At 42.1% G+C, this 136,760-nt stretch overlaps 4 protein-coding genes and 1 long non-coding RNA gene across 6 annotated transcripts; 3 read left to right on the top strand and 2 right to left on the bottom strand.

Moving 5' to 3' along the window:
* Positions 1 to 9,396: 9,396 nt before the first annotated feature.
* On the top strand, positions 9,397 to 14,488 carry sox19b (SRY-box transcription factor 19b). The gene is made up of 2 exons (XM_041984881.1): positions 9,397 to 10,320; positions 13,301 to 14,488. The coding sequence occupies exons 1-2, from the start codon at positions 9,665 to 9,667 to the stop codon at positions 13,560 to 13,562; spliced, it is 918 nt and encodes a 305-aa protein (XP_041840815.1). The 5' UTR covers positions 9,397 to 9,664; the 3' UTR covers positions 13,563 to 14,488.
* Positions 14,489 to 20,328: 5,840 nt separating this feature from the next.
* Positions 20,329 to 41,968, bottom strand: pelp1 (proline, glutamate and leucine rich protein 1). 2 transcript variants are annotated; one of them, XM_041984824.1, is made up of 19 exons: positions 41,793 to 41,968; positions 41,537 to 41,601; positions 40,216 to 40,321; positions 37,112 to 37,261; positions 35,411 to 35,482; positions 35,266 to 35,325; positions 35,016 to 35,172; positions 34,754 to 34,886; positions 34,532 to 34,619; positions 31,530 to 31,618; positions 31,202 to 31,315; positions 29,579 to 29,729; positions 29,326 to 29,479; positions 29,194 to 29,249; positions 28,895 to 29,025; positions 25,515 to 25,617; positions 23,738 to 25,309; positions 21,140 to 21,454; positions 20,329 to 20,706 (listed from the first exon to the last, which is right to left on the bottom strand). In XM_041984824.1, exons 1-19 carry the CDS (start codon positions 41,931 to 41,933, stop codon positions 20,614 to 20,616), a joined length of 3,750 nt encoding a protein of 1,249 aa, XP_041840758.1. In that variant the 5' UTR covers positions 41,934 to 41,968; the 3' UTR covers positions 20,329 to 20,613. The 2 variants fall into 2 exon arrangements, with proteins under 2 accessions (XP_041840758.1, XP_041840759.1); XM_041984825.1 differs by having other exon boundaries at positions 20,329 to 20,703.
* Positions 41,969 to 43,904: 1,936 nt separating this feature from the next.
* Positions 43,905 to 47,055, top strand: med11 (mediator complex subunit 11). Its single transcript, XM_041984905.1, has 3 exons — positions 43,905 to 44,203; positions 46,314 to 46,444; positions 46,725 to 47,055. The coding sequence occupies exons 1-3, from the start codon at positions 44,134 to 44,136 to the stop codon at positions 46,875 to 46,877; spliced, it is 354 nt and encodes a 117-aa protein (XP_041840839.1). The 5' UTR covers positions 43,905 to 44,133; the 3' UTR covers positions 46,878 to 47,055.
* On the bottom strand, positions 45,003 to 45,668 carry LOC121639588. The gene is made up of 3 exons (XR_006010213.1): positions 45,576 to 45,668; positions 45,208 to 45,279; positions 45,003 to 45,093 (listed from the first exon to the last, which is right to left on the bottom strand). It is a non-coding gene; the product is annotated as an uncharacterized LOC121639588 (long non-coding RNA).
* A 12,986-nt stretch (positions 47,056 to 60,041) lies between the features above and the next one.
* Positions 60,042 to 133,071, top strand: zanl (zonadhesin, like). The gene is made up of 104 exons (XM_041984498.1): positions 60,042 to 60,103; positions 60,871 to 60,896; positions 62,017 to 62,166; positions 62,257 to 62,522; positions 62,599 to 62,683; positions 62,766 to 62,918; positions 63,845 to 64,012; positions 64,105 to 64,202; positions 64,301 to 64,379; positions 64,492 to 64,617; positions 64,698 to 64,891; positions 65,038 to 65,179; positions 66,939 to 67,183; positions 67,310 to 67,458; positions 67,638 to 67,766; positions 67,921 to 68,059; positions 68,284 to 68,425; positions 69,098 to 69,294; positions 69,419 to 69,557; positions 69,879 to 69,995; positions 70,387 to 70,511; positions 70,631 to 70,776; positions 70,971 to 71,114; positions 72,739 to 72,846; positions 73,070 to 73,239; positions 74,944 to 75,146; positions 75,249 to 75,393; positions 75,488 to 75,541; positions 75,622 to 75,815; positions 75,962 to 76,103; positions 79,332 to 79,576; positions 79,703 to 79,851; positions 80,027 to 80,155; positions 80,310 to 80,448; positions 80,673 to 80,814; positions 82,298 to 82,494; positions 82,598 to 82,736; positions 83,059 to 83,175; positions 83,565 to 83,689; positions 83,809 to 83,954; positions 84,149 to 84,292; positions 88,065 to 88,172; positions 88,396 to 88,565; positions 90,294 to 90,500; positions 90,603 to 90,743; positions 90,972 to 91,165; positions 91,311 to 91,452; positions 93,918 to 94,162; positions 94,289 to 94,437; positions 94,613 to 94,741; positions 94,896 to 95,034; positions 95,259 to 95,400; positions 96,877 to 97,073; positions 97,179 to 97,317; positions 97,639 to 97,755; positions 98,143 to 98,267; positions 98,387 to 98,532; positions 98,727 to 98,870; positions 102,645 to 102,752; positions 102,976 to 103,145; positions 104,891 to 105,097; positions 105,200 to 105,340; positions 105,569 to 105,762; positions 105,908 to 106,049; positions 108,520 to 108,764; positions 108,895 to 109,043; positions 109,229 to 109,357; positions 109,512 to 109,650; positions 109,875 to 110,016; positions 111,502 to 111,698; positions 111,804 to 111,942; positions 112,264 to 112,380; positions 112,772 to 112,896; positions 113,016 to 113,161; positions 113,439 to 113,582; positions 115,248 to 115,355; positions 116,012 to 116,181; positions 116,300 to 116,502; positions 116,605 to 116,749; positions 118,948 to 119,195; positions 119,315 to 119,492; positions 119,670 to 119,778; positions 120,037 to 120,131; positions 120,355 to 120,531; positions 121,490 to 121,698; positions 121,878 to 122,022; positions 122,096 to 122,193; positions 122,292 to 122,438; positions 123,176 to 123,340; positions 123,424 to 123,551; positions 124,765 to 125,036; positions 125,114 to 125,322; positions 125,754 to 125,898; positions 125,984 to 126,231; positions 126,304 to 126,433; positions 126,513 to 126,714; positions 128,699 to 128,860; positions 128,937 to 129,067; positions 129,142 to 129,344; positions 129,417 to 129,552; positions 130,869 to 131,006; positions 131,092 to 131,185; positions 131,561 to 131,601; positions 132,947 to 133,071. Exons 1-104 carry the CDS (start codon positions 60,042 to 60,044, stop codon positions 133,000 to 133,002), a joined length of 15,669 nt encoding a protein of 5,222 aa, XP_041840432.1. The 3' UTR covers positions 133,003 to 133,071.
* The last annotated feature ends 3,689 nt before the right edge of the window (positions 133,072 to 136,760 follow it).

Genomic DNA, 136,760 nt, shown 5'->3' with positions numbered 1-136,760 from the left:
CTGGCTGTGTAGGCCGAGTAAGGCGGCAGGCAGGGCGAGCAGGCAGGCTGACAATTGAAGAAAGGTTTGGTCGAGTCTGGATGTCCTGATCCGGAGTTCTTTTCAGAGGATCTCCAACAGCTTCTTGAATTAACCAAAAAAACTGAGAAAATACAAAAAGCCAGGTGATAGCTGCATGGAACCACAAGATGAATTATAAAAGAAGCCCTGATTACCACACAGTCAAGAGAGATAATCCGGCGAAGACTGGAGCTCCTGCTGGTCCTTAAAAAGCAGCCTGATGAGCAGCAGGTGGCTCACAATGTTGTGATGATATGAATATAGTAATCCACAGAATTGATATATGTAAAGTAATCCCAGTCTGAACACAGCCTTGTTACCTACACCCTGGTAACAGGTTGTCCACCAAACATCATCCAGCTGACATGGACGTCATGCAAACAGAGCAATTCTGAATTTAACTGTTTGTTGCTGCTTCACACAACAGTCAGGACCTGGGTAAAAGGATTTTTGCAGTAAACCTCTGGACCTGTGAAGGCTTTACTGCCAGATTATTTTCCTTCTGTTCTGTGTTGAGCTCTGGAGCTGAAAACATTTGGACCTGAAGCCTTTGATGCTGCAGGACTAAAGACACTGATGCTGTGAAGCATTTATAAAAATAATCTATGCATTTTAATTGTTTTAATAATTATTATTGGACCCTTTTCCTGTGTATGAAGCAGAGTGTTGGTGTGTACGCTCTCCAACTGGTTTATAAAATGAAGTGTTGAGTAGGATGAGCCAGTTTTACCACTGTTCCTGTAAGATTCCTCCTGGTGGCAGCAGAGAACCATCCAGATATTTCCTTTCAAGGAACATAGAATTTCCTGATGCTGTAAAGAAGAAGCAGGTCTTCATGAATATAACTATGTAGATATTGATGTTAAAGTATTGAATTAAAAGTTATTTTAGTTTATTTATTGTGGTTTTATCTTAACCTTTTCTCTGGATTCATTCACAACTAGTTTGGAGTCAAACTCATCATAGATTTCTTCTTTATACCAAACTTCACAAATCTGTTTAGTGTCAGCTATAAATTGATTTAGTCTCAGCAGAGTTATTCTATGATAGCCCTTTATCCACAACTGCTCTGAGATAAAAACAAAGAAACTCATGTATCAGCTAAAAGATTAATTTATACAAAAATCTAAAAGCAGTCTCTTAGCAGCGTAATCTGATTTAAAGCAAAGGGGGGAATGGCAACAAAAAAACAAAAGAAAAAACACAACTCCCTGGGCAGACTGTTCCTCCTTCTAGCTCAGGTCCTCGACCAGAGATCAGGGGCCATATTTATCAAACTTCTTAGAATTACGCCTAAGAATACTGTTAAGAGTTAACTTGCGAGAGTCAAAAAAAACCTTGCTAAAAGCTGAACTTAGAAGTTTCTTTTCAAGTATCTCCCTCACACTTTTAGCAAAGCGTCAGTCTCAGAGCAGGGGTCAGGACGGTACTAGGTGCCTTAAACAGAATTTTAGATGACATAATTTCCAAGTCCATTAAATAGACCAATCACTGAACAGAATTCATCTGAGAATATCCAAATATCCTGTAGAGACATCTCAGCGAATCATTAAATAGACAATGGGAGTGCTCAATCCTTCTCTCCACTACACTTATTGTATTTTGTGTGCCGTGACAAGAATAGATCCTCATATTAACCATGCCCTATAAACTTCAGACATTTTCTATTTAAAATTAAGCATTTTATAATTAGGTGCTTACCTGTTCTAGTTCATTTGGGAAGTGGCATTTGAAAAGGGGTGAGAAGTCTATGGAGTAAAGGATATTCCTTATCCCCAGTAAGGTGACACCCAGGTGGTACAACATGCCTCTCTAACAGTTGCCTCAGACCATTTTCATTCAGGATCCTTGCATCATGCATGGACCCAGGCCACTTTGGTACAACATCCAAGATGCAGTAGTCTGCATTAAAAACTGTGGTACGATTTCCGGTTAACATAAACCTTAATATTTGTGCCACTGATTGCACCAACTACTCCAGGGAAGCTAACTATTTCCATTTCTAACTAACCAACTGGTAACTAACTATTTGCATTTTTCCTGTAGCAAGACATCGAAGCATTGTGCTGACTTTTAATTCCTGTGTGAAAGCTCTGCTGTGTGTGGCTATTGGTGGGATAATTTCCCTTATTAAATTTGTAACATAGATTATACCTGCTCCATCCAAACGACACCATTTGATCAGCTGCTTGTTGTCAAATAAAGCCAAAAATATCCTTCCTCACCCAGACCGTCTATGCACGTCTCTCTCGTCTCAGTGCCATCCTCTAGAGAAGGGCTATTCAACTTGGTCCCACAAGGGCTGCAATCCAGCAGGTTTTCAATGTGTGTCTGCTCTCACACACCAGACTCAAATCAAATGAATCCAGCAACTAATGAAGTTCTGTGCAACGACTCATTAATTTGAGTCAGGTTAGTTAGAGCAGAGAAACTTTGAAAACCTGCTGGTTATGGGACCAAGTTGAATAGCCCTGCTCTACAGACAACTTCTAACCACTTAGGACACCTCTGGAGGTCTCTTAAATATTTAGAGTAGGAGCGATTCTAGACTGGAGAAAGTTGATAAATGGCTTTTGTTCTTAGGTTTGAGTGTAGGACTAAACTTTGGACTAGAATAGCACTCAAAGACACTGGATAAATCCAGCCCCTGGGAGCTTCAGGGATCTGTGCTGTAACCCAACTGTTCCAAGAACTGTTCCCAGGAATGTTCCTACTGTATACTAGTTCCTAGGAATGATCCTAAGATTGGGCCTCATCCACCAAGCATTCTTATGAACAAATGTTGTCTTCAGTCCTACTTACAGTTTTTACGAAGATCGTGGCATTCATGCTAATCTTCTTATCTTGGATTTGCTCTTAGGCACAAACAAATCTTCCGACCACCCAGGAGTCCTCTTACATGCCAACAATAAAGTCAGCTTTTGTTTTCAGCTGTTTTGGTCATGAAAAGGACATAATGAAATTACAGTTATGATTAGGTCAGATTTTTACGATAACTCGGGGGAATTTATAGAGCATTTAGTTAGCTGCAAACAAATAAAGAAATATTGCAGATCATGTCCCAACATAAAATGTTTTCATTAGAGAAGAAAAGGAAAAGAATTTTCTATCATTCATTCAAGAACAAGTAGCTGTCAAGACAGAATTTAATTCTATTGTTGGTCTTCCTAACACCATCGGTGCAACAAACTACACACTTTCGCATCAAAGCACCTCGCCTGATCCATCCCCTCATCCCCTGCTGTATGTGGTCTGCAGTAATTAAATTTACCACAACTGTGTCTTTTTATTGTAATGATTAGTTTTATGAGGAAATCAAGGTCTTGGTCACTTTGTTGATACTGACCGACTCACCTGGAGGTTTCTTTTCATTAGATGCACCACTCACTCCATTGGCGCACCGCATCTTAAAATGATGACACAGCAGGTGGTAATTTGCTTTACAAACTGTAGAAAGTAAAGCAGGCTATGTAATGGAAATCCATCCTACAGTGTACCTTTTCCTCTCTTTAACCATGACACAATAAGGATGTGCGTCTTATCGTGTTTATGGGACCACACTGCTGGCTCCTGTCTACGTTCAGGAGTTATTAATTACCCATCTGTAAATAAAACTGCTTTTATATGATCTTAATCTCACCATGTGGTCATTATCACTTTAAAAATGAGGACAATCAGGTTTCAGTGCACATTTTCAGTATCATTTTTTGTATTCAATCATTCTTTTGGCATTTGTTTGTTATTTTTGTCTGTCTATTTGCTATGGTCTGTAAGTCTTGACCTTTCAGGGGCATTTTTTGGGCGTTAACCTTTACAAAGTAAAGGTCCTTTTAACTTATAAGAGGTTGGCATTCAATCTGAGAAATAACCAATGACTCCATAAATTCCCAAAAGATCTGACCTAATCATCATTTCATTATTTTGTATTAATGAACAAAACAGCAGAAAACAACACAAAAGATGACTTTATTATTAGCACTAAGAGTACTCCTGGGTGTTCGTAGGATTTGTTCCTAGCTAAGAACAAAATCCAAAATAAGAAGATTTTCATTAATGCCATGATCTTTGTAAAAAGTGAACATATTGGTTTGTAAGAATGCTTGGTGATTAAGACCTATTATTCCTAGGACTTTTTCTAGGACTTTCTCAGACAGAGACCTCTGATGGTGTTCATGGCATTTGTTGGAACCACACTTCCAGTTTTCACGCCTTGCATCCTTTCATCTTCCTCTTTTCGTTTTTGATATTTTTCCTTCTTGATGTTTGTCATTTGAGTTTCTGCATCTATCACTGCTGATTTCGTCTATAGTTTGCCAATGACTACAGTGTCTGGTTGGTTAACCATCACCAGTTGATGACTAGGACTTTGTTTTTCCCATTAAGCTGACTCTTCAGGACCTGTCTTACTCTCTGTAAGGACTGGGATGTGGCTGACTTCCTAGCTGTCCTCCTCATGGTTGTCACTAGCCTGTGGAATTCCAAAGTATCACTGTCCTGAACATTTGCAATGTTTCCTTCTGGTAGTTCAGTTCATTCAGTTGTGATATAATCCCCTTATCTTGCCTCTCTTTGATTCAGCCACATTCAACTATTCTGAATGATATGCTGATGTGCTTGTTGTATATCCTATTAAGGCAGATGAGTGAGTCGATGGTTTGGTGTCATCCTTACAGAGCAGGTGGCTCGCAGTTACTCTACTATGGAATCAGTATCCGTGGCCACTCTTAGTGATGATATCACTGAGGTTCAGGTGTACAATATGCTACTGGTCAAAGATTTAGAAAACAACAATCTTTCCTTAAAAAAAGAAGAAACTCAAACAGTTCAAGTCCAATATAGCTTGAAATGGTACAAAGTGGTAAACTGCCAGAGATAAAAAAAAAAGGTAGAAGGTTAAAATGTTACTGCAGATATCAAACAGTGCTGTTACCGTATTTAATTAATCATCTTCATCATTGCAGGTTAAAGGGCAACTATTGACGTCTATTAATTTAATTAGAACTGGTTGATAATGAATTGGATTCAATTAGACTGCAACTGTTAAAGTATAAATAAAGCTGAATTGAATTGGATGGATGGATGGATGGATGGATGGATGGATGGATGGATGGATGGATGGATGGATGGATGGATGGATGGATGGATGGATGGATGGATGGATGGAGATGTGACATATTGTTTCATAGGGTTAGGTTCATGGAAAGGGATTAGCAGTGACAGTAAACACCTACAGACTCAGCTCTGGTCAGTTAGTGAACGTCTACCTTCACTTCTGAGATCAATACAGCTGATTCATCTGACAAATCATTTAGTTTTATGTAATAATCTTATAATTGAACTGAAAAGTGTTTCTGTGTTTTAGAAGTGACTGAAGGAAGGATTAGGTGGGTAAATGACTTAACCCACAAAAGCCCAACATGACAGATTTGTTACATTCATTTTCTGAGATATTTTGCTTCAATTTATGGTATAAACTTTGTTCAAAATCCTGTTGAACACAATCTGATACTTGTCTTCTGTCCCCTAATAGATACCCAGAAGCAGAAAACCACATTATAATATTTTTAAAATATCACATGGTAATAAATGGTAGACCCCCTTCCCCACCCCCCAAAAAAAACATTGATTTTTTTTGTTACATTTTGTCAAAGGGCCAAATAAAAACCTCATATTAAAAGAAAATGGACTTTTCTTACCATTTTTTCATGGGTTGGGCCTTAGAGGTTTAAGGTAGAATTCCTGCCAAGTTAAACACAATTAAATTAAATTAATTAAAATGAACATTTCCTAACCACATCATTATTAGTCAGCTCAATGACTGGTTTATTTTTAATGTGATTTTGGGTCATAAACTGTTCTCTTATGAAAAATATATAAATAAATAAAAATGAATGTATTGATGTGGGGGTGTATGGTGTATGGAGTGTCCCAGGCAGGTTATTCCCTTACAGGATCTCAGTACAACATCCTCAACATGGTTCATCTCTCTAGTTTTTCTGAGTCTAGGTGGCCCTTCTTCAGTTTCTAAACCCATCCCCCAGCTGTCCAACACACATTCCTGTTAGCCAGCCCTTGTTGGAGTTGGATGGTAGAGTCGGGTGGATGGATTATGAGAGTGTGAGGCTCGTAAAAGGCCTGCCATGGTCTTTTTCTGTGTGACGGATTGCTGAGAGACTGAACAGGCCTGCTTTGCATGAGAAGAGAAGGCAGCAGGGGGAAGAATAGAGGTCTATTCAATGAGGCCTGTCAACTAAAACCACCCTCCTGCACCAAACCCTTTTACCCACCCCTCATCCATTCCTTCATCATTTCATCTCTCCTCCTCCTCCCTTGTTCTCCCTCTACAGTCTCCAGCCCATTCTCCTTCATTTTGTGGTTTGGTTGGTTTGTTTTCATTGGCTCTTTCTCACCCTTCTGCCTACTTACACCCCCACTTTGCTGCCATCCTCACTTCTTATTTAATCCTACTTCATTTCTGTCAGATCAGAGTTCCCGTTCTTTCCATCAAAATGTTTTCATCTTCATATGTTCCACACCATTTCAGTCCTGTCCTTGTTTTGTGGATATGGTGGATAAGTTTCATTACCAAAGTTTCTAAACTGAATACAGACATGCTGATTAAATCTACATTAAGTTAAACCCAAGTTAAACATTTATACTTTAGTTTGGGTAACTAGAGAGCAGGAAAGAATTCACATAAGACATGGTTTGTAAAGTGATTAAGGTGTTTGCACTTTAAGTCAACAGAGCATCAACCACATCCAGGCACACAAAATAACTTAACATGTTTAATTTACACCTGCAACAAAACACTGTGGTGGTTTGTTCAGAAAGTTGAGTAACATGTAAAAAAAAACCAATTACTATGATCCAGAAATCTCATCAATTCATATTTTATTCCCATTAGAACAACATATCAGATGATGAAACGGAGAAATTTTACCATTTCATGGAAAATATGCGCTCATTTTAATCTGAACCAATCTGTAAAATGTTGGAACAGGGACAACAAGGGGCTGGAAAAGTAATCAGTACAAATAAAAAACAACTGGAGGAGCATTTGACAATTAATCAGGTTAATTGGCAACAGGACCCACTCATGGTACTGACCCGGTCTGAAAAGAGCATTTCAGAGAGGCAGAGTCTCAGATGTAAAGATGAACAGAGGTTCACCGATCTGAGACAAACTGGGTGTAAATATTGTTGAAGAATTTCAGAAAAATGTTCTTCAGTGTAAAATTGTTAAGACTTTAAACAGTTTACCATCTACAGTGTAAAATATCATCAACAGATTCAAAGAATTAGCTTTTTTTACCTTGTTCACCTGTTTGGTCAGGATGGGCGATTGAATCAAAGTCAAGATTTGATGCATTTCGTATTGCATCAAATATTGTATTTATTATGAACTGGCTTGTATGAATAAGATTTTATCACAGTGAATTGGCTTGACTCTTGAATTGATTTATTTGAAGAGCCCCGAGTTGATCTTGTGAATTGGCGCTATACAAATAAGGCTGAATTGAATTGAATTGAATTGAATTAAATTGAATTGAATTGAACTGAATTAAACTGAACTTAACTGAATTGAACTGAACTGAATTGAATTTAACTGAATTGAATTTAATTGAATTGAACTGAACTGAACTGAATTGAACTGAACTGAATATAACTGAATTGAATTGAACTAAATTGAACTGAATTGAATTGAACTGAGCTGAACTGAATTGAATTGAACTGAACTGAATTTAACTGAATTGAACTCAATTGAACTGAACTCAATTGAACTGACCTGAATTGAACTGAATTGAACTGAACTGAATTGAATTGAACTGAACTGAATTGAACTGAATTTAACTGAATTGAACTGAACTGAATTGAATTGAATTGAACTGAATTTCAAACTGGATGTTGATATTGCAACAGGCAGCACCACATTAAAAGCAGACCTGATTCTCTACTGGAAACCACTGCATGGACTGAGAAAGACTTCCAGAAATCACCGTCTGTGAACACAGTTCACCCTGAAATCCACTAATGCAGGTTAAAGCAGCAAAGGGGTTCAGGTTTAGTTAGTTTGGAGTCTTGGTCTAGTTATTGTTTTTTGTTTTTAGTCATTTTGTTATCCCCTGTGTGTGTTATTTGGTTTGGCCAAACCACTATAAGTTACCCTCATTGTGTCATTGTGTTAGATCAGTTTTCCCCTCAGTTAAGTTTGACTTAGTTTAAATGACATTTTTGAGTATCGTTAAATCTAGTTGAATTCTTTTGGATTTTTGGGTCAATAAAAACCCAGGTTTTGAAATTACTTTCTGTGTCCTCACTGCTTTACTGCTTGGTCCATGACACTACTCAAAGTGCTTTACATTGCTTGTCTCATTCACACACAGTTGTGTGTCCACACACAGTTGGAAAACCACTGCTCTTTCTCCTGAGCTACAGCTGCCCTCACTATTCAGATACATAGGTAAATGTTGCTGGTGGTTTAAAAAGAAAAGTGATATACAAATACAGTACATTTAGCATCATATTAATTATATGATAATTATATATCAAACAATGCAGGAAAGTGTGAACTGCTGCCATCTAAAAATGTATTAGTGACCTCTAACATGTGACACCTAAATTGTTGTTCATCTGTAAAGGGAACATTGCATTTGGTCCAGAAGTTTGCATTTAAATCAGAATCAGATGTATTTTATTAAACCCAGACTGGGAAATTTCAGAAATTTGTCCCACAATGTTGCTTTTGGTACAGAACGTTGAAGCTGATCCAGATTGTTGAATTTGGTCAAGAATGCAGTTCCTGTTTACCTGATCCAGGATCATGTCCTGTTGCTTCCTTCCTGTTTTAGAACTGGTGGTAAGGTTTTGTTGGTGGTTTATGAGGCCTGTTCTGGACCTTCTCCCTTTTGTCTTTCAGTAGTTTGACGACCATGGTCCAGGCCACTCCATCTCATCAGATGTGTTCAGTTATCCTGAGGGATCAGGTTCTTACTGTTGGGGCCCCAGACAGAAGCAATGCCATGCTGGGCAAGAGTCAGCACTTCCAGTTCTTAAGTTTTTCATAATTTGGCTTTTTAAAGTGTTTGAAGTTCATGTTTACTATTAATTTTATTTACTTTGAACGTTTTATTTTGCTTGTTTGTGCTGCATTAATGAATTTTTAGGCTGTTTGCAGTAAATAAATAAACAAATAAATAAATAAATCTACTTTAACTCTCTGAACTTTCGGACCAACACGCCTGTGGGACCGACCCGATCAAGAATGTCCCCCTCCCAACTTCTCCGTCATCAACAAGTGTCTCGCGCAGCGTTGGAAACCATTCAGATTCAAATTTAGACTGAGTCGTCCTGCACCCGGACAGGGGGAGTGTGTGTGAGTGCGGGATCAAATGAGTGTGTGATGTGGATCTGGCAGGTGCTGCTCGCGCTCTACAGTCTTTCACCACCAGACTTTGAGAGGACCTGGACGGATGTGGATCATCAGTGTCCGGCTGTGACGGCGTAATTAATTAATTGGACTCAGCCGGTAGAACCTGCCGGGAAACCGAGCCAGAAGTCTCCTGGTGGACGGTGTCTGTCTTCAACTCTTCTTCTGTCCAACATGTACAGCCTGATGGAGCACGAGCTGAAGCCAGCTGGTCAGCAGCATTCCCACCAAACTTCACCGGGAATGTCGCCAATCACCGGGAACCTGAGCGGGAGTTTGGGAGGCAACGGACCCTCTCACCCGAAACCAGCATGTGTACCCGGAACCGACCCCATGGACAAAGTGAAGAGGCCCATGAATGCGTTCATGGTCTGGTCCCGGGGCCAGAGGCGGAAGATGGCCCAGGAAAACCCCAAAATGCACAACTCAGAGATCAGCAAGCGGCTGGGAGCGGAGTGGAAGCTTCTGACCGACGCCGAGAAGAGACCCTTCATCGACGAGGCCAAGAGGCTCCGGGCGGTCCACATGAAGGAGTATCCGGACTACAAGTACAAGCCCCGCCGCAAGACCAAGCCGCTGCTGAAGAAGGACGCTCCGGTGGGAAAGTTCCCGCTGTCTGCCGGGAACCTGCTGGCGGCGGCGGCGCAGGGTCAGGGCGGCAGTCCCCGGATGGAGGGCTACGGATGGGGTCCCACCGGCGGATACACCGGCATGCAGAGCGAGGCGCTGGGATACGGTCAGCAACTGCACCGGTACGACTTGTCCGCTCTCCAGTACCCTCCTGGGATGACGGCGGCGCAGACATACATGACCGGAGCCAACTCATACAGGTGAGCCGACTCATCAGGTGTGCCGCACGAGAGCTCACCCCACTCATTCTGTCACACACAAATCCAGGTGTGTGAACAGGAATCCAGTTTATATCAGGGATACCAGTTTTCCCTTTCGATAATACACAATTACTTTGATATATCTATCTATCTATATATATATATATATATATATATATATATAATCGACAGTTACACCGATACTTTTGCTCCTTGAAGGAAAATCACGTGATAGTTCAGCGTGGTTTAACCAGTAAAACTCCAAACCATGTTTTATTTTGTTTTTAAATATAAAAGTGCATGTAGTTAGCTGAAATCTTTTAGGCCCAGTCAACATCCGAACATATTTTCAGGACAGCCTTAGTTGCCAGATTATGAGGCTAAAATAATGTAAAATGACTGTATGAATAGATATAGCAGCATTAAGGCCGACCAGAAGAAGAAAGCAGAATTTATTACTAACAAAACTTTGTAGTAATAGCACACAGACCAACAGTGACCAAGCCTTTTCTCATCTGCACATCATTCTTTCTAGTATTAGCTTGAGGAGAAAAAAATATTAGCATTGAAACAAACACAACAGAAACTATTTACATATTCACACTTTTTACTTTTTTTGTGCTTTACTTTTTTGGGGTTATTTGTGTTACTATTTACCTTCTATCCTCAAAAAGCCAACATAGCTGGTATTCTGCGCCATCCTGCATCAAAAACATCTTCTTGGCTTTATTCTAGCCATAGAGAACCATTATTTGTGTTCTGTTCAGACATAAAACTTTCTGCTCACTTGTTGATCTTTGGCTGCTCCTGATTGGACATTATCGTCAATTTAAGTCATCTGATTGGTGGAAACTTTGACAGGAAGTGGCTTCATAATAATTTCCGGGTCTAAAGGTCTCTTAAATGTCTCTTAGCAACATAGTAGTGATAGTGATTTTTTTTTTATGATGAGATATAATATATATGATAAATAATGTTATCATAGATCACTCATTTTGAATTTACCATATAGTCTCTGAATAAACACTAGATTTTGTGGCTGGATTGTAAACCTCTTGGATGAGATATAAATGCCTGGAAGACTTCAGTAGATCACCTAAAGGTAAGCGATCCATCACAATTTACCCCACCGAGTTACACACTATCGTTCCAGAGAAATGGGTGACAACTAAACCTTTAAAACTCCGGACAGAAGGGAATCCTGGATTTATCAGTCAACGTTAATCCTGCTGGACATCGTAGTTTGAGATATTTATTGGTCGGCCACCCCGTTAAACATTTCCTGGATATGCCTATGGGCAACAAGTCATCAAAATGCATTCATCAAGAATCAGATCAGTTTTGGTTCTAACGTCATAGAAACAGGATTCATATCATTTCTACTTTTCCACGTTTGGTTCTGATGGCTCTTGCTCCAGATTGGAGGAATCTGGTACTGGCTCAGGACTGAACGGATTCACTTGTTTAGGAAAAGTTCCTCCTGAGTCTGAGTGATCAGAAATGTTCCACTGGAATATTTATCAGAGCAGCCATCTGTGCAGTTTACAGGAGGTGGGAAGTCTTCTGGTTGGGACAAAGCTTTGGACGAATGGGGGGGTCAGGAGGGGATTGGGTTTGTGGGTGGCCTCACACAGAGCAGCTCCGCCTGCCATCCAGTCGACCTGATCAACATTCCGGGGAATGCCGCATGCATAACAAGTAGGCAGGAGTTGTTCCAAAGGCTGAAGGAACTCAAAACATCAGATCCAAGCAGATTTCCCACCGTTTGTCGTTGATGATTCAACTAATAAAGTTAAAAGGATGGACAAAAAACTAAATCAGACTGGTGGAACTGGTTTAATTCCAGTTAAGAGAAGAAAGTTTGAGGAATAACAGATTTATTGACACAAACTTTTCTTGTCACCAGGAGAATGCTAGATCCTCCGAGTTCTAACTCTTATATATCACTATTTTCTTATAAATGGCAGTATGTAAATTGTGATGGATGGCTACCCTTTAGGTGATCTATGGAAGTTTTCCAGGCATTTATATCATGTCCATGAGGTTTACAATCCAGCCACAAAATGTAGTGTTTATTCAGAGATGTAAATCCACAATAAGTGATCCACGATATTGCCATTATTTATCACATTTTATCTTAAAAATCATCACTGTCACTACTTTGTTGCTAGGAGACCTCTATTTTTACTCTGAAATTATGATGGGACCACTTCCTGTGAAACTTTCCACCAATCGGAGAGCTTAAATTGATGGCAATGTCCAATCAGGAGCAGCCAAAGATCAACAAATAAGCAGAAAGTTCTATGTGTGTCTGAAAGGAAGAAAAATAATGCACCTTTATTGCTGGAATAAAGACAAGACATTTTTGATGCGCCAAAAGCCAAGTGTTGGAGTTGTTTTTGTGAGGATAGAAGGTAAATAGTAGCATAAATAACTGTAAATAGCAAAAACCAGCTGGAACAAATAGTGTAAATCTGTAAATAGTTTCTTGTGTGTGTTTGTTTCAATGGTAATATTTTTTTCTCCTGCAAGCTAAAACTTGAAAGAAAGATGTGCAGATGAGAAAAGACTTGGTCACGGTTGATCTGTGTTAGTACTACAAAGTTCTGTTGGTAATTCTGTTTTGTTTTGATTGACCGTTTACGCTGTTGATACATTTATTTTACATAATTTTAGTCTGATAATCTGGCAGCTGAGGCTGTCCTGAGAATGTCGGATTAACTGGGATTGAAAGGGTTCAGCTCCTACAAAAAAAAGAAAAATGAAACAACAACAAAAACAGACTCTTTGGAGTTTTAAGGTGAATTCAGATAATGATGTTATAAAATTCAGAAGACATGTTTACTTTTGTTTCCATGTTAAAAAAAACTTGATCTACCAGTCAGAATCTGAGTGGCCCAGTATGGACCAGTCAGAACTTTCTCTGCTCTGGTTTTAAGTTTGATGTTCTTTTAACTATCCATCCTCCCTCTGTCCACAGTCCCATGTCCTACAGCAGCAGTCCTCAGCAGCCCAGCCCAGTCACCATGTCCATGGTGAAACCAGAACCGGTGACCCACTCGCCCTCAGCTGGGACGCCAAACCATCACCGGGGCCCCCTGCAGGGGGACCTCAGAGACATGATCAGCATGTACATCCCTGGACCGGGAGGAGATGCCTCAGACCCCGGGTCCAACCAGAGGGGCTACAGCAGCGTTCAGCAGCACTACCTCACCGGGACCGTCCCACTGACTCACATCTAGACCTGCAGCAGAACCGGGCCGGTCTTCAGGCTGGAGAGTCAGAAGATGTGAAGTCCTGTCAGAGATCAGGTGATGTTTCCATCTCGCCAGCATCTACCCACTCATTCCACAAGATAAACTCTCTGTCCACTTCTTCATGCTGGTTGGACTGGTTCCTCCAAGGACCTCACACTGGCCTCAGTTTGACCTCTGAGGGACCAAAGTCAGCTGATCCAGATCAGGGTTTGTTCTGGTCTCACATGGTCTTGGCAGACTTTCAGCTGATGATCTCATCAATGTTGGTGGACCTGTGGACCATCATCGTCCCTCCCCCATCTTGCCACAGCCTGAAGCTCCGCCCACCTCAGCTGGTGATCAGACTCACCCAGCTGAAGTTCTGCTCTCTGGTCCTTCTGGACTTTGTTCCATGGAAACAGACTTGTTTAATTTGAGATGAAGACCTGCTGCTGAGGTCCAGCTCGGACCAGAAGCAGGGCTGGATTCTGGATCAGATCTGCCGGTTTCCTTGTCCATGATTAGTTTTTAGATTCGATGTGGTCTTGTTTTTTTCTTTCTGACAGATCGCTGTTAATCTTCTTGTTTCTATGAACTTAGATCCAGTTTTTAAAAGTTCTGTTCTAACTTGTTTTTTTTTTTGTTGTTGTTTTTTGGCTTCCTGACGGCAGATTTTTTTTCCTTCCAGCCACATGAAACTGAACCTGAATGTGGACCACGAGCTGGTACCGGAACCAGGTCCAACGTGTGTGAAACCACTTCTGAATGTTTACATTAACAGCAGGTTTCTGGCCTGAAGGATTTTGGAGAAGATGTTGTAAATGTGGAGTTACAGGAAGGTTTCTGTAAATACTGTCTATGTTCAGACTCTGAGAGTCTCTTTTTCATTAAAAACCTCTGATGGAACTCATGTTAATAAAGTTCAAACCTTATTCACTAGTCATTTTTTACAAAATACATTTTCTACAAGATATTCAGTCATTTACACTGTAAAAAGTATGTTGGAGTTACTGAAAAACGTTAAAGTTGTTTCCAAAAAAATATTCAAGTTTTAAGAATTAACTGGGCTGATCTGAGTTCTTTTGAATCTGAGTCTCAGTCCATGAGGTTGAAGAGGAACATGATCAAATCTGTAAATTAGATCTTGTGAACAGGTTTTACCTCATCGAGATGAACTGGTTGGTTTTAACCCCTTTTTTTCCTCTTTTAAATCCTTTCTAGTATATTGTCCCTCAGTTTCTGGCCATTTTGGTTGTTTTACTCCATATCGAATGTTTGTAAGAAAATGCTTTTCTAGTAAAAATTTACATAGTTTTCATAAATTGGCTGGGAACAGATTTTCTACTCTTTCAGGTCATTAGAGGACAAAAAAGTCCTTCTAAAAACTGATATAAAACATTACAGATTTAAATTCTTTCAGTCTTAAAAATAACGCAATGATGATTATTTTAAAGCTTTAAATTGCCTTTTGATTAGTTGCTATCATGGTTAAATGCGTTGGGGGGTATTTTTGTATATTAGATGCTGGATTAATCTTAAATGTACCAAAGATTCATTACACTGATTTTGATGCATTTTTTTTGTTTGTTTTTTTACAGCATCAAATGTAAAATTAAATGCCATCAGGTCAGAGGATAAAAGTCCCATTAAAACCACAATAAAATCATAAAAATGGTATAACAAGATACATCTTTAAAAAGAAAAATAATCCTTGTAAAGGATTAAATTACATACTTGGTATTTATTAGACTAAAGTTAGAATTTGGAGAAAAAGTGGAAAAAAACTTTTTATATAATTTTTTGGGGGGGACTTTTTGTCCTCTGATAACCTGAAAGGCTGGTAAATTAGAGTAACCTACATGGTTGAGAAAGAGCAGAAATACACAAAAAAGTGAAGATAAAGTTACCTCGCAGTAACTGGAGAGCAGTCACATGACTACCAACATTAATTATAAATCCTTCGTCTTCATCATCAATCATTCTAACAGATAAACTGTAGTTTTTATGTCTAAAACATATATAATGAAACTATGATGAAAGGTGTACAACTGCGGTTATGCGGTTACTATGGGAACCAGAAAATGTTTTCCTGAGAACTGATGTCTTCACACCAGGAGATTTGGAGCTAGAGGTCATTGAGGTGACATTAACCTCTATTTATACAGGTAGTCCCAATGAGACACAGCGTCTCATTACAAGAGAGAAGGAAGGTTTACCTGTCCTAACATAAGATGGTGTTTAGACATTTTACTCCCACTAAACAGCTCAGTTTGATTTATTGGAGTATAACAGAGAGAGAGAAAAAAAACTAAATGGGAGAAAATGGTTGAAATTAGGGTTTATTTTTTATTTTAATCAACTTTTTATATGCAAATTATTGATCATCAAATAAAAACTACAGGATCATTTGCACTTTTATTAATCTGCTGAAGTAAAAGTTTCATCCAGTGAGTTTCCTCTAATCTGTTGTCTTTCAATAGAAGTGGACGGCATCTTCCCCCTCCTCCTCCTCCTCCACAACTTTCCTTAGAAAACCGTTGTAATTGGCCGTCTCAGAGGCTCATTGTTGGAGGCTTTTCAGGCTGCAGGTGCATATAGTAAAGCCGGAGTCTCCGCTCCTCCCCTGGGAGCCTTTGTTCCCACTCCCTGCTTCCCTCACCCCCCCACTGTGCAGAAAATTAGGCCCGCTTTCTGGGGGCTGTGTCCTTCAGCTTAACCCTTTCACCGACCACCGCTTTCTCATGGAAATTGGAGGGAACCCCACACCAGCTAATCGGTCACCGGGGGTGGGGGGAGGAGGAGCTGGAGAGGGAGTCAGGGTGGTGTTAGGGGCCTCGCTGCTGTCAGGGACCTGACCTGTGAGATCTGGCCTGCAGGTACAGCCTCAGCTTGTCTCCATCAGAGAGCAAGGAATCTAACCATCAACCATTTGTTTGTATTGTATAGAACAAGAGAGGTGAACCAGGTTAGGACAGGTGTGTGGAGCTGGTTTATCCTCCAGATCAGCTGCTGAACCAGGTAAAATGCTGAATGTGAGAGATGAAAAAAAAAGAAGAAGATAAACGAATATCACATTAGGCCAGCTGCTGGTCATCTGACAGGTAGATGTTTCCATGACAACGGTGATACAGACAATATGGACGCCTTCCCAACCTTAGGAAGAACCACAAAAACTTCCAGAGAAGACCACAGTGTTTGTGGTTCCTATCGACATCTGGCTTATTCTTTGCATAAAAGATCTTTAACCTTCAGTCTTTTCCCATGCACACAGAGATTCCTCCTGATTCTCTGAATTGAGGAATATCATTCTGAAATTGACAACTAAATAGTTGTCAATTGCTCCTCCGGTTGTTTTTAATTCAGACCAATTACTTTTCCAGCCTTGTGCTGCTCAAGTTCCAAATTCTTACAAAAGTCTTGCTTCCATCTGATTCAAAATGAGCTAATATTTTCCATAAAATGCTGATTAGATGATGTTTTTATCTACAGTAGGACATGAATACATTGATCGTTGCTGCACCGAAACAAATGGAGGGTGATTTATCTGGAGGCAGATCCAGATGGTGGATCAGATTAAGATCCTGTTCTGGTTCAATAGTTAAAAGAAATTATCATAAAAAGTGAAACCTGGTGGTCAGACTGGGTTCTTGGTGTGTGTGATTTTTAAAAATATATGATATATATTTTATAAAAAAAATGTTAATTTCCCAGTCAGATGGCAAAAGGAGGATTTTTTTTGACCAGTTCGCAGCAGCAGTGCAGCACAGACCTGGCTTGTTTTGGCCGTGGGAGGGAGGTGGCGAGTTAGGGAGGGGTGGGGATAGAAAAGGGAGACCATGAATGGGAGGATTTTCTGGTCCAGTACATCACACTGCTCAGCAACAAGCAGCGAGGCTTCAACAAGTGGTTGCCATGGAGCTGCACAGAGTGACTTTAAAGAGTCCACAGAGAGCTGCCATCATTCCCACTGCTGGTTTCCAGCAGCATCCCACTCCCGACAGTCCTGCTCTAACCTGTTCCAAGCACATGGCTCCTGTCAACGCTCAGTCCTTCTTCAGACACAATTCCCACATTCAGGAGATGGAATTCTGAGTTATCTTTACTCAAACACACAGGAATGGTTTAAACATTTCCTGGAAATATTCAGAGTTTATGGAAACAGAATCAGCTGCAGTTGTTCTTCACAGTCAGAGACACAACGTGGCACTCAATCCTGATAAAAACCCAAAAATCCTGATAAAAACCCAAAAATCCTGATAAAAACCAGAAAATCCTGATAAAAACCCCCAAATCCTGATAAAAACCAGAAAATCCTGATAAAAACCAGAAAATCCTGATAAAAACCAGAAAATCCTGATAAAAACCAGAAAATCCTGATAAAAACCCCAAAATCCTGATAAAAACCAGAAAATCCTGATAAAAACCAGAAAATCCTGATAAAAACCAGAAAATCCTGATAAAAACCCCAAAATCCTGATAAAAACCAGAAAATCCTGATAAAAACCAGAAAATCCTGATAAAAACCAGAGAATCCTGATAAAAACCAGAAAATCCTGATAAAAACCAGAAAATCCTGATAAAAACCCCAAAATCCTGATAAAAACCAGAAAATCCTGATAAAAACCAGAAAATCCTGATAAAAACCCCAAAATCCTGATAAAAACCAGAAAATCCTGATAAAAACCAGAAAATCCTGATAAAAACCAGAAAATCCTGATAAAACCAGAAAATCCTGATAAAAACCAGAAAATCCTGATAAAAACCCAAAAATCCTGATAAAAACCCCAAAATCCTGATAAAAACCAGAAAATCCTGATAAAAACCAGAAAATCCTGATAAAAACCAGAAAATCCTGATAAAAACCCCAAAATCCTGATAAAAACCAGAAAATCCTGATAAAAACCAGAAAATCCTGATAAAAACCAGAGAATCCTGATAAAACCAGAAAATCCTGATAAAAACCAGAAAATCCTGATAAAAACCCAAAAATCCTGATAAAAACCCAAAAATCCTGATAAAAACCAGAAAATCCCGATAAAAACCCAAAAATCCTGATAAAAACCAGAAAATCCCGATAAAAACCCAAAAATCCTGATAAAAACCCCAAAATCCTGATAAAAACCCCAAAATCCTCATAAAAACCAGAAAATCCTAATAAAAACCCAAAAATCCTGATAAAAACCAGAAAATCCTGATAAAAACCAGAGAATCCTGCTCAATTAACCAGAGGTCCTTCCAGTTAAAAGGGAGTCTTTCCTTTCTGCTCTCACCTCTTAGATGCTCAGAATGGGGGATTGGATCAAAGTCAAGATTCGATGCAATCTGTTGGTTTTTCTTACTAGGCTTTTTTTATGAATTGGTTTGTCTGTAAAGTTCCCTGAGATTGCATTGTTGTAAAGTGGTGCTATACAAATAAAGCTGAATTGAACTGAAACAGACACAAATAAGATTAATCAGCATTTTACCAGTTTGATCTAAAAGTCTGGAAATGGGCAACTCAGCAGCTGAATGACCACCTTCACCATCCGTTCAGTTTGGACTTCATGGTCTCCATTTTTCCTATATGCTTTTATTTTCTTAAGATTTCTTTTAAGTGATTTATTTTTGTGTAATTTAGTCTGATTTCTTTATTTTACTCTAAACTGTTTTAGTGTCATTTAGTCTAATTTTTTTCATGCAGTCTAATCTAATTTTATTTAGTGTATTTTATTTTGATAAGTTCTCATGTACTTTAGTCTGATTTCCTTTACTCTTGTTTTGATGTAGTTTAGTCTACTTCTTGTCACGTAGTTTCATCTATTTTCTTTCAGTATAGTTTATTTTTATTTCTTTTCATGTGCTTTAGCCTGATTTCTTTCAGTGTAGTGAGCTCTTGTAGTGTTGTTTAATCTGATTTTTGTAATATGTTTGTTCAAGTCTTCAGTGTGTAGGATCTGCTTCCCCCCAACGGCACCAAAACATGGCAGCCCACTGCTGTCATATAAATCAGATGGGTAAAATGCAGGGACTAATTTCCAGCCTTAAAGGAAAAAGAATTCATTCATTCATGTATTAGCATCTTTACATCTATCAGAGGGCCAGGACGTTCATCCTCAACGTCTTCAAGTGAAACACAGTGAATCGTCCTCACAGCTCTCTGCTGCCACCAAGCTGCTGTAAACCAGACTGCAGCCTCCCTGGGACATGGACCAGACCACGGATCATCGTTTGTTTACAGCTCTTTTTAACCGGCTCAGTGAACCACATCAAGGACATGCCTGCTCTGTGGTTTTTAACATTTGTTTAATTTTAAACTTTTTAAATGTTGGGCCTTTGTGTAAATTGTGAATAAAAACTGTCATGAACACAATTTATTCCCAGTAAAACAAAAACAACATATCAGACGTTGAAACTGAGACATTTTACCATTTCATGCAAAATATTAACTCATCAATCTGATGGCAGCAACACTGGGAATAAAATTTGGGTTTATGCGATTTGGAAATCATTGAATTCCATTTTATTTTTATTTCACAGAGCTCCAACTTTTATGGAAGTGGGGATGTATAAGTTGTCCTTTAGACTGCTGTCCTTTCCATCATAATTGGATTGTTTTTACTGTGATGTTCTTTCTACTTTATGAAGGTAAACACCTTGTCTTGTGTCAGGTGACACGCTTATTTTACAAGAAAGAGTCAAATTATATATAAAATGTATTGAAAACTGGACTGATCCCATTTACAACGGCTGTTACTGAAAATCAGTCTCAATAAACAACAAAGTACACATCACCCATGGCTGAATATTTACTTTTATAAGAAAGTACATAGTGATGACAAATGAAAACGCATAAAAGACATGCAGATTAATCCAGAACACTAGACTTGGAAGAGTACTGTATACATGAACAGATGAAGGCCATCATCGTCAGACTGGAGTCGAGTTGGCTTTAGTTGAAAATAAACAAATACAAAGGTGAGGGCTCGATCCTTAGATCAGGTGGAGCACGACATGATGGAAACAACGGCATAGATTTTATTCATGAGGTGAAACATCCATCATGATAACAGTTCACCAGTTAGGAGCAGTTTGATCCCGAAGCGACGTCTTCATCGTCAGGTGGACAGGCCACAAAGTCTGCCAACATGGATGCCATGGCTTCATCATCCTGCTGGGAGGGACAGAGACAACGTTTAGTAGAAGCTGGTGAAGGCAGAATCAGGACACAGTGAGCTGGCGGTGGGATGAACATACTGCTACCAGCAGCTGGTTAAAGCATCTAGATCTTCTAACCATAAACAAATTTCATTTAACTAAATGATGAGAATATTAGAAAATCCCATCCCTGTCCAGATGATGGAACTATCTGGTTTCCAAATACCAGGAAGATCTACAGGACTGTGGAGTCAAACTGGGTCTGGATAGTTTCAGCTACTACTGGTTCCAGTTCAATCCATTCCCTTTAGCCCTCCATGAGCTGTTCACACTCCGCTTTCAGTTTAACTTGCACCACCATTCCCACTTCTCCATTCCTGCTCCTCCATTTCCAGTACACTATTACTACCCTACACTGTTCTCACTGCTTCTAGTATTTTTAATTTTACCTTTTTCTTCTCAGGACTTTGTCCAGCTTCCTCGTCTGCCTTTCCATCCTCCCTCTTTCTCTTCATTCCTTTGTCATGTTCTCCATCACTTTCCCCCCGTTGTCCTTTTTCCTCTTCTCTCTTTGGAGGTTCTGCTTCCTGTCCGTCTCCTCGGTCAATATCGGTCTGCTCCTGGCCTACAGCTTCCAGGTCAGCAGACCGTTTGGGATCAGCTCCTCCTGAGTCTTCTTCACTAAGCTCCGGCTGCTCCTCCTGATGACCAGATGACTTCTGGTCTCTGGATCCATCTTCTGGTTCAGTTTCAGCTGCAGGTTCCTGTTGAGTTTGAACAGACAGATTTTTTTTTTTCTTCACTGAAAGAAGCCAAGGAACCAGATCAGTTCTAGACTTGGATAAACCGGTCCCTCTTTCTGACCCTAAAAACCTGATCAACAGTCCAACCACACGGTGGCCTTCCTGTTCCAGAACAACAGAAAGAGGACTATAAACAACTAGACACGACTAAAGACACCTAGAAACACCTCGAAACAAAGGGACAACAGACAACAAGAGACATATATATGAATTAGGGCTGACAAAAACGCGTTAACAGCGTTAATTAATTTATGTAATTTGATTAAAATTTTTTAAAGACAAGCCCCATACACCTGTCATTTCTCTGTAATGACGGCGGGACGTGGAGAAGCACGATGGGAAAGATCAGCCGGGTGGCTCTATGGATGGACTAGAGAATAAACACAGCATTAATTGAGCAGCACAAGGACGCTGCCTCCGTGGAGAATGGGGGTGTTTAACACACTTTTTTCCCGGTAAGAGGGTTCCAAACTCGCACTTTTGCCATATTTATTTATTTTTTATCCTGCGTTTTGCACTGTGTCTGCTCTAGCAGCTCTCCGGTCGTCTGTTTGTGGAGTGCAGCTGCTCCTTATCCTCTCATGCTCCGTTAATCATAACGGCCGTGGGTAATCAGCTGATCGGCTTTTGTCTCGTTGCATTTGTTTATCGTTCAGCTGTGAAGGTGGAAACTAGCGGTTCATGGTTCGAACCATCACATATTTACCCCAAGGTGTTGTTTTTTGGCAGGACCTTCTCTAACACAGTGGGTGATGAAAAGATGTAGCTGTAGAAAGATTTCAGCAATGCAGGGACGGGTCTAGCAAAGTTCTGATGGGACCAGGCAGGAGCACTGACCAGGAAAAAAGTGTAAAAAAGTGAATGAAACTTGTAAAACAAAAAGCCAATGATGTATTTTATCAGCAGGTGTTTTATCAGTTCAATATTTCATAAAATCTAAGTCCTAAAAAAGGTCTAATTTGTGCCCCCCAGCTGGTCGATGCTCCTGCCTTGGCCCCATCAGAACTTTTTTAGACCTGCCCCTGCATAGCTGAAGTATAAACCCTGTCTACCACCAGCCAGCTACTGTGTTAGAGAAGGTCCTGCCAACAACACTTTGAGGTGATTATGTGCCGTTGTGAACCATTAAGCGCTAGTTTCCTCCTTCATCGCTGAACGATAAACAAAGGCAACAAACGAGAAAAGTCGATCAGCTGATCACCGACAGCCGTCGTAATTCACGGAGCAACATGAGAGGAGAGGGAGGAAGCAGCTGCTGCACAAATGCGAAGATGACCTGAGATCCTCTACAGCAGCATGGTGCAAAAAGTTTAAAAAACAATGCGGGAAAAGTGCGGGTGTGGAGCCCTCTCACTGGGAAAAGAGTTTGTGTTAATACACCCCCATTCTCCACGGAGGCGAAGTCCGTGGGTTGCTCCATTAATGCTGTGTTTATTCTCAAATCCATCCATAGAGGTGATCTTTTACATCGTGGCTCTCCACGTCCTGCCGTCATAACAGAGAAATGACGGATGTCTGGGGCTTGTCATGCCCCGCGTGCGTTAATTACGTTAAAAATTGTAACACAATTAATTACATAAATTAATTAACACCGTTAACGAGTTATTTTTGACAGTCCTAATATATATCTCTGAATTTCCCAGCAAGGGATTAATAAAGTATTTCTGATTTCTGATCTCATCACTGGAACTCTGCTCTGGATGGACATGCATGTACATACACACACATATATACACTAATGGAGAAAAGTTTTAGAACACCCCAATTTCTCCCAGTTATTTGTTGCAATTCAAGTTGTTCAAGTCCAATGAATAGTGTAAAAATGGTACAAAGGTAAGTAGACCACTGAAGATTGGTAGAAGGTATTATGGACTGATGAACCCTGCGGTTAATCATGCAAGGTATTTGTATGGTGTCGAGTAGGTGCTGTGTGGTTCCACAGTGTGTGGCATCAACTGTCAAATGTGGAGGAGGAAGTGTGATGGTCTGGGGTTCTTTTGCTGGATCCAGGCTTGTATAAAGTGGGAGGCACTCTGAACTAAAACGGCTACCACAGCATTCTGCAGCGCCATGCAGTACCCTCTGGTATGCGTTTAGTTGGTAAGGGGTTCAACCTACAGCAAGATAATGACCCAAAACACAAGTCCAAGCTATGCTAGAACTACCTCAGGAAAAAAGAATAAACAACAAATAATAAGAAAATGGGGTGTTCTAAAACTTTTGACCGGATGCAGTGCCACCGACCTGCAGACTGGCTGAGTTTTCCTCTGATAGATCTCCTAGCTCCTTCTCCTTCACTCCATCGCTCCAGACCTCCTCCTGAAGTCTTCCTCTTTCTTCTGGTGCCTCCTCACTGACCTCTGACCTCTCCTCCAGAGCTCCTCCGGTGACACACAGGATCTGTGGCATGGTGGGATCGTCCATCCTTTCGCTCTCCTCCTCCTCTCCTCCTTCCCGAGCCTCCTCCAGGACGCCGATGCTCTCCACCTCCTGGACCTTCAGCCTATCTTCTCCCAGCACTCCTCTGCTGGTCTGGAGTTCTTCAATACCTCCCTCCATGTCTCCCTCCACGATGTATCCCGTCATCCCTCCTTCGTCCATTGCTGCTCGAAGCACCTTGCCCTCCTCCATCCCCACCTCCCCTGACTTGTCCTCTGCTCCCTCCAGAGGTGGCATGTCCCCGTCCTCCTCCTCTTCCTCTTCTTCCAGCTCTTCACCCTCTTCTTCGTCAAAGTCATCGTACTCCTCCCCATCATAAAACTCATCGCTCCCTTCTTCCTCCTCGTCTTCCTCGTCCATGCCTTCCTCCTCCAGCTCATCATCCTCCATGTCCTCCTCATCTTCCTCCTCATCTGTGCTGTTGATGTTGATGATGGCTGAGTCCTCGTTGCTGGGTGGTGGAGGTGGATGCTGGTGGAGGTGCCGTCCCTGCTGGGTTAACTGGTTTTGCAGCTGGTGCATATGGAGGGGCAGGCCCATGGGTGGGGGCTGGCCTGCTGTGGGGGGCTGCATCAGCATCTGTTGGAGCTGGGGTTTCCCCGGTAACGAATCCCCCAGACCACTAGGGGGTGCTGAAACAGTGCTGGAGGTAAGAGGCGGAACCAGTGAGACCACGGAGGCACTGGAGGGGGGTAAGGAGTTAATGGAGGTGGTGGAGGTGGTGATGAGGGGGGAAGAGGTGGCCAGGTCATTGGAGAGAGAGGACACATCAATGGTGGTGGTTGTTGCCGTGGCAGGAACCATGGCAACAGATTCTCCTCCTGGTAAAGCGCTTGTGCCCGGAGCGGAAGGGAGGACATTGGGAGGGTTCCCTGAGGGGTCGTCCTGCTGGTTCTCCATGTTCAGCATTCCTGGAGGAACGATGACCACGCTATCGTCGGAGTCACTTGCCAGAGATATCTCCACATCCTCCGATTCCTCTTTATCGTAACGGACAAACACTGGTCTCTGTGCCTCTGGAGGACCCAGTCCAGAAAGCTCCGACTGGTGGTGTCCATGAGGGGACAGGATCAGGTCTCCCGAAGGAGGACCCTGGACTGAAAGTCCTGGAACCAGGGAAAGGTGGTTCTCCAGAGATCCCAACAGTGATGTGGGGCCGAGGTTCAGAGAATGACGAGTAGGGAAGGGAGGACCAGGGACGGGACCTTCTAGGAGGCTAGGTAGGGTTAGCTGGGGGGTAGGTCCCTGGGAAGAAAGGACTGAAGCAGCGGTGGGGGGCTTCAGGGTGAGGGGAGGTAAGGGAAGTGAAATGGAGGGAGAGCGGGAATGGACGATCGAGTTACAGATGGTCAGAGCTTCAGCACAGAAGGTAGAAACCTGAGAGAGCCCACAGGAGGACAGAGACTGTCATCAGAGACGTGAAAACAAAAGCTGAGACAACTAAAGCTTTGTTTGCACCAACGTGGATTTTAATGGCTGAGAACAAATATCTGTGTGTGGATGTCTAACATGGACTAAATATGTAAATCCAAAACATGTGGAGTTGAAGCAGCTGGATGACTCGTGTCTCTGTCAAAATCACCTTGAGGTTGTGGTCAATGCGTCCTTTGCTGAAGATGGACACGGCACAAGTCAGAGGTGGAGGCCAACAAGGTGACGGGACCAGGACCAGAGCCAGCAGCAACCTAAAAATTAACAGGAACAAACCTATAAGATAACCATATAGGCAGTAGTGGTTACAGAGTTTGGCATGGGTCTGGAGGACATGGGCTCAAGTCCCCGGGCTGGTAACTAAAGTGTAGCCCCAGAGCAAGCTCCTTAACTCCCAAGTGCTCCCGGGGTGCCAGAATCTGGTCTGGCAGCCCACTGCTCTAACTAGATTGGGTTAAAATGCAGAGAAGGAATTTCCCAGCTGGGATTAATAAAATATACCATATACTAGACATATCTGTCTGTGTGTGTGTGTGTGTGTGTGTGTGTTCTTGTTCAATATCACCTGCTTCTACTTCACCTGTACTGTTGCAACAAAGCAATTTCCCCACTAAGGGACTGATTCTTAACAGACATGTCAGACTATATTCTGTTTCTCCAAGTTTTCTAACTTCTCAATCAAATAAGTTCAGTCTGAATCTGGATGTCAGAACTCAGTCTTCCACCTCCTCCATGGTTGTGGACATTCTCCTCTACCTCCCTTCTTGTCTCATAACCAGCCTCCTTCTTTCATCGACCCTAACCACCATCACACATACCCATTTGTATTTGTATTGTGTTTTAAAATATTCTGTATTTAATTTGTTTTTATGTAATTTTGATTTCAGTTATTTGCAAGGTTTGATTCTGTTTGTAATTTTGTCATACAAATAATCAACCATCAATCTTTTCAGTGCAGGTTTATAAACAGGGATGGCTGGTATAAGTGGGCTTGGTCCTCCCTAGATTTTCCAATAAAAATGAGAAAATAATAAATAAACAAACTAGTTAATAAAATCTTTGAACAGATTGTTTTAATTCTTGATCAGCCAATAGTAGTTATGGAGCAAAATCTGAACTTAAAAAACAGAAAATCTGTCAAAATGGGCTAATTGTCTACAGCCTAAGCACAGCAACAGAGTTTCACTTGACTTTGCATTGACACATGAGCTGGTACACGCCACTTTCATTTCTGCTGATCTGGGCTAAATCTGTGCAGCCCAAAGCCGGCGGATTTTAGCCAATGACCGACGTGACATGAGAGAACAAAAAAAAAAAAAAAAACATCAACACATAAACCACTTACAACCACTAAACCAATTAAAAAGTCTGAGGCTGACACCATGTTAGCAAAAGTTACATTATAGCACTACTAGCTGACAGCAGATAAGCCCTGCTTTCAGGAGGGAACGGCTAGTTCAGGAGGCTTGAAAGAGAGGTACACTACATTACCACGTCCTCCCTTTACATGATGGGATTAAAGCCATCTCTCCTGCACCAGACTTTGCATCACGTTCACGAGAATGGTAAATGGTAAATGGTCCGTATTTATATAGCGCTTTTCTGTACCTGGGATGATACCCAAAGCGCTTTACATTATACATCACATTCACCCATTCACACACTGATGGCGGAAGCTGCCATGCAAGGCGCTCGACCACGACCAGGATCGAACCGGCAACCCTTGGGTTACAAGACGACCGCTCTACCTTGCTGAGCCACGCCGCCCCTAAGAAAGGCACACCCACCTTCACTGCTCAGTTCAAATTCCCGAAGGAAACAACAGTTAAACAGCAATGGAGGGAGTTTGTTTTTGGGAGCCAGACACAGACTGGCACTTCACTGAAGACTGCTGGATGAATAAGGGCTGGTACAACTGGGGATTTGCAACCAGGCTTTAGCTGAAAGGAGGGTCTGTTCCTACAATCAAGGACCGCGTTTCCAATCTTGAGCCATAAGCTGTAAGTAAAATCGAATAAGTTGTCGGTTTTGTTTTGACGGTGTGTGAGCAACAGTCAAACTACAGAAATTAACCCACACTAACTTTACCTGATCGCTACCAGCAGGTAACCAGTGTTGGGCACGTTACTTTAAAAAAGGTAAATATTTATAGTTACTCGTTACTTCTTGCAAAATGTAACGTTGTTAGTAACGGAGTTATTTTTTAACTGAAGAAAGTTCAGGCACATCCAGTCACCAGTCTCCTCAATGCATTTACCAAGAGCCTTTACGGGGCCTCGGTCTCCTGGTGACATTGTAAAATATATCTGTGTGTCATCTGCGTAGCTATGGTAACTAATTTTGTTTTACCTCATGATCTGTGTCAGTGGGAGCATGTAGATGTTAAACAGAAGAGGCCCAAAGATGGAACCTTGGGGAGCTCCACACTGCTCAGATGTAAAAATTACCTATTGACACAAAGTACTTTCTATTCTCTAAATAAGATTTAAACCAGTGTAGTGCAGCACCAGAGAGGCCCACCCAGTTTTCCAGTTGTTTAAGTAGCATTCAGAGTTCCTTTCACTGGAAGTAAGGGGCCAATCCCAGCTCCTGAAAACAACCCCAAACCATAATCCCCCCTCCACCAAACTTTACACTTGGCACAATGCTGTCAGACAAGTACTGTTCTCATGGCAATCGTGCTGATCCAGAGTCCAGTGGCAGCATTTTCTGCACCACTGCATGAGACACTTGGCATTGCTTGTAGTGATGTATGGCTTGAATGCAGCTGCTCGGCAGTGGAAATCCAATCCATGAAGCTCTCTTCGCACTGCTCTTGAGCTGATCTGAAGCCACATGAAGTTTAGAAGTCTACAGAAAGTTGCCGACCTCAGCGCACTATGCGTCTCAGCATCCGCCGATCCCACTCAGTCATTTTACAGGGCCTGCCATGTGGCTGAGTTTCTGTCGCTCCCAATCGCTTTCACTTTCTTATGATACCACTGACAGTTGACTGTGGGATATTTAGGAGTGGGGAAATTTCATGACTGAACTTGTTGCACAGGTCAGTCCTATCAGAGTACGACGCTGGAATTCACTGAGCTCCTGAGCGCGACCTGTTCCTTCAGTTGAATACTTTTGACAATATAGTGTATATCCATGGATAACTTTTGGCCATCATTACTTTTATTCATATTATCAGTGCTAGTTTGTGGTGTTTCTCCAAAATGTTAAAACAATAGTTCAAGTAAAACTCTCTCTGATTGGCTAATATTTTGGCTCTGCTAAGCTGTATTAGTTCAGAGCGGCCACAGCTTAATACCTAGAAGCAAACTGGCTTGAGGAGTTTAAATGGAATCACAACAAAACACACATGGATCTGTTTTTTTCACTCTCATTTTTCCAACCGGACGGAAATCCCTGCAAACTTTGCACAACATAGTTTTCTGAGGATGCATTCAATCTGAAGCCCACAACTTGTTTCTCCGTCACCTGACATGGACAGAAAGTTTCTTCTCATGAACACCAGTTTAACCAGTGTTGGTTGCGTACCTGTAGAGCTCTCTCCTGGTGCGAGCGCTGCCGTACTGGCTGCTGATGCTTCCTGCAGATTCGCAGGCGGAGCTGCTGCTAGACTGCTGCTGCAGACGGACACACAGCGGTAACACCACCTCATGGAGACGCTGAAAGCCAAAACAGAAAACCTCAGTTTGGACCAACTGGCAAAGAGAAGGAAGGGAAACTAACGGCACGATCAGGACCGGACGATCAATCAGTCTGAAAGGTGGACTGACTTTTTTGGAATCTGGATTGCAAATAAATAAAGTTTTAGATTTCCAGTCAACACTCACCTTGTGTACATCATCCTTCAGCAGTGTACCACTGGTCAGGATGATCTGTCTCAGAGCTGAGGAGGAGGAACACAAGTCTTGTTATCGTGTAAACATTAAGAGGGCCGATAAAACCAGTAAGCTTCATCTCACCTCTGAGGGCAGAGACACATGTATCCTGGTTGGGTAGAAGATCTCCTTTTCTTTGGAGTGACGGCTCCACTGAATCTGATATGACCAACTGCTTTGTCCTACGAGGGCCCGGCTTCCCTCCAGGAACCACATCCACCGACAAACCTCCCCGGAGCTGCAGCATTGGACCAAAGAAGTTCCTAAATCAACACCCTCCAGCTTCTAGAAACTACTGGTTCCCTCCCTTTTCTTTTCTCCAGTGAAGAAGTTTTACCTTGACAGCATCTGCTCCTGGTGTAATGTCTCCCAGCAGGTGGCTGAACAGGAGTTCTGTGTGTCCCTGTGTTCCCTGAAGGATGTTAGCAGAGGAACCGACTACCTGGAGCCACAGCTCCAAGACTCTGTATACAGAGACCCTCACTGAGCTGTAGGACGGAGAGGACAAATCCATAATCACATCAGCTCCAAAGGCAATCACTGATTCTCTCCCCAGTTGGGACACAGCTACAGCTCAGGGATCATTTAGATCAGATTCTTAACCATGCGGTCCATGCTTAGGTACAAGGTACAATCTAATTCACGAACTATGGTTTTATATATGGAGGTAATGAGTCAGAGCCGAGAATCTAGGGTGGAGTGTTGGCTAATGCTATCCAGCACTGAAGGCTTCAACTTCAAAGCAGCATCTGGAAACCAAACATCCACGCACGCTCATCCTGCAAAGTTCAGCCAATGCCAACCATCAGAAACTGGAATGAAAATGTCAACAGTCTAAAACCAAGCTGAACACGACCAGTTCAGGTTGCTAACAGATTTAGTTTCACTGATCAGCTCACTTCTTTTTAACTGACCTGAATGCCAAGCTGGAAGTTCAATTGCTTATTTCAGGCTCCAACACTATTTTCTGATAATTTATACTTATAAATTTCTCTCATTTAACCGCCATGTGTATATTAAAGGTCCCATATTATGCAAAATTCACTTTTTAATGGTTTTGGAACAGTCATACTGGTCCCCCCGCATGTGTAGGAGACCCGTAAGTGTGAAACTCTTTCAGGCGCTCTCTCTCCCCCCTGCTCCACCTCTAGGGAAGTAAGCGCTGAAATGAGCTTGTTTGAAAGCGTGTACGTTATGACGTCATAAGGGACAATAACCACTCCCCACAGAGCGATGGACCCGTCTACCGGCTCTCAAAGCCCGCCCTCTAAAAATCACCTAGCGCCCAGTGTTTATCCTTTTCAGCAACCCTCGTTAGCGGACATGGCTAAGCGACAGAAGCACTGTTCTGTTTGTGGCTGCATAAATGAACACGAAAACGTTTTTTTTACTTCCATCCACTGAACCCACGAGGACTGAGTGGATTAATTTTATTTTTGGAGGAAATGTACCCGGAAAACTTCCAAAGGTTTTGCATGTCTGTGGCCAGCATTTCAAAGAGGACTGTTTCCACAACATGGGGGCATGGAAAGCAGGCTTCGCCAACCGTTTGAAGCTGAAGCCAGGTTCAATACCAACTGTCCGTGACACAGCTGGAGAGGTAAGAGCTGGCAGTTATTTTATCGTTTCGGCCTTATTAGTCTGATAGCTTGAAAATATATTAACCTGTCAATCACCTCATGACGGGCGATGCGATGGGCGGAGCCAACAGCTGAGCTGCTCCACCAGGGTTCCGCCCACCATAAACGGCACATTTCTGAAGCTGCTAAAAAGAGGGAGGTGAAGAGAAGCCGCTGCACTCAAACTGAGGGTCGATTTGTCCATACCATGGCGGAAATATTTCATTTAGATATTAATGAATGGTCTCAGATTGGGAATAAAGTGTATAATATGGGACCTTTAATGGCAGTTTCACTCCACACTGTATCAACATTTAGTGCCCAGTAGACATGACTGTTACCAGTAAGCTTTCTGTTTTCCCACGCTGGTTTCAGGTAGAGGAGTCCAGGCCGACAGCGTCTGAGAGAACAGCCTCTGGATCACAGCAGCATACTGAACCATGCCGCTACGGACACTGGAGTAAACAGAACAAAGGATGTTTAGGCTTAAATCATCATAACTTTCACTCAATATGTTTGTCATGGGTTTAGCTTAAGAATATCCAATTAATATTGACCATTTTTATTTTATCTTCATTTTACATCTTCAACAGAGTTTAAACCAAAATGCATCTAAGGAATATTTATCAACCTTTTGCACATGTGTGTGATGTGTGTGTGTATACTGACATTGTGATGAGCTCTGACAGAACCTCCAGTGTGTTGGTGTGTATACTGGGAAGGACCAACAGTCTCAGACTTCCATCCGCAGATGAACTCTAAAGAAGAGACCAGAACATGAATCAGTACCAGCTGTTGGACCGGAAGGTGTTATACGGGTGGGATTAAGGGGGTTTTGTCATTTTATCTGTACAGATGCTGAAAACCATAACGCACAGTTTCTCATATTTGATTAGTTTTTCATTTGTGTTCCTTCTGTTTGTGTCATGGATTTCTGGACAAAACTTGTCAAACGGATAAGAAGTGTGATTTTTGGTAGCAATACACTGCTCATTATTTATGAACATGTCTGAAAATGGTTTAATTTCTCTCATAGAAATGAACAGGATTCTGTCAAAATGAATAAAGTAGCCCAGTTTGCAGCCTGTAACTCAAAGTTTAAAAGGGTGACAGATGATGAAACTTTTAGTGTCTGAAAGGATGTTTTCGTTAACATTTCTGACACAATCACGGTTTAAGGAGTTTAATAAAATTTCAGAAATTGCCCTCAGAGCCCAGAAAACCCTCCAGACACGTGGTCACCTTCTTCATGTGTCCAGATGTTATCTCTGCAGACATGGAGGGCCAGATGTTCTCAGAACTTAAAATCAATATCAGTGAGAATGATCATCCATCATAATGGTAATACGTATTTTAAAGTTATAAATATTGCTTGGTTTACAAACACTAAATCAGGGGTTTTCAACCTGCGGCTCCGGAAAGACAAGTGGCTCTCTGGACCTTCCAAAATGGCTCCTAATACATGGCTAAAAATGTTTTTGAATTTTAAAAATGTTTTAAATATAGATAGAATAACAAATGCATTTTTAAGCAAATTTTAAATGGAATTATTGCATTGAATTTCCACAACATGACACTACAAGTTCCAGTAATATTTCTTGTCTATTTTTCTTGTCATTAGGTTGGAAACTGTTTTTTTTTTTCTTTACATCATTTTCCACAAATATCTACAACCCATAGAAGAAAGTCTGTCTATACTCTTTTTGCAAAGGTTTTATGTTTTTCTTTATTTTTAAACCTAAAAATAGAAATAAAAAAGTGGTTCTCAAAAATAATAAATTTCCTATATTAGATATTTTTCAAAAAGTTGTCTTTTTTCAAAAGGTCTGGTAACATCTGCGTCTCTAAAGGAGTTTTATTTAGCTGGCTGAGGGAAAAATGGCTCTTTGGATTGGAAAGGCTGCAGACCCCTGCACTAAACACATAAACAGGTTTAGCAGCAGTTTTCTCTTTAAACAGCAACAGTTAAAATATTTCTTCATATATATTTATAAAACCACATATTTATGAGAAAGAAGGATGAAATGTTCAGGATTTACTAACTAAAAGGTAAAAAGTCAGCAGGATGAGTTTAAAGCTGTGAAGCTGCTTCCTTCTAAACACAGAAGGAACAATATGTGATTAATATCAGCATCAGGTGAACAGACAGAAAGCAGGATTAGAATCTCACAGCTTCTAGATGGTGAGGAGAGAGAAATATTCACAATATGCACAATAACTTCCATCCATGCACCTTCACTGCTTCATTATCCAGATTTCTTGCCTGTAAATTCTCTAGCTAAATTCTTAGATTGACTGCTTAGCTCTTGGTCCTGCACCCTCCACTACCGGGAATTCAGGGATTACCATCCAATTTTACAGGTGTAATGTCAGGTTTGTATGTAACTAAAATGTAACGTGTGGTATCCACAGAAAGTCCAGAATCTCAGCTAACAGCTCAGTAAAACCATTTTTTAGTTTTCAGTCCTGATCAGTCAGGAGGAAGAGTTTTATTCTTCCTCCTGCTTTTTTTTTTTTTAATTATTTGCCAGTGTCATTAGGGCTGCAACGATTAGTCGATGTTGTCAACAATAAAAAATAGTCGACAACAAATTTAGCCGAATGAACCCTTTGAAGTACATAACGCCCGTCTATGTTAGCAATAACATCGCTGTTATCCCAACCTAGCATAGCATTAGCTAAGTAGCCAGTAACTGCAGAAATAACGTAAGTGTATAAAATATCTGAGAGTACAGAACGAGCGTTCATCACTCCGTCAGCTGCAGGTTGAGACGTATTTTAGGAGGAGAGATGTGAATGCAGAGGGGAGGAGGTTTATTCACTGCAGCACCAAAAACTTATTATTAATATTACAGTCTGTCTTCCTTAGTTTTACTCTGTCAGAAAACACTAACGTGACAGGCTGTAACAGCGACTCACTATGTGTTACAATTAGTGCCAGACCATGGTGACCATTAAATATAAAACACAACTCAATCAAAGATGACATCTTTTTGACATTTGAGAAAAGCATGTCTGATTTTTATTTTGGTTCATATATGATACATGCCATGATATATTTCATGACAAAGAAAATATTGGAGTTAATAAAATGTAATTTAACTTCAAAAAGAAAATCAGAAGGCTGAATAAATAATGTTTAGCTAACTTCACTCATGTTGGTTATATAAGGCATACACCTTATATATTTTTCTACCTGTACTTTAACCTACTTCTAATTTGCATCAGCAAGAAGTACAAAACAAGATATATTTAATTAATTCATCATTCATTTATATATTGACTTTTTTAAAGTTATATATTTTAACTTCCCAGTTATTTAATGCTTTGTTGCATGATTTTGGAAATTCTTCTGTTGTAAAGTTAAACATATAAAGACAAAATATTGTGAAACAGTAAAATTTTCTGCCTGTAATTCATATTTTTGTTGGTGTAAGCGTTAATAAACCAAAATTTAAGTAAAAAAAAACACAACAACAAAAAAATCGTCCGATTAATCAATAATCAGATTTTTTTTCTGCCAAATATCGGAATCAGCATCGGCCTGAAAAAAAATCCATATTGGTCGGGCCCTACTGATAACACCCAGGTATGGACCCAACCTCAACTCTGGATGTTGGTATGGAGAAAAATCCCCTTGTTCTTTGATCAATCTGTGTGTATAGACTTACGATACTCTTGGAGCTGAAAGCCAGCGCCCGACACACCAGATTGAGCATCGGTCTAACTGGAAGATGGACAGCTGAGGCCGGATCCACTCTGATGGATGGAAGAAAAGCCTTTTAGTGGGGTTATGTGGTTACTGCTGATGTATGAGGAGAAGCCTTCTGTGCTCCACTGAGCCTCTAAATGTGGGATTTTCTCTTGAGGCTGAGTGTGTGTAGGTATCTCACCTGAGAGTGTGTTTAATGGCAGAGCAGATGGCAGCGTATCGGTGCTGCAGCTGTAGAAGCAGCAGCGCGTCCGTCTGGTCTAGACGAGGGAAGGCGAGCTCCACACCAGGACCCTGATACTGCACGGCTGCATCTGACAGGTCACACAGGTTTTACATCAACTTGAATAAACTAAATAAACATGTGGGCTGAAACATTTGATGGTCAGTTTGATGTTTATTTGTTTATCAGTGCTGTTTGTTTACAGCAAATGAGTCTGCACCTGTTTCTGAGCCTTGATAGATCTGAGCCAGCAGGCCATTGGCTGAGGCCAGCAGACAGTGAACCTGGTAGGTCCAGCTCTCAGCCCGACCGACCCCCACAGATCTATCCAACACACCCCCCAAACAAGGCAGGCGGCTGTAACACTGGCACGCCATCTGGAGGAATAACACAAAAAGAGAAAAAGCTAAAAACCTGACATTTTAATTCAAGTTTAAATTGAATAAAACCATCGTTTAAAGACGACAGACCTCCTGTGTTTTCCTGTTGGTGCTGTCCATTTTGGAGAGAAAATAGGCTCCTAGTTTGTCCTAAACAGTGAAAAAAAAGCTCAATGTTTCTGTTAAAAAAAAAAAAGCTAAACGATGAAATACCAAAGGGTAGACAGTTCCTCACCCGGAGAGATCCACAAGCTCTGGGGTAGGAGACCATACAGGCCATCATCCCCTCCATGGTTGCTAGCTCACACTGAAATCACACAAAGAACAAAGAAAAATCTATTTTTTTTTAAGTTTGGTAACAGGTTAAATTATTTTTTTTAACCGTAGAGCCTTGTTAAAAAAAAATCACATTATGTTTGTTAACTCCAAGATTTGTAAGTTGAACTTAAAAATGCAATAAAAAAAAAAAAACTTTTTTTTTTTTTTTAATGGAAGGGCAAAAATCACTTTTCTAAGTGCTTATAGGTGTTTCTTGTGGCTAAGTCACTAACAGACCAAAAACTCCTATAAAAACAACCCTGGGACGTGGGAAAACCCTGGGGAAAGAAAACATTTTCAGCTGGCAGAAAGCAGTAGAAACAATAAAGGCTGCACACTGAAATGTTCTGTGGCTGGCTGTATTGAAAAGTCTATATCACTACACAAACTCCCCCAATTGGAGGAGCAACGAGCTGACCAGATCAACTTAAATTTTTAAGGGCAACGCTCCAGAAATAGTCAGTAAATGCCTGCTGGTCTGCGGCAATAACTTTGAACCAGACTGTTTAACCATGTTGGACCATTTAACCAGGACTCTTCAACAAATTACCCCAACAAGCAGCTCAGCCCCAAAGGCTGCGGACTAACTTCAGACCAGGAGAACATAAGTATTTGGGGAATTATTCAGATTTTTATTTATTTAGCCATGTTGTTACCTTTGTTTCATGTCTTTGTTACTCTGTGATTTTTACAGTTTTACCAGTTGAGTCTGTAAATCAGACAACCTGCAGCTGAGCTGGATATGTGGCTGAACTCTTCTTACAGTTGAAACTCGGCGTTGGCCGTCCTTTAGCTGCTAGCTGTCTGTCTGTAGCTAATGTTCAGACATCAGAGCTGTCGGTGATAGAGAATGCTGGACTAAAACGGCTTTATTGGCCTAATATAAATGTAATTAATCCTGAAATCACACCGACAGACCATCCATGGACAGACGTAATCAGATCATTCAGTATAAATAAATACAGGGCTTGAATTATACCGGGATTTTGGGGTGAACTGAAACACCTCTGTCACATGTAGCGTACATAAAAGTGCATGGCAGTGGTCAAAAACATTCAGCTACTCCTGTATGAGGCTGATATAATCAGTACATCTTATTTAGAGATAGAAAATTCCCAAAAAGCAGCAAATCAAATGTTTATATGGCTCACATTTTTTATTCCCAGTAAAACAAAAACAACATATCAGATGTTGAAACTGAGACGTGTCACTATTTCATGGAGAATTTTAGCTCATTCTGAATCTAATGGAAACAAATCTGTAAAAAGTTGTAACAAGAGCAACATAAGGCTGGAACATTGGTAATAAACCAAAAACAACTGGAAAAGCATTTAACAACTAATCAGGTTAACTGGCAACAGGTCAGTAACATGAACGCGTGTAAAAGGAGCATTTCAGAGAAGCAGAGCCTCTCAGATGTAAAGATGGACAGAGGTTCACCAATCTGAGACAAACTGAGTCCAAAAACCTCCCAGAAGAAGAGGGGATACTACACAATGGTGAGTTCAAAAATTTTAAAACAAAATTTAGACAATTTTCCCAGTAACAGAGCTGTACTGTATCTTTGGTCCAATCTAGCTTAAAATTTCCTCCACATTACCCTCCCCTGGTGTCTCACCTCTGTCTTGAGGCCCAGCAGAGATGTCAGGATCCCCAGGATGGAGTTGAGGCCCACCTCCCTGGTCAGTTCTGGTAATTGGCGAGAGTACTGCAACAGGTCTTTCAGGATATTTACAGCAAGTTGGATGGTCTGAACCGGAGCCTGAGACTGGACAAACAGAGGTTTTTCAGGTTTCTGTACCATCACAGTTTAATTTTTATAGTTAGTCCCTGTAAGACAGGAATACTTTTCAGTAGTTACTGAGGAGGGATTAAAAAGATCACTAAGGCTGATCCAAATAGGATGTTAGAAGCTGATTGCTGATTACAAGTCACCTTGAGAATCATATCTACATGCCTCCATGTTAACATTAATGCTGTCCTCTCAGAACTCATCATTCTTTTCACTTTCAGTCATTTAATGTTCTTGCTGAGTGGGTGGGGAGTCTGCAAACACAAGAGCTCTGACAAAAAAACAAGCAAATATAAAACAAGAACAAAAAACAATAACATGGCATACTCAAAGATACTTGCACTGTAACACTGAACTGATCTGTACAAGTCAATCAGTGATGCGGGCGAGTTAGTATGCCCTGTCCTGCAGGTTTTAGATGTTTCCCTGCTTTAACAAACCTGACTGGAATCAATGGGTCATTGTCCAGAACCTGACAAGCTGTTGGATCCATTTGATTTACATCAGGTGTGTTGGAGCAGGGACACATCTAAAACCTGCAGGACTAAGAACCCTGAGGACCGAGACCGTGGAAGGCCGGAGTTTGACATTCCTGTTATACATTATAGTTGATAGCACTACTATGGTCACAGGGTGGCATTAAAAGACTTTCTGGTTCTGATCAGAAGATGCAGAGTCACCACTCATTTAACCAATCAAATCAGTATCGTTTCTTTTACAAATATTTATGTAACAACACCAATTTTTCTTCAATATTAAAGGCATTCTGACATGAGTGTTTTCATAAAACAGAGTCGTTTATTTGTCCATCAAAATCAGATGTCAGGGAGTAATCAGATTACTGTAGTAATCTGATATGACTCCGGTATTGCTGCTGATTGCCCGGGTCTCTGGGCCGCCCCGGTCTGCCTCCAGCCTTCATGGCTGATTTTTTTGTTTTCGTGTTTTTTCAGCTTGCTTGTCTCTTATACTGCAGGAGTTCAGGATGATGGTCGTCATTTTTCCCTGTAAAAGCCGTTTCTCTGTTGTGTTTCTGTACATGTGTAGCAGTTTGTTGGTGTTTGTTAAAATAAAAAAAAATCAAATAAAAGAATCAGATTCTCATTAAGATTGTTTATATACCCATTAAGCTACCGATGGCAAAGCAAATTTATTCGGCACAACACGGCATCAAGACCATCATTCTTGCTTCTACCATGCTGGACAAAAAAAAAAAAGGCCTTAAATTTAGATTATATATATATATATATATATATATATATATATATATATATTAGGGATGCATGATAAATCGGCATTAACATCGGTATTGGACGATGTTATTAATTTTTTTAACATATCGGTATCGGTCCGATAAGCAAAACTGGGCCGATATTAACAGCCGATATTTATTTTTGTATAATTGCTGTTTGTGTACGTGTGTCGGAAGGTTTGGCCATGCAGCCATGTTTGGACATGTGACAGCGATGCAGCACTACATTGTAATTGAAGCAAGAAGCAATGAGCTGTGTGGTCATTTTTCACGGTGTAAAAAGAAGGTACTCGAAAAGCAGTATGCAATATCTGCAAAGTTGAAGTCATGCGAGGAGGATGCCGTGTCAACTCATTCAGCACCACAAATTTGATATGTCATCTGAAAAACTACCATCCAGAACTTCACAAACAATGGTGGGAAGCCAACACCCCTAATGTTTGCCTTATTTTCACTTTGTACAGAATTTGATAATCTTAAACCTTTTAAAACAAAATATATATATCGACATCGGTAAATATCGGCTATCGGCCATGACAACAATATTAATATCGGAAATCGGTATCGTCCAAAATTTTCATATCGGTGCATCCCTAATATATATATATATATATATATATATATATATATATATATATATATATATATATATATATATATATATAATCATGGGGTGTTCAGAAACAAAGTTATTATGAGCTTAATTTTAAAAAAATTCAAATTTGACATTAAATCCGCGAGAGAAGCTTTTTTTAAAATTTATTTATTTTTTAAAAACTTGTCCACAATGCAGCAGATGATGAGAGAAGCTATTTTGGAAGGAAGAAACAGAAGCAACCGTTCAGTTGTGTATATATGTTAAGATCTTGCCGAACATCTGTAAGTCACATAAGAGTAGGGTCACTAGTCACCGAAAAACATAACAAAAATAACTTATCTCCATGTTTTATAAATCGATATTGGATTAATTAAATTTGAATAGATTCAGACTGATTAGGCCATTCTTTAAACCCAACCGTACTCTAAAAATTCCTCCTCTGGCGTTTGGAATTTTATCCTGGGAAACTCTTTGGTTAATCTCTTTTGGCTTTAAATGTTCTAGAGAAACAACGGAGACGTGAACACAAACATTCCACCATCAGCACCAGCATCATTCCAGTCTCATTCCAGCTCTCTCGTTGGATTCCAGTCTGATGTGGACTGTTCCAGATAAATAATGCATTTAGGCCTGGGGGAAAAGAGTAATCCAACATGGATGGTGTAATGCAGCTCAGTGATGGTCAGGCAATGTCTGATCTGTCTCGTGTTGATGACTACCTGGATATTCACCAGAATACTAGCTAGTATAACTCTGGAAAACAGATCCTAAATCCTGGCAGAACTTTAACAGGATCTGTTTGGGCAGTTATCATCTAATCAGAAGTCACTCTGTGATGTCACTGATGGGATTAGCTGTGTGATGATGAACTCACAGCTCAGGTCTACTAAAGTGTAATGTGGTGCTGTAAAGTGATGCTCTGTGATAACACATAAAGTAGTGAAGTGGTTTTCAGCCACAGGATGCTGCAGGACAAGGTCTCCAGGAATGAACAAGATAGAAGTCAGAGAATGATCAGACGGAGTCAGAAACAGGGTTTTATGGTCAGAAAGGTATGTAGTTTATGTGTTAGGATTGTACCTGTATGACCTGCTGCAGGGAGCGCAGCCAGGAGAGGCAGTGTTGCTGGAAGAGGTCACTGGAACTGTCTTTCACCAGGACAGACAGCATACACAGTCCTTCAAACCTGTTCAACATATACATCTAATTTGAGGATTTAATGCGTAAAATCATTTTTCTGTTGTTTCTTTATCTGTACATATACATATACATATATATATATATATACATATATATATGTTTATGTTTATATATATATATATATATATATATATATATATATATATATATATATATATGTGTGTGTGTGTGTGTGTATATATGTGTACAAGCACCGTAAAGGCCAACCAAAACAACAAAACAGTTTTAATTATTAGCAACACTGAATAGAAATAGCACACACATCAACAGTGGCCAAGGCTTTTCTTATCTGCGTGTACAGTAAGCAGAAGCCTGGGAAACTGCTGTGGATCCCCTAAAGCAGTGTTCCTCAGTCCTGGTCCTCGGGGACCATTGTCTTGTGTGTTTTAGAGATTTCCATATTTAAACACTTGACTCAAATGAGTAAATATGTATGAAGTTAATAATAAGCAATTGTCATTCTGTATCCTGAGGCTGTTTAAAAAGAGGGAGAAATTTTATGAACTTAGAGGAAATTAAATGTTTAGCAAACGCGAGGTAAGCACAAATTCACTGTATATCTGTCAGTGGTGTCAGAATGTTCTGATGACTTAAAAATGAGTTGAGATCATTTAAAGAAAGAACATAACTGGTATAATGGTATAACAACACCATATATATTGTGAGAAACACTGACCTAAAGGAGAAGCTATCCATCCGAATTCACCCCACAGAGTTACACACTACCGTCCCGAGGAACTGGTTATGATATAAGTGATGAGGCTTTTCTCTCAGACTGCAGGTTTACTTGTTGTTCCTAGAGTTTCTAAAAGTAGAACGGGAGGCAGAACCCTCAGTTTTCAGATGCCTCTCTATGGAACCAGCACCTAGTTCGGTTTCAAGAAGGAGACAACCTCTCTACTTTTCTGATCCCTTTACAAACTTTCCTTTCTGATAGTGAGGTCTGGCTTGGTGACTATTATCTTTCCCTTTAGTTCTGCTGCTATGGGCCGAACTGCTGGCAGACATCCTATGGTGACCTGGCCTCCTCCCTGCTCTCTTTACTCTCCATGTAGAAATATCTGACATTGTTATGATGACTGTTGACCCATCTTTTCTGGTTTAATTGAACTTCAGTGAACTGGACAATTAAATTGAAGTTTTAAATCATTATATTATGACACTGATTTATTATATCTGATATGAATCAATCATTACTCACCTGGTTTTGCTCGAGCTCACTTTAGCATTGGTAAAACCCACGAGAGCAGCCACGTCGCTCGCGCTCTGAAAAGAATAAATAAAACGCATTTTTATTAGTTAACTGCAAATAAAAACATATTTACCATCAAATGGGATCAACTCAAACTGAGGCAGAAAAAGCAGTGTTGGATCTCCGATCAACAAAAGCTGGACCAGCCACAACAAGCTAACACAGAGACGGGTCTGGAGCCCGCGAGCTCCCCCCCAGGTCCTACCTGTGTGGGGAACACGCCATGTTCCCTGTACTTGGCCAACGCATCAGGTAAATACTCCGGACGCTGCTCCTTCAGGACCAGCACCAAACCTTCAGTGATGCGCATAGCAGAGGAGCCATGCAGCCAAGCCGACGCAGCCATTTTCCCTCTCCGCCAGGCTGACGTCACTTTCTTGCGACTGTATGACGTCAGTTTTCTGCAGCGACCTCAGCTTTCAAAAGTTAGTGCGCGTGTACACTAGTTTGTACGGCGAAACGGGTGGGGGCAGATCAAATTGGCAGGAAACGACATTAACAAAATAGTCTAAACTGAGAAAGATTGTTTTCTTCTTTTATTAAAGAAACAATCAACACAGAGAGTACATTAAAACCGGAATGAAATAAAACTGGAATTAAATATACAATACTTTGGGAGGAGCATCAAGCAGAACAGATACATACAACTTTAGGAATGACTACAACAAAGATAAAAAAATGGCTAAGAAACCTTTCGGACCTATCAGTTACACAGAACCAGATTGGTGTTGTATTCTCTTTGAAGGAAAGATGATCACGGTGGTAGAGTCTATTTGGAACCATCTTTAAAGTTTGTATATGGTGGCTTGCATATTAAGTCATTTTTTCCATCCTGATGAGCTTGTCGAACAAGAACTATACCTATACATCATGCATTTTCATGCCCGAAGAACTCACTTAAACCAATACAGTTCTAAGTAGCTCCAACTACTATCTTTAGAAGAATATATCAATAACATGTTGAACAAGATAATATATAAAAGATAAATAAATAAATAAAATAAGATAATATGCCTAAACCAAGAAAGATAGATACTTCCGGTACTCTATTTTGACAGGGTATGCCAAATAGTCAGAACACCAAAGAGAACGTACCAAAGAGAATGTGAAATAAACTCATGGTGTTTTATGATTTTTTAAAATATATTTTTAATTATTTTATTTGTATTTTTTAATATATTTTGGGGGTATGTGTACAGGGTTTGTGCAACAGTTACCATCTGTGTAAAATGTTGACAAGATTAGGCACTGTTCACTTCAGGAAGAATTGCTTCTTGTCATTATGTTAACTGTGTGTTGTACTATGAAAGCATTAGAGGGCACAGCACTGAACCCAACACAAATTTCTCTACTGGGACAATAAAGTTTATTTCATCATAACAATGGCAGTTTTCTGTCACAGGCATGCACTAAAGGTATGCCTCACTAATTGTTATGTTAAATATCTGGAGCTCCATATAGAGGAGGAATAGTGCAGAGGTGACCACATGAACAGAGGCCTGTAGTCCAATAATCTGCTTCAATTTAAAATATTTGCTAATAGAATGTCTTCTGATTTGATCAGGAAAAATTTATTTCATTAGTATAATGCTGATATATTTATATGTAACTTTGCTGAAAATATTTTTTATATGGAACTGTCTCAGTTCAGGGACAATCTTTGTGTACAACACATTTTGTTTCACCATTGACGTTACAACTGGTATTGCTTTTATAAATTTGTCTACACCCTTTGAGTACAATTGGGATTAAATTTCATGTGAAAATCCACATAAGTAAACATATCTCCAAAGTAATTCATAAAATGCAAAAATGCCCAAACTCCTTTCAAAAACAGATTCTCCATGAAAAAAGATTTTCTGTTAAGAAGAGCAAACTGATTAATACATAAAGGTGTATTGTGTGGAGTGAAATGATATTTATAAATTCATTTCCAGTAAAGAATAACCTGTTGGCGAAACTCAGAAATTTTGACAGTCCAGGTAACTTGTTACAATTAAAATCACACCGTAACAAAAAAAAAAAATAAATAAAATTCTTGCACCTTTTGAAATTTTAAATTGGGTATGATACACCAGAGAAAGTTTCTGTGATTCAGATAGGATTTTAACTACTAAAGTTTTAACACACCATTCATGACATCGAAGTCCATGACATCTCACCGTACTGGGTTTAGAGGAGAACATTAACATTTACATGGACACAACATTAACAGAAACGCGCGGTCCTTACTGGGATGACAGTTCTTTGCACTTCCGGTATTTTATTCTGACAGGGTATACCAAATATCAAACCGGCGATTTCTTTGTCCTACGCATGCGCATAAGCCAAGCATAATGCATATAAATGAACAATGCCGTACAGAGGAATGTAACCGCGCAGTGAGTTTTTAACGGGAAACGGAGGCGATGGACGCTTTGTTGTTTTCTGGTTTTGTTTCTTCAGTGTTTTAGGGTGGATCAGGTGAAGTAGCCTCAGATTTTTGGTTTCCTTACAACGACCTGAGTGGATCTGAATCACCGTGTGTAACACCGGGCTGCTTCCTGATGGCTAACGAGCGGCTCCGAGCTCTGGAGGACGTGGAGAAGGAAATAGCCATGGTCCTGCAGTGTGCCGGTAAATTAATGTTTACATTGTAGTAAATGTAAACTACTGCTGTTGCTTCGGTTATAAAAGTCATCATTAGCCACAATCGAAAGCAAATGTATCGTACTTTAATTGGAATAATCGCCTCATCCTGAACCAGGGATGCCCACAGAGATTTTTTTTAGGGGTGGCCATATGGTGGCCAGAGAAAATAGCGGGGTGGCCAAAGGTTATTAAGTCTATGATGCGTAACTACACAAGTCCATGTAGTCTGCTGAACAAAAACATGAAGTGGGTCAGTTTGAGCTTATGGCACATAAGAACCTCTGATCAGAAATGTTCCTAGAAAAAGACTAAATGAAATTATCTGCCATTATATAGGGAAGGCTGTTTTCATTTATTACAGCCTTGGTTGTGTGGGTGGGGGACCAAATTCAGCTAGGGGGTCTGGGGGCATGCCATACAGGGTAATATAATAATATTATATTATCCCATAGTGGCATATGGGGAGGGACATTTTGGGCATATCTGAACAGACTTGTTCCTCTCAATGTATATAGCAACTACAGTGTTGACCTACTCAAACAACCCTAATGAACATCAGCACACTGACTCTTCTCTCCATTAGATTGCACATTTATTATCAATTTGCATTTATTTACATTCTCATGTGTTTATTTTATCGATATTTGTGACCAAAGACAAAATTACAGGGGCAAAATGGCAAAGAGAGGGCACTCACTCACTCACTTAGGGATCTGTGTGATCAATAAGCAGTAAACATGGAAATTATTATACTCCAACCACTTATGAATGGAGAATCACATAGTTGAAGCCCCGTCTCCTGTCGTTGTACACAGTCCAAGGGTAAACCTTTAGATATTGCTGTTTTGGTCCATCTGCTCGTGACTGGGACATGTCTAGAACAACAGAGAAAAGCCGTCATTATTATTAAAAAAATATAATGACAAGACCTTCTTTCAGAACTGATCTGCTAAACATCAATTCTACCACCAGGAAAACATCATCCTCACCTACTGGTCCATGAGCAGGTCCACTACCTGGAGGCCTGGGCTGGTTGGGATCCAGCTTTTCTGAGCCCTCTACTGTAAAAGATATTGATCATCATATGCAAATAAACAGAGCCTGCTGTTTCTATAAGATGATTTAGTTTTAGAGTGTTACTACAGCCCCCAGATTACAACATCAGGATATCAGCGTTACGTACGTACGTTAGCTTCGTAGCATTAGCGCATGTAACAGTAACTATATTGCCATTCATTCCAGGTCATCTACATCCACATGTTAGCGCTAGCCATCATCCCTGTAATTATTTGAACCCCACCGACACTTGGCAGAAAACCATTAAACTGAAGTACTTGTGGTTTTATCATATACTTACTGACAAGTCTTTTGTAGAGCTGATTGTGTCCTTTCTATTACCAGTGGCAACATCGCTCTTTGATCTTCCCGCTTTGGTGTCCTCGCTCTAAGGCCCTTTCAGTAGGACCCTACATGTGAGGTGCCCTCTGTGTGCCTGATTAAAATACTTTTTATTTACTTTTTTTATTAGCTTTTGAAATAGTTTGACATTCAAATATAAACAAAGTGTGCTGTGCCGTGTTAATAGTAAAAAAAAAAAAAAAAAAAATTAAAATAAAAATACAATATTTTCTGGGATGGCCAGTGGGGTGGCCAGCTTTTTGTTCAGGGGGGGCACTGGCCACCCCTGGCCACCCCTTGGGGGCGTCCTTGTCCTGAACAGCAGTTTATCATTGTTGTTTATTTATAAATCAGATAGTTTCAGCTCAGAAAAACTAACAGAGAAATAACTGAAATAATGATAGCTTACACGCTAACACCGAACCAGTTGATATAGAAATAAAAACATTATTCTTCCATAATTCCTTTTGGCCACAATGTTCAAAATCGCCCAGTATTCAGCTGAAGATAAAGTGAATATTAGACGAAGTCTGTAGCTGTGTTTCTGCAACTAGGAGGGAAACAGTTCACCAAGAGGGTGGTGAAGTGTCAGGCATGATTGCGATTGTCGTTCCTCCTCTTTAGTAGCCAAAAACAAACACAATCTGTTTTTAGATGTTGTTATTTTCTTTAAGCTGTCTTTGTTCTGTCCCCACAGGTAACATCATCCTGGAGCTGTCCAAGGACAAGCACAACGCCAGTCAGCTGGACAGACAACTAATCCAGTTCCAGAACTCCATGAACCGGGTGGAGAATGAGCTGAGTTCCCAGATTCGCTACCTCACACAGGTCAGACACATCTCTGGACCAGGTTATCGTTGGGTAAAGAGGCAGAAAAGTGAAAATGTTGACATTTATATAATACATTTATCAGAAATTTAGCTAAAAATGAATTAGTTGTAACACAGCCCAAATTCTCATCACATAAAGAAAGTTGAGAAAAATGTACGATACCCAAGGAAGACTTGGTATGGGTTCAGAAACCATCCTGACGAGGACCAGTTTGAGAACTTCTGGTTTTCTAGCTGATGGGTGTAAACAGAAGTTAATTATCTTTTCTTTCCTCCAGGTGGCTACTGGTCAGCCTCATGAAGGCTCCACCTATTCAGCCAGGAAGGACTGTCAGATGGCTCTGAACAGAGCAGAGTATGCAAAGGTCAAACTGGGAGAACTGGGACGAACTTGTGAAGCCATGCTGGAGCAGCAGCAGCCACAGATATAAGACCAGCTGATTGTGGAGATGACTGGATCTCCAGCAGATCCTCGTGTGACTGTATGAACCTGAGTTGAACCTCTAACAGAAAGGTTCAGACTTTATTTCATAGATGCTTTGACTGCTTTGGTTTATAAAAGTAAAAAAAAAAAAAGTTTTTTTTTTTTTTTTATAAAGAACGTATTTCTAAATACTGATGTCTGAGTGTGGTTTGTCCTTTTAATTTTCCCTGCATAGCAGAATCATTCAGTTCAATTTATAATAACTATGTTCATAAAAACGATTACCCAGCTAAGGATGGGCTAGATCAGATCTTCTCTTTGAAGTAAACCTGCAGGCTGAAATGCTGGGTGGAGAAAATCTGGAGCTCAAAATGTGGACTTGTTTGTGTTGAACCACAGAAATGATGAAAAGGGAATAAGTTGGATATTTGCTCCTAGTTGACTTAGTTCTACATATGAGTTGCCTATCTGTTAAACATCAAAATTGTCTTTTAAAAAGTCACGTCTGTTTTAAAGTCTTCAATCTGACCAGATTCTCAGTTATCTGATGAAAATCTTCATAAACCTGGTCAGATCAGAGATTTTAAAGCAGACTGAGCATGTTCTGGATCCAGCTAGCATCCAGGAGTCAGAGTAAAGTAGTGGACTAAACATGATTAAACCATTTTAATGGAACATAAGTTGACTTCTTTTCCTTTAGTACAATTCAACCAGAAATCTCTAGAAACATACATATCACTAATGACTACCAGTTTAACTCTAACTGATGGTTCATTATTAACAGATCAGTTATACATATCAATTCTGAAAATCTCTCTTCCTGTAACTGATACCAATGTTGTTTTTTTTTTATTAAGATTGGTCAATCAAATAACAGACACCATAAACAAATTATGATTCACAGATATGTACGTTTATTGTTTTTTGTTAACGTGTCAGTGATACAGGGTCTGCATTTACTCCCCGGGTGACGCTGCGGTGACCCGGGTGGGCGGAGTTTTCACTACATTTAAACCGGGCGGTCGGCCGGATGACCCGCTCAGATCTGATGGCTTGTTCGATGAGAATTCCTCTTTTAACTACATGGGTGGAACAAACAAATCAGAGTCCGTCTGCAGATAAACTTGTTCCAAATGACGTGGATGTGTGGCCTTTGTTGGAATCCCCTGATTCCTCCAGGTCCGTTAATGGAGAAAAACCACTTGAGATCAATTCCAAATTCAATCATTTTATTTTGAAGTAAAAGGTTACACGAGTAGTTCCCCGCAGATATATCTGGAGACTCTTAAATAGAAGCAGAAACAAGCACTACGAGATCCAAGCAGAGTCTAAAAACTCAAGTGCTATTTTATACTTCACTCTGCCTTTAACTGGTCAGGGGCTGTTGACATTTTATTTTATTTCAATGTCGCCTCCCCTGCACCTCCTTCTTGACTCTCTTGCTTCCTCCACCTCACCTGTCTGCACCAATTCTTGGCAACATTAATCAAATAAGTTACGAAGAAACTGCTATGTGCTTTCAAAATATCAAAGTATGAAATAATTTGACACTGTTCAGGAATCCTGCATGAACCTTGTGGCATTGATGTCACCTGAAACCTCACTTAGTTTTCTCCATAAGTTTCAGTTTGTTTATATTTGTTCTTAAATGGTAGATATTTTAAGAAGTGTGGTGTGTTGGGTACGTTATTTACAAAAGTAAAAATGATAGTTACTACAAAAATTAACGGCGTTGGTAACAGAGTTACAGAATTATAAAAATAACTAATTAGCCTACCCGGAAAAGTAATAATTCCGTTCAAAAAATAAATAAACAAATAAAAATAAAAAAGTGTTCCCTTTAACAGAACTTCAAATTCATCTGCATATTCATTCATTCAAAATAGAACTGAATATTAGACCTGACTAATGAATGAAATGGAAACTTTATGGAGTAAATTACTAACAGAAAAATCACGGACATAATCTCTGGTTCTGAATGTCGTGTCTCCATCTTCCCCGCAGGAGAGCAACTTCTCGTGATTCTGCTTCCAGCCACCATGAAAAAAAAAGAAAACTTTGTTTGGTCATGTTATCAGGTTGGAACATTTTCTAAGTTTACCGACTATTTGTTTGTTCCATGTACTTAAAAGGCGCGTTCTCACCGATCAAGCTGTTGGATCTTAGCGGGTCATGATGTGAAATAAATGGTGCGGAGCCACATAATATTCCAAACAAAATTCCAAACATCTGTCCACACAAAACAAAAACGAGTCTTATCTTACAATATAACTCACTGTCTGTAACATTTTATCCTAAGTAACGGAAATAGCATTTTAGCGATGGAGAGTAATTAGATTACCTGTTACGGAAAAAGTGATGCAGTTAGTAATGCTGTTTAATTTAACGTCGTTACTCCGTCACCGATTAAATGTAAATATCTTGATAATGTAGGCTACGTGTACTTTTTTGTACTAAAAACAAAGAGAAGAATAATTTTCATTATTTATAGGTTATCATGCTGTTTTTTTTTACTGGAGTGTCTGGTGGATTATTTCTCTGTTGTAGAATTTGATCATCCTGGTCTGTAGTAAACACAGCAGCAGATCCTTTATTAGATTGTTAGTCTGAGACCTTCTGAGGGCTGTACCAAGAATCGAGATTACCTGAGATGTATATCTGTCTGTTACCTGGGTTGACTTACTTAGACATTTGCAGTTCTGATCAGCTGCACTACAAGCTGGTTATAAACCATCATAAACATAAACGTGTATGTTCATGAGATTATAAAATATTAATTCATGGGACAATAAAAATAGACAGCACTCTGATCTTTTAATTTCACTTTATTACGGTATTTCCTGTATATTTTGCATTGAGTTCCATAAATTCGTGGTTCAGCCTGTACAAAGCTGGATTTTCTCTTATTAGAATTTGAATCAATCAATCAATCAATCAATCAAACTTTATTTATAAAGCACTTTTCATGCTGAGGCAACACAAAGTGCTTTATATGAAAAATCAATTTGTGCATATTAAAACAAAAAGAAACTACATAACAGAAAAAAAGTTATAGTTGCATGCACGAACATGCATATATACCCCCCCTCATTCTGCACATGACTCCTTGATTTCTTTCTCTGTACTAAAAGTAGTATAAAACACTAAAAGTGATAACCATCTGGCTTGATTTTGTTCAGGGTTAACCCTGGGTTTTCCATCCTATGATGCTGGTTAACTTATTACTTCTTACTGGGATAAATCACCATGATAACTTAAGCTGAACGGCTAACCTGCTCTTGAGCAGGTTATGTTGTGGATAAAACATCAACAAGTACAAAAGCACCACCTCTTGACCAGTCCGTTACCTTGGGAAATGGCCACCCATTCTTAGAACATCCCGTTGATGCAGATGTGTGGATGTGTGAGGAGCACTTAGAAAAGAAAGAGTTTTTATGGATAGATGCTATCCTTTTGATGCCCCAGATGACGTCCTTTATGAAAGGCACAGATTTTCATTGGATAGACTGTATGTGTCAACCGATGGGGTGCAAACAATATCAAATAAATTCTATTGATTTCATTCAAACAGCTTTGTCACCGACCGCTTTGAAGTATGTTTTTGTACTTGTTGTTGACTAGTTCCCAAGTCAAGCTCCACTAGGGTTGCATCTGAAATAATGAGATTAAAAATAATGATCACACATGACAAATGCAGAACAATGCATTTTTGCAGTGCACAACAGCTTCTGCCGTCATGGTGAGGCATTAATAATCCAACACTAAACAAGCCCACACGGATGACTTAATATTGAATAATCTGACAAATGAACACATTAACAGATTTGGCAGATTTCCTGCCAGCATTACTTCTTGGCTTCTGCTACGTCAGCTGTGTTGCTTTTGGCCTGGACGATGTAATTGAATTCTTCATATTTTTGAAGAAAACTTGTATGCCCGTTATGGTAAAGCAGCCTGCTCTGCAGGCTTTTTCCATGTTTGCAGTTAGTCGAATGCGGGAAACGCCACCTTTTTTATTAAGCGTGCACTGATCAAGATTGGAAAAGCCTTGGTTCACTTACCGTGTTTATAACCTGCTTTGTAGTACCGTTTATCAGGATTGTGAATGTCTGGGTAAAGGCAGAAGACAGATACACAGATGGATGGACAGTTTTGTCCATCTCCTGCATCGGTTACATGTGTAATTTGGTCTGTTTTCAGAGCTTGACACAGAAAACAGAGCAATACCACTGGAAATTGTGGGGGCAGGGCTGGGCAGAATAGCCAACATTCGACCAGTGAAAGAAACAAGCAAGAGAAGAAGAACAGGAGCTGAAAAAACAATAAATATAAGAACAACTTTAAAAATTTTGCCAGCTTTTGAAGAAAGACTATGTGAGTGTTTATGGTAACAACATTATAATGGTGCATTGCTGCTACCAACCGGTGTCTGAAACTGTGGTCAGATCGTGGGAATGAACACTGAACTCAGCACTGCCCACTAGTGGACTTAACAACAATGGCAACGTGAAAGACGTGAAAGATAAGGACAAGAGACGTATGACAACATTTGAAACAGACATTCCTATTCATGCACATAAGGGAGCATAAATGGAGCTTTAGTCAACCCAGGTAATGGAGAGGTATCCTGGGAATGTTAATCATAGTACAGAGGAATAATCCAGAAAGGAGGTTTAACAAATGCTGTGATAAAGCCTGTGCTTGAGGTTGTTAAATCCTTAACCCGTGCCGTTGGTTCCAAAACACTTGTTACAAATTAGCCATCAGAAACCCATATTGGTTAAGCGAGGTTTTAGGGTGTGTTGGGCAGTTGTAAACAATTTTTTAGTGGTGCATTACTGCTGCCAACAGGTGTCTGCCTAGCCTTGGTGTTGCGTTGGCATGGCTGGCGGTGGTTTTGCCTGGGGCGGTCGGGCCCCATCAGGTTCCTGGGTGGGGCTCTGTTGGGGGAAACGGGTGGCCCTTGGGCCTGTGCGGTGCCTGCCCTCCGTGTGGCCCGCGCCCGGCGCCCGCTGGGCCTGCTCACCGTCGCCCTGTGCTGCACGGGGCCCCTGCCCCATCGCGTCAAGGGCTCCAATCTGGGGGCCCCTATGCTCTGGTCTGAGTGGGCTGCTGTTCTGTCTGCTTTGGCTGTCCTGGGCTTGGTGCTCTGTGGACCTACTGGGCCTTTGGGGCCTCGGGCTCCCCCCGTGCCCCACCGATGATCATGGCCCCCTTGCAAGCACACATTGCTTCCTTGTTGCATGGTCACACACGCACATTGACACGTGCATGCTCACAAACGTGCTCGTCTCTCCATCTGCTTCTGACTAGATGTTGCTGATATTTGTGTGTTGGTACGTTTATCTGCAGGCACGTTTGATGACTACTGTACTTTTTCATATCATCATTGTCCTATTTTTTATGTATCATGTAGTACTGTGGTACTTTATATTGTTTTTGTTTTTTTTGTGGCAGCCTAGACAACTGTTTTTTTACACATTTTAATCCTGTCCCTCCCCCCCCCCCCCCTTTTTTTTTTTTTTTTTTTTTTTTCTTCCTCTGTCTCCCTGTCAGGTTCGGCACTGACATATAAAGACTCAAGAAAATAAGATTACAATAAAAATAATAAAAATACCAAGGGCAGTCATGTATATATCATGTCTCCCTTGGTAGAGCACATCTGTCAAGCAAAATATGGCACACAGACCACCGTTCTGTAACAAAAAGAAGAACCATAGCAACAACCGGCAAAAAATGAAGAAGAAGAAAATTAGTAACAACCTGAAAACACAACACACAGCATGAAAGGGGATATATAGGACGAGGGAATGATGGTGGGAATGATTGTTAATTGTAGACTGGAGGGGACATGAACATGGACTTTATTTACTTCCTTGTTCCCCAGCCAGCTCGCTCTCTGATTGGTTACATTCCGTGCCACATCACCATCCATGCACAATGTACGAGTCATTGGTGTTCCTCAGAAATTGGCTGAAATATTAAACATTCCCGGCTACAACCCATTTCGGAGCGGATTATCAGGACGAATCAGCTCGTAACACACCACAGACCAAACGATGATTGGACAGGGAAATCTGACGATGATCGGGTGTTTCCCGTCCGAGGTCGGGAAGAGGCAAAATCATGACAAAAACAGCCCAAAAATCGTTATGTGTGTACCAGGCCTTACAGATGCTTTAGTGCTGAACTTTCTGTCTTCTCTTGTCAAGCTGAACTCCGAAGTACTTCTATTCCTCCACCATCTCCTTCTCTTCTCCCAGGATGAAAACAATGTTTTCTTTACTCTTGTTCCTCCTAAAATAGACAATCGTCTGTTTTGTTTCGCTTGAATTCCAGTTGAGGTGATTGTTTCTGCACCATCTCACAAACTGACTGACCAGTTCTCTGTACCCAGCTTCTTGTCCATCACTGATACTCCCCACAACTGCAGAGAAATCTGAGTTTTTCTGCAGATGGCAGGACTCAGACTTGTATTGAAAGTCTGAGGTGTACAGTGTGAAGAGAAATGGTGAGATTACAGTCCCTTGTGGTGCTCCAGTGCTGCTGGCCTCCATGTCAGACACACAACCTTTTCAGACTGACAAACTGTGGTGTGTTAAGACCCTCCACACTGGGACCATAGCCTGGTTCGTCTGCAGGATGATTGCCATGGGGAAGGCCATGGGGATGGCTGTGGTCTAGGTCAGGGGTCGGTCACATTCACCACTCAAAGAACCATTTGGACCCGTTTCCCCCAGTAAAGACAACACTGGGAGCCACAAATCCCTTTTGACATTTAAAATGAAATAACACTGCATATAATGTTTTTTCCTTTGCCTTTATTTTCTATATAAACAAATTGTGTTGTAATTATTAAATCAATTAGCGACTGCAGAGAAAACGACATGGCATTTCTGCATGCAACAAAAACATTTTAAATAATAAAAAAGACATTGAAGTTTGAAGGTTACTTTCATGGAAAATACCCAATATATATTTTAGTCCTTGTATTTATGAAAAAACACTGAACTTAAATTGTCTTTGCAAACCAAAAATGCCGTCCTTTCTCTGTGTGAGTGCAGTCAGCGGTCTACCCGAAAAATGAAAGGACTATTTCACTGAACAATGAAAAAATATGAATATAATAATAGACAATTAAAATATTTATCATACTTGGTTAATGTGATTTCTGCTCCTGAACCTCAGCGTACAGCGTCTGCACATCAGGGCTGTATCACCTTCATCTTTACTCAGGACTGGAAGCTTATCTGTGAGGCGTGCGATGTTTGTTTTTAATAAAGTTCATGTTGGAGAACACCCGCTACATACGTGGATCCACAGATCGACAGGACTACAGGTGCAGACTTTTCCATGTTCACATGAACGTTGGAGAAAGCGTTCCAAGTTTCGGACACAAGTTTTTCCGGTTTGGGGAGCTTTTCAATATCACGCCATTTGTGATTCTGAGCGAGAACGGCCCTCTGACGGGCAACATCTTCAAGGTCTGCTGTCAAGCGTTTAAACTGGGACACCCATCTGTCTTTGTCTGCTATGTCGTTTCCCAAACGACGTTTGCCGTGATTGCAGAATGTAAATACTCTGAATTTATCCTGTGAGCTTCTTTGAACTCAAACTGGGGAAGTGAGACAGTCTACCTTTCTGTAATCTCTGGCAAGCACGGTCAGGTTGCGCTAGAAAGCCAAAACCTCCTCCAACATGTGCAGAGCTGTGCGTCCTTTCCCCTGAAGACTTGTGTTCAGCGTGTTCAGGTGCTGTCATGTCTACCATGAAGTGTAGCTTTTCCAACCACTCTGGCTGTTCCAACTCAGGAAGCGTGAGCCCTTTGCTGCTCAGGAAAGGTTTAACTTCTTTCAGACGCACGGCAAAGCGTGAAAATATATTTTAATTGAATACACATTTTATTATTTTCAAAAGCCAGGGAGCCACATCAAAGGGATGAAAGAGCTGCATGTGGCTCCGGAGCCGCAGGTTGCCGACCTCTGGTCTAGGTGGTGCACTGTAGCCCAAATGCTATGGTGTGGGCCCCGACCTGCCCAGACCTGGCCTGTCCCACGTGGTGCCACCCTCTGTGGTTATGATGCTCCTGGTATGGACGGATCCCCAAGATATGGTTCAAATGGAATTAATATATTTTTGAACTTTGATCATCATGTTGAGCTCAAATGTGTTCTGGGCTGGTTGTGAACTCATGGGTTCAAGTTCAGATTAGTCAACAGTTGATGCTGTAAAAGTTAAAACCTGCACTGGTAGATCACACTTACCACTACCTCCACAAACCACCAGAAACAGAATGCACTGAGTCGAGATTAAACCCAGTTCAAAGGTCCTTTAGAGGACTTTCCTCAGATCTCAGTATCTTTACGAGACTAAGACAAACACTCATATAAATGATTCACATTGATGACGTAATTTTTTTTAATGATATAAGTCTTCTTTCCACGAAGCTTTTAGAAATAAAAAACTGTTGGTTCTTTACCATGGTCGTCTAAAAACCAGTGCAGGTTTAGGAGATGAGTCTGTTAACTGAGTAGTTCACTGGATGTTAAAGTTCCAGCAGAAACACTTACTGTTCAAACACGTCCCATCGGTGGAAACTACCATCAGTAAACTATCAGTAAAGTCTACAACTCAGAAACAGAAACAGAAAAACAACAAGAATTTTAGCTGAATTTTAAAATGAATTGTGATTCTTAGAAAAGCTCTATGACATTTATAACTAGATAACTACTTCAGATAAAACCGCTCTACTTTCACAGCCTTTGTAGCAATGCATTCTGAGTGATGACTTCAAATGGTTGCTGCAGTCTCTTGCCCCATCTACTTAACCTTTAAAACTCCGGCGCCCTCAAAGCGCTATCCATGATATCACTAGTTTCTCAAAAACAGTAATGTGTAACTCTATGGGAAAGATTGTGATTGATAGTTTACCCTTTACATGATCTACAGAAGCTTTCCAGGCATTTATATCCCGTCCAGGAGATTTATAATAATAATAATAATAATGGATTAGTTTTATATAGCATTTTTTAAGGCATCCAAAGCACTTTACATTGTATCCATTATTCATTCACTCCTCATTCATACTTGGTGATGGTAAGCTTCATGTGTGGCCACAGCTGCCCTGAGGCAGTCTGATGGAAACGTGGCAGCTTACGGCCTCTCTGACCACCAGCGATGCCGACAGGAGGAAGGGAGGGCGAAGGGTCTTCCCCAAGAACAACAGATTGAACCACCAACCTTCCGATCATTGGAAGACCCGCTCCACCACCTGAGCCACTTTTGCCCCACAATAAAAGTTCACAATCCAGCCACAAAATGTAGTGTTTATTCAGAGACGCTATATGGTACATCCACAATGAGTAATCCACCATTTTTTTAGATTAGATTGTATTACAATAGATTCAACTTTATTGTCATTGCACATGTACAGATACAGGGCAACAAATGCAGTTTAGCACTAACCAGAAGTGCAGAAATAAGCTGTAAGTACAATATAATAAATAGTACATTACCAGTGTGTACATAATATGTCAGTAATTTACAAGTGATTACAGAGTGGGTACTATGAACATATTATACAGATGGATAGGCACCTTGTAGTATACTATAGGTAAGAACTATTGACATATTTTACAAGAGTTAGTGTGCTATACAGAAATACAAGTGAATGGACATTAAATAAATGGTAACTACCTAGGGTTGCTAAACCAGTGTAGTATTTTGTAGTAGTAGTAGTAGTAGTAGTAGTGTGTGTGTGTGTGTGTGTGTGTGTGTGTGTGTGTGACAGTCCAATGGTGGAGTACAGTCTTGACCTGAAAAGGAATGAGGAGGTGAGGGGTGTGAAGTGGTGTGCAGGGATCAGCAATAGTTCAGTAAGGTAACAGTTCTGGGGAAGAAGGGATTCCTCAGTCTGCTGGTCCCTGTTAGGAAGCTCCTGAAGCACCCTAACCCTGTCTGAGGGCAGGAGGGAAAACAGTCTATGGGCAGGGTGGGAGGAGTCCTTAAGAACGCTACTTATAGAAACTACATCATCCACACTCCTGTTGCTGCGGTAGGCAAACTGGTGTGGATCAAGTGTGGATGGGAGGGAGTTCTCCAGGTGTGTCAAGACCAGCTGCTCAAAGCACTTCATAACGATGGATGTGAGTGCTACCGGGCGGTAGATGTTGAGGCACGTTGGGTTGGAATGTTTCGGCACTGACACAATGGATGCAACTTTGAAGCATGTTGGCAAACTTGCTTGGGTAAGGGACAGATTGAAAATGTCCATGAAGATCCCAGCAAACTGCTCTGCTCATGCTCTGAGCACACATCCAGGCATGCTGACAGTATGGTCTTGGTGGCAGTGGCTTTGGTTTCATTGTCCCTCTCACAGCAAACATAAAAGTCATTAAGCTCGTTCAGGAAGTAAGTGTCCATGGCTGTGGGGGTGGGGTTCTTGAGTTTGTGTCTGTGATGGCCTGTATGCCTTGCCACATATGTCTGAGGTCAAAGTTGGAAAAGTGACCCTCTATCTTGAGTTTGTAGCAGTGCTTGACCGTTTTGATGCCCTTTTTCAGATTTGCCCTGGATGTGGCATAGGCCTGTGTGTCTCCTGATCTGAAGGCAGAGTTATGGGCCTTCAGCAGGAGCATCCATGGCTTCTGATTAGGGAATGTGGTGATCTGATTCTTGGTTGTGATACTGTCAATGGTAGTAGTGATATAGTCCAAAACAGAGAAAGTATAAATGTTAATGTCTGTATGTGAGCAACAGGTAGCCTGGAGGGCAAACATACTCCAGTCCGTGTGTCCTAGAGTTAGGAGTCTGTCCCTGCTGGCCATACTTTGGTGGTCTTCACTGATTGTATTGACACAGTTGATAAGAGGTGAATATTTGGGGTTGAGGAACAAAGAAATGTAGTCTGATTGTCCTAGATGGTAAACATGGTCCAAAGTTTTGTTTTCTGACATCAGTTTCAGACAATAACACACATGCAGATGATGGAGGAGACCATGATAATGTTCATTCTCAAATACTCTGTTTGCTCTGTCAGGCTACACATCCTCAAGGGCCCAGAAAACGGACCAAATTACACACATAAATGATGCAGAAGACTGAAGAAATGCTCCATATCCGTTTTTAGCATAGAGCATAAATGGGCCTTAAGGCTGCTCTAAAAACAATGTTAGGATGTTGATTTTGATAAAACGGTTGAGCATCTACATACAGTTTTACATAAAAAAAACAATGCATAAATTACATAAAATACCTTGGAGCTTTAAGCTTTAAGGGTCAATCGGCTTACTCTTTTCTGTTCAGTCTTTTCAGTGTAAACCTGAGTGCATGGAGAGAGAGAACAATGATGTGGCAATCACTGAAGATGAGGATGGTCAGATGGATGAAGATGACAGAGTGGACCAACAAATCTCCTTTTTGTGTTGCAGCATTGGGTTCTGCACTGTTCACCTCAAACATGTCACCTTCACCTCCTCTTCTGTTTGTCCAGTGAGCAACCGATTTACATAATTGTCCCAGAATGCATTGCTTTGGGTGTTATTGTGATATGTCTGCTGTCAGAATTTGCTGCAGCTACCAACCGAGTCAGGTATTTTCCACGTTGCAGTTTGAACACACACAAACACCCACAACAACCACACTGTTTAGTTATTAATTTCCTAAAGAGTTTCCTCCTAGTGGTGCCCAGTGATTACCAGGGATTAATGTTTGACAGTAATAATTTTACTGAATGTTTATAACTGTCCCAAGACATTTATTAATGACTAATAGGTAGGCTAGGTCCTCCCACTCTCCAACACCAGCTGTCCTGTATGTTTTCTATATTCTTTTCTCTGTAGAATGATGGTCTCCAGATAGTATGGAAATGACCTTATAACCCTTCCCAGATTTATGGACAGCAGCAGTTGCTTGTCTAAGATCATCGCTGATGTCTTTTCTCTTTGACGTTATATTGACACACAGCTGAATGCTGCAGAGCTGCAAACTGACTAAAGGTTTTAAGGCATGTCTTCTGTTAGACAGCCCAGATTATGGCCGTGATGAACTACTGGAGTGAAGATAAATCAGAGGTAAATATGATGACTGAGACATGTGCGACCTTCAGCTTATCAGTCTTCCTTCTCCACCTCTCATCTGAAGGTGTGACTGAGGAGTTCCATAGTTGAGATAAAGTGTGTTGAGGTGTGACAGGTGCAGGTGCAGGTGGGGTAGAATCACTTTATAACCACCACATCTGTTCCCTCCCTACTGTCTGGATTCCAGTCTGATGCCACACGTTTCCAGAAATCCTCTAAATGATGCCTCATAATTTCTGTATTAAAAGTTTTCAATCCATCAATCAATCAATCAAATTTTATTTATAAAATTTTCTGACCTGTGACTGAAGTTGCAGCTTCTTTTTTTATTTTTTAATGTTTCTTTATATTTTATGTGTAAACTGGATCAACGTATTGATCGCAGTAGGAAGCTCAGGTTTACTGCTGTGGAGTAATGTAAGTTTTTTTTCACTTCCCAGATAAAGCTGAGCTGTCAAGTCACTGCTGAGGGAATCCCACAAGTCAAGGTGTACATGGAAAATTAAATCAGTCTGGTTGCTATGGAAACTAAATTAGACGACAATATGAGGACAAAGTGATGATGAAGGTGGTTTAGAGCTGAACAGTAAACATTATGACTGTTTGGATCAGCTGATCATCAGCTGTTTATTATAAGAAGATTTCGGTGAACACACACACCCTTATCCTCCACAGGCAGGTGGGGGGGTCTGCAGGGGGCATGAAGACCAAACAGATCCCTGCATTTTAACTTCCTGTGGTTTGAAAGATTTATGTGAGCTGTGGGGGGAACGGAGTGCTTGTTTTTATCCTGAACAGGTGTGTCCAGGTGACCAAAGTTATCTGTTTATTACACAATAATCTTACAGAACATGCTCTTCTATGAAATATAGATGTTGATGGGCATCCCCACCCTACCTGAGGCTAACACACACCTACAAATTCCCACCAAAGGGGAACACGCCCTGTCCATATCACTGTCTGTTACTCATTTACTCATTTTGCAAGCTCTGTAAATGCAGTGAGCTGATGTAGAGGTGGATGGGGGAAGCCCATCCTCAGCCCCTTTATAAGGCTCTCTGATCAGGCCCCTCAGTCTTCCTCTGCTGTTCATCATGGACAGATTAACTGTTCTTATTGTACTCTTATGGATGTGTGACTGCAGAGCAGAGAACAGGTGGGTCATTTATAATTTTATGTTTTTTAACACTTACATGATTTCATTTAATTTCATTTAAAGCCTCACAGCACAAATGTTGCTGTGAGGGACCTTGTGTGTCACCTTGGCTGGAAAGGGGCTCCAACAGTGTGGAGTTAGGATGTTCTCCTGATGAATGTGTGGGTTCTCTCCGGGTACTGCGTCTTCCTCCTACTTCCAAAGACATGCATGTTAGGTTAATTTGTTAGGTTAATAGGAGTGAGTGTGAGACTGAATGGTTGTTTGTCTCTGTTGACCCTGCGACGGACTGGTGACCTGTCCAGGTGTAACAGCCTCTTGCCTGCTAATTGCTGGGATAGGCTCCAGCTTTTCTGCAACCCTGAACTGGTCTAAGTGGTATTGTAAATGACTGAATTAAATTAAATTAAATTAAATTAAATTAAATTAAATTAAATTAAATTAAATTAAATTAAATTAAATTAAATTTCTGTCTTTTTAATGTAGATCTCTGTTCCATACTATATGAACTCTTTCAGGACGTTCTGTTTTTGTTCATGTGGATCTATCAGAACCAGACCAGTTCAGATTGTTAATAGAAAAGTTGATTATTTGTTAGATGGTGTGAAACTACAAACTCTCCAGTTAAATAGTTTGTAAAGGAGCAGCAGATTTAGTTGTGTTTCAGGATTCATAATGTTGATTTGTCTCTTTTTTCTATTTGATGACATAATGAACTGCAGTTGCCTGATGTCATGTCACCTGTTCTCATATCCTCTGTTTTACAGCTTGCAGGAGAAGCAGAAAAAAGATGGTAAGTTGGCTGATTCATCCAGTAAATTGTTGATTACATCTTCATTTTTAGTGCCATGCTCACACAGAGGTCAGCGTGTGATCCACCTTAGAACTTTATAGCTTCTTATCTAAAGCATCCAGAAGACCTTCGCATTGAGTCAGAAAAACAGAAAACATGTTGTCTAGTGAAGGTAGAATACAAGTGGTTTCAGGTTGGAAGTTAGATATTCTCTGAAAAGGAAGTCAGACCTGATCTTACATTAAAACAGCAAGTTTCAGAGCCAGTAAACACTGTCAGTACACGGGGTATTAGTATATTTTTGTCCCCCTGGGTTCAGTCTGGACTCATGTACCCACTAGGACTCACAACTGGGCCTCAGGGTAACTACGTACCAATCTGAGGGCCTGAAAGGTTTGTTTGTGTTCTCCAATAGTAAATGTACTGTATATTGTACTGTTTCTTCTAAATGTTAGGATACAACATAAAGAAATAAAGTTGGGAAAAGGAGCGAACAACCGAAAGAAAGAAAGAAAGAAAGAAAGAAAGAAAGAAAGTTGTTCAACAAGTTTTAATCATGGATGAATTCGATAATTGCTCATAAAGCAGTGTTGTCTGGTGGAAATAAAATTGTTTGTATATAAATTTAGATTTTAGCTTATTTTTTAAAACTATGATTTAACATGCACTTTACATTTTTTAACTTGTTTCACATGATCCTCATTTTTATCGCCACCCTGGCTGTAGCTCAGAAGGCTGAGTGGTCGTCATCCAGTAAGGTAGTTGATGGTTTGAGCCCAGGTTTCCCCCACATGTTGAAGTGTCCTTGGGCAAGACATTGAACCCCACATTGTATCTAATATGTTCATGGTCATATGAACGTGTATGATAGAGAAAAACCATCATCCTCCTTTTGTGCTGTGATGGGAAACATTTTTTCACTTTTAAATCAGGGACACTGGTCTTCATACAGTACAAACTGCAAAGATACTAATAAGTACCCTCTGTTAAAGTAACAATAGCAGTACCTTTGAGGGTACCACTCAAGTAACAAGCTTTTATAACCCTAAAGGTACAATTAGGTACTTGATTTTCTGAGAATGAACTCACTGATTACCATCTCTCTCTGTGATGTTTCCAGCAGCGGTTCTGACCTCCTGTGACTTTAATCAGGACGGCGACCCGTTCTGCCAGTTCAGGCAGGACACCTCCGACCAAGGCGACTGGACCCGCCATAAGGGTGAAACCCCCACACCTGGCACTGGACCCAGCGGAGACTACCCTGATGGAAGTCAGTATGCCTTATTGAATCTGATCAGATGTAGTGTGTGACCTGTGATTTGTCAGAAGTGTGAACTCCTCTGTGTTTCTTTGGTTTTAGGTGGTTACTACATCTACCACGAGTGTGACAATGTGTCCAATGGACAAAAAGCCCGTCTGTTAAGTCCAGCTCTGTCCTCACCGGCCTCACAGATCTGCATCCAGTTTCATTACTACATGTACGGTTCAGACAGCCAAAATTTGCTGAGGGTTCTGACCAAAATACAGAGCAATGAGCAGGTGGTCTGGAGCAGAACCGGCATCCAGAGTCCATCCTGGCTGAAGGAGTCCATTACTGTGTCCAAATCCAGCAGTCAGAGCATCACTGTAAGTGTGGACATGCTATTAGAGTTTTGAACCCGGTGTCTCATGGAGGTTCATGGAGGTTTTTCTCTTCCTACAGATGGTGTTTGAGGCTCAGAGAGGTTTCTCTTCATCCTGTGACACAGCTCTGGACAATATCATCATCACTGAAGGAGCATGTCCCTGTGAGTTCATGCACATATACAAAGGCACACACACACACAAACATACAGTTGTGTTGTTGACCTCTACATGTTCTGTCCCCAGCTTGTCTTTCTGGTTGTGATTTCGACACTCTCGATGATCTGTGTGGGTGGACGACTCACACCGACAGTCCTGATATGTTTGGTTTCAGCCAGTGGACTGGACCAACAGAAACCGATGGTACTGGACCTGACGATGACTTCTCTAAACCTGGACGTAAGTAATTTTGTTACCAATTGTAGCTTTGATTTTGGCAAAGAACATGAAAAAGTAAGACTGTTTTTTACACCCATGATAATGTTTATTTGCAATATTGTGTGATTTAGAGCAGAAAGAAAATCTAAACAAGCAAAAGTTTATAATACAAAATATTCTATTTAGAAATTTAAATTAAAGGGCTTTTTTGGGCTAATTAATACAGAATGATCTTAATGAATGATTTTGGCAGTGTTATAAATAAAGACATTGGTTAGAGTGCATTACCACTGTTATAGCTGTAATTATTAAAAAAAAAAAATCTATATGCGATCAACTTGACTCATTGCAGTTGCACAGAATTTGTAATGTTAGAGGAAATGTTTATGTTTACATCTTTATTTTTCAATACCAAGTTTGATGACATTATGTTCAGCATTATAACAACCATACAGTTTTATTCATTTTTTGAAAAATAACAGTTTTGGACATAGGAGGTTTGCGCCTAACAGCAGCGCATTGTTAATATCTAAATAGCATCTAAAAAAATAATTTCTTTGTAATAAAAAACTTTTATATTGACTCATTTAAAAATAACTCCTGATGTCCTTCTTTCTTTTCTTTGCTCCTGAAGCTCTGACTGAAGACACAAGCACCATTAGCACCACTCTGCTGCTAGCTAGCGTAGCTCTTTCAACAGAGTGAAATCAGAGACAGCCGATCATGTTAGCAAAAACAAAGCAGCAGAGTCAATTGCATCAGTTGAAAGGGTTATAAGGCAGGACTTTATACCCATAATCTGTACTGGTCAAGGTTAGAACATGTGTTGTAATAAAACAAAATGAAGCATATGTTAAAGTAAACAAAAAGAGAAAAGAAAAGCACAAGACCGTTCTTTATTAAAGTGATTAAAAATGTCAGCTGTTAATTATGACTCTTTCATATAGTGGGATCATACATGTTGCTGGATTCACTTGATGCCATCGCTGGAGTCAGTGCTCAGATCAGAAGTCCTCCGGTAACCCCCACCACTGGATGTTTGGAGCTCACCTTCCACTACTACCTTTACGGTACCAGCACCACCATGCAGCTCAGTGTCCACACCCTCACCTCAGGTAAAAGGCTGCATTTCCTCTAATGTCTCTTATGGCTTAAATACAGGCAGCAAAATGTTTATGAGGTTTGGTTTTATCTTTCTGTTTCCCAGCTGGAAGTCTTGGACCTGCTCTCTTCACCATGAGGGGGAACCAGGGTCATGGCTGGAAGCCCGCAGAGGTTCAAGTTGTGGGAAATGGCGCCACTCAAGTAAATACGAAATCCCTGTACCTCTATGTGTATGCATATAAAATATGTAGATGATGAGGTTTACATTAATTAAAATGTCACATTTCTCTGCATTTCAGTTTGTGATTGTCGGTACCTATGGAGAAACTCTTCAGACGGATATTGCTGTCGATGCAGTGTGTATCAGGACCTGCAACGGTGAGAGACGAACGAGACCAAATAAAGCTCCTCTTCACACCATTTGAAATAGCAATTACAGAATATCCGTTTGAAAAGTTTTCATCAGAGATGATCTGTCTTTCATTTTTAGTTCTGCCAACTACACCAAAACCAACAACTCCTGGACCAACTACACCAAAACCTACTTCTGGACCAACCACACCTAAACCCACTCCTGGACCAACTACATCAAAACCAATTACAACCAAACCACCAAGTATGACATGTTCTTCTTGATATTTTTCAGTTATTTTTCATACAGAAACTCATTCTTCTATTCTCTTTGTATGTGCACAGATCCCTGTCCTCCTAATGCGGAGTATATAGATTGTGGTCCAGCTTGTATCCCCACCTGTATGGCACCCTCCACCAACTGTTCTGGCTCATGTATCAGTGGCTGTTTCTGCAAACCGGGATTTGTCTTCAAGGGACGACACTGTGTGCCACTGGAGAAATGTGGCTGTTTGGATGACCAGAATAACTATTATGAGGTAATGGGGTCATGGTTACTGTAGTATTCTGGAATATATAAGTTTGTTTTTGGAAAGAAATACTGACATAGGAGTAAAGGGTAGGTTAGCTCTGCCGTAAATTTGAAGCAGAATGATTATTGATCTATTTTTCCATTTTGTTTCAGCCTGGTGAAGTTGTATTTGGAGATGGCTGTACAAAGCTGTGTCGCTGTGCAGGGAACTACACTTTGGAATGTGTCGATAACTCCTGTGACCCCACTGAAGAGTGTCGAGAGGTTAATGGTGTTCCAGCCTGTTATCCTAAAGGTAATAATTTTTCATAAAATCATAAAGGCATGAAAATATGTTTGTGAATTTGAGATTTAAAGTAAGGTACCTGAAGCTGAATAGAGGGTCTGATTTGAATCTGAGACCCAACAGAGCTCAGCCATGTCTGAGAGTACGGTGCTTATTAGATATACTTGTTACCACAGCTCCTTGGTCCAATAGGTGGTTGTTGGCTTTGTGGTTCTATTATCAAACCTGGGACGATATATTTTTGTTCGTGAATTGAATCAGACTGAATGCCAATGGTTGGACAGCCGTGGTAAAACCAAGCATGATGTGTATGTGGACAAGATGCTTAGGAACATTTGCCAGAGGTCCCTGTCCTTTGTATATTTAAGTCACCAACTCTAGCATAGCTTCAGATCTAGAGGAGGATGGCGACATGAAGCCTGAGTGGACCATATTCATGGGCTCTTTTGTAGAGATGGCTGATGTGAGAAGTTTGACAGTAGCTGTTGTGATGGAAACCGCAGGACCTACAAGTGGATACCAAAAGGAAGGGCATCAAGCACAAGAAGAAGGCTTTCCAGATTTTGTTGGCCCAGGACTCCTGAAGTTGTAGATGGCTACAAGAGGGCCAGCAGAATTGAAGATTTGTTGGTGCAATAGCAAAAGCCCAGGTGTGGAAGGTGATGGAGAAGGGAATCCTGTTAGCATGAAGAAGGTTCTGGTAAACCTTCCCCAATTATTTGGGAAAAGAAAGTAGGGCTTTACAAAGAACAAACTGGGAAGATATATGGCTGTTTGGATTTGGAATATTATAGGGCAGTGGAAAGAAGACTGCAGAATTCCTTAAACCTAACCAACATGTCGTGTGTCTAGGCAGTGGTCGGCAATAGGCGGCCTGCTGGCCAAAATGGGCCCCACCTTTGATTATATATGGTCCACCACATAACCTTGATTAAAAAAGACAGATTGCAAAAGTTATGTGTCAGTGTGCAGAGACATGATGTTGTTCACAGAGCCATGTTAAAATAACAACATGGCCCCTTTAAGAATGGTCGAGCTGGAGAAGAGAGAGATGCAGGGGTCAGAGCTATAGGGAGGGGGAACGTTGAAGCAGAGAAAATCGTGGTGAGAAACTTCCTGTTTAGTGTGAATGTTTTGCTATAAGCTTTAGTGATGGTGTGATGAAGGCCCCTGAATATGTTGAATCTGTCTGGCCAATTGCTTTGCCAAAAGTGTCATTATTCGAGGCCCCATTTCACAGCTCATCTGGTAGTACTGACATCTGCTGGTCATTTGATGTCCAGCAGTCCTGTCAAACTATATGTAAGCTCATAGACATGTATCCTGATATAAATGGTAGGACAAATGCCAAACCAGGATTTTTAAGTACAATGGCTACGGTAAGCAACAATAACTGCCAACTGACTGTGTAAAACTTATTAAATGAAGACTGCAACCAGGTATTTGTGGAGGTGGTGGCTTATGAACAGCAGCTATGACCCAGTCATGCCGAAGAGATGGGCATTTGCATTAAAAGTGTTTCAAACCAGGACTGGTGCACCTGGTTATTATTATGCTCATGGGGTCATGTGTAAAATTGCAGAGAAGGGGAATCTAAGTTGACCAACTATTAAGGTGACTGTAAGCCAGAAAACAGAAATTTAGGTAAAAATGTATATGATGTATGTAGCTGACTGTAAGCCACCTCTGTTTGACATTTCAGTGAAACAATGGGGCTACAACTACAACTACAACTAATGTGTATTTCTTTCATTTGTTATACCATTAGGTACATCCACCTGCATAGCATCTGGTGATCCTCACTACACCACCTTCGACAAACACACATACAATTTCATGGGCAACTGTAGCTATCTGATGTCTGCACGCTGTAACGACACAAGCCTGCCATACTTTGAGGTCCACACTGACAATGAAAATCGATATAACACTCCCACCATCTCCTATGTGAAGGCTGTACATGTATATGTGCACATGCAGAAAATCTCCATCCTGAAAGGTGGTACTGTTCAGGTGAGTAAGGAGGGCATGAACTGAAAAACTAACACAGCCATCACTTATACACATATACACAAGTAATATTGTTTTGATATTGTTAGAATTTTTTTTTCACAATTTCCGCAACTCTTTTTCCCATAGGTGAATGGGACCAACACCAACCTACCAGTGACTCCAGTCTCTGGTGTTTCTGTGTTCCAATCAGGAAAACATTACACTGTGTCCATGGACTTTGGTGTAACTGTTCGCTATGATGGAAACCATTTCATGGATATCAAAGTAATCAAAGAGTGAGTATGGACTTACCACACAGAGAGTAGCGTTTAGTGGAGGCATTGATTCATATGGTGCAAACAATATTGATCTTGCAAACAAGAAATGTCTCTGACTGAACCTTTGCTCTAACTTATAGTATCTACAATAAAATTCTAACTTTGCTTGTGTGTGCGTGTGTGTGTGTGATCTGCAGCTATCAGGATAAACTGTGTGGACTGTGTGGAGACTATAATGGAAATGCTAAAGATGATTTCCGCAAACCAAATGGAACCATGGCAACCAATGCTGATGAATTTGGACACAGCTGGAATACTGATCCTGAGTGAGTCATGCATAGACTCAAGAGTACTTACATTCTTCTAAAAACTAACATAACACAAAAAGTGTGAAATGCTCAAACCATTGTTGGCAGATCGATTATTTCAGACTGTAATTAATGAGGACAAAGTGTAACTTGGTAATTTCTGTGTTGGCAGGTGTAATAAGAAACCCAACAGCACCATTCCTGGATGTGATGATGAGGAGAAGGAATTATATGAGAGCTCTGGATACTGTGGTATTCTGCTGGACAAAAAGGGTCCGTTTGCTGTGTGCCATCCCAAAGTCAACCCCAATGTATGTCCATGTTCTTCCTTCTTCTGTCTGACATCGATAGGAAAAATTCTTATCTGTTAAATTTTAGTGAGTTTGTTTCAGTAGAAAACCAAAAGTTGCTACAGTGAAGACCTTAGTGGTCACTACAGCAATGCAGCAGCCAGAGGGCAAAATCTGAATGTCTGATCTAAGATTACTGTCGGCACGAAGCGTTGTAACTCAACAAACTGATTGTGTGTCTCCAGAATTACTTCAGAGACTGTTTGTTTGACTTGTGTGAGTTGGATGGAGCCAAACCTATTCTGTGTGAAGCCATTGAAGCTTACGTCAATGAGTGCCAGGACCGTGGGGTCAACATTGGATCCTGGAGGAATGAAACCTTTTGCCGTGAGTGTTGGGTCAATGGATGTTGGGTTGATTGGAAGATTATTATACATATATGTGTATTTAGACAACTTTCTGAGGGGTGAGGTCACCTGTCAAACAAAGGACCACTGAGGACAAAGATAGAAAACCCTGAGAAGAAAACATTATGAAAAAAAAAAAAAACTCAAACTAAAGTGTCCTGGTTAAATGTGATTTTTCACTTTGCAACAGATCTAAGTTTGGGTCTTTGGATTGCCATCCATCCATTTTCTACCACTTACCTAAGGTCTGGTCCTGAAAGCGAGCTCCAACCTTCAACAAAAATGTGTCTGACTTAATGCCGGGAATGTGAACCCAGCTCTGACACTAATCATACAGGGGCTGAACAGCCCTTATCAGAGGTTCTGGTACCCTGTTCCCTCAAAGCACTCACGACAACACTCCCAAAGATACACAGTAAAATGCTTTATCCAAGTCCAAATAGCACATGTATACTAGCTGAGTGGAGTATTTTAAATTTCTGACAGATACATCAAAGTCTGGAGTTGGAAAGAGCTTACTTTGTATGGTTGGATGCTGTGACTCAGAATCTTTATGAAGAGGTCTTAGGAGGGATCAGCTGATGAAGAAAACTGTCTCTAATCAATATTTTCCAAATAAACCTCTGACTTCAGCCTCTTTTGTTTTCCCCAGCACTCACATGCCCCCCCAACAGCCACTATGAGCCTTGTGCAGACCCCTGTCAAGAGACGTGCTCTGGGAAACCTCCGTTCTGTGGTGGGCCCTGCTCGGAGGGCTGTGTGTGTGATCCTGGATTTGTTTTGAGTGCTGGAAAATGTGTGAAGAAGAATTCATGTGGCTGCAAACACACCAATGGCCAGTACTATGAGGTAGAGTGTACATTAGAGTCTGAAGTGTGTTGTATGTGTGTTAGAGTCTGAAATGTGTTGTATGTGTGTTAGAGTCTGATGTGTGTTGTGTGTTAGAGTCTGATGTGTGTTGTGTTTGTTTCAGCCTGGAGAGGAGTTTTATGTGGAAGACTGTAAACTCAAGTGTAGGTGTGATGCCCCCTTCGTTACCTGCTTTGCCTCTGACTGCCCTCCGATGCACGAGTGTAAACTCCAGGACGGAGAGCTTGGCTGTTATCCCACCAGTAAGTTAACAGACACTGCAGAACCAGACAGGTCAGGGTTCTAAACTGAACACCAACACTGTGCTGTTTGACTTCAGTTCTTAAAACTTCTAGTTTGTAAAGCTTTCCAACAGGTTTAACAACTCAGTCTCATGGTAAAAACTTGAGTTGGTCCAGAGGAACCACACTATAGTTCTGCAATAAAGACTCAGAACCTGTCCAGTACTTCAGGTTCTGCTGTGATACTGCTCTGATCCTGTAACCACCTTTATGGCTTGATGATGTCGACAGTTGGTTTGTCAGTAGGAGAAAAAATATCTTAAGATGCTCCATCTCTCTCAGGCTCTCAGGACTGTGTAGTATCTGGAGATCCTCACTACAACACGTTTGACAAGAAGTTCTTCAGCTTCATGGGAACTTGCACCTACACACTGGCCAGAACATGCAGGAACACCACAGGTAGGAGAACATTGACACACTGATGTCAGAATACCTTCACTGGAAAAGGTCGTTGTGGTTTATTTGTCTGTTAAATAGCATGAAGAGTTCTGGACAGAATTGTGAATGGAGTTGTATAAAAAATTAATCTCATAGTTGGACCTGGTCCAACTTAGAGGTGATTTAATCTTCACGATCATGAGCCTTCATATTCAGCAGTCGCACGACCTGAATGAACCAATGATTCCCAGGATTTCAGATGTTTTCAGGTGGAAACATATCAGTGTGTCAGTATTTCTCACTAGAACTTGAAGAATTTGGTTTATGGCCATCAGATTGCTTCAGAAAATGACTGCCGCCTCACAGTTCAATGGATCCAGTTTTAGCTCAGTTCTAACTTGTCCCTGTGCAGGTCCCTGGTTCTCTGTGGAAGGGAAGAACGAGGAGAGAGGAGCTCCAGGTCTGTCCTATCTGAGGAAACTCTATGTCACTGTGAATGGGATCACTGTGACCCTGATGAAGGCCAGGAGAACTCTGGTCAGTATGAACAGATCTGTTCTTCCCCATCATCCTCCCTGAGTTCAGACTCAGGATCTTTGTTAGCTGAAGCAGCAGACAGGTGTGGTGTGTTCATGGTTTCAACCTCTATCATGCAGGTGAATGGTGTCCGTGTAGCCCTCCCACATTCCCCCTCCCCTCTCATGTCCCTCAGCCTGGCCGGTCAGTACATCACCCTGCAGACCCCCTTTGGGCTGCAGGTCCGTTGGGATGGAAACCATTACGCCCAGATCTCAGTTCCCAGGTTGGTGCAGAGTTTCAAGAGAAAAACATAAATGACAGAACTTTGTAGAAGCTGAGACATATGCTGCTGTGTTTTAGATTAGAGCCATATTATACACCAACTCTACATTCAGATGCTCCTCTGAATGCTCCTCATTGAGAGGAGGAAATGAAAACTTTTCCAGAGTGAATTTAGACATGTCTTTGTTCCTCCAGCTCCTACTACGACCAGATGTGTGGCCTCTGTGGCGACTATGATGGAAACCCAGACAATGACTTCACCAGACCAGATGGCACCTTGGTGGGAAACGTCAATGACTTTGGGAACAGCTGGCAGACGAAAGAAGACGAGGACGAAACGTGAGTTAAAAAAAAAAAAAAATCATACAATTTACTGTTTGAGCAGCTGACTGTGAAAACCACGAAGATCTCTGTTGCCCTCAGAGCGTACAGGACATTGTAGTATTTATGTTATAATTAAACAGTGCCCTGTTTACCCCTCTTTCTCTTGAAGTCAACAATCATCTCTTTTGTTTTGTGTTCATTGTTTCTCACAAACTGATCAGTTCACTGCAGCCAATCAAAACAATTATTTATAAAGTGATTTTCATGCACAAAGCTAAAAAAGTGCATTACATAATAAAAATAATTTATGCACATAAAAAGCCTTTATACACCAGAGTATATAACAGCAATTTAAAAACACACCTCACAGTTTTGGTTCTGACTTTGGGAAAAACTAAAAGGCCAGTACCAGAGGACCTCAGGGTCCACAAAGGGCTCATAATTTAAATGAAGGTCAGATAAATAATAAGGCCCAAGTACATTAAGACATTTATAAACTACTAAAAGATCCTTTAAATCTATCCTGACATGCATGGGGGAGCCAATGCAGTGATTTTGAAATGTGTTCCTGCCCTTTGGTCTTTGTCAGAACACATGGCGTTGAGTTTTGGAGTAATTGTAGGTACTGCACTCAGCTTCTTGTCCATCACTAATACAACCCACGACTGCAGAGTAATTAGAGTATTTCTGCAGATAACAGCACTTAGAGTTGTATTGAAAGTCTGCGGTGTGCAGTGTGAAGAGAAATAGTGAGAGTACAGTCCCTTGTGGTGCTGCTGCTGACCACCATGTCAGACACACAACCTTTTCAGACTCACAAACTGTGGTGTGTTTGTCATAAATCCGGGTGGTTGTAGAGGTATCCACCTGAAATTCATGGAGCTTCTCACATTACAGAGCAGCAGAATGTTTTAAAAGCACTTAAGAAATCAAAGAACGTTATCCTCAAAATGCTGCCTGATGTTGTCTAGATGAGAGTGGCCTCTCTGAACCAGGAAGATGATGGCATCTTCAAACCCAAGAACATTACGATGAGCAAACTGTAGTCCTGAAAGGTATTGACTTGTTTACTGAGGTGACCCAATAACAGTCTCTGCAGGACTTTCATGATGTGAGATGTTAGGGCAACTGGTCTGTATTAATTTGGTTCAGATGCTTGGGATATTTTAGGCACTGGAAAAAGGCAGGATGTTTTCCACAGAACGGGAGCTCTTTTCTTAAACCACCAGGTCTGAAAAGGTGCTGAAGAGTCAAACATAGTTGTTCTGAGCAGGTTCTCAGAACCCAGGGGCTGACACCATCTGGACCTGCAGCCTTGTTCAGGTTCAGTTTCTTCAGTTGCTTCTTCACCTGACTGCAGGAAACAGACAGGCTAGAGGTGGAGGCAAAGGAAGTTTCTGTATGTTTTGATGTGGAGGTAGATGAGGCTGTGTTAAGGTCCATGAGTGAGCAGCAGGGTGACAGAGTGGAGGTGTGGCAGGAAAGCTGTGGGCTCATGGAGGATGTGTGGTCTTTTGAGCTGGATGCGGGGATGTGGGGATAATAGTTATACTGACAGTTAACAGTAATTTCCATTGCTGATTCCTGTTTGGATCTTCAGTGTGATTCAGTCTGAATGAAATATACCTGTGTTGTTCAGATGTAACTCAGGAACTAACCCTGATCCGGATTGCGACCCAAACCTGGAGGCTGAGGTAGTGAAACCGGACAAGTGTGGCAAAATCAAAGACCCTGCTGGACCCTTCAGGTGAGACAAAAACCTGTTGTTTGCTGTGCAAGTCAGGATCCAGCTGATCCTCACACTGACTCGAAATCCCTTGAAATCCTCACATCATGACCTCAGCTGTCTGACAGACCATGGTTTAATATAGTTATTTATCTCTGATTGTTAGTTTCTGAACTCACATTTTAAACACTTTCTTCTTCCTCTTCTTCGTCTTTGTCTAACAGACTCTTTGTCTTTGTTCCAGGGAGTGTATCAGTGTGGTGGATCCTACTCCGTTTTTCCAAAGTTGTGTCTATGACATGTGCCAGTTGGGCGGTCAGCAGCAGGCACTATGTGACCAGCTCCAGGCCTACACTGATGCCTGCCAACGGGCCGGAGCCACGGTCCACCAGTGGAGGACTCCAGAGTTCTGCCGTAAGTTCAAAACGACCAAACAAGACCATCTGTAGCAGAAACAGCCTCATTATCATGTCCACATCCTTTTTTTTTAAACCTGTCCTGTGCAGCACCATAGCAAGCAAAATGATAATCTGGTTGCTGTATCGCATGAACTGCTGTATCAATACTGTATTGTATGAACAAATTTGCTCTGCCAAGGGGAGGTTTTATTGGTATAAGTCTCCTCTTGATAATCTGATTCATTTATTTATTTACTTTGAATCATGGAATCTATGTAATCTTGCTGGACCTGACTGGAGGCGACAGAAAAAGAAGCATAAGTGAAAGAAAAGAGAGGAGACAAAAACACCACAGACAGAGGGCAACTACCCTTCAATCCAAACTATCACCAGACAACAAACTGTTACACTTGTACATGAACACACCAGAAAATTTTAATTTTACTGAAAAACAGAGCTGCTAAGTCATTAAGAGTTCGTAAATAATTACCAAATCAAAAAGACGTATCACAAAAATAGCACAACAACAACTAGATACTAACTCAAAGGAAACAAAAGAAAAGAGTATGAGGAATAAGGAGTGATCAATGATGAGGAGTGGTGAGTGTGATTGTGCAAATGCGACCACGCCTCTACGGAGATTAGAGGCAGACCAGGGCAGCCCGGGCCCTTAGCAGCAGTCCCGGAGCACGAACCCAAGCCACCCCACCCCGAGGACGACTCCAGCCCTACCTGGAGGGTGGCAGACGAGAGCCCCAGCCAGAGCCCCCCGCGGTCTTGGGCCACAGACCCCAGTGAGCCAAGATCGGCAGCCGCCGGCCCCACCAGGGACCGGCCATCCAGGGCATCCCGAGTGAAGGGTCCAGGGCCCCAGGAGCCCAGAGGCTGCCCCCCACAGATAGAGGGTCCACACCATGCCCAGGAGAACCAGGCCCCCCCAGACAACTACCTGGCGTAGGCCAGCGCAGACCCCGGGAACCAGGGCGCCATCGACCCCCCCCCCCTGCCCTGACCTCCACCTACTTCAATCTCCACCCCATATAACCCCACACTCACACCCTCCCCTGTGCTGTAGACATGAGCACTCACTATCACACAGTCACGTCACACATAACCCTCCCACCATGCCCTGTGGGGGACGTCCCAGGCAGACGATAGAACAGCGAGCCCCAAGCACGGTTCACACCACCACCCTCAGCAGCCCCCCCCTTGCTCACCCCAGAACCAGCAGCCCACTAGAGCAGCCAATCCGGGTCCCGGCCCCTGGGGCAATCACCTCCCCCCGCCCACCCCTGACCACACCCAGGGGGAACAGGGATGTGAGAGGTCCCCATTACTCTCTCCCTCCCCGCTCCTGACTGTTTATGAAGTGTGTGTTGTTTGCAATTAAAATTGAGGGGCAGTGACCTCACCTAAGTGGCCCGCCCACCATGAACTGCATGAGACGCCTCCCAGATGTTTTTTGTTTGCCACTTAAATGGCCCCCTCCTCTCCACCCCGCATGACGTGCATGCCTCCCAAGTCCCTACGTGTGTGTGTGTGTGTGTGTGTGTGTATGTGTGAGAGAGAGAGAGAGAGAGAGAGAGAGAGAGAGAGAGCGGAAAAGAAGAAGGGTCTGGGGATGTAAGTCCAGAGGGAAGCAAACTTCCTCCCCACATCCCCACATCCTAATTCTCTTCTTCTCTTCCCCCCTCATCATCCTCATTTGTTTCTTCTGCAGCCCTGGCCTGTCCTCCAAACAGCTCCTACTCCCTGTGCGTGAGCTCATGTCCTGAAACCTGTGTGGGCATGGTGGGACCGCCCGGCTGTGAGAATGTGTGTGTTGAAGGCTGTGAGTGTAACCCGGGCTTCATCCTGAGTGACGACCGCTGTGTGTCTCTGGCGGACTGTGGCTGTGTGGACACCAGTGGAGGCTACCACCCTGTAAGTGGAGCAGACCTTAACTCAGTCTGCAGCAGTCACATCATTACATCACTGGAGTCTGGAGGCGTTTTCCGTGTGTTTAATCTGCGATGTGTTCGACAGGCAGGTGATGACTGGTACTTAGAGGGTTGTATGCAGAAGTGTGAGTGTCACAGTGGAGGTCTGATCCAGTGTCGTAACACTAGCTGTGAACCAGCTACGGAGAGCTGCCAGCTTCATGATGGAGAGTATGAATGCCGCCCTCTGGGTACGTCTATTACTGAGAATTTACCTTCATGTAATCAGCAAATATTTGATAAATGAACTCATTCTTCTATTTCCTGTGCTGTGTGCGTGTACAGTTTCAACAACTCCTGGACCAACTACATCAAAACCAATTACAACCAAACCACCAAGTATGACATGTTCTTCTTGATATTTTTCAGTTATTTTTCATACGGAAACTCATTCTTCTATTCTCTTTGTATGTGCACAGATCCCTGTCCTCCTAATGCAGAGTATATAGATTGTGGTCCAGCTTGTATCCCCACCTGTATGGCACCCTCCACCAACTGTTCTGGCTCATGTATCAGTGGCTGTTTCTGCAAACCGGGGTTTGTCTTCAAGGGACGACACTGTGTGCCACTGGAGAAATGTGGCTGTTTGGATGACCAGAATAACTATTATGAGGTAATGGCGTCATGGTTACTGTAGCATTCTGGAATATATAAGTTTGTTTTTGGAGAGAAATACTGACATAGAAGTAAAGGGTAGGTTAGCTCTGCCGTAAATTTGAAGCAGAATGATTATTGATCTATTTTTCCATTTTGTTTCAGCCTGGTGAAGTTGTATTTGGAGATGGCTGTACAAAGCTGTGTCGCTGTGCAGGGAACTACACTTTGGAATGTGTCGATAACTCCTGTGACCCCACTGAAGAGTGTCGAGAGGTTAATGGTGTTCCAGCCTGTTATCCTAAAGGTAATAATTTTTCATAAAATCATAAAGGCATGAAAATATGTTTGTGAATTTGAGATTTAAAGTAAGGTACCTGAAGCTGAATAGAGGGTCTGATTTGAATCTGAGACCCAACAGAGCTCAGCCATGTCTGAGAGTAAGGTGCTTATTAGATATACTTGTTACCACAGCTCCTTGGTCCAATAGGTGGTTGTTGGCTTTGTGGTTCTATTATCAAACCTGGGACGATATATCTTTGGTCGTGAATTGAATCAGACTGAATGTCAATGGTTGGACAGCCGTGGTAAAACCAAGCATGATGTGTATGTGGACAAGATGCTTAGGAACATTTGCCAGAGGTCCCTGTCCTTTGTATATTTAAGTCACCAACTCTAGCATAGCTTCAGATCTAGAGGAGGATGGCGACATGAAGCCTGAGTGGACCATATTCATGGGCTCTTTTGTAGAGATGGCTGATGTGAGAAATTTGACAGTAGCTGTTGTGATGGAAACCGCAGGACCTACAAGTGGATAGCAAAAGGAAGGGCATCAAGCACAAGAATAAGGCTTTCCAGATTTTGTTGGCCCAGGACTCCTGAAGGTGTAGATGGCTACAAGAGGGCCAGCAGAATTGAAGATTTGTTGGTGCAGAAGCAAAAGCCCAGGTGTGGAAGGTGATGGAGAAGGGAATCCTGTTAGCATGAAGAAGGTTCTGGTAAACCTTCCCCAATTATTTGGGAAAAGAAAGTAGGGCTTTACAAAGAACAAACTGGGAAGATATATGGCTGTTTGGAACTTGTTGGACTCTTCCGGTTAACACCCTCTTTAGATAGTAGTCATTTTCAAAAACAGATTCCAGAAGGTGAGCTCCAACTTTATTAGGCTATTAAACTCAAAGCCTCAGCGTCACTGGGGCATATTTATTCTAGAATGCTGATAAAAAAATCTCCCCCTGACTGTTCTGTCTCTCCAAGCTGTGCAACCTTTGGGTATCAGTTCTTTAGCCTAATAGTCTGCTCCTAGGGGTATTGGGGGTTTCAAGATTCAAGATTCAAGATTCTTTATTTGTCATTATACAAGTGCAGGACACAGGTACGAACGAAATGACTTCCAGTACAACCCGTCTAAGACTAGACAGCAACAACATGTAAGCACAAACAGGCAGACTGAGGCAGCAGCCACAGCGGCGCACCTATATTAGTATTAGATATAGATGGAAAAGATAACATGAGGGGCATAAGATGAGGCTAGAGAAAAAAAGGCATCTCCACGCTGGGCCTAAGGGCCCAGTGTTGAGATACAAAAAAAACACACCTCAGTACATAAAAGCACATAATTCAGACATTCACAACATAAGAAACAAATGGCAGGGGGGGAGAGGGGTCTCCCATTGCGGCCAAGTGTGGACGCAGCTGAACATGAGCACATCCAGTCAACCTGCCGCCCGGGAGTGGAGGGAGGGGGGGAAGGATCAACCAAGGCAGTGAAAATCATGGTGGAGGTGTGTCTGTAGTGGTGTATGTGAGTGTGGTGCGTGCGTGTGTGCAGTAAGTGAGCCTGTGAACTCTCTCCCAGTTCCTTTCTCCAGTCTTTGCCACCTGGTGATAGTGAGGCGTCCTTAGGAGCTCATCCAGGAAAAGGCCACCGCCCGAGAGGAGGGTGGGGGGGAAGGGTGGGGGGACTGAGCATCCGTCAACATAACCTTCCAGGAGAACTTTATAACCAGCCATCCAAGGCCAGTACAGAGAGCCAAATTAGATAACAGCATTTGTTTTAGTTTCAGGCCAGAGCTGTTTCGTATGCCTTGAGTCTCTCAGTGGTCCCACTGGCAACTCTAAATCATCCAAATTTGTGAGTCAATTTCCATCCAGCCGAGCCAACAACTTCTCCAAGTTGGTGTCCACCCCGCGTATGAGCTCGGGAATCCCAACCAGCTTGCCATTCTGAGTCAGAATAGCCTCCAGTTTACAATTAAGCTCCTGCAACCCCAAAGTCTGATAGTTCATAGCTCAACACACACTGGCACAGAAATTCGGCAGCTTGCCAGTGGCCACCGACAGTGTCCGAATTTTGCGATGTGCCAGGAAACCGCCCGCTCCAAACAGCAGAAACCCAGTTATCATGAATCCGAATGTGTATATGTCTTCTGCGTCCCCGACAGACAGAATCGACAGGCACATGACTTTCCACACTCCCCAGAAATCCATCACATATCCAGCCGATAACGTTCCGCCAGGACAAGCAGGCTCCCCTACGCCTGTTTTCCGGTTCGAATAAATTTGGTCGATTGCATTTAGGGACCAGCTGATCAAATCCATGGTTCTAGATTCAGAACAGAAATGCAGAGAGAGTCTCAGCGATGACAGGACAAGTAGAGGGGAAGAGTGGGGAGGAGGGAGAGAGAAGAAAAGCGTCTGCCTTCGTCGAGGGCCAGAAGAAGAAATTTGACCATCTCATAGCTAGCCATCCCAACCCAGGGTGAGGGCCAAATTCTATGTACAAGAGCAAACTGTAAACAACAAGAACCAATAACTTCAGGATAACATAAACACACCAGCCAACTAAACATATAACAATCTGGCATCAAATAAGTGCTGCAACTAGAAATTCGTGAAGGTGGTGACCTGTGAGAGCTACGTTCTTGCAGTTGACACAAAGTCAAACTGTCAAGGAGTTGGTGGGAAGGACCCAAAGACAGAGCCAAACTTGGTCCTGCTTGGCAGCGTTATCCAAATAATGACACAGATGATGGTTATTTTAATTAAAAGAGACAACCAAGGGTATTTAAAAGATCTTGACTTAATCCAGGGTTTTATATACTGTAGAGGCAAAACCCAGGGCAAGGGCCAAACCAGGAATTCTATGTACAAGAGCAAACTGTAAACAACAAGAACCAATAGCTTCAGGATAACATAAGCACAGCAGCCAACTAAACGTATAACAATCTGGCATCAAGTAAGTGCTGCAACCAGGCATTTTTGAAGGTGGCGACCTACGGGCAGCGGCTGTAACCCTGACATGAACACCAGAGAGACAGACCTTTTCAAATCACCCTTTCAATCCAGGACTGATACACCCTTGATCTACCACTAATGTGACTGTGAGCCAGCAACAGAGGCAGTAATAAAGGCAAAAGACACCTGCATCAGTGTGTACTTACAGACAGCAATCGCACCATTGCAGAAACAATGGACCCACAAGTAAAATCCAACTACGACTAATATGTATTTCTTTCATTTGTTATACCATTAGGTACATCAACCTGCATAGCATCTGGTGATCCTCACTACACCACCTTCGACAAACACACATACAATTTCATGGGCAACTGTAGCTATCTGATGTCTGCACGCTGCAACGACACAAGCCTGCCATACTTTGAGGTCCACACTGACAATGAAAATCGATATAACACTCCCACCATCTCCTATGTGAAGGCTGTACATGTATATGTGCACATGCAGAAAATCTCCATCCTGAAAGGTGGTACTGTTCAAGTAAGTAAGGAGGGCATGAACTGTAAAACTAACACAGCCATCACCTATACACATATACACAAGTAATATTGTTTTGATATTGTTTGAATTTTTTTTTCACAATTTCTGCAACTCTTTTTCCCATAGGTGAATGGGACCAACACCAACCTACCAGTGACTCCAGTCTCTGGTGTTTCTGTGTTCCAATCAGGAAAACATTACACCGTGTCCATGGACTTTGGTGTAACTGTTCGCTATGATGGAAACCATTTCATGGATATCAAAGTAATCAAAGAGTGAGTATGGACTTACCACACAGAGAGTAGCTTTTATTGGAGGCATTGATTCATATGGTGCAAACAATCTTGATCTTGCAAACAAGAAATGTGTCTGACTGAACCTTTGCTCTAACTTAAAGTATCTACAATAAAATTCTAACTTTGCTTGTGTGTGCGTGTGTGTGATCTGCAGCTATCGGGATAAACTGTGTGGACTGTGTGGAGACTATAATGGAAATGCTAAAGATGATTTCCGCAAACCAAATGGAACCATGGCAACCAATGCTGATGAATTTGGACACAGCTGGAATACTGATCCTGAGTGAGTCATGCATAGACTCAAGAGTACTTACATTCTTCTAAAAACTAACATAACACAAAAAGTGTGAAATGCTCAAACCATTGTTGGCAGATCGATTAGTTCAGACTGTAATTAATGAGGACAAAGTGTAACTTGGTAATATCTGTGTTGGCAGGTGTAATAAGAAACCCAACAGCACCATTCCTGGATGTGATGATGAGGAGAAGGAATTATATGAGAGCTCTGGATACTGTGGTATTCTGCTGGACAAAAAGGGTCCGTTTGCTGTGTGCCATCCCAAAGTCAACCCCAATGTATGTCCATGTTCTTCCTTCTTCTGTCTGACATCGATAGGAAAAATTCTTATCTGTTAAATTTTAGTGAGTTTGTTTCAGTAAAAAAACAAAAGTTACTACACTGAAGACCTTAGTGGTCACTACAGCAACGCAGCAGCCACAGAGAGAAATCTGAATGTCTGATCTGAGATTACTGTGGGCACGAAGCGTTGTAACTCAACAAACTGATTGTGTGTCTCCAGAATTACTTCAGAGACTGTTTGTTTGACTTGTGTGAGTTGGATGGAGCCAAACCTATTCTGTGTGAAGCCATTGAAGCTTACGTCAATGAGTGCCAGGACCGTGGGGTCAACATTGGATCCTGGAGGAATGAAACCTTTTGCCGTGAGTATTGAGTCAATGGATGTTGGGTTGATTGGAAGATTATTATACATATATGTGTATTTAGACAACTTTCTGAGGGGTGAGGTCACCTGTCAAACAAAGGACCACTGAGGAGAAAGATAGAAAACCCTGAGAAGAAAACATTATGAAAAAAAAAAAACTCAAACTAAAGTGTCCTGGTTAAATGTGATTTTTCACTTTGCAACAGATCTAAGTTTTGGTCTTTGGATTGCCATCCACCCATTTTCTACCACTCATCTAAGGTCTGGTCCTGGAGTCAGCAGCTTAAGCAGAGAAGCACAGATTTCCTTTACTTGGCCCCTTCTTCTAGCTCGTCCTCGGGTGTTCGCCGGCCAGTGTTGTATTCTCTCCAGCATGTTGTGGGTTTTGCGTGGGATCTCCTCACAATGGGACATTTTTGGAACACCTCCCTAGGGAGGCGTCCAGAAGGCATCCTAACCAGACATCCAGAAATGCCAGCTCATCTGGCTCTTCTGGATGTGGAGGAGTAGCAGTTCTCCTCCTGGATGACTGAGCTTTTCACCTTATTTCGAAGGGAGAGTGCAGACACCGTGTGAAAGGAACTCCTTTCAGCCACTTGTATCTGCAATCTCGTTCATTCTGAAACTACCCACAGCTACTGATCATTCATGAGGGTAGGAACGTAGATCAACTGGAAAATCAAGAGCTTCTCCTTTCAACTTAGCTTGTTCTTCACCACAACACTGCTGATGCTAAATCCATGCACATGTTGATCTTATACTCCGTTCTTCCCCCAGTCATGAACAAGAGTCCAATATATTTGAACTCTTCCACTTGGGAATCAGAGAGGACTCTGCCTCTTTTCCGGTTGAGGACCATGGTCTCAGATTTGGAGGTTCTAAACCTCATTCCAATCACTTCACAATTCGCTGCAAACCTCTCAAGTGAGAGTTAGAAATCACAATCTGATGAAAACAATATGCATCATCTGCAAAAGTAGAGACAGAAACCTGAGTCCACCAAACTGGACCCCCTAAACTCCCTGGCTGATCCTAAAAGTTTTGTCCATTAAAGTAATTAACAGAATTGGTAACAAACGGAAGCCTTGGCGAGCTCCAACCTTCAACAAAAATGTGTCTGACTTAATGCCGGGAATGTGAACCCATCTCTGACACTAATCATACAGGGGCTGAACAGCCCTTATCAGAGGTTCTGGTACCCTGTTCCCTCAAAGCACTCATGATAACACTCCCAAAGATACACAGTAAAATGCTTTTTCCAAGTCCAAATAGCACATGTATACTAGCTCAGTGGAGTATTTCAAATTTCTGACAGATACATCAAAGTCTGGAGTTGGAAAGAGCTTACTTTGTATGGTTAGAGGCTGTAATTAAGAGTCTTTATTAAGAGGTCTTAGGAGGGATCAGCTGATGAAGAAAACTGTCTCTAATCAATATTTTCCAAATAAACCTCTGACTTCAGCCTCTTTTGTTTTCCCCAGCACTCACATGCCCCCCCAACAGCCACTATGAGCCTTGTGCAGACCCCTGTCAAGAGACGTGCTCTGGGAAACCTCCGTTCTGTGGTGGGCCCTGCTCGGAGGGCTGTGTGTGTGATCCTGGATTTGTCTTGAGTGCTGGAAAATGTGTGAAGAAGAATTCATGTGGCTGCAAACACACCAACGGCCAGTACTATGAGGTAGAGTGTGTGTTAGAGTCTGAAGTGTGTTGTGTTGTATGTGTGTTAGAGTCTGAAATGTGTTGTGTGTGTTAGAGTCTGATGTGTGTTGTGTTTGTTTCAGCCTGGAGAGGAGTTTTATGTGGAAGACTGTAAACTCAAGTGTAGGTGTGACGCCCCCTTCGTTACCTGCTTTGCCTCTGACTGCCCTCCGATGCACGAGTGTAAACTCCAGGACGGAGAGCTTGGCTGTTATCCCACCAGTAAGTTAACAGACACTGCAGAATCAGACAGGTCAGGGTTCTAAACTGAACACCAACACTGTGCTGTTTGACTTCAGTTCTTAAAGCTTTTAGTTCGTAAAGCTTTCCAACAGGTTTTAACAACTCAGTCTCATGGTAAAAACTTGAGTTGGTCCAGAGGAATCACACTATAGTTCTGCAATAAAGACTCAGAACCTGTCCAGTACTTCAGGTTCTGCTGTGATACTGCTCTGATCCTGTAACCACCTTTATGGCTTGATGATGTCGACAGTTAGTTTGTCAGTAGGAGAAAAAATATCATAAGATGCTCCATCTCTCTCAGGCTCTCAGGACTGTGTAGTATCTGGAGATCCTCACTACAACACGTTTGACAAGAAGTTCTTCAGCTTCATGGGAACTTGCACCTACACACTGGCCAGAACATGCAGGAACACCACAGGTAGGAGAACACTGACACACTGGTGTCAGAATACCTTCATTGGAAAAGGTTGTTGTGGTTTATTTGTCTAATAGCATGAAGAGTTCTGGACAGAGTTGTGGATGGATTTGTATAAAAAAATTTCACCTCACAGTTGGACCTGGTCCAACTTAGAGGTGATTTAATCTTCATGATCATGAGCCTTCATATTCAGCAGTCGCATGACCTGAATGAACCAATGATTTCCAGGATTTCAGATGTTTTCAGGTGGAAACATATCAGTGTGTCAGTATTTCTCACTAGAACTTGAAGAGTTTGATTTATGACCATCAGATTCCTTCAGAAAATGACTGCTGCCTCACAGTTCAATGGATCCAGTTTTAGCTCAGTTCTAACTTGTCCCTGTGCAGGTCCCTGGTTCTCTGTGGAAGGGAAGAACGAGGAGAGAGGAGCTCCAGGTCTGTCCTATCTGAGGAAACTCTATGTCACTGTGAATGGGATCACTGTGACCCTGATGAAGGCCAGGAGAACTCTGGTCAGTATGAACAGATCTGTTCTTCCCCATCATCCTCCCTGAGTTCAGACTCAGGACCTTTGTTAGCTAAAGCAGCAGACAGGTGTGGTGTGTTCATGGTTTCAACCTCTATCATGCAGGTGAATGGTGTCCGTGTAGCCCTCCCACATTCCCCCTCCCCTCTCATGTCCCTCAGCCTGGCCGGTCAGTACATCACCCTGCAGACCCCCTTTGGGCTGCAGGTCCGTTGGGATGGAAACCATTACGCCCAGATCTCAGTTCCCAGGTTGGTGCAGAGCTTCAAGAGAAAACCATAAATGACAGAACTTTGTAGAAGCTGAGACATATGCTGCTGTGTTTTAGATTAGATCCATATTTTACACCAACTCTACATTCAGATGCTCCTCTGAATGCTCCTCATTCAGAGGAGGAAATGAAAACTTTTCCAGAGTGAATTTAGACATGTCTTTGTTCCTCCAGCTCCTACTACGACCAGATGTGTGGCCTCTGTGGCGACTATGATGGAAACCCAGACAATGACTTCACCAGACCAGATGGCACCTTGGTGGGAAACGTCAATGACTTTGGGAACAGCTGGCAGACGAAAGAAGACGAGGACGAATCGTGAGTTGAGAAAAAAAAATCATACAATTTACTGTTTGAGCAGCTGACTGTGAAAACCACGAAGATCTCTGTTGCCCTCAGAGCGTACAGGACATTGTAGTATTTATGTTATAAACCATTGGTTGGGAGTTAGTTAATGGAATTAAATTGAATGAAGTGATATTAAATTTAATACATATTAGTTTTCCTAGAGGGAAAATGCAATATACTGTGTGTTTTTTCTTTTTAAATAGAATTAAGGAAATATAGAAAAAATCATTGAAGCTACTGTGTTGCATTTCAAGTCTAGTCTGTTGTCCAGAGGAACTCCAAGGTACTTGTATTCCTCTACCACCTTCACCCCTTCTCCCAGGATGTAAACAGTGCCCTGTTTACCCCTCTTTCTCTTGAAGTCAACAATCATCTCTTTTGTTTTGTGATCACTGTTTCTTACAAACTGATCAGTTCACTGCAGTCAATCAAAACAATTATTTACAAAGCGCTTTTCATGCACAATGCTAAAAAGGTGCATTACATAATAAAAATAATTTATGCACATAAAAAGCCTTTATACACCAGAGTATATAACAGCAATTTAAAAACACACCTCATTATAGTCTCTTTCACACACAATCAGACACACAAACGAAGTGCATGTACACCAGCACAGGAACCACGCATATCATAGCAGGCCTAAGTCCACACTGTTGTGTTTGTTGTGTGGGTTCTTCAATAACAACAATAGGGTTTGACGAGCTGTGGGTAGTGACCGAAAGAACAAGATCACGAATACAAGCGGCCGAAATGAGTTTTCTCCGTATGGTGGCTGGGTTCTCCCTTAGGGACAGGGTGAGAAGCTCAGTGATCCGGGAGGGGCTCAGAGTAGAGTTGCTGGTCTGGTCAGGCTGCCTCCTGGATGCCTCCCTGGTGAGGTGTTCCGGGCAAGTCCCACTGGAAAGAGGCCCCGGGGAAGACCCAGGACACGCTGGATGGACTACATCTCTCGGCTGTCCTGGGAACGCCTCAGGATCCCCCTGTGCCGTTTGAATGTGGCTGGGGAGTGGGAAGTCTGGCTTTCCCTGCTTAGGCAGCTGCCCCTGTGACTCGACTCCGGATAAGTGGCAGACAATTGATGGATGGATGGTTTTAACTTGAAGAGACCGAGTTTTATATACAAAGTCAGGATCAATACATGTCTGTAGGGTTCAGCTCTTCCCACCAGGGCCATATATTCACTCTCGCTTGTTCACGTTCGTTTACAGCTGACGTAAAACATATATATATATATATATATGCATACATGCACAAAGAGGAAAACCGTTATTTGTCCTTATCATTACACACACCACAGCCATAGGGCTGCAGTGCAGGAACCCTGGCCACCCGAACAAGGGCAGTCACCGTGGCAGCAACCCTGCAGACTGAGTAGGCAAAGCTACCGGTGTGGAGGATACCCAGGAGGAAAGTACTGGAGTTTAAAAGTTAACACAAGATCAAATAAACTTTAAACAATAAGAACAGATAAGAGCGACAAAGATAAAGGTGTTCATGAAGATGAGAAAATAAAATAAAATGGAGTAAAAATAAAGTTTAAAAAAAGGAGTTCATAAAAACAGCATACATGTTAAAACAAAACAACAAAACAGAGAGCCACATAAATAGGCGGTATTTAAAATAAGCAGCAAAGTATAGAATTAAAGGGACAACAAGCAGAAAGTTATTATTTTTAGATTGAAGGAAATAAATTATTGCTATGTGAAAAACCAGAGCATTTGGAGTATAGCATGAAATCACACATCGTCTCTCTGTGTTGATCTCCAGCCCCGTGTTTACCAGCCGGTCCGGCCACGCGTTCATGTATGTTGTTGTGAATCACTGCCTCCTCTCTTCTCTCCGACCTCTCGGCCGTCCCTCCCTATAAAAAACTTCAGCCAGAGAGCTGAAGCAAAATGGCGGAGAGTGGAACAAAACGTTGACTGGAACACGACCAGGATCTGACATAATCTCTAAAAACAACAGTTGTTGGCGAAAAAGTTGTCAGATAAAAAAAAGGAACATAACCCGGATTAACATTGAGCTTGTATTTCCAATTTCCAAAGAGAAGAGCTCTGCGAGAGCTAAAGGGACTACAATTTGACTTGGAGCTAGCTCTTCTCCTGGACAGTAAGTGATGTAAGTGTCATAAATGTTTTAAATTTAAACCCTAGTTTCCACAAAATGATGACATTGTTTTGCTTAGTGTGTTAGTACTTTCGTGAGTGGACAAGGCGATATGGGTGGGAGAAGAGGTAGAGGGCAGCAAAAACTTGCCGTGAAACAATTTTGCTGTTTGTCCCTTTAAATCAGTAAAAAATCTATCAAATCTATAAAAATGATGATAAAATTAACAAGATAAAAAAATCTAATAAATTTCAACTATAAGCTAAGCTAAAAAGGTAGGTCTTGAGCATCATTTTAAAAACATCTACAGTCTCTGCAGCCCTGAGGTTATCTGTCAGGCTGTTCCACAGTTGAGGGCCGTAGTGGTGGAAGTTTTGGTTCTGACTTTGGGAACAACTAAAAGGCCAGTACCAGAGGACCTCAGGGTCCACAAGGGCTCATAATTTAAAAGAAGGTCAGATAAATAATAAGGCCCAAATACATTAAGACATTTATAAAGTACTAAAAGAACCTCTAAATCTATCCTGAAATGCATGGGGGAGCTAATACAGTGATTTTGAAATGTGTTCCTGCCCTTTGGTCTTTGTCAGAACACATGGCGTTGAGTTTTGGAGTAATTGTAGGTACTGTACTCAGCTTCTTGTATATACACCCCACGGCTGCAGAGTAATTAGAGTATTTCTGCAGATAACAGCACTTAGAGTTGCATTGAAAGTCTGTGGTGTGCAGTGTGAAGAGAAATAGTGAGAGTACAGTCCCTTGTGGTGCTGCTGCTGACCACCATGTCAGACACACAACCTTTTCAGACTCACAAACTGTGGTGTGTTTGTCATAAATCCAGGTGGTTGTAGAGGTATCCACCTGAAATTCATGGAGCTTCTCACATTACAGAGCAGCAGAATGTTTTAAAAGCACTTAAGAAATCAAAGAACGTTATCCTCAAAATGCTGCCTGATGTTGTCTAGATGAGAGTGGCCTCTCTGAACCAGGAAGATGATGGCATCTTCAAACCCAAGAACATTACGATGAGCAAACTGTAGTCCTGAAAGGTATTGACTTGTTTACTGAGGTGACCCAATAACAGTCTCTGCAGGACTTTCATGATGTGAGATGTTAGGGCAACTGGTCTGTATTAATTTGGTTCAGATGCTTGGGATATTTTAGGCACTGGAACAAGGCAGGATGTTTTCCACAGCACGGGAGCTCTTTTCTTAAACCACCAGGTCTGAAAAGGTGCTGAAGAGTCAAACATAGTTGTTCTGAGCAGGTTCTCAGAACCCAGGGGCTGACACCATCTGGACCTGCAGCCTTGTTCAGGTTCAGTTTCTTCAGTTGCTTCTTCACCTGACTGCAGGAAACAGACAGGCTAGAGGGTGAGGCAAAGGAAGTTTCTGTATGTTTTGATGTGGAGGTAGATGAGGCTGTGTTAAGGTCCATGAGTGAGCAGCAGGGTGACAGAGTGGAGGTGTGGCAGGAAAGCTGTGGGCTCATGGAGGATGTGTGGTCTTTTGAGCTGGATGCGGGGATGTGGGGATAATAGTCATACTGACAGTTAACAGTAATTTCCATTGCTGATTCCTGTTTGGATCTTCAGTGTGATTCAGTCTGAATGAAATATACCTGTGTTGTTCAGATGTAACTCAGGAACTAACCCTGATCCGGATTGTGACCCAAACCTGGAGGCTGAGGTAGTGAAACCGGACAAGTGTGGCAAAATCAAAGACCCTACTGGACCCTTCAGGTGAGACAAAAACCTGTTGTTTGCTGTGCAAGTCAGGATCCAGCTGATCCTCACACTGACTCTAAATCCCTTGAAATCCTCACATCATGACCTCAGCTGTCTGACAGACCATGGTTTAATACAGTTATTTATCTCTGATTGTTAGTTTCTGAACTCACATTTTAAACACTTTCTTCCTCCTCTTCTTCCTCTTTGTCTAACAGACTCTTTGTCTTTGTTCCAGGGAGTGTATCAGTGTGGTGGATCCTACTCCGTTTTTCCAGAGTTGTGTCTATGACATGTGCCAGTTGGGCGGTCAGCAGCAGGCACTATGTGACCAGCTCCAGGCCTACACTGATGCCTGCCAACGGGCCGGAGCCACGGTCCACCAGTGGAGGACTCCAGAGTTCTGCCGTAAGTTCAAAACGACCAAACAGGACCATCTGTAGCAGAAGCAGCCTCATTATCATATCCACATCCTTTTTTTTTAAACCTGTCCTGTCCAGCACCATAGCAAGCAAAATGATAATCTGGTTGCTGTATCGTATGAACTGCTGTATCAATACTGTATTGTATGAACAAATTTGCTCTGCCAAGGGGAGGTTTTATTGGTATAAGTCTCCTCTTGACAATCTGATTCATTTATTTATTTACTGTGAATCATGGAATCTATGTAATCTTGCTGGACCTGACTGGAGGCGACAGAAAAAGAAGCATAAGTGAAAGAAAAGAGAGGAGACAAAAACACTACAGACAGAAGGCAACTACCCTTCAATCCAAACTATCACCAGACAACAAACTGTTACACTTGTACATGAACACACCAGAAAATTTCCCACAGCTTTTACTGAAAAACAGAGCTGCTAAGTCATTAAGAGTTCGTAAATAATTACCAAATCAAAAAGACGTATCACAAAAATAGCACAACAACAACTAGATACTAACTCACAGGAAAAAAAAAGAAAAATGATCTCTTAGTATATAAACACACTGGTGTCAGCGTGCAGAGTATGAGGAATAACGAGTGATCAGTAATGAGGAGTGGTGAGTGTGATTGTGCAAATGCGACCACGCTTCTACGGAGATTCGAGGCAGACCAGGGCAGCCCAGAGACCCGGGCCCTTAGCGGCAGCCCCGGAGCACGAACCCAAGCCACCCCACCCTGAAGACGACTCCAGCCCCACCCGTAGGGTGGCAGACGAGATCCCCAGCCAGAGCCCCCCGCGGTCTTGGGCCACAGACCCCAGTGAGCCAAGATCGGTAGCCGCCGGCCCCACCAGGGACCCGCCATCCAGGGCATCCCGGGTGAAGGGTCCAGGGCCCCAGGAGCCCAGAGGCTGCCCCCCACAGATAGAGGGTCCACACCATGCCCAGGAGAACCAGGCCCCCCCAGACAACTACCTGGCGTAGGCCAGCGCAGACCCCGGGAACCAGGGCGCCATCGACCCCCCCCCTGCCCTGACCTCCACCTACTCCAATCTCCACCCCATATAACCCCACACTCACACCCTCCCCTGTGCTGTAGACATGAGCACTCACTATCACACAGTCACTCATAACCCTTCCACCATGCCCTGTGGGGGACGTCCCAGGCGGACCAGAGAACGGCGAGCCCCAAGCACGGTCCACACCACCACCCCCAGCAGCCCCCCCGACCCAACCCAGATGTGGCATACCTGGCACACCCCAGAGCCAGCAGCCCACTAGCACAGCCAATCCGTGTCCCGGCCCCTGGGGCAACCACCTCCCCCCGCCCACCCCTGACCACACCCAGGGGGAACAGGGATGTGAGAGGTCCCCATTACTCTCTCCCTCCCCGCTCCTGACTGTTTATGAAGTGTGTGTTGTTTGCAACTAAAATTGAACTGCATGAGACGCCTCCAAGATGTTGTTTGTTTGCCACTTAAATGGCCCCCTCCGCTCCACCCCGCATGACGTGCACGACTCCCAAGTCCCTACGTGTGTGTGTGTGTGTGTGTGTGTGTGTGTGTGTGTGTGAGAGAGAGAGAGAGAGAGAGAGTAGAAAAGAAGAAGGGTCTGGGGATGTAAGTCCAGAGGGAAGCAAACTTCCTCCCCACATCCCCACATCCTAATTCTCTTCTTCTCTTCCCCCCTCATCATCCTCATTTGTTTCTTCTGCAGCCCTGGCCTGTCCTCCAAACAGCTCCTACTCCCTGTGCGTGAGCTCATGTCCTGAAACCTGTGTGGGCATGGTGGGACCGCCCGGCTGTGAGGATGTGTGTGTGGAAGGCTGTGAGTGTAACCCGGGCTTCATCCTGAGTGACGACCGCTGTGTGTCTCTGGCGGACTGTGGCTGTGTGGACACCAGTGGAGGCTACCACCCTGTAAGTGGAGCTGACTTTAAATCAGTCTGCAGCAGTCACATCATTACATCACTGGAGTCTGGAGATGTTTTCCGTGTGTTTAATCTGCACTGTGTTCAACAGGCAGGTGATGACTGGTACTTAGAGGGTTGTATGCAGAAGTGTGAGTGTCACAGTGGAGGTCTGATCCAGTGTCGTAACACTAGCTGTGAACCAGCTACGGAGAGCTGCCAGCTTCATGATGGAGAGTATGAATGCCGCCCTCTGGGTACGTCTATTACTGAGAATTTACCTTCATGTAATCAGCAAATATTTGATAAATGAACTCATTCTTCTATTTCCTGTGCTGTGTGCGTGTACAGTTTCAACAACTCCTGGACCAACTACATCAAAACCAATTACAACCAAACCACCAAGTATGACATGTTCTTCTTGATATTTTCCAGTTATTTTTCATACGGAAACTCATTCTTCTATTCTCTTTGTATGTGCACAGATCCCTGTCCTCCTAATGCAGAGTATATAGATTGTGGTCCAGCTTGTATCCCCACCTGTATGGCACCCTCCACCAACTGTTCTGGTTCATGTATCAGTGGCTGTTTCTGCAAACCGGGGTTTGTCTTCAAGGGACGACACTGTGTGCCACTGGAGAAATGTGGCTGTTTGGATGACCAGAATAACTATTATGAGGTAAAGCGTCATGGTTACTGTAGTATTCAGGTATAAATAAGTTTGTTTTTGGAGAGAAATACTGACATAGGAGTAAAGGGTAGGTTAGCTCTGCCGTAAATTTGGAGCAGAATGATTATTGATCTATTTTTCCATTTTGTTTCAGCCTGGTGAAGTTGTATTTGGAGATGGCTGTACAAAGCTGTGTCGCTGTGCAGGGAACTACACTTTGGAATGTGTCGATAACTCCTGTGACCCCACTGAAGAGTGTCGAGAGGTTAACGGTGTTCCAGCCTGTTATCCTAAAGGTAATAATTTTTCATAAAATCATAAAGGCATGAAAATATGTTTGTGAATTTGAGATTTATAGTGAGGTACCTGAAGCTGAATAGAGGGCCTGATCTGAACCTGAGTGGTGTGTTATTATTGGTTATATGTGCCCAACAGAATATAATTGAAAGTGATGTGTTTAAAGAAGCATTCACACCATGATAGTCTGGGGGATTCGGTTTCATTGGGCACAGAATTCTGAAAAATCCCACACTTTGGTTTGGTTTTCTTTCACAATGCACTTTATTGAAGCAAAACAAACTGCCTGAAAAACATCACACAGTTACAAAAACGACTCACTAGTTGCTGTATTCCTTGAAACAACCACCGACCAAGAAGAAAAAAGGCAGGTTGAAGAAGACAATCCTGCTCTTCGATTGGCCAGCAGTCAAGCAGAAATCCTTCCTCTTCAGCCAGCTCATTCATTAAAAATGGTGGAGCAACACCAAATTTATAAACTAATGGTTTTGACAAGAAGCTGTCCTGTATGAGCAGGAGAAACAGGGAGATAACCAGCATGTTGCTCTACAATGTGATCTACGTCACTTCCTCTCCTTGGTTCCTGGATGGTTAATTTGCTTTTACGCTGCAAGTGAACCACACCAGGTTTTACTTGCAAGTCAACCAAGACCCCCATTTTTAAGCAGGCCAGATTTAGTCTGCACCAATGTGAATAAGCAGTCACATAACTCCAAATGAACTGTACTATCCTGGGAAGTGGAGCAGATTGAATTTAAAATGGACCAAACAGAGCCTGTGTGAATGTGCCCTAATCGACGTAATTGTTTTCAGAGCATCTTGGACCTCAAGGGTAGTTGTTGACTTTGTGGACTTCTTATTAAACTTGGGACTTTATATCTTAGGCACTTGGGTCATGAATTGAATCAGATAGACTGAAGACTGTTGGACAGTCATTGTAAAACCAAGGATGATGTGTTTGTTATGCATATTGACAGTGTTTATCACAATTTTCTTCTGGGATTAAAATTGTAATAACTGAGTGTTTTTCATTTAATTTTTATTTAAATGTTCATGTACACAATATGCTTAGCAGCAACTGTCAGGGGTTCATGTCCATTGGATACTCATTTTGCATCATGAAGGGGATGGGGAAATGAAGTCTGAGTGGGCCATAGTCATTCCCTCTTTTGTAGATCTGGCTACTATTGTGAGAAGTTTGTTAGTAGCTGTATTGATGGCAAACCTTCGTAATGATTCGGGTAAAGAATGGGATTGTCAAAGAATAAGCTTGAAATATATATGGCTGACTGAAACTTGAGCTATTATGTTGTAGTAGAAAGAATACTATGAGGAGTTCCCAAACCTAACGAACTTCTGTTTGTGGATTAGAATACTTGAAGACTTAGGGGAAGCTTTGGCCATATCCTTGGAGGAGGTTGCTCCAGTAAGCAACATGCTCTTTTCAGAAACTAAAGGCTTTAGACATTGTTGGACTCTTCCGGTTAACACCCTTTTTAGATAGTACTCCTTTTAAAAAACAGATTCCAGAAGGTAAACTCCAACTTTATTATGCTATTGAACTCCAATCCTCAGCCTCACTGGGGCAGATTATTCCAGAATGCAGATAAAAAAATCTCCTCCTGACTGTTCTGTCTGTCCACGCTGTGCAACCTTTGGGATCAGTTCTTTAGCCCTGATAGTCTGCTCGTGGGGGTCTTGGGGTTTTTGACCATCCCATAAATGTGCCTCTTGAAACCTTGTCCCCAAGATGGATCTAGTGGGGTCATGCAGGAGTGATTTAGGAGTTACTATGAATAGTCCATTTCCTGTATCACTAAAATGAGAGCTGCGTTCTTGTACTTGACACAAAATCAAACTGCCAAGGAGTTGGTGGGAAGGATCCAAAGACAGAGCCAAACTTGGTCCTGCTTGGCAGCATAACTCAAATAATGACACAGATGATGGTTATTTTAATTTAAAGAGACAACCTCCATAGTTCGATGGACTTGACAAGGGTATTTGAAAGATCGTGACTAAATCCAGGGTTTTATACAGAGACAAAACCCAGGGCAAGGGCCAAACCAGGAATTCTATGTACAAGAGCAAACTGTAAACAACAAGAACCAATAACTTCAGGATAACATAAGCACAGCAGCCAACTAAACGTATAACAATCTGGTATCAAGTAAGTGCTGCAACCAGGCATTTGTGAAGGTGGCGACCTACAGGCAGCGGCTGTAACCCTGACATGAACACCAGAGAGACAGACCTTTTGAAATCATCCTTTCAATCCAGGACTGATACACCCTTGATCTACCACTAATGTGACTGTGAGCCATCAACAGAGGCAGTAATAAAGGCAAAAGAGACCTGCATCAGTGTGTACTTACAGACAGGAATCGTACCATTGCAGAAACAATGGACCCACAAGTAAAATCCAACTACGACTAATATGTATTTCTTTCATTTGTTATACCATTAGGTACATCAACCTGCATAGCATCTGGTGATCCTCACTACACCACCTTCGACAAACACACATACAATTTCATGGGCAACTGTAGCTATCTGATGTCTGCACGCTGCAACGACACAAGCCTGCCATACTTTGAGGTCCACACTGACAATGAAAATCGATATAACACTCCCACCATCTCCTATGTGAAGGCTGTACATGTATATGTGCACATGCAGAAAATCTCCATCCTGAAAGGTGGTACTGTTCAAGTAAGTAAGGAGGGCATGAACTGTAAAACTAACACAGCCATCACCTATACACATATACACAAGTAATATTGTTTTGATATTGTTTGAATTTTTTTTTCACAATTTCTGCAACTCTTTTTCCCATAGGTGAATGGGACCAACACCAACCTACCAGTGACTCCAGTCTCTGGTGTTTCTGTGTTCCAATCAGGAAAACATTACACCGTGTCCATGGACTTTGGTGTAACTGTTCGCTATGATGGAAACCATTTCATGGATATCAAAGTAATCAAAGAGTGAGTATGAACTTAACACACAGAGAGTAGCGTTTATTGGAGGCATTGATTCATATGGTGCAAGCAATATTGATCTTGCAAACAAGAAATGTGTCTGACAGAACCTTTGCTCTAACTTATAGTATCTACAATAAAATTCTAACTTTGCTTGTGTGTGCGTGTGTGTGATCTGCAGCTATCAGGATAAACTGTGTGGACTGTGTGGAGACTATAATGGAAATGCTAAAGATGATTTCCGCAAACCAAATGGAACCATGGCAACCAATGCTGATGAATTTGGACACAGCTGGAATACTGATCCTGAGTGAGTCATGCATAGACTCAAGAGTACTTACATTCTTCTAAAAACTAACATAACACAAAAAGTGTGAAATGCTCAAACCATTGTTGGCAGATCGATTAGTTCAGACTGTAATTAATGATGACAAAGTGTAACTTGGTAACGTCTGTGTTGGCAGGTGTAATAAGAAACCCAACAGCACCATTCCTGGATGTGATGATGAGGAGAAGGAATTATATGAGAGCTCTGGATACTGTGGTATTCTGCTGGACAAAAAGGGTCCGTTTGCTGTGTGCCACCCCAAAGTCAACCCCAATGTATGTCCATGTTCTTCCTTCTTCTGTCTGACATCGATAGGAAAAATTCTTATCTGTTAAATTTTAGTGAGTTTGTTTCAGTAGAAAACCAAAAGTTGCTACAGTGAAGACCTTAGTGGTCACTACAGCAATGCAGCAGCCAGAGGGAGAAATCTGAATGTCTGATCTGAGATTACTGTTGGCACGAAGCGTTGTAACTCAACAAACTGATTGTGTGTCTCCAGAATTACTTCAGAGACTGTTTGTTTGACTTGTGTGAGTTGGATGGAGCCAAACCTATTCTGTGTGAAGCCATTGAAGCTTACGTCAATGAGTGCCAGGACCGTGGGGTCAACATTGGATCCTGGAGGAATGAAACCTTTTGCCGTGAGTATTGAGTCAATGGATGTTGGGTTGATTGGAAGATTATTTTACATATATGTGTATTTAGACAACTTTCTGAGGGGTGAGGTCAACTGTCAAACAAATGACCATTGGGGACAAAGATAGAAAACCCTGAGACAAAAAGACTGAAATTAAAGTGTCCTGGTTAAATGTGATTTTTCACTTTGCAACAGACCTCAGTTTGGGTCTTTGGCTTGCCATCCATCCATTTTCTACCACTCATCTAAGGTCTGGTCCTGGAGGCAGCTGCTTATGCAGAGAAGCACAGATTTCCTTTACTTGGCCCATTCTTCTAGCTCGTCCTCGGGGATTCCGGGGTGTTCCCAGGCCAGTGATGTATTCTCTCCAGCATGCTTTGGATTTTGCGTGGGATCTCCTCACAATGGGACATTTTTGGAAAACCTCCCTAGGGAGGCGTCCAGAAGGCATCCTAACCAGACATCCAGAAATGCCAGCTCATCTGGCTCTTCTGGATGTGGAGGAGTAGCAGTTCTCCTCCTGGATGACTGAGCTTTTCACCTTATTTGGAAGGGAGAGTCCAGACACCATGTGAAAAAAACTCCTTTCAGCCACTTGTATCTGCAATCTCGTTCATTCTGAAACTACCCACAGCTACTGATCATTCATGAGGGTAGGAACGTAGATCAACTGGAAAATCAAGAGCTTCTCCTTTCAACTTAGCTTGTTCTTCACCACAACACTGCTGATGCTAAATCCATCCACATGTTGATCTTATACTCCGTTCTTCCCCCAGTCATGAACAAGAGTCCAATATATTTGAACTCTTCCACTTGGGAACCAGAGAGGACTCTGCCTCTTTTCCGGTTGAGGACCATGGTCTCAGATTTGGAGGTTCTAAACCTCATTCCAATCACTTCACAATTCGCTGCAAACCTCTCAAGTGAGAGTTAGAAATCACAATCTGATGGAAACAATATGCATCATCTGCAAAAGTAGAGACAGAAACCAGAGTCCACCAAACTGGACTCCCTGAACTCCCTGGCTGATCCTAAAAGTTTTGTCCATTAAAGTAATTAACAGAATTGGTAACAAACGGAAGCCTTGGCGAGCTCCAACCTTCAACAAAAATGTGTCTGACTTAATGCCGGGAATGTGAACCCATCTCTGACACTAATCATACAGGGGCTGAACAGCCCTTATCAGAGGTTCTGGTACCCTGTTCCCTCAAAGCACTCACGACAACACTCCCAAAGATACACAGTAAAATGCTTCTTCCAAGTCCAAATAGCACATGTATACTAGCTCAGTGGAGTATTTCAAATTTCTGACAGATACATCAAAGTCTGGAGTTGGAAAGAGCTTACTTTGTATGGTTGGATGCTGTGATTCAGAATCTTTATGAAGAGGTCTTAGGAGGGATCAGCTGATGAAGAAAACTGTCTCTAATCAATATTTTCCAAATAAACCTCTGACTTCAGCCTTTTTTGTTTTCCCCAGCACTCACCTGCCCCCCCAACAGCCACTATGAGCCTTGTGCAGACCCCTGTCAAGAGACGTGCTCTGGGAAACCTCCGTTCTGTGGTGGGCCCTGCTCGGAGGGCTGTGTGTGTGATCCTGGATTTGTTTTGAGTGCTGGAAAATGTGTGAAGAAGAATTCATGTGGCTGCAAACACACCAACGGCCAGTACTATGAGGTAGAGTGTGTGTTAGAGTCTGAAGTGTGTTGTGTTGTATGTGTGTTAGAGTCTGAAATGTGTTGTGTGTGTGTTAGAGTCTGATGTGTGTTGTGTTTGTTTCAGCCTGGAGAGGAGTTTTATGTGGAAGACTGTAAACTCAAGTGTAGGTGTGACGCCCCCTTCGTTACCTGCTTTGCCTCTGACTGCCCTCCGATGCACGAGTGTAAACTCCAGGACGGAGAGCTTGGCTGTTATCCCACCAGTAAGTTAACAGACGCTGCAGAACCAGACAGGTCAGGGTTCTAAACTGAACACCAACACTGTGCTGTTTGACTTCAGTTCTTAAAGCTTTTAGTTTGTAAAGCTTTCCAACAGGTTTAACAACTCAGTCTCATGGTAAAAACTTGAATTGGTCCAGAGGAACCACACTATAGTTCTGCAATAAAGACTCAGAACCTGTCCAGTACTTCAGGTTCTGCTGTGATACTGCTCTGATCCTGTAACCACCTTAATGGCTTGATGATGTCGATAGTTGGTTTGTCAGTAGGAGAAAAAATATCATAAGATGCTCCATCTCTTTCAGGCTCTCAGGACTGTGTAGTATCTGGAGATCCTCACTACAACACGTTTGACAAGAAGTTCTTCAGCTTCATGGGAACTTGCACCTACACACTGGCCAGAACATGCAGGAACACCACAGGTAGGAGAACATTGACACACTGATGTCAGAATACCTTCACTGGAACAGGTCGTTGTGGTTTATTTGTCTAATAGCACGGAGAGTTTTGGACAGAGTTCTGGATGGATTTGTATAAAAATTTCACCTCACAGTTGGACCTGGTCCAACTTAGAGGTGATTTAATCTTCATGATCATGAGCCTTCATATTCAGCAGTCGCATGACCTGAATGAACCAATGATTTCCAGGATTTCAGATGTTTTCAGGTGGAAACATATCAGTGTGTCAGTATTTCTCACTAGAACTTGAAGAGTTTGATTTATGACCATCAGATTCCTTCAGAAAATGACTGCTGCCTCACAGTTCAGTGGATCCAGTTTTAGCTCAGTTCTAACTTGTCCCTGTGCAGGTCCCTGGTTCTCTGTGGAAGGGAAGAACGAGGAGAGAGGAGCTCCAGGTCTGTCCTATCTGAGGAAACTCTATGTCACTGTGAATGGGATCACTGTGACCCTGATGAAGGCCAGGAGAACTCTGGTCAGTATGAACAGATCTGTTCTTCCCCATCATCCTCCCTGAGTTCAGACTCAGGACCTTTGTTAGCTAAAGCAGCAGACAGGTGTGGTGTGTTCATGGTTTCAACCTCTATCATGCAGGTGAATGGTGTCCGTGTAGCCCTCCCACATTCCCCCTCCTCTCTCATGTCCCTCAGCCTGGCCGGTCAGTACATCACCCTGCAGACCCCCTTTGGGCTGCAGGTCCGTTGGGATGGAAACCATTATGCCCAGATCTCAGTTCCCAGGTTGGTGCAGAGCTTCAAGAGAAAACCATAAATGACAGAACTTTGTAGAAGCTGATACATATGCTGCTGTGTTTTAGATTAGATCCATATTTTACACCAACTCTACATTCAGATGCTCCTCTGAATGCTCCTCATTCAGAGGAGGAAATGAAAACTTTTCCAGAGTGAATTTAGACATGTCTTTGTTCCTCCAGCTCCTACTACGACCAGATGTGTGGCCTCTGTGGCGACTATGATGGAAACCCAGACAATGACTTCACCAGACCAGATGGCACCTTGGTGGGAAACGTCAATGACTTTGGGAACAGCTGGCAGACGAAAGAAGACGAGGACGAAACGTGAGTTGAGAAAAAAAAAATCATACAATTTACTGTTTGAGCAGCTGACTGTGAAAACCACGAAGATCTCTGTTGCCCTCAGAGCGTACAGGACATTGTAGTATTTATGTTATAATCCATTGGTTGGGAGTTAGTTAATGGAATTAAATTGAATGAAGTGATATTAAATTTAATACATATTAGTTTTCCTAGAGGGAAAATGCAATATACTGCGTGTTTTTTCTTTTTAAATAGAATTAAGGAAATATAGAAAAAATCATTGAAGCTTCTGTGTTGCATTTCAAGTCTAGTCTTTTGTCCAGCAGAACTCCAAGGTACTTGTATTCCTCTACCACCTTCACCCCTTCTCCCAGGATGTAAACAGTGCCCTGTTTACCCCTCTTTCTCTTGAAGTCAACAATCATCTCTTTTGTTTTGTGTTCACTGTTTCTCACAAACTGATCAGTTCACTGCAGTCAATCAAAAAAATTATTTATAAAGTGCTTTTCATGCACAATGCTAAAAAAGTGCATTACATAATAAAAATAATTTATGCACATAAAAAGCCTTTATACACCAGAGTATATAACAGCAATTTAAAAACACACCTCATTATAGTCTCTTTCACACACAATCAGACACACAAATGAAGCGCATGTACACCAGCACAGGAACCATACATATCATATCAGGTCTAAGTCCACACTGTTGTGTTTGTTGTGTGGGTTCTTCAATAACAACACCAGGGTTTGACGAGCTGTGGGTAGTGACCGAAAGAACACGATCACGAATACAAGCGGCCGAAATGAGTTTTCTCCGTATGGTGGCTGGGTTCTCCCTTAGCGATACGGTGAGAAGCTCAGTGATCCGGGAGGGGCTCAGAGTAGAGTTGCTGGTCTGGTCAGGCTGCCTCCTGGATGCCTCCCTGGTGAGGTGTTCCGGGCAAGTCCCACTGGAAAGAGGCCCCGGGGAAGACCCAGGACACGCTGGATGGACTACATCTCTCGGCTGTCCTGGGAACGCCTCAGGATCCCCCTGTGATGTTTGAATGTGGCTGGGGAGTGGGAAGTCTGGCTTTCCCTGCTTAGGCAGCTGCCCCTGTGACTTGACTCCGGATAAGTGGCAGACAATGGATGGATGGATGGTTTTAACTTGAAGAGACCGAGTTTTATATACAAAGTCAGGATCAATACATGTCTGTAGGGTTCAGCTCTTCCCACCAGGGCCATATATTCACTCTCGCTTGTTCACGTTCGTTTACAGCTGACGTAAAACATATATATATATATATATATGCATACATGCACAAAGAGGAAAACCGTTATTTGTCCTTATCATTACACACACCACAGCCATAGGGCTGCCGTGCAGGAACCCTGGCCACCCGAACAAGGGCAGTCACCGTGGCAGCAACCCTGCAGACTGAGTAGGCAAAGCTACCGGTGTGGAGGATACCCAGGAGGAAAGTACTGGAGTTTAAAAGTTAACACAAGATCAAATAAACTTTAAACAATAAGAACAGATAAGAGCGACAAAGATAAAGGTGTTCATGAAGATGAGAAAATAAAATAAAATGGAGTAAAAATAAAGTTTAAAAAAAGGAGTTCATAAAAACAGCATACATGTTAAAACAAAACAACAAAACAGAGAGCCACATAAATAGGCGGTATTTAAAATAAGCAGCAAAGTATAGAATTAAAGGGACAACAAGCAGAAAGTTATTATTTTTAGATTGAAGGAAATAAATTATTGCTATGTGAAAAACCAGAGCATTTGGAGTATAGCATGAAATCACACATCGTCTCTCTGTGTTGATCTCCAGCCCCGTGTTTACCAGCCGGTCCGGCCATGCGTTCATGTATGTTGTTGTGAATCACTGCCTCCTCTCTTCTCTCCGACCTCTCGGCCGTCCCTCCCTATAAAAAACTTCAGCCAGAGAGCTGAAGCAAAATGGCGGAGAGTGGAACAAAACGTTGACTGGAACACGACCAGGATCTGACATAATCTCTAAAAACAACAGTTGTTGGCGAAAAAGTTGTCAGATAAAAAAAAGGAACATAACCCGGATTAACATTGAGCTTGTATTTCCAATTTCCAAAGAGAAGAGCTCTGCGAGAGCTAAAGGGACTACAATTTGACTTGGAGCTAGCTCTTCTCCTGGACAGTAAGTGATGTAAGTGTCATAAATGTTTTAAATTTAAACCCTAGTTTCCACAAAATGATGACATTGTTTTGCTTAGTGTGTTAGTACTTTCGTGAGTGGACAAGGCGATATGGGTGGGAGAAGAGGTAGAGGGCAGCAAAAACTTGCCGTGAAACAATTTTGCTGTTTGTCCCTTTAAATCAGTAAAAAATCTATCAAATCTATAAAAATGATGATAAAATTAACAAGATAAAAAAATCTAATAAACTTCAACTATAAGCTAAGCTAAAAAGGTAGGTCTTGAGCATCATTTTAAAAACATCTACAGTCTCTGCAGCCCTGAGGTTATCTGTCAGGCTGTTCCACAGTTGAGGGCCGTAGTGGTGGAAGTTTTGGTTCTGACTTTGGGAACAACTAAAAGGCCAGTACCAGAGGACCTCAGGGTCCACAAGGGCTCATAATTTAAAAGAAGGTCAGATAAATAATAAGGCCCAAATACATTAAGACATTTATAAAGTACTAAAAGAACCTCTAAATCTATCCTGAAATGCATGGGGGAGCTAATACAGTGATTTTGAAATGTGTTCCTGCCCTTTGGTCTTTGTCAGAACACATGGCGTTGAGTTTTGGAGTAATTGTAGGTACTGTACTCAGCTTCTTGTATATACACCCCACGACTGCAGAGTAATTAGAGTATTTCTGCAGATAACAGCACTTAGAGTTGCATTGAAAGTCTGTGGTGTGCAGTGTGAAGAGAAATAGTGAGAGTACAGTCCCTTGTGGTGCTGCTGCTGACCACCATGTCAGACACACAACCTTTTCAGACTCACAAACTGTGGTGTGTTTGTCATAAATCCGGGTGGTTGTAGAGGTATCCACCTGAAATTCATGGAGCTTCTCACATTACAGAGCAGCAGAATGTTTTAAAAGCACTTAAGAAATAAAAGAACGTTATCCTCAAAATGCTGCCTGATGTTGTCTAGATGAGAGTGGCCTCTCTGAACCAGGAAGATGATGGCATCTTCAAACCCAAGAACATTACGATGAGCAAACTGTAGTCCTGAAAGGTATTGACTTGTTTACTGAGGTGACCCAATAACAGTCTCTGCAGGACTTTCATGATGTGAGATGTTAGGGCAACTGGTCTGTATTAATTTGGTTCAGATGCTTGGGATATTTTAGGCACTGGAACAAGGCAGGATGTTTTCCACAGCACGGGAACTCTTTTCTTAAACCACCAGGTCTGAAAAGGTGCTGAAGAGTCAAACATAGTTGTTCTGAGCAGGTTCTCAGAACCCAGGGGCTGACACCATCTGGACCTGCAGCCTTGTTCAGGTTCAGTTTCTTCAGTTGCTTCTTCAACCTGACTGCAGGAAACAGACAGGCTAGAGGTGGAGGCAAAGGAAGTTTCTGTATGTTTTGATGTGGAGGTAGATGAGGCTGTGTTAAGGTCCATGAGTGAGCAGCAGGGTGACAGAGTGGAGGTGTGGCAGGAAAGCTGTGGGCTCATGGAGGATGTGTGGTCTTTTGAGCTGGATGCGGGGATGTGGGGATAATAGTTATACTGACAGTTAACAGTAATTTCCATTGCTGATTCCTGTTTGGATCTTCAGTGTGATTCAATTTGAATGAAATATACCTGTGTTGTTCAGATGTAACTCAGGAACTAACCCTGATCCGGATTGTGACCCAAACCTGGAGGCTGAGGTAGTGAAACCGGACAAGTGTGGCAAAATCAAAGACCCTGCTGGACCCTTCAGGTGAGACAAAAACCTGTTGTTTGCTGTGCAAGTCAGGATCCAGCTGATCCTCACACTGACTCTAAATCCCTTGAAATCCTCACATCATGACCTCAGCTGTCTGACAGACCATGGTTTAATACAGTTATTTATCTCTGATTGTTAGTTTCTGAACTCACATTTTAAACACTTTCTTCCTCCTCTTCTTCCTCTTTGTCTAACAGACTCTTTGTCTTTGTTCCAGGGAGTGTATCAGTGTGGTGGATCCTACTCCGTTTTTCCAGAGTTGTGTCTATGACATGTGCCAGTTGGGCGGTCAGCAGCAAGCACTATGTGACCAGCTCCAGGCCTACACTGATGCCTGCCAACGGGCCGGAGCCACGGTCCACCAGTGGAGGACTCCAGAGTTCTGCCGTAAGTTCAAAACGACCAAACAGGACCATCTGTAGCAGAAGCAGCCTCATTATCATATCCACATCCTTTTTTTTTAAACCTGTCCTGTCCAGCACCATAGCAAGCAAAATGATAATCTGGTTGCTGTATCGTATGAACTGCTGTATCAATACTGTATTGTATGAACAAATTTGCTCTGCCAAGGGGAGGTTTTATTGGTATAAGTCTCCTCTTGATAATCTGATTCATTTATTTATTTACTGCGAATCATGGAATCTATGTAATCTTGCTGGACCTGACTGGAGGCGACAGAAAAAGAAGCAAAAGCTAAAGAAAAGAGAGGAGACAAAAACACTACAGACAGAAGGCAACTACCCTTCAATCCAAACTATCACCAGACAACAAACTGTTACACTTGTACATGAACACACCAGAAAATTTCCCACAGCTTTTACTGAAAAACAGAGCTGCTAAGTCATTAAGAGTTCGTAAATAATTACCAAATCAAAAAGACGTATCACAAAAATAGCACAACAACAACTAGATACTAACTCAGGAAAAAAAAGAAAAATGATCTCTTAGTATATAAACCCACTGGACAACTCAGTGACTGTGTCAGCGCGCAGAGAATGAGGAATAACGAGTGATCAGTAATGAGGAGTGGTGAGTGTGATTGTGCAAATGCGACCACGCTTCTACGGAGATTCGAGGCAGACCAGGGCAGCCCAGAGACCCGGGCCCTTAGCGGCAGCCCCGGAGCAGGAACCCAAGCCACCCCACCCCGAAGACGACTCCAGCCCCACCCGTGGGGTGGCAGACGGGAGCCCCAGCCAGAGCCCCCCGCGGTCTTGGGCCACAGACCCCAGTGAGCCAAGATCGGCAGCCGCCCTGGATGGCCGGCCCCACCAGGGACCGGCCATCCAGGGCATCCCGGGTGAAGGGTCCAGGGCCCCAGGAGCCCAGAGGCTGCCCCCCACAGATAGAGGGTCCACACCATGCCCAGGAGAACCAGGCCCCCCCAGACAACTACCTGGCGTAGGCCAGCGCAGACCCCGGGAACCAGGGCGCCATCGACCCCCCCCCCCCTGCCCTGACCTCCACCTACTCCAATCTCCACCCCATATAACCCCACACTCACACCCTCCCCTGTGCTGTAGACATGAGCACTCACTATCACACAGTCAATCATAACCCTCCCACCATGCCCTGTGGGGGACGTCCCAGGCGGACTAGAGAACGGCGAGCCCCAAGCACGGTCCACACCACCACCCCCAGCAGCCCCCCCGACCCAACCCAGATGTGGCATACCTGGCACACCCCAGAGCCAGCAGCCCACTAGCGCAGCCAATCCGTGTCCCGGCCCCTGGGGCAACCACCTCCCCCCGCCCACCCCTGACCACACCCAGGGGGAACAAGGATGTGAGAGGTCCCCATTACTCTCTCCCTCCCCGCTCCTGACTGTTTATGAAGTGTGTGTTGTTTGCAACTAAAATTGAACTGCATGAGACGCCTCCCAGATGTTGTTTGTTTGCCACTTAAATGGCCCCCTCTGCTCCACCCCGCATGACGTGCACGACTCCCAAGTCCCTACGTGTGTGTGTGTGTGTGTGTGTGTGTGTGAGAGAGAGAGAGAGAGAGAGATGGAGAGAGAGTAGGAAAGAAGAGGAGTCTGGGGATGTAAGTCCAGAGGGAAGCAAACTTCATACCCACATCCTAATGCTCTTCTTCTCTCCCCCCCTCATCATCCTCATTTGTTTCTTCTGCAGCCCTGGCCTGTCCTCCAAACAGCTCCTACTCCCTGTGCGTGAGCTCATGTCCTGAAACCTGTGTGGGCATGGTGGGACCACCCGGCTGTGAGGAGGTGTGTGTGGAAGGCTGTGAGTGTAACCCGGGCTTCATCCTGAGTGACGACCGCTGTGTGTCTCTGGCGGACTGTGGCTGTGTGGACACCAGTGGAGGCTACCACCCTGTAAGTGGAGCTGACTTTAACTCAGTCTGCAGCAGTCACATCATTACATCACTGGAGTCTGGAGATGTTTTCCGTGTGTTTAATCTGCACTGTGTTCAACAGGCAGGTGATGACTGGTACTTAGAGGGTTGTATGCAGAAGTGTGAGTGTCACAGTGGAGGTCTGATCCAGTGTCGTAACACTAGCTGTGAACCAGCTACGGAGAGCTGCCAGCTTCATGATGGAGAGTATGAATGCCGCCCTCTGGGTACGTCTATTACTGAGAATTTACCTTCATGTAATCAGCAAATATTTGATAAATGAACTCATTCTTCTATTTCCTGTGCTGTGTGCGTGTACAGTTTCAACAACTCCTGGACCAACTACATCAAAACCAATTACAACCAAACCACCAAGTATGACATGTTCTTCTTGATATTTTCCAGTTATTTTTCATACGGAAACTCATTCTTCTATTCTCTTTGTATGTGCACAGATCCCTGTCCTCCTAATGCGGAGTATATAGATTGTGGTCCAGCTTGTATCCCCACCTGTATGGCACCCTCCACCAACTGTTCTGGTTCATGTATCAGTGGCTGTTTCTGCAAACCGGGGTTTGTCTTCAAGGGACGACACTGTGTGCCACTGGAGAAATGTGGCTGTTTGGATGACCAGAATAACTATTATGAGGTAAAGCGTCATGGTTACTGTAGTATTCAGGTATAAATAAGTTTGTTTTTGGAGAGAAATACTGACATAGGAGTAAAGGGTAGGTTAGCGCTGCCGTAAATTTGGAGCAGAATGATTATTGATCTATTTTTCCATTTTGTTTCAGCCTGGTGAAGTTGTAGTTGGAGATGGCTGTACAAAGCTGTGTCGCTGTGCAGGGAACTACACTTTGGAATGTGTCGATAACTCCTGTGACCCCACTGAAGAGTGTCGAGAGGTTAACGGTGTTCCAGCCTGTTATCCTAAAGGTAATAATTTTTCATAAAATCATAAAGGCATGAAAATATGTTTGTGAATTTGAGATTTAAAGTGAGGTACCTGAAGCTGAATAGATGGCCTGATCTGAACTTGAGTGGTGTGTTGTCATTGGTTATATGTGCCCAACAGAATATAATTGAAAGTGATGTGTTTAAAGAAGCATTCACACCATGATAGTCCGGGGGATTCGGTTTCATTGGGCACAGAATTCTGAAAAATCCCACACTTTGGTTTGGTTTTCTTTCACAATGCACTTTATTGAAGCAAAACAAACTGCCTGAAAAACATCACACAGTTACAAAAACGACTCACTAGTTGCTGTATTCCTTGAAACAACCACCGACCAAGAAGAAAAAAGGCAGGTTGAAGAAGACAATCCTGCTCTTCGATTGGCCAGCAGTCAAGCAGAAATCCTTCCTCTTCAGCCAGCTCAGTCATTTAAAATAAACGGTGGAGCAACACCAAGTTTATAAACTAATGGTTTTGACAAGAAGCTGTCCTGTATGAGCAGGAGAAACAGGGAGATAACCAGCATGTTGCTCTACAATGTGATCTACGTCACTTCCTCTCCTTGGTTCCTGGATGGTTAATTTGCTTTTACGCTGCAAGCGAACCACACCAGGCTTTACTTGCAAGTCAACCAAGACCCCCATTTTTAAGCAGGCCAGATTTAGTCTGCACCAATGTGAATAAGCAGTCACATAACTCCAAATGAACTGTACTATCCTGGGAAGTGGAGCAGATTGAATTTAAAATGGACCAAACAGAGCCTGTGTGAATGTGCCCTAATCGACGTAATTGTTTTCAGAGCATCTTGGACCTCAAGGGTAGTTGTTGACTTTGTGGACTTCTTATTAAACTTGGGACTTTATATCTTAGGCACTTGGGTCATGAATTGAATCAGATAGACTGAAGACTGTTGGACAGTCATTGTAAAACCAAGGATGATGTGTTTGTTATGCATATTGACAGTGTTCATTACAATTTTCTTCTGGGATTAAAATTGTAATAACTGAGTGTTTTTTCATTTAATTTTTATTTAAATGTTCATGTACACAATATGCTTAGCAGCAACTGTCAGGGGTTCATGTCCATTGGATACTCATTTTGCATCATGAAGGGGATGGGGACATGAAGTCTGAGTGGGCCATAGTCATTCCCTCTTTTGTAGATCTGGCTACTATTGTGAGAAGTTTGTTAGTAGCTGTATTGATGGCAAACCTTCGCAATGATTCAGGTAAAGAATGGGATTGTCAAAGAATAAGCTTGAAATATATATGGCTGACTGAAACTTGAGCTATTATGTTGTAGTAGAAAGAATACTATGAGGAGTTCCCAAACCTAACGAACTTGTGTGTGTGGATAAGAATACTTGAAGACTTAGGGGAAGCTTTGGCCATATCCTTGGGGGAGGTTGCTCCAGTAAGCAACATGCTCTTTTCAGAAACTAAAGGCTTTAGACATTGTTGGACTCTTCCGGTTAACACCCTTTTTAGATAGTACTCCTTTTAAAAAACAGATTCCAGAAGGTAAACTCCAACTTTATTATGCTATTGAACTCCAATCCTCAGCCTCACTGGGGCAGATTATTCCAGAATGCAGATAAAAAAATCTCCTCCTGACTGTTCTGTCTGTCCACGCTGTGCAACCTTTGGGATCAGTTCTTTAGCCCTGATAGTCTGCTCGTGGGGGTCTTGGGGTTTTTGACCATCCCATAAATGTGCCTCTTGAAACCTTGTCCCCAAGATGGATCTAGTGGGGTCATGCAGGAGTGATTTAGGAGTTACTATGAATAGTCCATTTCCTGTATCACTAAAATGAGAGCTGCGTTCTTGTACTTGACACAAAATCAAACTGCCAAGGAGTTGGTGGGAAGGATCCAAAGACAGAGCCAAACTTGGTCCTGCTTGGCAGCATAACTCAAATAATGACACAGATGATGGTTATTTTAATTTAAAGAGACAACCTCCATAGTTCGATGGACTTGACAAGGGTATTTGAAAGATCGTGACTAAATCCAGGGTTTTATACAGAGACAAAACCCAGGGCAAGGGCCAAACCAGGAATTCTATGTACAAGAGCAAACTGTAAACAACAAGAACCAATAACTTCAGGATAACATAAGCACAGCAGCCAACTAAACGTATAACAATCTGGTATCAAGTAAGTGCTGCAACCAGGCATTTGTGAAGGTGGCGACCTACAGGCAGCGGCTGTAACCCTGACATGAACACCAGAGAGACAGACCTTTTGAAATCATCCTTTCAATCCAGGACTGATACACCCTTGATCTACCACTAATGTGACTGTGAGCCATCAACAGAGGCAGTAATAAAGGCAAAAGAGACCTGCATCAGTGTTTACTTACAGACAGGAATCGTACCATTGCAGAAACAATGGACCCACAAGTAAAATCCAACTACGACTAATATGTATTTCTTTCATTTGTTATACCATTAGGTACATCAACCTGCATAGCATCTGGTGATCCTCACTACACCACCTTCGACAAACACACATACAATTTCATGGGCAACTGTAGCTATCTGATGTCTGCACGCTGCAACGACACAAGCCTGCCATACTTTGAGGTCCACACTGACAATGAAAATCGATATAACACTCCCACCATCTCCTATGTGAAGGCTGTACATGTATATGTGCACATGCAGAAAATCTCCATCCTGAAAGGTGGTACTGTTCAAGTAAGTAAGGAGGGCATGAACTGTAAAACTGACACAGCCATCACTTATACACATATATACAAATAATATTGTTTTGATATTGTTAGAATTTTTTTTTTTTTCACAATTTCCGTAACTCTTTTTCCCTTAGGTGAATGGGACCAACACCAACCTACCAGTGACTCCAGTCTCTGGTGTTTCTGTGTTCCAATCAGGAAAACATTACACCGTGTCCATGGACTTTGGTGTAACTGTTCGCTATGATGGAAACCATTTCATGGATATCAAAGTAATCAAAGAGTGAGTATGGACTTACCACACAGAGAGTAGCGTTTATTGGAGGCATTGATTCATATGGTGCAAACAATCTTGATCTTGCAAACAAGAAATGTGTCTGACTGAACCTTTGCTCTAACTTATAGTATCTACAATAAAATTCCAACTTTGCTTGTGTGTGCGTCTGTGTGTGTGTGTGTGATCTGCAGCTATCAGGATAAACTGTGTGGACTGTGTGGAGACTATAATGGAAATGCTAAAGATGATTTCCGCAAACCAAATGGAACCATGGCAACCAATGCTGATGAATTTGGACACAGCTGGAATACTGATCCTGAGTGAGTCATGCATAGACTCAAGAGTACTTACATTCTTCTAAAAACTAACATAACACACAAAGTGTGAAATGCTCAAACCATTGTTGTCAGATCGATTAGTTCAGACTGTAATTAATGAGGACAAAGTGTAACTTGGTAACGTATGTGTTGGCAGATGTAATAAGAAACCCAACAGCACCATTCCTGGATGTGATGATGAGGAGAAGGAATTATATGAGAGCTCTGGATACTGTGGTATTCTGCTGGACAAAAAGGGTCCGTTTGCTGTGTGCCATCCCAAAGTCAACCCCAATGTATGTCCATGTTCTTCCTTCTTCTGTCTGACATCGATAGGAAAAATTCTTATCTGTTAAGTTTTAGTGAGTTTGTTTCAGTAAAAAAACAAAAGTTACTACAGTGAAGACCTTAGTGGTCACTACAGCAACGCAGCAGCCACAGAGAGAAATCTGAATGTCTGATCTGAGATTACTGTTGGCACGAAGCGTTGTAACTCAACAAACTGATTGTGTGTCTCCAGAATTACTTCAGAGACTGTTTGTTTGACTTGTGTGAGTTGGATGGAGCCAAACCTATTCTGTGTGAAGCCATTGAAGCTTACGTCAATGAGTGCCAGGACCGTGGGGTCAACATTGGATCCTGGAGGAATGAAACCTTTTGCCGTGAGTATTGAGTCAATGGATGTTGGGTTGATTGGAAGATTATTATACATATATGTGTATTTAGACAACTTTCTGAGGGGTGAGGTCACCTGTCAAACAAAGGACCACTGAGGAGAAAGATAGAAAACCCTGAGAAGAAAACATTATGAAAAAAAAAAAAAACTCAAACTAAAGTGTCCTGGTTAAATGTGATTTTTCACTTTGCAACAGATCTAAGTTTGGGTCTTTGGATTGCCATCCACCCATTTTCTACCACTCATCTAAGGTCTGGTCCTGGAGTCAGCAACTTAAGCAGAGAAGCACAGATTTCCTTTACTTGGCCCCTTCTTCTAGCTCGTCCTCGGGTGTTCGCCGGCCAGTGTTGTATTCTCTCCAGCATGTTGTGGGTTTTGCGTGGGATCTCCTCACAATGGGACATTTTTGGAACACCTCCCTAGGGAGGCGTCCAGAAGGCATCCTAACCAGACATCCAGAAATGCCAGCTCATCTGGCTCTTCTGGATGTGGAGGAGTAGCAGTTCTCCTCCTGGATGACTGAGCTTTTCACCTTATTTGGAAGGGAGAGTCCAGACACCGTGTGAAAGAAACTCCTTTCAGCCACTTGTATCTGCAATCTCGTTCATTCTGAAACTACCCACAGCTACTGATCATTCATGAGGGTAGGAATGTAGATCAACTGGAAAATCAAGAGTTTCTCCTTTCAACTTAGCTTGTTCTTCACCACAACACTGCTGATGCTAAATCCATCCACATGTTGATCTTATACTCCGTTCTTCCCCCAGTCATGAACAAGAGTCCAATATATTTGAACTCTTCCACTTGGGAACCAGAGAGGACTCTGCCTCTTTTCCGGTTGAGGACCATGGTCTCAGATTTGGAGGTTCTAAACCTCATTCCAATCACTTCACAATTCGCTGCAAACCTCTCAAGTGAGAGTTAGAAATCACAATCTGATGAAAACAATATGCATCATCTGCAAAAGTAGAGACAGAAACCAGAGTCCACCAAACTGGACTCCCTGAACTCCCTGGCTGATCCTAAAAGTTTTGTCCATTAAAGTAATTAACAGAATTGGTAACAAACGGAAGCCTTGGCGAGCTCCAACCTTCAACAAAAATGTGTCTGACTTAATGCCGGGAATGTGAACCCAGCTCTGACACTAATCATACAGGGGCTGAACAGCCCTTATCAGAGGTTCTGGTACCCTGTTCCCTCAAAGCACTCACGACAACACTCCCAAAGATACACAGTAAAATGCTTTTTCCAAGTCCAAATAGCACATGTATACTAGCTCAGTGGAGTATTTCAAATTTCTGACAGATACATCAAAGTCTGGAGTTGGAAAGAGCTTACTTTGTATGGTTGGATGCTGTGACTCAGAATCTTTATGAAGAGGTCTTAGGAGGGATCAGCTGATGAAGAAAACTGTCTCTAATCAATATTTTCCAAATAAACCTCTGACTTCAGCCTTTTTTGTTTTCCCCAGCACTCACCTGCCCCCCCAACAGCCACTATGAGCCTTGTGCAGACCCCTGTCAAGAGACGTGCTCTGGGAAACCTCCGTTCTGTGGTGGGCCCTGCTCTGAGGGCTGTGTGTGTGATCCTGGATTTGTTTTGAGTGCTGGAAAATGTGTGAAGAAGAATTCATGTGGCTGCAAACACACCAACGGCCAGTACTATGAGGTAGAGTGTGTGTTAGAGTCTGAAGTGTGTTGTGTTGTATGTGTGTTAGAGTCTGAAATGTGTTGTGTGTGTGTTAGAGTCTGATGTGTGTTGTGTTTGTTTCAGCCTGGAGAGGAGTTTTATGTGGAAGACTGTAAACTCAAGTGTAGGTGTGACGCCCCCTTCGTTACCTGCTTTGCCTCTGACTGCCCTCCGATGCACGAGTGTAAACTCCAGGACGGAGAGCTTGGCTGTTATCCCACCAGTAAGTTAACAGACGCTGCAGAACCAGACAGGTCAGGGTTCTAAACAGAACACCAACACTGTGCTGTTTGACTTCAGTTCTTAAAGCTTTTAGTTTGTAAAGCTTTCCAACAGGTTTAACAACTCAGTCTCATGGTAAAAACTTGAATTGGTCCAGAGGAACCACACTATAGTTCTACAATAAAGACTCAGAACCTGTCCAGTGCTTCAGGTTCTGCTGTGATACTGCTCTGATCCTGTAACCACCTTAATGGCTTGATGATGTCGACAGTTGGTTCGTCAGTAGGAGAAAAAATATCTTAAGATGCTCCATCTCTCCCAGGCTCTCAGGACTGTGTAGTATCTGGAGATCCTCACTACAACACGTTTGACAAGAAGTTCTTCAGCTTCATGGGAACTTGCACCTACACACTGGCCAGAACATGCAGGAACACCACAGGTAGGAGAACACTGACACACTGATGTCAGAATACCTTCACTGGAAAAGTTTGTTGTGGTATATTTGTCTGTTTAATAGCATGAAGAGTTCTGGACAGAGTTGTGGATGGATTTGCATAAAAATTTCATCTCGCAGTTGGACCTGGTCCAACTTAGAGGTGATTTAATCTTCATGATCATGAGCCTTCATATTCAGCAGTCGCATGACCTGAATGAACCAATGATTCCCAGGATTTCAGATGTTTTCAGGTGGAAACATATCAGTGTGTCAGTATTCCTCACTAGAACTTGAAGAGTTTGATTTATGACCATCAGATTCCTTCAGAAAATGACTGCTGCCTCACAGTTCAGTGGATCCAGTTTTAGCTCAGTTCTAACTTGTCCCTGTGCAGGTCCCTGGTTCTCTGTGGAAGGGAAGAACGAGGAGAGAGGAGCTCCAGGTCTGTCCTATCTGAGGAAACTCTATGTCACTGTGAATGGGATCACTGTGACCCTGATGAAGGCCAGGAGAACTCTGGTCAGTATGAACAGATCTGTTCTTCCCCATCATCCTCCCTGAGTTCAGACTCAGGATCTTTGTTAGCTAAAGCAGCAGACAGGTGTGGTGTGTTCATGGTTTCAATCTCCATCATGCAGGTGAATGGTGTCCGTGTAGCCCTCCCACATTCCCCCTCCCCTCTCATGTCCCTCAGCCTGGCCGGTCAGTACATCACCCTGCAGACCCCCTTTGGGCTGCAGGTCCGTTGGGATGGAAACCATTACGCCCAGATCTCAGTTCCCAGGTTGGTGCAGAGCTTCAAGAGAAAAACATAAATGTCAGAACTTTGTAGAAGCTGAGACATAGGCTGCTGTGTTTTAGATTAGATCCATATTATACACCAACTCTACATTCAGATGCTGAATGCAGAGTTCATGACACCCAGAACCAAAACTCAGCTGGTGTTCCGAAATCTACCATTTCTGATAAATCCTATCAACTCCCAGATACTTTGGTACCTCATTCAGATGAGGAAATTAGAACTTTCCAGAGTGAATTTAGACATGTCTTTGTTCTTCCAGCTCCTACTATGACCAGATGTGTGGCCTCTGTGGCGACTATGATGGAAAGCCAGACAATGACTTCACCAGACCAGATGGCACCTTGGTGGGAAACGTCAACGACTTTGGGAACAGCTGGCAGACGGAAAAAGACGAGGACGAATCGTGAGTTGTAAAAAATTAACTCAATTTATTGCTTGAGCAGCTGACTGTGGAAACAAGAACTGACATCAGTCAGGTTATAAGAAACCAGGTGTAGGAAACTAATTAAATGTAAAAGTTAAAAGTGTTAGCTAAAAGTGTTAAACAGTCATGGTTAAGATTTACACTACTTCCAAAAGTTAGGGATGTTCAGCTTTTTGTCTGATGACAAAATCAACCAAAAGTGCACTGGAAATGTTTTGATTTAATGGCAGCTTGTGTCGAAAGAGTCCTTTTCATCATACTGTTCACATTTAGACATCAACAGACCCAGATCATACCTAACATGACAAGTTACTGACACCTTGATATTTTATGTTGTGGTGTACCCACCACAGTTGTGAGTTTTTGTTTCTATAAATTGTTTGAGATGAATTACCATTACATAATTATACTTAAATGTCTTACATTCATGATCAGCATAAATATTTTTTCACATTTTTGATTAATTTCACCAGAAAGTTGAATATCCCAATACTTTGCGAGGAGTGTGCAGTATAATGATCGCTAACAGTGATAGTCAACAGCGATAGCTATCAATAACAGCTAACCAATTTAGCTAACACAGCTAACAGTTAATAACGATATCTCACAGCAGTAGTTAACAGTGATTGTTAACAGCAATAGCTAAGAGAGATAGTTAACGATGATAGCTAAGAGAGATAGCTAACAGTGGCAGTTAAATGTGACAGCTAACAATGATAGCTAAGGTCCTATTTACACTACAATGCTGAGACAGTAAAACACAAAAATTTGGTTGCGTTCTGGCCTCATGTTTACACAATAACAGAGTTTTGGGGGATTAAACTGCAATGATTTGACAACGGCCTCCAGAGTGAAATTCTCTTGGAACACAAGGGGGGTCCTGTCAATGTAAACTGGAAAAGTAATCTTTTCACAATGATGACTTATATAACATCATCTTGCACTCGCACACACAGACCCTGCTTAACCTGCAAAAAGCCCAACAACAACAATGGCAGACCTCCATGTCATGTTTGTGCTGCTGCATCTTTTTCATTTGTTTGGTCTGTTGAAGCAAAACCTGTTTCTGAAATCACATAAAGTTTCACTGCCCACTAGAGGCCTGGCATGCACACTACATAATTTCTCATCCTATTTGTGTTTTCCCCTTCACAGAGATAGTTTAGGTTCAACTGTTGTGTGAATGCTGTTTTTTCACATATGCACTGTGACAACTAACAGATATAAATAACAGGGATGGCTAACAGTGGCAGCTAACAGTGATAGTTAACAATGATAGCTAACAGCGGTAGGTAACATTGATAGGTAACTGTGAGAGCTAACAAAGAGAGTTAACAGTGATAGTTAAGAGTGGTAGCTAACAGTAACAGCTGGTAGCTAACAAAGATAGCTAACTGTGATAGCTAACAGAGATAGGTCACAGTGATAGCAAATAGCAATGCCTAACAGTAGTAGCTAACAGCACCAGCTAGATAATTATCAGTGGTAGATAACACTGATATCAGTGGTAGCTAACAATGAAAGCTAAAAGGGATAGCTAAAAACAATAACCTACAGAGATAGTTAACAGTAATTTCCATTGCTGATTCCTGTTTGGATCTTCAGTGTGATTCAATCTGAATGAAATATACCTGTGTTGTTCAGATGTAACTCAGGAACTAACCCTGATCCGGATTGTGACCCAAACCTGGAGGCTGAGGTAGTGAAACCGGACAAGTGTGGCAAAATCAAAGACCCTGCTGGACCCTTCAGGTGAGACAAAAACCTGTTCTGTGCTGTTTGAGTCTTTTTAAATTATTATTATTGTTATTTCATTTAATAAAACAAAATACATTTTAAAATTAAATTAATAAAAGAGGAGCAGCAAGAAATAAAGTCTTATATTATCTGCCCCTTTTTGACTTAGTGTTTATTGTTTTCTGTGATGTAATGTGACCATGGTCACAAACATTTTCAGAAGAACTGAAACAACACACTTCCTGTCTGTCTGCTTTGACTTAGACAATTTCCAACCACATCACACTTCAACTTCCTGTTCTGTTCATGTGTGACACACAGTGTGTCTGCACTTCAGGAGAAAAACTGCAGATATAGTGTATGTGGAGGAAACATTAGCTAGATGTTTATTTATTTACAACTACAGAGGTTAGAAAGACTGTTTATATCCGAACACAAAAAGAATACAAATAAATCAACTGGAAAGGCCTAAATCATGACCACAGTTCTCTGACACACCGTGGTGATGATTTCTGAACTTTGGTTTTTCACACGGTTTTCTTCCTCCTCTTCTTCCTAAAGGTCTAACAGAGTTTTTGTTCCAGGGAGTGTATCTAAGTTGTGCATCCTTCTCCTTTCTTCCTCCTCTTCTTTGTCTTCTTTGTCTAACAGACTCTTTGTCTTTGTTCCAGGGAGTGTATCAGTGTGGTGGATCCTACTCCATTTTTCCAGAGTTGTGTCTATGACATGTGCCAGTTGGGCGGTCAGCAGCAGGTACTATGTGACCAGCTTCAGGCCTACACTGATGCCTGCCAACGGGCCGGCGCCACGGTCCACCAATGGAGGACTCCAGAGTTCTGCCGTAAGTTCAAAACGACCAAAAAAGACCACCTGTAGCAGAAGCATCCTTATCATCATGCCCACGTCCTAATGCTCATCTTCTCTTCCCCCATCACCATCCTCCCTTGTTTTGGGTGTAGCCCTGGCCTGTCCTCCAAACAGCTCCTACTCCCTGTGTGTGAGCTCATGTCCTGAAACCTGTGTGGGCATGGTGGGACCGCCCGGCTGTGAGGAGGTGTGTGTGGAAGGCTGTGAGTGTAACCCGGGCTTCATCCTGAGTGACGACCGCTGTGTGTCTCTGGCGGACTGTGGCTGTGTGGACACCAGTGGAGGCTACCACCCTGTAAGTGGAGCTGACTTTCAATCCGTCTGCAGCAGTCACATTATTACATCACTGGAGTCTGGAGATGTTTTCCGAGTGTTTAATCTATACTGTGTTCGACAGGTGGGTGATGACTGGTACTTAGAGGGTTGTATGCAGAAGTGTGAGTGTCACAGTGGAGGTCTGATCCAGTGTCGTAACACTAGCTGTGAACCAGCTACGGAGAGCTGCCAGCTTCATGATGGAGCGTATGAATGCCGCCCTCTGGGTACGTCTATTACTGAGAATTTACCTTCATGTAATCAGCAAGTAACTCAAACTGTGTTCCTCCTTCCCAATCAACAGATGATAAAATGGTCCCTACTTTTCCTGGTACCCAAAATCCTGCAGTCAGCAGAGTATTTTTACACCTTGTCTTCACTCTTTAAAACTGGAACATTTACTGAAGTAGCAACCTGAGAAAGTTCATCGAAGTGTAGCACCTTCATTCTCACTATACAAAAAATTTGTTTTTTCACTGGCAAGATAGCTGCCATTAGGTCTTTATCCCCTTTCTTTGGTTTGGATTCTGCTGTCCTTCTGGAGTGCTGAGCTGTCTTTGAGCAATTCAAGCAGGTGTCAAACGTGGTTTTTCACTTAGAACCTTCTTTTTGCCACCTTGACAGCTCTCACCCCATGCTAATTACAAGTGCTTTTAGCTCTATCAGGCCTGTTATTTTGTCCTTGATTAACTCCTGCCTGTCTTCAGGCTGTGTCCCAACCACTTTTAAACATGCTCATGTTCAGCCTCTTTTAAAGAAACCTAATTTGGATCCTTTGATTCTTACCAACTACAGGCCTCTTTTTAAACTCCCCTTTCTCTCAAAAGTGTTACAGAAAATAGGGCACATACAATTACAGGCTCACTTAGATTTTAAACTAACTCTTAAAACTGCACTTTTAAGAGTTTTTAATGACCTTCTTTTAACTACTGATTCTGGAGGTTCTGCTGTCCTGATTCTTTTAGACCAGTGTTTCTCATTCCTGGTCCTCAGGGACCACTGCCCTGCATGTTTTAGTTCTTTCCAACTCCAGTACACCTGATTCAGATTAATCGAACTGCTTGTCAAGTTCTTTGCAAGCTACTGCTAACCAGCCATTCATTTCAGTCAGGTGTGTTAAAGATGGACACCTCTAAAACATGCAGGACAGTTGTCCCCAAGGACCAGGATTGAAAAACACTGTTTTAGACTTAACCACAGCATTTGACACAGTGGTGTTAGAGGCACTGTCCTGCACTAGTTCCGGTCTTTTTTGTTGGATCGGTCTTTCTGCATTCATCTTGAGGAGTATTCCTCAGCTGTAGCCCCTCTCAGTTGTGGTGTCCCATAAGGGTTCATTTTTGGTCCACTGCTCGTTTCTTTGTATTTGCTGCCTTTGGGGTCTATTTTTCAAATGCCCAGTATTGCCTACCATTGCTTTGCATATGATGTTCAGAGTTATGTCCCCTTTAAACCACGGGGAAATTGTCTTACTAATCTCTTAGTTGTTTGAGAAACATTAGAAAACAGTGACTAAAACTTTTTCAAACCGCTAATTATCTGTGTTTACTTGCATTAGCTAAGCATGGTTGTGTTAAGGATCTGCAAGAGAAAATTTGGTAGCCTATAGCATTTTCACCTGTTCAGTAAAGAACTACACATTTTAGTGCACAGCATGAGGAACATTGGCCTACTGATTAAATAGAGTAGTTATAAAATTTTAAGGTATAGACTACTTTACTTGTTAGATGGATGGACTCCTGTCCCCTCTGTAGAGCCCCCAGTGTTGAGGCTGCGCTGGGCAGGTTCCCTGGGCATCTGCTCCTCTGGCTGCGCCAGGGCATCAAAAGGCTTCATTAGCCGGAGCAAAATTGTGCAAGACTGCACAGGACAGAATTATGTCGCAGACTTTCTCTGGAGAGTACAGCAGTGTCCCACCGCTTTTCCAAGACACATCCACGTACCCTTCAACAACCCGAAACAGCGCTCCAACGTGCACGTGTGCATGTGTGCGCACTGTTGAACCTGCACTCCTGCTCTGTGGCAGGGTTTGCCAGCGGGAAGATGAGATGCTCTGAGAGTGAATATAGGAATGAGCTTGTTTGCAAACACAGATCTCTATTTGTATTTATCTTTATTTCAAATTGCAGCGTTAAATGATTTATAGGCCTATTCGTTAAATATGAGCTAATTGTCATGTCTTGGCTTATTCTGTTTTCATAAAGTTGTATTTGAGTGTTTTGTACTTCTGGTTCTAGTTCAGAATGCAGAATTTAAAAGGTTTTCAGTTTGTCTCTAGGATGAGCTGTTCTCACACTGAGGTCTGGAAGATCCATAGTGTGTGATCAGATCACTCAGGACTCATGTTAATACCAGGTGTGAACACACCTGATCAGAGCTGTCCTCCACACACAGTTCAGCTGAATCTCTGTTTGTCTTTCTTTAGGAAATGGTATCTGCTCAGTATCCGGTGATCCACACTACACAACATTTGATAAACACACCCACCATTACATGGGCGCCTGCTCCTACACCCTGACCAAACCTTGCAACTCCTCCTCGGACATGCCCTACTTCACCGTGGACACCCAGAACGAGCACAGAGGAAGCAATAAGAAAGTGTCCTACGTCAGAGCTGTGGTGATCAATGTGAACAATGTAACCGTCATCCTCGGGCAGGGTCGTATCGTCCAGGTAGGGTCAGACTGAGAGACTGGTGTTTTCTGCAGATATTTTATTAATATTTCATGTTTGTTTCCACATTTCTCTAATCATCCATTTCAATTGGGAATGTTTCATGTGCCTTTCCTCAGGTCAACGGGGCAGTGGTTGTTCCACCCGTAACCTCCATCAGAGGAGTGAAGGTATATTTGAGTGGAAAGTTTGTGGTTCTGGAGACTTCCTTCGGCCTGAGGGTACGTTTCGATGGAAACCACCACGCAGACGTCACCTTGCCAACATCCTACAGCGGCCTGCTCTGTGGCATGTGTGGTAAGAACCACGGCCATATTCTGACCAAACTCTGAACATTCTGATCCCAACATCAGTAACTTCTTTATTTCCTCATGATGGCTACTGTCATGTTTTCTACCCGATCCAAACCGAACCAGACCATACAGAGTCCATTAAAGCAAACAGACTCATCAAAGAATGTTTCCTTTCCTTCAGGGAACTTCAATGGAAACTCCAAAGATGACAATGTGAAACCCGACAACACGGCGGCCTCTAACAGCAACGAACTGGGAGACAGCTGGCTGGTTCCTGACCCGCGACCCGAGTGAGTCACATGACCAGAACTTCTTCATTTCCACTTCTGCCTTGGCCATGTTTTTATTTGGGTCTTCTGTCAGGTTGTCTGATAAAACCAAACCACACAGTTCCAAAGTGGGAATCTGCAGAGTAGATTAGTCTTCAAAGCAGAAAGTCTTCTAGCTTTAGTGAAATAATCCAGACCTTTCAGATTTCTGATGATGTTGTCAGTCTTCTTAATCTGAGCAGAAGCCAAGCAGTGATGTTTCTGTTCCCACTCTTTCAGCTGTAGCAATGGTGGAGGACAGGAAGACTGTGACAAACAGGTGGAGGAGGACGCCAAGAAGCCCACCAGCTGTGGAATTATCCTGGATCCCACTGGTGAGACTGTCATCACACAGATTGTCATTAGTAACCGTGGATGTAAACCTGGTGGCATGAAGGATCATCTTCTGATTATAACGAGTCTGTCACATCAGTTCATAATGAAAACAATCTCAGTAGATCAGTAAATCATCCTGATCCTCAGAAAACAGACACTGAACCTGTCTACCATCACCGTGATCTTCACCTCCCCTACTTTTCTGTTTGGTGTCATTTCCAGGGATCTTCAAGCCATGCCACACTACCGTTCCCCCAGAGTTGTACTTTGGAAACTGTGTGTACGACATGTGTGCTACTGGAGGTCAGACGGTGGCTCTGTGCCAGGCCATTGAGAGCTACGCCGACATGTGTGCTGCTGCGGGAGTTCACATCCCATGGAGAAACAATACCTTCTGTCGTAAGTCTGAGCTCCATCAAAGGGTTTAATGAACCACCACTTTTATTATCAACACCATGACAACAGTATCTGCTAATGAGTTGGAGAAAAAAAATCCACACAAATGGTCTTTTTAACCCTTAAAACTCTGCTAGATCCTCCAAGCGCTATCATCACCAGTTTCTCAGGAATAGTGTGTAACTTAGTGGGGTAAATTATGATGATAGCTTATCCTTTATCCTGTCCATGAGGTTTACAATCCAGCTACAAAATGTCTTGTTTATTCAGAGACTATATGGTAAATCCACAATGAGTGATCAATAATACCATACCAACTTTATTTCTAAAGCACTTTAAAACAGCCACAGCTGACGCACTGCACAAAAGTAAAATCAGAATACAAATAGGATATGATAACACCATTAAATATCACATTTTCATCATAAAAAAAGATCGCTATCACTGCTATTTTGCCAAAAGACCTGTAAATTATGAGGAAGCCACTTCCTGTCAAAAATTCCACCAATCAGAGCTCAAATTGATGGTAATGTGTTCAATCAGGAGCAGCCAAAGATCGACAAGTGAGGAGAAAGTTCTATGTCTGTCTGAAAGGAAGCAAAGTAATGGTCCTTTATGGCTGGAATAAAGCCAGGAAGCTGTTTGTGATGCACACTGGTGCCAAAAACCAGTGTTGGAGTTGGGTCAGGATAGTAGGTAAATAGCAGCATAAATAACTATAAAGAGCTAAAATCTACTGAAAGCCTTTGTGGTACTATGGTGCCATATACAGTATATTGATACATTCATTTTACATCATTTTAGCCTCATAATCTGACAACTGAGGCTGTCCTAAAGAAATAAGGTCTGGATGTTAACTGGGATTAAAAAGGTTTAGCATCTACATGCAGTTTTATATTGAAACAACAGGTGGACCAATAATAAGCCATCTTTAACATGCCTTCTCCATCTCCACCTCCAGCCCTAAAGTGTTCCCCCGGCAGTCATTACACCCCCTGTGGCCCTGCCTGCCCCCAGCCCAGCTGTCAGGACCCTGCAGGCCCCGGCGGCTCCTGTGACCTGCCTTGTGTGGAAGGTTGTGTCTGTGATCCCAACCTGATCCTGAGCGGAGACAGATGTGTCCCACTCAATGAGTGTGGATGTACGGATGAAGATGGAAAATACCGACCTGTAAGTATCCGATGGATGATCTTCTTCTTCTTGTCCTTCTTGTTCTTCTTGTTCTTCTTGTTCTTGTTCTTCTTGTTCTTCTTGTTCTTCTTGTTCTTCTTCTTCTTCTTCTTCTTCTTCTTCTTCTTCTTCTTCTTCTTCTTCTGTGTCTGAGGCTAATGAGGCCTATCCACCTGCAGACCGGAGACACCTGGTTCACAGAGAACGACTGCTCAGAGCGCTGCAGGTGCAATGGGAACCACAACATCACCTGTGAGCCGTGGCAGTGCAGCCCTGCTCAGGAGTGCAAGGTGGTGGAGGGAGTTCTGGACTGTCACTCCACAGGTAACCTGGACCACAATTACATGTTAATACCTGGACCAGCATCACCTCTGACAGGTGATCTCTGTCTCCTCAGGTAAGGGAGTGTGTCATGTTGCTGGAGATCCACACTACTACACTTTTGACGGAGTGATGCATACATTCATGGGAACCTGCACTTACACACTGGTGGAGGTAAGACCTGAAGATGAGTTAATGCACAGAGAGGTCAACGTCAGGTCCACACAGTGCTCTGTAGAGAAGGTCTGAAATTCTGTCTCTGAATGCTCCAGGTGTGTAACACCACCAGAGTCACTCCCTTCAGAATAGTGGCTAAAAATGAGGAGCGTGGTCAACCGGAGGCCTCCTATGTCCGTTCCGTCAAAGTCTTCTTGCCTCATGACACCGTGGTGGAGCTGCAGAAAGGTCGCAGAGTTCTGGTACTAAACCTGACTTTTGTTTTCACATCTTGTATATTTCCTGCCTTCTGTCTGGAATGACATACCCAAAGTAAATTAAGAGTATACTTCAGAACTACAAGGGCTATAAGTGTTATCTTGATCTCAAAGGAAAGCTGAGATATATGAAACTACTACACAATTGAGATATGTGTTACTGTGTTAGAGTAAATTTACCTGGAACACAGTAGAAACTGTAAATGGTTGTCTTCTTTTAAAAGAAAACCATGTCACTTTAAGCAAAAACAGTGGATAGCAGTCCAGTTCTTAGAGTAATGAGTAAAGTAGTCCTATGAACTTGTAAAGTAGTACTGGATTTTTAAAATACTCCAGGTAATTAATAAATTATTCCTAGGACTTAGTGAAGTAGTCCTATGAATGAGTAAAGTAGTGTCTGATGAGGAACTTGTGCTACAGTAGAAGGTACAAAGTAAACCTGAGCAGTTTTCCGGGCATTTTAATAGAGGTGTTACGTAGGTAACTATCTCAGGAAGCCATCGGCCGATGGAGAAAAAAGGGATGGCCATCAGAAACCCAGAAAGAGGTGAAGCCCCAGATAGTCAATGATAGAGTGAATAATTCACTATAAAGCCCATATTATCACCATGGAAACTACTAGGACCTTTATGATTCATTTCAAACAAAGGCACAGTCATAGGAAAACACATTAATAGAGTTTTATTTTAGAGCTGGAATAAAACTGGTTTTCTCTGTATTAGCTGAATGGGCGGAGGGTGAAAACTCCTCTCACCATCAACCTAGTTGAAGCCAAAGTGATCACGAGTGGCTCCTACAGTCTGCTGGACACAAACTTCGGTCTGCGCGTTAAGTTCGATGGAGTCCACCACCTGGAGATCACCGTTCCTGGAGACTACTTTGACAAGGTAGAGAGGTTTATTTCTCCATCAGATGGTTTCAACTGGTCTTTGTTTTGTCTTCCTGCCTTGATCTCCTTTCTGTCTTATAGCTGTGTGGCATGTGTGGAAATTACAACCACAACTCCTCCGATGACAACCTGATGCCCAACAAGAAACCAGCCAAGGATGTGATTGAACTGGGAAACAGCTGGAAGTCAGAAGGAGACAGCGATCCTGGGTCAGCGACTTCCACATTGATCTTAGTCCTGAAGTAGTCCTGACAATTAGTAACATAGTCTTGGGAATTATGTAGTATAGGAATTAGTAAAATAGTCTTAGATCTGAGTAAAATAGTCCAAACACGAATAGTTACATTCAAGAATCTTTATTATTCCCTGTGGACAATTAGTTTACAGCCAGTAACAACATGCATAATAAAAACAACAGACGCGTCATATCACAACAAATCATTTAAAAACCTAATTGCTGCAGGAATAAATCTTTTAGTCTGTTAGTCCTACACCTCGGCAGCAGGTTTCTTCGTCCAAATGGAAACAATCTGAACTGGTCATGTAATGGGTGGTCTGGATCTGACAGGATCAGTCTGGCTTTCCTCGCTGACCTCACCTTGTGCAGATCAGTGAGGTTAATCAAGGCTGTGCAGCTATTTTGCTGCACACCCTGACAATCCCCACAGAAAGTTTTATTTTAATCTTAAAAGATCAACATAGCAGATAAAGTTAAAAGTTAATAAGGACTCAATAAAACAAAAATAAAATATTATCAAAGTAAAATCCACAGTAAAAACACGAAGCTTCCGATACATTCGCTGATGAGCTTTCTCACAAAGTAAATCCACATGGGCTTCAAAAGTCAGCCTGTCATTAAGTACAGTTCCCAGGTACTTGTACTGGTTCACCACTTCAAGCATTGACCCTCACTTGCTGAGACCGATCAGTTAAAAAGTCCATCAACCAGCCTATGAGGCCAGAGTCAATACCATAAAAACTATTTAATTTCTCTGCTAAAACACAGGGTTAAATACAGTTAAACACAGATGAGAAATCGATAAAAAGCAAGTTTGCAAAAGTTCTAGCTATTTTCTAGATGCCTCAAAATTATATTTAAAAGAGTTCCTGTTTCATCTTCAGCTGAAGAGCATCCAAATGATCTTTAAGTTTAGATAAAAGGACCTCTTCAACAATCTTTTCAAATGACTTCATGGCTAATGAAGTAAGGGCAACTGGCTTGAAATCATTCAGTGACTGAGCAGCCTTATTTTGGGGGATAGGAATGATAACCGACTCTTTCCAAACCTAAGGGACCCTATGAGTCTGGAGAGACATATTAAATAGAAAATACCTGCCAGCTGCAGGGCATAGTCCTAGGAATTTTAAAATAGTCCTATGAATCAGTATCACAGAGAGCTAATTCTGTCTTCTTTTCTGCAGCTGTAAGCCAGACACCCGTCCAGACATCCATCCCAACTGCACCACAGAGGAAGAGAAGCTGTTCGAGGCTCGGTGCGCTGAGGTCATCCTCTCCGACCGCTTCAAGCCCTGCCACTCTCTGCTGCCCCCCGAGGCTTTCTTGGGTAACTGCATCTACGACCTGTGTGAGTATAACGGCATGCCAGCCACGCTGTGCGACAACGTGGAGGCGTACGCTCAGGCCTGTCAGAGCGCGGGCGTGAAGATCAGTTGGAGGAACTCCACCTTCTGCCGTGAGTCCTCTTACCTTTAACTCCCATCTGACTGTGAATTTGCTGTTATCTAATCTCCCGCTCCTCCCTGCCTGCAGCCCTACCCTGTCCCCCCAACAGCCATTTTTCGGACTGCACACCCGCCTGTCCCCCAACCTGCTCCGACCTCTTCCCCATGTTCTGCCACTTGCCTCCAACTGCCTGCGTGGAGGGCTGCCAGTGCAATGCCGGCTTTGTCCTTAGTGACAGCAGCTGTGTCCCCCTGGACAGATGTGGCTGTGTGGACCAGGACGGAGAGTACCACGACGTCAGTGCACAAACACACCAACATTCGCTGTTTAACACAATCACTTCCATTTAGCCAAATGAGCTCAATTAGACATTTAAATGAAAAACTATCTGTTCTTTAAACAAAAACAGAATAAGCCACATTCTGGATGCTGAGCTTTAAAATGCTGACATCATGGAAAAGAAAACTGAAAGACTGCATTTCTTTGTTGGTATTAAATCAGGATATAGTGTAAACTTTTCTCTAATTTAGAGACTCAAATATTTTACTACTTAGTTATAATTACCAGGTTACAACAGTCTGAGCTTCTGATCGATGTGTTATTCCAACCTTAGTTGTTATATATAAGCCTGATATGTTCTGACATGAACCATCACCTCCAGCTTAAACAGTCAACTGATGAGCTGTTACGTCTCAGATTACTGCTGTAACCAGTCCTCTTTGTCCAGGTGGGAGACTCGTGGCTAACAGATCGTTGTGCTGACTCCTGCACCTGTAATCCAGGTGGTCAGATCTCCTGTAAGGAGCATGTCTGTAATCCAAACTCGGTGTGCGCTACGGATAAGGACGGAGACCTGTACTGCAGACCAAGCAGTGAGCCAGCCATCCTCTCATTTGTGAAGAAGCAGCTCTCCCAAAGTTTGTTCTGACAATAACCCGGTTTTATCTCTGCATGTAGAGTTCGACCAGTGCAGCATCTCTGGAGACCCCCACTACCGAACCTTTGATGGCTTCACCCATCACTTCCAGGGTCCCTACACCTACGTCCTGACTCAGGACCACAACCTGCAAGGCTCATTGGCGCCCCTGGTGGTGAGGGGAAAGAACATCAGACGTGGGGGGAATAGCAGAGTTTCATTTCTGGATCAGATGTATGTGGATGTGTATGACACCAACGTTCGCTTCCTGCCGAAGAAGACTGTACTGGTCAGTAGAGCATCTTTCTTTGATCGAAGCATCATGTCAGTCCTCTAATAAAACCAGTGGTTTCTCTTCCAGGTCAACGGGGAGCGTGTGACACCTCCTCTCAGGCCGGTTGATGGTTTAACCATCACCATGAACTCTAGGCAAGTTCAGCTCACCACAGACTTTGGACTCACTGTACGCTTTGATGGAAACAGTCGTGGAGGTAAAGATCCTGACATCTCTGACTGAGCGTTTGGTCTGTTCTGTCCGAGTCTGTTCACCACCATCTTCCTCTCTATCAGAGATCATCCTCCCTAGCACCTACAGACACTCTGTCCGAGGACTGTGTGGGAACTATGATGGCATCACCAGGAATGAGTACATGAAGCCAGACGGGACAGTAGTCAGGAACCTGAATGAGTTTGGAGAAAGCTGGAGGGTCAGTGACCGGCAGGCTGACAGGGCCAAGATCTACAACGCTCCATTCACTGTCCACATCCACAGGTACGAAAAACCAAACTTCCTCTGGGTTCAGATGAAAGTGGGTCATCATTGTTTTCTACAACACTGAACTGATCTGTTGTGGTTTTACCGCTGAAGGTGTTGAGATTTTGAATGATTTTATTGCCTTTATTGTTAGGTTGGAAGACTAGAAAAGGAAGCAGGAAGTTTTCCTGAAATTAAGACTTTGTATTTGTTCAAAAGCCTAATTCAGGGTGATATATTCTGGTTTTTAAGAACAGATGAAGATTGATGCATATAAATAATATGACTATAGCAGCTCTTTGGACAATTTGCCATTGTCCAAAGCTTAGAGTCAACATAACATGTCCAAACAAGACCACCAAAAGTAATTAATAATATAAAAAATTATCTAAAATCCTGTCCCCCATGTCTTTTGGAAAGACACTTCACCTTCCTTGCCTCCAGTGTCTGCATTGCTGGTGTATGCAGGTGTATGTAAGTTGTCAGAGAGGACTGGCTGCCACGTTTCCTTTAGTCTGTCCCAGGTCAGCTGTGGCTTCACATGTAGATTACCATTACCAAATATGAGTGAATAGTTAATGAATGGTGGATTTACTGTAAAGCACTTTGAGTGCCTTGAAAAGTGCTACATAAATATAATCCATTATTAGACCCAAAGATGTTTGACAGACCCAAAACCCAGAACAGAATCAGAAGACAAGTTTCTGAGAGCCTTGGTGATGGGACGCAGGATCAGTGTGTTCAGCTGATATCTACCAAATGAGGCTATTTTGTTGAGTCAAAAGTTTGGAAAAGATTTAGATTTATAAATGGATTAATTGATTTACTTATTCTATGTTTTTATTTCAAAGTAAAATTAGACTTTGAACCGGTTTAATTTAAATAAAAACCTGAAAAAATTGGGTGTTCTAAAATTGTTGACTAGTAGTATACGGTCTGTATTAAGTAAGGAAGAATGCCCGACAAGGTGGCCATTATCATAAATTAATGGACGATGCGGAGGCGTGAACCGTCTGACGTGAAGTAGAGGATGGTTGCCTCCACGAAGTCCATTAATTTATGATAATGGCCACCTCTGAGGGCATTATCCCGCTTACACCATGGTCCATTAAGAAAGAAAAAAATATTAAATTATTAATGTGTTAATGTTGTTTTTCTTACCGGTAAAATCTTAAGTTTTTCACAAGAAGTGGCTGAGTGGACTATTTTGTTGCAACGCGTTGCCAAGGTAACCGGCTCTAACACAGAACCTGCAGCTTGGTTGGCCCTAGCTGTTGTATTAAACCTGATCAGTGGAGGGAAGGAAGATGATTGCTTAACGTTATGTTACGTGACACACAGTGTCATTTCAGAGGGCGGGTGCAGCTCTTACAGCTTGTGTGTGTCCAGAGGATGATGCCACATTTTGTTTCAAACAGTCAAAGTCCACAGATATTTTCCTACATCGTTCAATAAGCCTGCAGGCTGCTCTGATCTGGCCCGTCTGCAGCCTGGCGTCTGAGTTTCTGTTACCACGGTTACCAACTACCGTTTAGTCAGCGCAATACTTTACAGCAATAAGGCTATTTGGCCGGAACTTCTTTTATAGGTGTCCATTATCACTTTTTAATGGAAACCCTCCAGCCAATCACAATCAAGTATCCACCCAGGCCATGGTATAAAAGTACTTAAATGATTATAACAAGATAAATATTACATAAGTGGTGGCAATATATTGTTCTTAATGATAGGCTTGCTTACTGTGTTTTTGTGGTCAGTCTGACTGGAGAATGGAGGAAAACTTCCTTCAGTTCAGAAAACTGGAGTGTTTTGATTAAACAAGGTTCCACAACAAACAAGTTCAAGACAACGCGAGCTGGTTCCCACCCAGAGTCATAAAAGGGTGGAGGGAGGAGTGGTGGAGTCCATTCACCCACATCCACACCCTGCTCAGGACTTTGCAGCATGAGTGTCGGCCATTGTGTTTCAAAGTACTGACTTCAGCTGTGTTTCTTGTCTGCAGGCGGGAGGTGGAAACTGATCCAGATTCAGGATTTGAGACATCAGACTGCTCTCAGGACCAGCTCACTGACTACAACAGTGTGACCAAGTGTGGAGCTCTGTCTCTGTCAGGGGGATTGTTCGCCACCTGCCACGCTAGCATACCTCCCAACCCCTACCAAGAGTGAGTGGATGGACTTCACATGAGTGTGGACATCAGCTGTGAGCTCTGTGGATGCTGAGTGTGTGTTTCCTTTCAGAAACTGTGTGTTCGACCTGTGTGCTGAGAGCGGCAGCGAGGTGCTGCGCTGTGGCAGCTATGAGGCGTACGCCGCAGCCTGTCAGGAGGCTGGAGTCGAACTGGGGTCATGGAGGCAGCAGCTGGGCTGTGGTGAGAAGATGAGAAAGTGATGTTCTTCATCATCATCTGGTGTCTGTACACACCAACACTGTCTCTGTCTTCAGTCCTACAGTGTGATGCCAACAGCACATACTCATCCTGCATGTCGCCGTGCCCCGCCTCCTGCGCTGACCTGGCAGCACCCTCTGACTGTGACATCACTTCCTGTGTTGAAGGCTGCCAGTGTGCGTCGGGCTTTGTCATGAGCGAGGGAAGCTGTGTGCCATACACACAGTGTGGCTGCACCTTCCTCAACAGATACTACCCAGTGAGTACACCACCCACCATGTGGATGTCAAAGTATTTCAGTGTTTGACCTTCTCCTCTCTCCATCCTGCAGCTCTCAGAGAAGTTTGTAACTGAAGACTGTTCCCAGTCCTGTGAATGCACAAGTACTGGAGCTGTGTGCCAACCCAAGACCTGCCAGGACGGCTATGTCTGCACCATCTTTAACTTCAAACGAGACTGCTACAGAGGTGGGTGTTAACATTTCAAGGTGAAAACCTGATCTTTGTTGATCTTCATGTCATCATGATGGACTCCACTTCACGAGGAGACAGTGCGAAGTTAAACCTCCATCAGAACCAGAACCAAGAAGGTAAAATTCCACGGGGACCAGAACCAGGAAGGACGGCCTTCTGCCTGGACCAGTTGGGAGTGGAGAGGACAGTAAAGAGGGGTCAGCAAGCAGCATAACTCTAAGCCAGGGATTACTGCTGAGAAAGAAGATAAACACATTACTGACAACAACATCAGATATTTCTACATGGAGAGTAAAGAAAGCAGAAGAGAGCCCAGTGCATCATGGGATGTCCCCCAGAATCCTCGGCCTATAGCAGCAGAACTAAAGAGATGGATAAGAGTCACCAAGCTTACTTTAAGATTTATCAGAGATGAAATTTTTAACCCTGATCTGAAAAGAAGAGAGGGTGTCTGTTTCCCAAAGCCAACTGGGAGCTGGTTCCACAGAGTGGGGTCTGAAAACTGAAGGTTCTGCCTCCCATTCTACTTGTAAAACCTCTAGGAAGTAAACCTGCAGTCTGACAGTGAAGTGCTCTGTTGGGAAAAACTGGAACTATGAGATTTTTAAAATCCATTGGAGCTTGATCACTAAGAGCTTTATGAGGAAAGGAAGTTTAAATTCTATTCTGGATTTAACAGGGAGACAATAAAGAGAGAAGATAAAACTAGAGAAACATGATCTCTGCTGATGATTGTCATCAGAACCCTCGTTGCAGCATTTTGATCAGACTTTTTAGAAAATTTCTGGAACAGAACAGTAATCAGGAATTACAGTAGCTCAGTCTGGAAGTAACAAATCCATGGACTAGTTTTTCTGCATCACTGATAATTTAGAAGCATTAAATTCAGTCATCCAAGTTTTTAATGTCTTTATGTCTTTGTAATCTGACAAACTGATTGGTTTAATCAGGTGGAGAAGTATTTCTGAGTACATTTATACCATGCTGTCTAATAATATTACCTAAAGGAAGCATGTACATTGTGAAAAATATAGGTCCAAGTAAAGAGCCTTGAGGAACTCAAATGCTTCCTCTGTTGTGGGAGGAAGACTCATTATTTACATCAACAAATTGGGATCTTTTAGATAAATATGATTGAAACCAGCCTGATGTGGTTCCTTTAATCCTAGTTACATGTTAAATTCACTTGTTAGCATGTAGTAGGGGTGTGAGAGGCTAAATGAGCTGGTAAACATGAGAAAAATCTATTTCATCTGGTTGATGAAGCAGCTGGTCCTTGGGTGATGACCACCATGTTGTGCCTCTTGCAGCGAGCCCCTGTCTCAGCTCCCCATGTCTCAACGGAGGAACCTGTGTGGAGGCCAGCAGCAGCTCCTACACCTGTCAATGTGCAGAGGGCTTCAAGGGCACCAACTGTGAAACGGAAATAATCAAGACTGGTGGATTGGGTATGACATGCTCTGTCCTCTGGGATCAGTAACGATGTTTCTATGACTAATGCTGAAAGTCATTACATGCTTTTTTTTCCCACAGAGGACAAGTGGATCATCCTAATTGGAGTCTTGGTGTCGGTTGCTGTCGTTGCCATTGTGATCACAATTGTGTGTGTTTGCAGACGTAAAGTAAAGTGAGTATCAACAGATTCGTGAGCCCAGAAGCACGACACACTGCTGTCATATTGAGAAGGATAAGGACATAAGTTTTGTATCTTGTATCTCCACACCTGATGCTGTTACAAGTTGACGTACAAAACAAAGCTACAAGTACAGATTTATTCTGAAAGTCAGATTAGAGAATAGAGAAAGCTGACTTGTGTTTTCAGATTGCAAAATGAATCCATACTTTATATTTATATACCTGTACCTGTTAAACATACATATATAGAGATACAAGTTACAGAACCTATCTCTATCCTTGCTCCATAAAGACTTCCATGGTGATCATTATGTCACCAGAACGAAAAAGTTGATCCAGTGTCTCTGCGTGGCTTTTCTCTCTACAGGAAACACAAGTTACCAGAGGCGAAGCTCAGCATGAAAACAAGTAAGAATCACTGATCAGGAGGCAAATGTAATATTCTTCAGGGACTGAAACAGCTGACAGATGGAGAAACACGGAGAACAGAAGATCTGCTCTGAAACAGTGATACTTCCTGTTCTTAACATCAGTACAACCTACATCCAAACAATCAGGACACAGTCACAAAAGTCCGTAAATTTGATAAATATTTATGTCCAACAGAACATATAAAGGCTCATTTATGCTCCCTTGCGAATGTAAATAGCGACGTCCATTTCAAACATTGTCATACCTCACCATTCTCATAATTCCATGCGTCTTTTGAATTGCCATGCTTGTTGAGTAAATTCTTCCAGTAGTGGGTAGCACTGAGTCCAGAGTTCACTACCCTGAGCCCACGTTAGTTTCATACACGTTTGACAGCAGTAATGCACCACTATAAAGTTGTTTCCTATCACACAACACGCCTTAAACATTCACATATAGTCTTTCTTCAAGAGCTCACACAATTTCTACAGTTGTTGTCCTCGTCTTTATTATCCTTCTACTTTTTTACTCCCTTCCTGATCACTGGTTGCATATCAGCTATTCTGCTCTGCCCCTGCAATTTCTCATTGTATTGCTCCATCTTCTGCATCAAGCGACAGATAGCTAAGCTCCCTAAAAACTGACCAAATTACTGGTGATAACTGACGTATCGTCTGTTCGCCCGTCTGCGTATCCGTCTTCTGCGTCGAGCATGAATGGGCCTTAACAGTGTGGAAACTGAGATATTTTACAGTTTCATGGAAAATATGAGGCAGCAACATTCCTGGAGGAACATGTGGACACTAATCTGGTTAATTCCGGTGAATTTTTTCTGAATTTAAACCTTTTTTCATTTCATACATTTTTCATGAAACAGTATAATGTTTCAAATTAAACATCCATTTTCTCTGTTCTGTTGTGAAACAAATATTAGTTTATCTGAGAGATAAATAATTTAATTCAATTTCAATAGTATATCAACTCCCTTGTTCAGTAGTGTTGTATTAGTAGTACAAAAGCTCTAGGAAAAACAGAAATATGTTTCCACACATCAAAAATTATGCACCATAGAAACGTTTGGAAAGTTTTACAGAAATTTACAAAATTAAAAAAAAATAATAATCTACAACTGTGAAAGTGAAAGTCAACATCTTACTGTTTTCAGATAATGTTGGTTAACTTGCTTTTTACTTCTCTAGACTTTCGAGGGTTAGAAAAATTGAATTATTTGAGTTCATTATAAGTGATGTGTTCAGGTTCATGTGGCGTTCAGGTTTTTTGTTGAGGGTCTGTAATGGGTCGTTATCTCATCTGGTTTCTGATCCTAACATCTCTCTTTCAGGTGTTCCTTATGAAAACATGGACAATGAAAAAGATGACAAAGTGACCCCTATGTGACGATGGTGTGGAGCCAACCCCGTTCTTCTATCATCTTGTTTGTTTGTTTTTTAACTTATACTTAAAAAATGTCATTTTTATCAAAATGTTTCAGTAAAATTTGGTCTGTGTGTCATTTATGAATAAAATGCATTTCAAAAGAAAATGACTGTGTGTCTTTATTAAAACACAAACCACCCAACTTCAGTTCACAACAGGTTTCTTTTTTATATAGATAAAAAATGACAGCACCAACAGAAAACAGTGGGTGAAAAGAAGCATTTAATTTTACCTGACAAATCACCAATAAAACTGTTAACTATCGATAATTTGTAATAATTTGTAACTACTGCATACATACCTGAACAGGTGGGAGGTTTTTAGCTCAGTTTTCACAACAAGCATGGCAGCAAACAAATGAACTGTTCATGTTTGGGAATATCAGAACAAGATGAAATGTTTACTGACCAGAGGAGGCTCAGTATAACACACAAGTCAACAGCTGAGAAAAATGAATGATACGAAAAGTTCCAGTTTACTCCATCTCAGAGCAGATCTCTGCATCCAGTATGGGAAGTTAAAGTAGCGACAACTGAACCAGAACCAGCTCAGATTAATCCACAGAGTTATGACGACTCTTGGGTTGGCCACATCAACAACAGAGGCAAAGAACACTCAGACTCACTCCAGACATGGTTGAAGCTCTGCAAGAGGAGGGAGTTGAAGCTTCTTCTGACAGGGGACCTTCACAACTCTGGTTCAGCCATGCCCAACCAGCATTTTACCCCACCATCTGAGGCAACCAGTGTTGTGCATGTTAAAATAAACTGTGAACACTGAACTAAACAAAATGCATTTGCACACAAAGAACTTAAATGTGAACTTGTATAGGTTATGTGAGGTCCTGTAACTGCCAACCTTTTATTTTCTTTAAGGATTTTTTGGTCCTTTTGACCTTTATTCAACAGTAACATGACAGAAAACGGATTTAGAGGAATGACATGCAGCAAAGGGTCCGAAAACTGTATCCTCTGTACATGGGGCAGCTGCTCAACCAGTTGTGATAAACATCACCCAATAACTGCCAAAATTTTCACCAGCAGTACAACAAATGCACACACAACTACAGCCAATAAGTGAAAGTGAAAGGTTTGTCCAGCAATTGAGGTCATGTTTTGTTTTCCTCAATAGGGGTGTGTAGTTGAGATTACATAACTCTGACAGCCTGGGGGAAATGTGAATACCCAAATATTTAATGTTGCCTGTGCAAAGTGATAAGGATGTGGGACGAGCTGTAGAATCACAGGCATGTTCACAGAGTAGCATTGAAGTTGACTTATTTCAGTTTATTCTGTGATTAGAAACTTTGGAGAATGAATAGTATTGAACATTTCCTGTACTTGCAACATGTATGATGCAAGTAAAGTAATAGGTCATCTGCATATAAGCTATTTTTATGTTCAGAATCTATGTCTTGTATTCCTTTTATTCTTGAATTCTGCTGTATTGCTGCTGCTAATGGTTCAATGAATAGTGCAAACAATGAAGGAGAGAAGGGACATCCCTGCCGGGTTCCCCATAGAAGAGTGAAGGTTTGTGATGTAATCCTGTTTGTGGTTATTTTGGCCCTTGTTGCAGAGTACAGTGTTTGAATTGATGCAGAAGATGGATATGCAGACGGGCAGACAGTTTTTGTCCATCTTCTGTCGGTTACGCATGTAATTTGGTACGTTTCAGAGAGCTTAGCTATCCATCGCTTAACAGAGAAGACAGAGCAGTACCACCAGAAATCACTGGAGCAGTACTGATCAGAACAGCTGACATGCAACCAGTGAAAGAAACAAACCAGAGAAGAAGAGAATCAGGAAGGGAACGGTAAGGTGTCATGGACTATGTTCCAATCAGCTTAAACACTCTCAGAAACACCAGGACTTGGTCGATTAATTTCCATAAAGTTTACTGAGAACTTGTGAAACTTGTGAAATTAAAAGATGTTGTTGCTTTATGGGGCAAATATTGTTATGCAGTTAAAATTTGGTTAATCAAGATTAATCTATTACAAAACCTCCAAATAATTAGATACATTTTTTGATTGAGTCCCATCCTTAACATATATGTGTGTGTGTGTGTGTGTGTGTTCATGTATTGTTGTAGTGTTTTTTTTATTTTTTGTTTGTTTTTTTAAGTCCTAATTGAATGTCCCTTTGAAACTTTTGGGATTTTTCTTATGTTTTCTTTTTTATTTATTGTTGTTGTACAATAATACTATCATACCAACTTTTAGGATTACATATAAATATGTACGAAAGATGTACAAACACTGTACAAATGTTACAAATAATATACTCTAAGGCTTCCATTAAACATTAGCTGTTAACAAGTATACAAACTATTTTAAGTAATACATCTTCATGATTAAAGAGTAACTAATAAGTATGAAGTAAAAAGAGAAATTAATAAGTTAACACCTCTATGATAAGAATAATTGGTTACTAAAAAACAGTTCTATGTCAGACTTCTTGATTGGTAAGAAAAACACTTTTTTTTTTGTAAGTTCATTCCCCTTGTGTATTGTATTCTGTTTTGCTTCCTGCTCACCTGGTTTAATTTTCTCATTCACTTCCTTATTAGTTCCTCAGTGTATTTGAACCTCTTCTCTTCCTTACTTTTTCTTGGTCAGATCCTTGACCTTTGATGTGACCCTTTATGTTTCCCGTTTTGTCTGTGTTTGGTCTCATGATTAAAACTTGTTTCTGCACCTGTCTGCCTTCTACCTCTTCAGTCTGCTATTGGGGGCTCACCTCTGGACCATGACAAAATGGGAACATTTTTGTTGATCAGGCGATGATCCTGGCACATCGTCTTCTCTGTCTTCTATTTCATCATCTCACACATCTTCCCCAGAGATAGCTTGTCCCGGTGGGGTCCTTGGCATGAAATAGGTATCGGTGCTTGTCAGCAGGTCTTTCAGTGGTGATGTTATGACTAACATCTTTTTCACCAGTAGAAGCCATTACGTTGGCTGCTTCCAAAAGCTGTCTTGTTTGGATGAGATTTCATTTTGGGTTATCAGTAGAATTTTGGATAGAAGTTTTTACAGTGAATGCAACAGTTTCTTCCTGTTCATTAATGTGTCTCTCCTGCTCCTCAGTGTTAACTGTTTACATCCGTTGCACTTTCTGTTGCATCAGTTGCGAGGCGGTGTTTAATTTTTATGCTCTTCACATGTGGAACAGACACCCAGGAATTTGCAATTCTAGCAGTTTTAAATCTGTATTAAAAACTTTTCTATTTGCTGCCTTATTTTAAACAACTGTTTATTCCTCATGCTTTTTCTTTCTGTTTTAATTTCTTTTGTTTCTTTTAAAGATGGTTTTTAGTGCACTTTTTATGGTTTCTTTTGCCCTGTGTAATGCTTTTAATGCTTTACATAAAGCACATCGAATTCTCTTGAACATGAAGTGTGCTGTAAAAATAAACACAGCTTTTTGCTGCCGTATTATTCAGCATCCTCTCCATTCATGTCCGTCTCCTGCACCTCGGGTTCATCTGTCATGTCGTTTTTATTTTTTGCATATACGTAAATGATCCCATTTTGAGAAAAATCCCTGACATCTTCAGCTGTATTTGCTACAGATATTGTTAGATTGTCAGCTTTGATGAACACTCCTGGAAAATACAAATATGTATAAAAGTCACAGACGGTCTAAATTTTGTCTCATCAGCTGGCCGAGGTTAATAGAGTACTATGACATCACGGGAATTAAAATAGACTGTTT

This window comes from Melanotaenia boesemani, chromosome 5, assembly GCF_017639745.1.
Source record: "Melanotaenia boesemani isolate fMelBoe1 chromosome 5, fMelBoe1.pri, whole genome shotgun sequence".
Taxonomy (NCBI): Eukaryota; Metazoa; Chordata; class Actinopteri; order Atheriniformes; family Melanotaeniidae; genus Melanotaenia; species Melanotaenia boesemani.
This window is presented reverse-complemented; position numbering and strand designations above follow the sequence as displayed.

Bases quoted from the DNA above. Each gene is read 5' to 3' on its own strand.
- pelp1 (XM_041984824.1), bottom strand. From the start codon at position 41,933: ATGGCTGCGTCGGCTTGGCTGCATGGCTCCTCTGCTATGCGCATCACT. The intron at 34,620-34,753 runs GTGAGATACCTA...TCCATCCATCAG, and splicing joins GCCATTAAACACACTCTCAG to AGTGGATCCGGCCTCAGCTG. The intron at 31,316-31,529 runs GTCAGTATACAC...TGTTTACTCCAG, and splicing joins CTGTCAGAGCTCATCACAAT to TGTCCGTAGCGGCATGGTTC.
- sox19b (XM_041984881.1), top strand. From the start codon at position 9,665: ATGTACAGCCTGATGGAGCACGAGCTGAAGCCAGCTGGTCAGCAGCAT. The intron at 10,321-13,300 runs GTGAGCCGACTC...CTCTGTCCACAG, and splicing joins ACCGGAGCCAACTCATACAG to TCCCATGTCCTACAGCAGCA.
- zanl (XM_041984498.1), top strand. From the start codon at position 60,042: ATGGACAGATTAACTGTTCTTATTGTACTCTTATGGATGTGTGACTGC. The intron at 97,074-97,178 runs GTAGAGTGTGTG...TGTTTGTTTCAG, and splicing joins CCAACGGCCAGTACTATGAG to CCTGGAGAGGAGTTTTATGT. The intron at 126,715-128,698 runs GTACGAAAAACC...TCTTGTCTGCAG, and splicing joins TTCACTGTCCACATCCACAG to GCGGGAGGTGGAAACTGATC.
- med11 (XM_041984905.1), top strand. From the start codon at position 44,134: ATGGCTAACGAGCGGCTCCGAGCTCTGGAGGACGTGGAGAAGGAAATA. The intron at 44,204-46,313 runs GTAAATTAATGT...CTGTCCCCACAG, and splicing joins CATGGTCCTGCAGTGTGCCG to GTAACATCATCCTGGAGCTG. The intron at 46,445-46,724 runs GTCAGACACATC...TCTTTCCTCCAG, and splicing joins AGATTCGCTACCTCACACAG to GTGGCTACTGGTCAGCCTCA.